At 35.6% G+C, this 124,510-nt stretch overlaps 7 protein-coding genes, 1 long non-coding RNA gene and 3 other non-coding genes across 11 annotated transcripts in view; 4 read left to right on the top strand and 7 right to left on the bottom strand.

Annotated features, from left to right (window-relative positions):
* Positions 1-33,870: 33,870 nt before the first annotated feature.
* Positions 33,871-34,634, bottom strand: LOC113340315. Its single transcript, XR_003355437.1, has 2 exons — positions 34,499-34,634; positions 33,871-34,394 (listed from the first exon to the last, which is right to left on the bottom strand). It is a non-coding gene; the product is annotated as an uncharacterized LOC113340315 (long non-coding RNA).
* On the top strand, positions 34,096-35,419 carry LOC113340314 (NDR1/HIN1-like protein 13). Its single transcript, XM_026585521.1, has 2 exons — positions 34,096-34,233; positions 34,330-35,419. The coding sequence occupies exon 2, from the start codon at positions 34,349-34,351 to the stop codon at positions 35,207-35,209; it is 861 nt and encodes a 286-aa protein (XP_026441306.1). The 5' UTR covers positions 34,096-34,233; positions 34,330-34,348; the 3' UTR covers positions 35,210-35,419.
* Positions 34,704-39,371, bottom strand: LOC113339530 (pentatricopeptide repeat-containing protein At1g71060, mitochondrial-like). Its single transcript, XM_026584783.1, has 6 exons — positions 37,439-39,371; positions 37,246-37,333; positions 36,150-36,280; positions 35,727-36,053; positions 35,507-35,616; positions 34,704-34,829 (listed from the first exon to the last, which is right to left on the bottom strand). Exon 1 carries the CDS (start codon positions 39,369-39,371, stop codon positions 37,755-37,757), a length of 1,617 nt encoding a protein of 538 aa, XP_026440568.1. The 3' UTR covers positions 34,704-34,829; positions 35,507-35,616; positions 35,727-36,053; positions 36,150-36,280; positions 37,246-37,333; positions 37,439-37,754.
* A 190-nt stretch (positions 39,372-39,561) lies between these two features.
* LOC113339986 lies at positions 39,562-42,812 on the bottom strand. Its single transcript, XM_026585203.1, has 6 exons — positions 42,673-42,812; positions 42,414-42,548; positions 42,058-42,162; positions 41,803-41,948; positions 40,227-40,281; positions 39,562-40,117 (listed from the first exon to the last, which is right to left on the bottom strand). Exons 2-6 carry the CDS (start codon positions 42,546-42,548, stop codon positions 39,905-39,907), a joined length of 654 nt encoding a protein of 217 aa, XP_026440988.1. The 5' UTR covers positions 42,673-42,812; the 3' UTR covers positions 39,562-39,904.
* A 29,355-nt stretch (positions 42,813-72,167) lies between these two features.
* Positions 72,168-74,655, bottom strand: LOC113340248. Its single transcript, XM_026585457.1, has 8 exons — positions 74,547-74,655; positions 73,661-73,909; positions 73,443-73,548; positions 73,272-73,354; positions 73,043-73,106; positions 72,815-72,932; positions 72,520-72,677; positions 72,168-72,418 (listed from the first exon to the last, which is right to left on the bottom strand). Exons 2-8 carry the CDS (start codon positions 73,795-73,797, stop codon positions 72,332-72,334), a joined length of 753 nt encoding a protein of 250 aa, XP_026441242.1. The 5' UTR covers positions 73,798-73,909; positions 74,547-74,655; the 3' UTR covers positions 72,168-72,331.
* A 155-nt stretch (positions 74,656-74,810) lies between these two features.
* TRNAT-AGU lies at positions 74,811-74,884 on the top strand. Its single transcript has one exon. It is a non-coding gene; the product is annotated as a tRNA-Thr (tRNA).
* A 1,764-nt stretch (positions 74,885-76,648) lies between these two features.
* Positions 76,649-76,731, bottom strand: TRNAL-UAA. Its single transcript has one exon. It is a non-coding gene; the product is annotated as a tRNA-Leu (tRNA).
* A 108-nt stretch (positions 76,732-76,839) lies between these two features.
* On the bottom strand, positions 76,840-76,912 carry TRNAF-GAA. The gene has a single exon. It is a non-coding gene; the product is annotated as a tRNA-Phe (tRNA).
* Positions 76,913-84,823: 7,911 nt separating this feature from the next.
* LOC113340034 (histone-lysine N-methyltransferase ATX5-like) lies at positions 84,824-92,044 on the top strand. Its single transcript, XM_026585243.1, has 22 exons — positions 84,824-86,663; positions 86,769-86,824; positions 86,932-87,151; positions 87,679-87,747; positions 87,831-87,899; positions 88,022-88,113; positions 88,234-88,326; positions 88,430-88,565; positions 88,754-88,859; positions 88,999-89,098; positions 89,200-89,324; positions 89,460-89,605; positions 89,738-89,842; positions 89,950-90,014; positions 90,119-90,332; positions 90,450-90,545; positions 90,634-90,690; positions 90,785-90,874; positions 91,003-91,089; positions 91,177-91,251; positions 91,398-91,498; positions 91,605-92,044. The coding sequence occupies exons 1-22, from the start codon at positions 85,596-85,598 to the stop codon at positions 91,693-91,695; spliced, it is 3,261 nt and encodes a 1,086-aa protein (XP_026441028.1). The 5' UTR covers positions 84,824-85,595; the 3' UTR covers positions 91,696-92,044.
* Positions 92,045-92,381: 337 nt separating this feature from the next.
* On the bottom strand, positions 92,382-98,814 carry LOC113340324 (mediator of RNA polymerase II transcription subunit 12-like). The gene is made up of 5 exons (XM_026585531.1): positions 97,775-98,814; positions 95,950-96,760; positions 94,203-95,502; positions 94,032-94,115; positions 92,382-93,820 (listed from the first exon to the last, which is right to left on the bottom strand). The coding sequence occupies exons 1-5, from the start codon at positions 98,511-98,513 to the stop codon at positions 92,699-92,701; spliced, it is 4,056 nt and encodes a 1,351-aa protein (XP_026441316.1). The 5' UTR covers positions 98,514-98,814; the 3' UTR covers positions 92,382-92,698.
* A 21,847-nt stretch (positions 98,815-120,661) lies between these two features.
* The window catches only part of LOC113339975 (ABC transporter C family member 10-like), a 6,503-nt gene continuing 2,654 nt past the window's right edge, over positions 120,662-124,510 (top strand). Inside the window, exons 1-6 of the mRNA XM_026585188.1 lie at positions 120,662-122,054; positions 122,414-122,734; positions 122,819-122,905; positions 123,270-123,854; positions 123,954-124,118; positions 124,362-124,510. The exon at positions 124,362-124,510 is cut by the window's right edge and continues 146 nt beyond it. Coding sequence (XP_026440973.1) covers positions 120,687-122,054; positions 122,414-122,734; positions 122,819-122,905; positions 123,270-123,854; positions 123,954-124,118; positions 124,362-124,510 — 2,675 coding nt within the window. The 5' untranslated portion in view covers positions 120,662-120,686. The remainder of the gene's footprint in view (positions 122,055-122,413; positions 122,735-122,818; positions 122,906-123,269; positions 123,855-123,953; positions 124,119-124,361) is intronic.

Here is a 124,510-nt window from a genome sequence, read left to right as displayed (position 1 = left end):
TATATTATTAATAAAGTAACTTATATATTAATTAATAATATGTTTATTTATCGAAACATCATATAATTCTTGTCACCGAACATAACATCAAAGATTCAATTTTGTAAAAGAGGGTTTAAAAGAGTTATTAAGAAGCATTGTGTCGTTGATTCTATCGCGCGCTTTTAGGAGGATATAAAACGACATATCCAAATCCCAAAAAGACTAATGTTTTAGAAGGAATCAAATTTTACATTTTAAAATAACATCACAAGAACCACTTAAATTTATCAATATTAGTATAAGACGCACGCGCGATGCGCCTTCCTTTCCGTTCTACAAATATACGCGTTGTATGAAAAACTCAAAAAGAAAACGCAACTTCACATCAACATTATGTTTCTTTCTTTAACTGGTTCGTTTATCTTTCATACCGGGTCCTTAAAACTTTTGTTTCTCCGACGATGCTTTGCGAGACCAGTTCACATAGATATTTCCTTTTCCCTCCTCTAATTCTCATGACCATAAACTCTTGAAGTAGTGTTGTGCTTGTTCAATAACTCTGGGCTTCTTCGGTAATTATATTGTTGGCATCCCATTGTTCGGGGTACTCATATGAGAGGATCAAAAAGAAATTTAAATCTTGTATATAAATTGTACAAAACTCAGTCTTAATTAAAGATCTTGGAGGTTCAAGTACATATATACTAGATTGACTTTAATATTACAATCATGAATAAGGATATTACTGGAACGTATTGATCATATATATATATATACAGGTTCACACACGAAAAAACCGGTGGCGTATTAAATATTTTCTCCTTTTCATAAATTCTTCGTAATCCACAACTGAATAGAGATATTTGTACCAAATACCCGATTTTTAGGAAACAAACAACAATACGAGAAAATTTATTTCAAATGAGAAAGTAAGTTATTGTAGCTGATAAATTTTATTATTTTGATTATTCTATTTGGAATTTCCAGAGTATTGAGAATACAATTGATTCGAATTAACAACCAGTCACACTCCTTGTGATTGACCCAACTCAGACTTTTGGTGTAAAATAGGGTGAAACTGGTAAACGGAAAAATATTATCTCTCCTCCCTATTCATTGTCATAGTTGGAGTCTCGAGTGATCTGCCATATGAAAATTGAAAACACGGGGGTATAACAACCACACCCAACTATTTCATTCGGAAATATGTATGGACTAAACTTTAATACAATTCTAAGAGCACCAACCTGAGCTCAATCAGGAAAAGGATTAAAGAGATTTATCTATTTCTCAGTGCAATCAGTTGATCAAGCTGGTAGAAATTTTTGAACCTGATTTTTATGAGAATAAATCGGATGGTACCAAAGACCAACTTCTGGGTATCAATATAGTTACTATCCAACAAACAAAGTCGGATTTATAAACCGTGATTGAACTGCGCACAACCTATGATTTTTCAATTATAAACGAAAATATAATACTGAATAGAAATAAAAAAGACACCGGAAAATTTGTTAACGAGGAAACTGCAAATGCAGAAAAACCCCGGGAAATATTCCAGACTTGAACACCACATTGTATTAAGTCGCTACAGAATCTAGCCTACTACAAAACTTCGGAATGGAATGTAGTTGAGCCTTAATCAAGTCTTACACCTATTAACGTACAGTCGCGTTCCTTATTCCAATTGTTCCATTTTTTGATTCAAGATCAAGGTGAACAGGAACCAACTAATAATCCGGTCTTATCCTTCCGAAGAGCAACCTCGAAATATTAGTCACCTTATAATAGCTTAACTATAGAGATAGAGGAAGTTATTCCAGAACCACAAAGTCTGAGACGAAGAACTTTGTGATTTCTTGTATCTTACCTATCGGAGATAAATCTCGATAAAACCTTAGAGAAGATTAAGCTCAATACCATAGAAAGTATAAGATCAGGATACACAACCACAGATTAAAATAGTTTGACCTGGCTTCACAAATCCAAAAATTAAGTCTTCAAGTTTTTAACCCTAGAACGGTTTATCAGAAGAACTTAAGACCTAGATAATGGAGAATCGACTCTAGTACACAGCTAGGACACATGGAAGTATCGAGATTATATTTCCCAGATGCTAAAGTTCTCCCTTATATAGTCTTTAAAATTAGGGTTGCTTACAATCAAAGCTAAGTTATATTAGTAACAAAGCAATTGATACTCACCGTTAGATGAACTTCTAATTTAAGATTCAAGCTGTCTGCTTAGAAACAAACAATTAATCTCCACAGTTAGATAGTCGTAGCTTGGTACACACAAATGAAATATACCTATATTAATTTAGATATGGGCAACCATACCTAAACGTGTATATCAAGTTGTCTCAATAAAAATTAACCGTAGTTATCCATATGAACACTTTTGGTTTAGACATCTTCATTTAACACTTCTATATCAAATATTATACTCAATAAATCATGATAGATAATCAAATGAATCTAAATGTGTTTCAAGAGAATTGTTCAAATGTCCATCATCTGATAGAAATATTTTTGAACACTTTGAAACATATTCGGTTTGGTTTGTAATCGTACACAGTACGTATACAAGAACTAATTCAGGAACAAAAATGCCACGGTTTGCGAAACAAGTTCACATACCTTAATTCATTAATCATTCCAGGGACTTTAGTTCACAAATGAACCCGAGTTCATGAGCATGAGTTTTCATACTTACCGATTTTAGAACCTACATGTTGTGTTTTCAAACTGAGTAGGAGAACTACAGTTCCGGACTTGGGGAACATCTAGCCATTCGCAAACTATGTAAGCGAACCACAGTTTCATACCTTGCCTAGTCTAGTTGTTCTCAAACCCCATTCACGAACTACAATTCCGGACCTTTCACGGGTAAACCCGTTCGCATACTAGGTACGCAAACAAGAGTTCAGGACCTGAACTAGTACTTCACAATTCATATACTAGGTACGCATACTGTAATGTAACCAAACATTAGTGGTACTTCTAAAACTCTCATTTAATTATTGAAATATCCTTGGAAGACGACAATGGTAATCTTACATATACCACTAGCTTTAAGTAATTTTCAAGTGATTAATTGATCAATACGAAACTTCTTGAGCTAACATCAAATAACTGTCTCACACAAATCATGTAAGATGTTCAAGGTAACTTTCACATGATCATCTTGACTTAATATTTAGTTTCCAACAAATAAATTATTTACAAGTAAACTCATCAAGTCGATGATGAAGTTAAGCTAAAGCTTTAAACTTGTATATAGAGAAATGTATATATGAGATATTCTCGGGTCGAAATTTCAAATGTATAACACAAAGTCTATACATAAAGCTATACGATTTAGTATCATTACAATATATAATAGAATAGACTACTAAGTGATAGATAATTTTCAGTCTCCACATAACTTTTGTTGATGAATTTCCTCCAAGCTCTTCAGTAGATCTTCTTCTTCAATTAATGAACGTCGCGAAGTCTAAAGGTCAACTATACATTCTATCCTAATCCGAGACATAGCTATAAATAGACTAGAAATCAAGTATATAGTTTTGATCAACCAAATTTGAAAAACATGCATGAGATAGCAACGTTTGCGAGTTCGACCGAGCAACGCTCTAACAAAAATATTTCATTCTTAACAATCGACCAAAAATATTATAAGGATGTTAAAATATACAGTGAAATTGCACTTAAAGATGACACAACATGGTCACTGCGTGTAGTTACAAAAAAAATTCTTCCCGAAACACCTGCCCTAAAAAAACTCATAAGTTTGTTACATTCTTTAACATTTAACACATCTTTAACATTTAATAAATTAATAATCTATTTTCAGTATTGCACTATGATCGTTAAGAAATCGAAATCTTTAAAAATACAATCACATGCTTTTGTTTAATGTTATTGTTTATGGAGAGATCATTTTAAACAAACTGAGCTAACATGGTTTTCCTTAATTAAACTCCCAAACTCACTGTTATTGCAACATGAATTGTTTTCTTGTTTATTTTTATTTTTATATGAACAAAAGAAGTGGTTGTTATAAATAAAAGGTTCACTCTATGTGATTTATTTATTGTTATTTGTTCCAACGATTTTAAAAACACAATAAATGACGATTTCTTTCGATCCTACATATCTCGATCATAGTCGACGCTACCATAAGTAGGTTCCAAATTAAACCTTTCCATATAACTCGCAATCTCATCTTACCTTTTATTGATATCTTTGACTTTACGAGACATCTTAAAAAACCAAATAATGCACATAAGTTGGTAGATGGTGGTATTGTAGAATTTTGACACAGGTTTTTACGCGCCACGTTATCACATCATATGCAATATGTTTGGGACATTTTAACCGTGGTTTCACAGATTGGTTAGTCACTTGTTTTTGTTGAGCATCATGGGTTACTTCTTGGATTATATCCAAGTTTTCCTTAAGATTTTTCATGTCCTTTTCTGGTTCCCAAACCATATTGATATGTTGATCAACAACAGAGCCCCGGTTATTCAATATCCCAATTACACTGTTTTCGAACAGTCCTTTAGTTGCCATTGCAATAATTAAGAAAATAATATTGAATAAATATGAGCAAGAAAAGATAGCTAATTAAGCAGATAAATCTTTAAATAATGATTACTAATAAATATTTTTTTATTAGAGCTGTTGGAAATGGTAGTCTATGTATTGAAAATGGAAAGTAGAAAGTGTTTACACATATATAAAACTTGTACAAATAGAGTTCCCATATAAAAAAATTCAAACTATGTTTTTATCCATGTTTTAGGCATCGTTGTAGTTATCACTACATGTATGGGAATATATGTTTTTCCAACCAAATAACATTCCATGTTTGCTATTTTATTACTATTTGTCCATTTGTAATAATTATAAATACTTTTTTATTCATTTTAATATATTTTTGATAGAAGTATTGTAGTCTTTTATTTGGAAAACGAGAGACAATTTCATATTTATGTTAGTAGTATTAATACAGAACGTAAATACTTTAATACATTATGAAAATAGTATAATATTTCGTCAGGATTATTTTTGAAATGGTTTCTTAAAGTATATATTTGATGACAAATATACTATCATCAATTAATCATATGCAGAAAAATAAACTGCATATATCATTAATGAAACCTTATATAAAAAAATGTTCATTTGAAAAAACATTGTATACAAAAAAAAATAGTATTCATATCATAAAATCCGCATATATAAACTAAGAACCTAGTATATCAATTTGCACCATAAATTTATTAGTGGGAAAACCTTAGACGTATTCGGATTTCTGCAAATTCTAAATTAAAATTAAGTTTAGGTTTTTGAATATTTTGGGTTAATGTTAAATAAAAGAATTTTAATATGGAAACAAGAATTTGGATTTTATAACATGGGTAAACACCTACTCCGCCACCAGATGAAGCTGAATTTATTTTTATTCTTATTTTTAATCACAAATAGAATTAAATCATATTTAAGTAACTTATTAGTATTAACGGTTAATTTCCACGTGAATTGTTTCTTCAAGGATGGGCTTTTTATTTGAAGAAAGAGGTTATCAACGAAAAATCATGAAGGGATCCGAAACCCAAATACAAAGTTTATGACGAACAAATTTTTTCCAATCGTGAAAAGATTTGATAATCTGGGAACTTGTTTAAATATTACTTCAGATTTGTTTTAAAAAATAACTTTAATATAAGTCTTGTGACTATTTTCTAAAAAATTTATGATTTTGTTCTTTTGAAAGCACACAAAGAAGTATATGATAACTTGATTCATGTATTTCAGAACATCTTTAATACTTCTACAAAATAATTATTTCTTATCAAGTTGAATTTTTATAATGACTCAAACATATTATTCAAAAGAGAAAAGTTAAACAAGTGAAAGGTTAAATCATCCTGTTATATTAGTTGGGGCACAAATAAATCAAAAGAAGATTAATTTAAAGAAATTCTTAAATCCCATATCATTATTTTTTAATGGAGAAAACATGCTTATTTGATGTTAACTAATTACATTACTTGTTATATTAGTTTAGTAGATTTAGGTTATATTTAAGAGTTGAAGTATAGGGATTTTGTCTTAGGTTCGAAAAATAAAAAGAAGATGGGGAAAATAAGAAATGCTAAGTTTTAGTTGGGAAAATAAGAGAAATTATGTTAATGTTAGTGTTAGTTTCAGTGTTAAATAATTTGGAGTTGTACTAGATAGATTTTATTTTATACTGGTAGCTTATAATAGTCCACATATGGAAAAAGAATCAATTTTTCGTGGTTTATGTACTTCGTGTCACTCATACTTAACAGGTATGGATGTAACTACATGCTCATTCTGGTTATCCCCAAATCTATCGAACCGTAATTGGAAGGTAAATGAAGAACTCATGTGTTTATCGTGTATGGAACAGTCAGCGCGTAAAGCGCTTAAAATACTGGTGGATGGTATTGATTGAGATTGTTCTTTTTCTTCTTCGATAGGTTTAGACTAACACTAGGCTTTGGTCTAACATTTTTTCAACGTTAGGCTTTGGTACCTGGAATGGACGTTGACTGTAGTTGACCAGTTAAATCTTGACTTCTTAAAATTAATTAAAGTGTGGTCATTAACGGTCAGCGCGGGTCAACATCCATTCCAGATACCAAAGCCTAACGTTGGACAAATTTTAGACCAAAGCCTAGTGTTGGTCTAAATCTGAGTACCAAACTCTAATTATCCCTATTTATTAACCTCGATTCAACTGTCTAGATTGTTGCAATAGTCAATTCCTAAACCAGTTTGACTAGGGTTCATGTTTTTTTGCTTAATTATGTTGGCATCTTTATGTAGAATAATCGATCAATGAGTTTATTTTTGAATCATAATGGATAATTGATATGTTTCGTTTGGAAAGAAAAACGAAAGAATGAAATCCCCAATTTATGTTGAATAATCGACCGATGATTTTGTTTTTGATTCGTAATCGAAGAAATAATCAACAATATTTGGTTTGAAAAGTAAAACGAAAGAATGAAATTCTCGATCGACGGATGAAAATGGGAACTAAGTTCTGGTCTTAGCGAAAATGAAAATAAATTTAAAGTAATGATTTTAATGGTGAGGATAACTTAAAGTGTTTTTAATGCACATAAAACACTCCATATCTTCATCTCATAGTCTCCTACATAGACTAAAAATCCTTGGTCCCTAATTAATATGAGTATTCCTCAATTTAATTAGCGAGGTAAATTACGTAAGTGGGTCTGACTATTTAAAGGCTTGTTTCATACTTGATGGATGTTTCCATGAGCTTTCTTATGTATTTTAAACTAGTTTTTCCGAGGAATGTTGTAAGATTTATTTTGTCATGGCCATGCATCTCTCGACTATGATGAACCTCACAAATTGCATTAAAAATAATAAAATAGATCAAATTGGAAACTTGATAAGAAAAAATTCAAAGACGGAGTGAGTATTTTTTTGTGTCTGGAGGGACCTTGAATACAAATAAAGCTTTTCTTAATTATAGCCCGCACTTTTATCAACTATAGCCCAAAAAATTTAAGTTAGAACCAAAAATCTAATTTATCAAACAAGTCTTAATTTTTTTACTAACAATCCTACTTTTTCCCCAAAATCAATTTATAAACCCTAATTTATTTTCTTAAACCAAAACTAAATTATGCTCCAATTTATCTCTAATTGTTCTCTAACTGTTCTTACAGTTTCCCTATTATAAACCTTCATTTATATTTTTCCCCTAAAACAACTAAACCCAAGTTTTTAACTTTCTCTAATATAACGTTCGTTTTCCTAAATCATGACTACAATTGATTGAGGTTATGTATTCTAATTATTCCTTAAAAGTTCTCCATAACAACAACAACCAAAATTTGAAATTAAATAAGGTTTTGATTCTTTTATTAAAATCAATTTTCTAAACTTCATAAGCATTATTGTTCTATAAAAAATTCTAAAGATAATGTTCTTTTTTCGATCATGATTAGATTTAGTTAGTATTTTTTAAAATCATCAATTATGCCATAGATCTTACATAAAATTAATTTTGAAAATTATATGATTAACTTTTTTTCTTGATTTAGGTATTCGGTGATGTATTCAATTATTATGGCTTATGTATAAACATTGTATGTTGGTATGGGCTATGTTGAAAAACTATAAGGACCCGTTTAGTTAGATTAGTTACTTATTTTGTATGGGTTATAGTTAATAAAAACGTGGGTTATATTTAAGAGAAACCAAAAACGATTATTTAATTGTGTCTGGTGGGATTCTAATTGGAGGAATTTAACACTTGAAAAATAGTTCATTTTGGTGATTGGAAACCACTGTACTGTGGCGTCGCTGACTCATATTTATAATTCATGCAAAGTTTTAGTTATAATTTTTTAAGTGACTTTATGAAATGTGACTAATATACCAATATTATTTTCTCATTTTATTTTTCTAGATAATACTAAAAACGGCCATGAATCGTTTTACGATTCTTGATTCATTATACGATTCGATTTTCAAGAATAAAAAATGCTTTGGGATTTATGATTCCAAAACCTTAACTGGAAATAAAGGTTTCATCATCAGCGATGGATACTTAATTTCTTTAACAATAAGTATCATATGACGGAGACTTTATCATGGACGGATAAGTGATTCATTTACAACTTAACCAGTTATGTGTGCTAATCTGTCATGCCGATAATGGGGAAAACAAGGCACTTTGGTATGCCCATAAGAACTAGCCTTACATCGCATTCTTACAAGTAGGCACATGAATACAAAACCCAAATTGAAATAAATCATTGCACTGCACTAAGAATTGTCACATATCAGATGAATCCTATTATTTTACGTATCTGGAAAAAAAAAATAGGCAAAATGCCCCAAAATAGGGGGCCACCTTGACAAATGCCCGACCGTTTTGAAATTAGTCAAAATATCATATTCCATTAAGGATTGTTAAGTAGTCAATTTCACACACATGTAACTTCCTACGTGTAGAAAAAGACAAAATTTCCCCTTATCATTCATGGTCGTAACCAAAGGGTTCAGGGTTTATGATTCATAATTTAGAGGTCAGGGTTCAAATGGTGGTGGTGGGTCTGGTGGCGGTGTCAGCGGCTGTGGTGGTTTCTCGGGTGCTGGTAGTGGCAGTGGTGTCGGCGGCGGCGGAGATAGGGATGGTGGCAGTGGCGGCCGCGGAAGTGGTGGTGTGGTGGTGATCAACTATGATTTTAATATATGTCCCTTTTTAATAACAAAACTAGTAGTAAAACATCAAGGTGACCAAATTTGGAGTACAAAAACTACGTTCAAATGTTGGGATCCATTAAAATTCCATATTAAATAAAATTGATACAAAAACCACAAATTTCTAAAAATTAATATAAAAACCCCAAACAAAATTGTTTTCATCAAATTCTATGATGTTTCATCAAATTTTATGATGAAACCGAATTTGGTTTCAACAAATTCTACGATGAAAGCAAATTTGGTTTCAACTTAATTTTGCCTATTTTTTATCATGAAACCAAAAACTTTAATGACGAAAACAATAAGTTTATGATGAATCCAAATTTTGGTGGTGCTGTTTGGTGGTGTTGGTCGGTGGTGATGCTTTTTATGGTGATGGTAGTGCTAGTTTTTGTTGGTAGATGTGAATGTGGTGAAAACTTTTTTTTGAAAAGCCGAGGTGATACCACAACCGGGGATGATTTAGAATCTTGTTCACATGCACTAAATCGAAAACTGCTAACAGGCAAGAATATGCACTAAATCCTTTGCAAAGAATTGAAACAAACAAAAGAAAAATTTGAAATACTATGAACACATAACGTTCGAGTCGTGTCTAATTGAATAAGGAAAAAGGCATCGCAGGAAATCGGTTATTAGCAAAAAAAATTATTGCATGAAGTCGTGGCTAATTGAATCAAATCAATGGAACAGTGTACCAAGATCACATACGATTTGTAATAGAAGATTGGGGCTGCGAAGATTAGAATGGAGTTATAACTTACAACCCGTTTTAATAATCTACAATAAGGATAAAAATATCATTTCATAACACCATTAACCGGTTATGATGCCAAATCTTAACTACTTAAACTAACAGATTGAAATCCATCAATAGCTTTTATACAAAAATTAGTTTTGGAAGATGAATAGTGAAGGTGTATCATTTCTTGGTCTCTTGGCCTCTAAAAGACTTTGAATCGCTTTTGAACGGTAATCTAGTGAGTGAAAATTTCAAATTTGGCTGAAGCTGTGTTGTTTTTTTGGAGAAGCCATAAGTTTTGGATGCAAAGTACCAGCCATAAGTTTCATTTAATCTTGTTTTGTGTGGCATTAGGGTGTATAAAAATTGTGTGGACATAAAAAGCTAGGCAGTAGCAGCAAAAAAACCAATGTAAAAGAATTTAACTTATTTAGGAAAGAATTGCTTCCCTCATTCCCTCATTCATTCCTTATCTTTCTGTTTTCTTTCTAAAAATAGTTCGACTGGTCTCTTTCATTCTTAACTTTTCTTGTATCTTTCTTTCACTTTTTATTGTCTTGTTGGAATCATGCGTCATTCTTACAGACGCTTCAATGCCAGGAGGAGAAACAATAACTACAACCCCTCTGTTAGCAGAGCATCTACTAGAAATTTCACATCTGCACCCTTAGTATCTTTTACCTACCATTGATACCTTTCATGGAAAACATTGGTAGGGAGAATTTTTTCAAACGAAGTTTTCGACCAAACTAGTTTATATAAAGCTTTAAAATTCTTCTGGGGAAAAGGGGTGTCTTTTAAGGTCAAAAATATTGCTGAAAACGTTTTTCAACTTGCCTTTAATAACCATGAATGACCTTTTATGGTAATGCATTCCCCTTGGATGAGTGCTATCCTGGCATGAAAATAGAGAGTGGTGCCCTAAAACACATTAAGATTTGGGTGCAGTTTTTAAAACTAAAAAAAAATCATCTTAATGAAGCCGTTATAGCCTATAATTTAGGCATGGTTTTAATGCTAAGACCTGCTACTGCAACTCTTGTTAGAGATGAACCAATGATGGCTGAAATTTATTTAAATATTGAAATTTGCTTTAAGAGTGAAGGTGGGATCTACTCTTGAATCTATGATTCTTTTGTACTATCTAACCATTCCATTTAGAATCTATACAAACTGCTACAGATTAGGTCATTTAGATGATACCTGTGCCTTTCTGAACAATAGAGAACTAGAAGGGATTTATGATGTGAATGAGAATACCGAGCCAGACGTGACTGAGTCTCAAAGCTGGGAACATGAATATAAAGTGTTGTTTGGTGACCAAATTGATGAGCAGCTGGTTTCTGATGCTGGGATGGGATCACCCGTAAATATCTCGCCTATATATGTACTAAATAGGAGTGGATGCAATTTCATCAGAAACATCTCGTCAAAACCCTTCAGAAAATGGGAGTGAAGAGTATGTGTCTGATTCGCAAGGAAATGTGGCTATTAGGAAAAGATTATACTCCGAAATTTCACCAGATCTAGACAATTTCCCTCCTGAATCGGGGCTTCTTCAAGTGGTAGTTATCACCATACAAGGAAAGACCAGATTTCAACTTTGAAACAGCTGATGCTCATTACTCTTTCTCTAGAGATTTGTCTAGGGACGAAGATGAATACTACAGACCTCATAGAGAATTGGACATTGAGAGCAGTCAGGAAGCCTTCAGAATGTCGCTCAACTCACCAGATACGATAGAATCTCTTAGTTCTTTAGGCTCTCTAATTCAGTGGAAATCAAAGAGGATGCTCAATCTAAGACTAACAAAGATCAGTTTGGCTCATTATTGGAATCTGATATCATAGAGGAAGTAGAGTCTAACTCTTATCCGATGCTTGAAGGAATGAATCAAAACAAAGAACCAGTGGTTGATGCCTCAGTGTTAGAATATGGGCATCCAACTCAAAACCAATTGGCAATGAGTAGAGAGGCCTTATAGTTTATAAATTGCAAGATACTAGATTGTCCATACAATGTGGGACTAATAACCTCAACACGCCCCCTCACGTGTAGCCTCGTTGGGTCTAACACGTGGACAATAAATCGGGTGACGCGGAGTAAAGGTGCGGTCAAATGACTCGACACAAATAGCCTGCTCTGATACCATGTTAGAATATGGGCATCCAACTCAAAACCAATTGGAAATGAGTGGGGAGGCCTTACAGATTATAAACTGCAGGATCTTAGAGTGTCCATGTGGGACTAATAACCTCAACACTCAGAAAAAATCAGAAAGAGATCTAGGTAAATCTTCATCTTTAACTTTTTACAAACTCCAACTAGTTTATAAAGAAATTTCTGCTATAACCCATAAATTTTAGGACTTACAATAATAATCCTTGTTGTGTTGTGCTCTAATTATTCATAAGCTTTTCTTCTATAGTTTTTTTTTTTTTTTGCATTTGCTGTGTGAAAGTGAAACTTATAACTATTTACATTTATTTTTGAATTGAATTTTTCTCAACACTGCTCTTAACAATGAAAATCCTAACTTGGAATGCCCAAGGTTGTGGATCACAAAAAAAAAAAAACAACACTTCAATTTTTTATTGAATTCAGAAAACCCTGACGTGGTTTTCTTATCTGAAACAAAAAACAAAAAAAAAAAGATCAGTAGTAAGAAATTTTCTGTCTCATTTTCCAAATGTTTTCATAATTGACCCAGTGGGCATAGCATGAAGATTAGCTATGGCATGGGTAGATGGAATTAATTTTGAAATAGTTCACTCGAGTTTAAATATGATCAATGTCCTAATTAAAACCAATTTCTCTGCCAAAGAATGGTTGTTAACGGGTTTTTATGGCTCATCATATAAGCCATCCAAACTTGAGTCTTGGAAAATTTTGAAAGACATCTCAGTAAGGGTAAACTTTAATAAAATGGCTTGGATGGTAATAGGAGATTGGAACCAAATCCTGAGTAAACAGGATAAATAAGGAGGGGTACCTTTTGTGGAAAGTGAAGTAGAACCTTTCAAAAGACTCCTTGTAAAATCTGCTCTTGAGGATTTTGGTTTCCAAGGAGCAAAATACACATGGAATATCCATAGAGAAGACAGTGAAAACATACAAGAAAGATTGGATAAGGCTTTTGTCAATGTCGAATGGCAAAACCAATTCTCAAAATCCACCCTAAATGTTCTTGTATCGGTGGGATCTGACCACTGCCCTCTATTGGTTAATATGGAGGGACTTGAAAAAAAATCATCTTTTTCTTTTAAATTTTTCGATACTTGGTTGAAAGATCAGTCTTGTATTGATTTAATACATGAGTTCTGGATCAGAGAATGTTTTAACCCAACTGACTCTTTGATCTTTAATCTCAACAATCATGGAAATCAACTTTCTTTTTGGAGGAAAAATGTTTTCGATCTGCCAACTAAGAAAATTAGGAAACTGCTTAGTGAATTAGAAAACTTAAACAAGGCGAAGGTCACTGCAGCTTCACAAAAACTAATTAGTTCTAAAATGCTAAGCTTAGAAAAACTATATGATACTGAAGAAGAAATAGCTAAACAACTCTCGAGGGATAACATAGTTAACTTAGGAGAAAGAAGTACAAGGTACTTTCACTTAAAAATAATGAAAAGAAGAAAAAAAAACAAAATAGATTGCCTTATTGACACAAAGAGCTAAGAAATAAACAGGAAATAGCGCTAGAACTGAAAAATTATTTTGAGAATCTTTTCAAGGCAATGCCAACTGACCAAAACGAAGATATTTTCTCTTATCTTTCTGAAGGCGTAACAGAGGAGGATAATAAAACTTTAATGGTTATTCCCTCTCATGAGGAAATCTGGGAGATAGTTAGTAACATGAAACCTAACAAGTCACCGGGACCAGATGGTTTCCCGGTATCTATTTTCAAACATAATTGGTCCTTATTAGGAGATCAGTTGGTAGGTTTAGTGCAAGATTTCTGGAAACTAAATAAAACCTTCCTTTTCTTGATTCCAAAATATAAGGAACCAAAATATGCTTCCGAGTTCAGACCAATAGGTGTTTGTAATACCCCTTATAAGGTAATTTCTAAACTGTTAGCAACCAGAATGAAATGCTTACTGGATAAGATCATTTCATCTTATCAGTCGACATTTTTATCTAACAGACAAGTATCAGATAATGAAATTATAGCTCACGAGCTAATTTACGCAATGAACCATAGGAAAACTAAAGACAAAGGCTTAAGAGTCAAAATTGACATGTCGAAAGATTTCGACAGAGTCAGTTGGGACTTCCTAATAAAAGAAATGGGAAACTGGGATTTTGCACTGAGTGGTGTACTTTTATTAATCAATGTATTTCCATTGCTTCGATTGCAGTACTTTTAAATGGTTCGGCGGGTGAATTTTGTAAACCTTCGCGAGGTCTAAGACAGGGGGATCCGTTATCCCCAAATCTTTTCCTCATTTGTATGGAGGTCTTTTCAAGATTTTTGATTTCAAAAGAAAACCCAAAAGAAATTCAGGGTTTAAAAATTAGTCTAAATAACACACCAATTTCCCATCTGTTCTTTGCAGATGATTGTCTGATTTTCAAAAAGGCAAACTTGCAAAGCTATAAGAATTTACTAAATGCTATTCATGAGTTTAGTGTAGTTTCAAGGCAGATGATTAACTTCGATAAATCAGGCATTTTCTATAATAAAAAGATCCATCATAAGCTCAAAAAATGATCTCTAAGCTGTTAAAAACAAAGAAAATAGATATCAAGGATTCTTATCTAGGAATGCCTATGTTTATTGATAAGTCTAAAATTAAAACTTTTGACTTTATTGTAAACAGAATGGAAGAAAGGATAAAAGGTTGGAAGAGCAAGATTCTCAGCCAACCTAGTAAACTGATTCTAAATAAATTAGTCCTTTCAAGTATGTCCATATACCAAATGGGTTGTCTTAAACTTCCTAAAAATATTACAACTAAGATTTGTTAGAGCATTGCTCGGTCGAACTCGCATACGTTGCTATCTCAAGCATGTTTGTCAATGTTAGTGATCAAAACTATATGTATTGATTTCTAGCCTATTTATAGATGTCTCGGACTAGGACATAGATAGTGTAGTTGAGCTTAGATCTCTTAGCGTTCATCATTTGAAGACGAAGAACTACTAAGGGGAGCTTGTCGAACTTCATCGGCAAAAGGTATGTGGAGACTTAAACTCATCTATCACTTGGAAAGTCTATTTCTACTATATCTCCTATATTGAGACATAAGTCATGTTACGATATAGTATTCTATTATACACATTTGAGATTTCGAGATGAATTTATCTCGCTTATATATTTATAGAAATATGTGTTGGCAAGCTTTCGCTTTAGCCATGTTCATCTTACATTTGTGACGAAAGTCCGAATAAGATCATATGAAAATTGCGGAGTTACATCTAACATGGTTTGCGTGATACAATCATTTGGTGTTGCCTTCGAATGTTTCATTATGATAATTTCAATAACTTGAAAATCGCTTTGATGAAAAATAGTTTGTGAACAAAAACTATATAACGTCCTCTAAGAAAGTTTCAACGATTGAAATTAAGAATTAATAGCCATCATTAGTACATGAGTGTATAAATCCATAAACCGGGAACCAAGTGTATGCATATGTGTGTATACAAAATTGGTGAAGGAGACAACATAAGTATGCGTACCTGTACGCATACTGGTAGAAATTTTTGAACCGAAAATATCTGCTGTGTTTAGGAATTACAATCTCCTAAACTAGTCACCTTAAGTATGCGTACCCATAGGCATACTAAAGGAAGTTTTCGAACCGAAAATATCTACTCAGTTTGGGAATTACATACTCTTAAACTAGTCACCTTAAGTATGTGTACCCGTACGCATACTGGCGGATGTTTTCGAACCGAGAATTTCTGCTGAATTTGGAAACTTAACAAACTAAAATCTGGTTGCTTAAGTACGCATACCAGTACGCATACTTAAGCTGGTTATTTTTTCAAATCAGTCTGTTCATGAACTTAAACATTTAAATCTTAAGGAATGCAATCTTTGCAAACCGTGGCTATAATGTTCATGATTGATTCAAGTGAATCAAACCAATTTGGTTTCAATTGTGTTCTTCTATGCAATTGAAAAACTCTTTAACTAGTTTCATTTGAGTCATTTGAACTAGTTATGGATAAGATGAATAAGGTTAATGTGAGAGTAAACATATGGATAACCTGGTTAACTAATTGTTGAGCCAACATGAGTGTGCACGTTTGGGTACGGTTACATAAACCTAAATGAGGATACATTTCATTTGTGTGTAACAAGCTAAGTTCGATCTAACAGTTGAAAGATATTAGCTTGGTTGAATCAGGTTTTTCATCTAACGGTGAATATTGAATGCTTTGTTACCAAGGTAACTTGGATTGCAAACCCTAATTTAAAAACTATATAAAGGAGAACTCTAAAAACTGGGAAATCTAATCCCCACACATCCTGTGTGATACTAGTTGTATTGATAGAGTCGATTATCCTTTTACCATAGGTTTCTTCTCGAGACCCTGTAGGTTAACGACTTGAAGACTTCATTAGGATTGTGAAGCCAGACCGATACAACATCTCTTGTAGTTGTGTGATATGATCTTGTTGTTTCTATCGTACGAGTACAATTATAAAAGTGGCTTGAGATTTATTTCTCCGATAGGCAAGATATAAAAGTAATCACAAACATCTTTCGTCTCATCGTTTGTGATTCCACAATATCTAATTTCGTCATCATATTATTTAGATTATTGTGAGGTGATTGATAATACTAGGCTGTTCTTCGGAATATAAGTTTCGTTTATCAATTGGTTCATGTTCACCTTGATTTATCAAAATACGGAACAAAAACTTTTGAGTATTTCTGTGGGAGACAGATTTATTCAATCCTATAGACTTTTCTGTGTAAGACAGATTTTTTTATCAACTCTTCGACTTTGGGTCGTAGCAACTCTTGGTTGTAGGTGAGATCAGCTAAGGGAATCGAGTGCATAGTATCTTTCTGGGATCAGAGATGTAAGGAGCGCAACTGTACCTTGACTCAGTGTGAGATTGATTTGAAGTAGGCTAGTGTCTGTAATGGCTTAATACAGTGTGGTATTCAAACTGGACTAGGTCCCGGGGTTTTTCTGCATTTGCGGTTTCCTCGTTAACAAAATTCTGGTGTGTGTGTTATTTCTTTTCCGCATTATATTTTTTTATATAATTGAAATATCACAGGTTGTGCGTTGTATTGTTGATTGAGATTGAATGATCCTTGAACATTGGTCTTTGGTACCGTTCAAGTTTACTCCTCTTATATTCAATCAGGCTCGCAGACTTCTATTTGCTGATTGCAGATTGAATTATGAGCTAGAGATACTAAACTCTTTGATATACTTTATTCTATATTGAGTCTCACTGTCTAGTTGATTCTCTAGAAAGTATATTGGAGTAAGTCCTCTCAGATTGCCAAACGAATTGTTGGGTGTGGTTGTTAGACCCCCGCATTTTCAATTGGTATCAGAGCAGGCAAACACATTAAAGACTTCATAAGTCTGTATTTGTAGCGATCTGAGGATGGACGACATTGTCTCTAATAAAAGCATTACCAGAAATAAAAATTTTGTTTCTATAAAGTCTATTAAAGAGAAATATTTGTCAATCTCTAATATAGAAGATCCTTGTGTTCCAAGGAAACAGACATACATTGACAAGTGTTACCCTGACTACCCTACTGACGAGTCTGACTCTGAAATTGAAAGGAATACATCCAAAGAAAAGGCAGTGATTCTGAAACTTGTTAGAATCCAGGCTGATAATGTTAATCGGTTGAAACACAAATTCAATGTTCTTGTTGGCATGGTAAATGAGCGTGAATCTCTTCTAAAAAACCTTTGTGAGGAAAACGCCTCCGTCTGTCCTTTACAGAACGCTCGTGAGGAAAAACTCATAGAGGATGATTTGGAAGCTGAACTTATTTTGAGTAAACATTCTATTCAAGAATGTTCCAAAGAGTCCGATATACCAACTGCTTCTGACATAACTGGAAGAATTTATGGTTCATAAGCAAAATCTAAATCCCTTCCTGTTGAGAAAGATGTTCCTGTGAGTTTATCTAATCAAGGAGTGTCCACATCACATGGAAGGAAGAAACCTCCCAACGATGGTGTTGAGTTTGTTCTCTCTAGTCACTCAGGTGATCAAAAGATGTGTCTCTTTTATAATTCAAAAGATCATGTTGAACAGAGCAAGAAATCTAGATGGAATGACAAATCAGTTATTCGTCTTCAACTCACCTTAGACTTAATTCTCAAAGGTGTAATTGACATTCGTATGCCTAAGACAATTGGTTTTAGTACTCACCCTGTGTATCCTACCAGGAAAGTCAGTTCGAGATGCTCTTCAAATGTTCAAAAACTTAACAAACTCCCTAACACCTTCCGTCAGAGAAGTGCTCAAGGATCTTCTTCGATTAAAAAGGGAGAGTATGTTGTTCTCGATGTGGAAAAGGTACCAAAAGAAGGAAGCAAAAATGGCGAACAGAAAGACGATCTAAAAATGATAATTGGAGGATATAATGAGATCATTAAGATATTGTTAAATCTCCCCTGTCAAACTGCTTCAGGTAAGAATAAAAACTATGCATCATATTTTTATGATAGCAAATTTTATGATAACTTTTCACATCGTAACGATTTTTCCTCAAGGATCAAGAGAAAGATATTTAACCGTAAACAACGGTTAGTTGATGAGCTCAAGGCTCATACTTGTGCTAATTAATCACAAGGTTGAAATCTCATTCACAAAAATCCTGGTTGAGTGAGATATAGTCAGGCATACTTGATAGAAAAATGTTTTCTGACTCTTTTGCTATTTTCTTATCGCTCTTAGCAGGATTGTCAAACACAAACATTTTTGTATCAGTATTTTTATTTGTCTTGTCAAAGTTTTTGATTTCTTAATTTCTTTTTTGAGATGTTGTGTATCAAAAATTGCTCTCTTATGCTCTAAATTTTCTCTCATATGAGTATATACAATTTATTTAGCTAAGACCTGTGAGACTTCTCACATTGGAAAACCTTCTTTGTTGAAAGGTCCTTTTAGTTGAGTCTTTCTCTCCTTGAGCTGTTTATGGAAAATGGGCCAAGTTTGTGTTTGTACAAGTATCCCTGTTACATGTTACAGACCGAATTTAGAAACCCTAATTTCCTGGTTCCTGTAAAACCTTTTAAATACCAAACCCTGTTTAAGAAGTGCGCATACTGAGGCTGCGTTTTCGTCAAGAATGGCTTCTCCGTCGGGAACTTGTAATTTTCAAAGAGGATTTCTTGATAAGGGTTTTGGTCTCGAAGAGAAGGAGAAAAATTCTCTAGTGGAAGTTGATAACACATCTTCTCAATCTCCTGATATCTTATTAGATTTTGAGGATAATGAAGAGATTTCTAATGAAGTTGTTCGAAACTTTATCGATCAGTTTGATGATGCAAAGAAGTTACTTGTTAACACTCTTAAGTATCTTGATGTGTTAAGAATTGAGTTGATATTTGTCAACTCTGAAATTGCTTTTATGAGGACACGACTTAAGGATCGACTCAATGACATTTCTGAAGATGCTGTCAACTCTGTCCGTCAAAAAATTGAAAGTCTAGGTACTAGTGAAGCCTCCGTACCTGAACTCTGTTCTTCCTGAGAAGTGTTTTTGATTTTTAGAGTTGTTCATCTTATCTAGTAAATCTTCTTATGAGAATTTTTATTCTTGTTTTTGTTTAGAAGAATAACTAGGATTTGGAATAGCCATTATTGTGATTACACATAGATAGTTCCAAACGTTTTTTCATCTTCATGTTTTTAGATTTATTAATTTAAATTCTAAGTTTTTTGGAAGATGATGTTTGCAATTTTAATCTTTATGGTTTTATATATTGCAAATTGTCATGGGATATGGTATTTGCGTCCATGAACTATGATTTACCCATACTTGTTCAAAAGTATCTCTATTATGTTGATATGAATGTATTGATAGAAGATAGAATGAACTTTTGACAAACAAAAGTTAAAGCCTTTTATGTTATTAGTTTGATAAGAGAAAGGATAAAACTTTTGTTCACAAGGATTAAGTCTATTATATGTCATTATGCAAATAGTGATGGAAGATAAAATGAATCCTTGTATATTCCGCAGTATTGGTCGATCTCCGATCCACATTTTTGTGTATGTACCGTGTTGCTTCATAAGTTTCCTTATGATTGAGCATAATCAATTGAATTGATCATTTTTATGGTTATTTAGTTGTGTTGCTCTGTAAGTTCTCTTATGTCAAGCATGACCAATTGAATTTATCACACTCATGTGGTAAATTAGTTGTGTATTCCAATTGAATTAATCATGGGTTTTTCTTGTGGTTAATTTAATTGTGTACTTTGGATACAAATTCATGTTTTCATGTGATTTGGTTACGTCCAAAGAAATCCTTATTTTCTTGTAAAAGCAAGGTCGCCTTTGTTGTTCCTTTAGGATGATATTTTATGGGGGAGAGTTCTTTTGAACCTGTGCTTAATCGCCATATCTTTGTAGGCAGTACGGTTGTGGAATTTTAGGGGTTGTCTTGTATCTTTATAAACTCCTTGATGAATGCATTTATCTTCGGCTTTATGATTGCATCTAAATTTGTTGGTATGTTGTTCTTTTTTTGTCATGAAGTATCTCCTTGGAAATTTCATTAGGATCCCACTAGTTTTCGTACCTTTGCCAAATTTATTGATAAAAAGGGGGAGAATTAATGTGTAGTTCATACTACAAATACATATGGTTTACGGATCATTATGTAAGGGGGAGTGGTTTTCATGTTGAGATAAAGTATTGACTAAGGGGGAGTGATACATATAACCTTAGTATTGTTGCCAAAGTTTTGATACAATTCAAATTTGATACTGTGTAATAATACTATGACACTGTATAACAATGATTGAGAGCATTTGTTTTCTCATTGTTATATCTATGGATCCTCAACAACGTTGATGCTAAACTTACAACCTTTGGGATCATTGGAGTACTTGGAAGTGACGAAGATTTCGAGTCGTGTTGAAAATGCCAAGGAGATCAAGAATGTGGATGAAGATTCAATTTTTATTTATTTTGTAATCCGTATGTATTGATAGTTTTGTCACTAAAATTGACAAAGTGGGAGCTTGTTAAAGGATTGCTCGGTCGAACTCGCATGCGTTGCTATCTCAAGCATGTTTGTCAATGTTAGTGATCAAAACTGTATGTCTTGATTTCTAGCATATTTATAGATCTCTCGGACTAGGACATAGATAGTGTAGTTGAGCTTAGATCTCTCAGCGTTCATCATTTGAAGACGAAGAACTACTAAGGGAAGCTTGTGGAACTTCATCAGCAAAAGGTATGCGGAGACTTGAACTCATCTATCACTTGGAAAGTCTATTTCTACTTTATGTCCTATATTGAGACATAAGTCGTGTTACGATATAGTTTTCTATTATACACATTTGAGATTTTGAGATGAGTTTATCTCGCTTATATATTTCTCGAAATATGTGTTGGCAAGCTTTCGTTTTATCCATGTTCATCTTACATTCGTGACGAAAGTCCGAATTAGATCATATGAAAATTGTCGAGTTATATCTAACATGGTTTGTGTGATACAATCATTTGGTGTTGCCTTTGAATGTTTCATTATGATAATTTCAATAACTTGAAAATGGCTTTGACGAAAAATAGTTTGTGAACAACAACTATGTAACGTTCTCTAAAAAAGTTTCAATGATTGAAATTAAGATTTGATGAGATAAGCATCATTAGATATAAGCATATATAGTGTGCTGGAAAATTAGTGTATAAATCCATAAACCAGGAACCAAGTGTATGCATATGTGTGTATACAAAATTGGTGAAGGTGATAGCATAAGTTTGCGTACATGTACGCATACTGGTAGAAGTTTTCGAACCGAAAATATCTTCTATGTTTAGGAATTACAAACTCCTAAACTAGTCACCTTAAGTATGTGTACCCGTACGCATACTAGAGCCAGTTTTCGAACCGAAAATATTTTCTGAGTTTGAGAATTACAAACTCTTAAACTAGTCACCTTAAGTATGCGTACTCGTACGCATACTGGTGGAAGTTTTCGAACCGAGAATTTCTGCTGAGTTTGGAAACTTAACAAACTCAAATCTGGTTGCTTAAGTACGCATACCCGTACGCATACTTAAGCTGGTTATTTTGTCAAATCAGTCTGTTCATGAACTTAAACATTTAAATCTTAAGGAATGCAACTGTGGCTATAATGTTCATGATTGATTCAAGTGAATCAAACCGATTTGGTTTGAATTGTGTTCTTCTATGAAACTGAACAACTCTTTAACTATTTTCATTTGAGTCATTTGAACCAGTTATGGATAAGATGAATAAGGTTAATATGAGAGTAAACATATGGCTAACCTCGGTTAACTAATTGTTGAGCCAACATGAGTGTACACGTTTGGGTACGGTTACATATACCTAAATGAGGGTACATTTCATTTGTGTGTAACAAGCTAAGTTCGATCTAACAGTTGAAAGATATTAGCTTGGTTAAATCAGGTTTTTCATCTAACGGTGAATATTGAATGCTTTGTTACCGAGGTATCTTGGATTGCAAATCCTGATTTGAAAACTATATAAAGTAGAACTCTAACAACTGGGAAACCTAATCCCCACACCTCCTGTGTGATACTAGTTGTATTGCTAGAGTCGAATCTCCTTTAACCTTAGGTTACTTCTCGAGACCCTGCAGGTTAACGACTCGAAGACTTTATTGGGATTGTGAAACTAGACTGATATTATTTCTCTTGTACTTGTGTGATCTGATCTTGCTGTTTCTATCGTACGATTACAATTGTAAAATTTTTTTGAGATTTATTTCTTTGATAGGCAAGATAGAAAACTAATCACAAATATCTTTCGTCTCATCGTTTGTGATTCCACAATATCTAGTTTCGCCATCATACGATTTAGATTATTATGAGGTGATTGATAATACTAGGTTGTTCTTCGGGAATATAAGTCCGGTTTATCAATTGGTTCCTGCTCACCTTAATTTATCAAAAGATGGAATAAAAACTCTTGGGTATTTATGTGGGATATAGATTTATTCTGAAAAAACGGGCGTCTAACAACATCACCCAATATTTCGCTTAGCAATCTGTATGGACAAACTCAAATATACTTTTAAGAGAATCAACAAGACTCAATCAATTAAAAGTACATCAACGAGTGTATATCTCTCTCTCTTAATTTGATTTCCTCCAACAGAAACAGCAAGTAATAATCAAATACAAGGAATAACTTGGATGGTACCAAAGACCAATATCCAAGGATCAATCAATGACAATCAACAACCAAAGGTTGGATTACTCTAATTCATGATCTAACGCACAACCTGTATTATTTAATTATAAAGATAAAACAATATAATGCGGAAACAGAAATAACACAGACACCAGAAATTTTGTTAACGAGGAAACTGCAAATGCAGAAAAACCCCGGGAACCTATTCCAGATTGAACACACACTGTATTAAGCCGCTACAGACACTAGCCTACTCCAAGTTGACTTCGGACTGGACTGTAGTTGAACCCCAATCAGTATCCCACTGATCCAAGGTACAGTTGTACTCCCTACGCCTCTGATCCCAGCAGGATATTGCATACTTGATTCCCTTAGCTGATCTCACCCACAACTAAGAGTTGCTACGACCCAAAATCGCAGGCTTTAACAATAAATAAATCTATCTCACACAGACAAGTCTATCACAGGATCAATCTGTCTCCCACAGAAAAAACCTAAAGTTTTTGTTCCGTCTTTTGATAATAATCAAGGTGAACATGAACCAATTGATAATCCGGTCTTATATTCCCGAAGAAAATCCTAGATAAATCAATCACCTCATAAGAATATTAATCGTATGGTAGCGAAACAAGATGTTGTGGAATCACAAACAATGAGACGAAGATGTTTGTGACTACTTTTTATATCTTGCCTATCGGCGATATTAATCTCAAGACAATCAATCTGACTATACTCGTACGATATAAGATGCAACATCAGATCACACAACTACGATAAAAGTAGTATCGATCTGGCTTCACAATTCCATTGAAGTCTTTAAGTCGTTAACCTAGTTTTAGAAGAAGAAAACCAAAGGTTAAAGGAGAAACGACTCTAGCACGCAAACTAGTATCACACTTGAGGTGTGGGGATTAGTTTTGCAGAGTTGCTAGATGTCCCCTTATATAGTCTTTCAAATCAGGGTATCGCCTTGGTCACAAAGCAAACAATATCCACCGTCAGATGAAAACCTGATTTAGATTCAAGCTAATATTTCTCAACCGTTAGATCGAAAACTTAGCTTGTTATACACAAATGAAATGTACGCTTGACAATGCACGCTTCTAGGTTTGTTAACCGTACCCAAGCGTGTACATTTTTGGTTCAACAATAGTTAACCAAAAGGTTATCCATATGAGCATTTCATACCAACCATATTCTTCTTCACCATAACTAGTTCAAGTGACTCAAATGAACTAGTTAGAGAGTTGTTGAATTGCAATGAAATCTTATGTACTACACAAGACACAATTGAAACAAAGATAATTTGATTCACTTGAATCGGTTCATGAACTTTATAGCCACATTTTGAAATTTGCATTCCTTAGTCTTTATAAGTTTAAGTTCAGAAATCATTTTCAGATATATAACCTTCTTAAGTTCGCACACTAGGTTCGCGGACTTAAGCAACCGGGAAAAGTTTACAAACTCCAGCAGAAAATCTCAGCAAAGACTTTCCACCGGTTCACGGACTGGTACTCATGTAAAAAGTTTGTCAACTCCAGCATAATTTCTCGGGATGAGAAGTTCGGCAGCTCGCGGACTTGGAAACGAGTCATTCTTCCGGTTTCTCTTGATCAACAAAGTTCACAAACTTTGGTTCAAGGAATAAGACTTATGAACATATGTGTTTCCACAACAATACTTATGTCCATCATTGGTTATGTAATCGAAACTATCATTCCAACCATTGAAACATTCTTAGAGGACGTTATATAGTTGTTACACCATTTCTCGTCAAAGCAATTTTCAAAGTGATTGAAACATATCATGACTTTCGTCACTAGGTAAAGATAAACATGGTAGAAGCGAAACGCTTACCAACATATATTTTGAGATATAAATAGGCGAGGTATACTCGGCTCGAAATACCAAATGTGTATAATCTAAGTCTATATATAGCATACGACTTTTTGTCTCAAGAAGTAGGATATAGAGTAGATAGACTTTTGAGTGACAGATAAGTTCAAGTCTTCACATACCTTTTTGTCGAGAAGTTCCACCGGTTCCTTGGGTAGTTCTTCTTATTGTATGATGAATCTCCATGAAGTCCTTGAGCTCAACTACACTTTCTATCCTAGTCCGAGACTTAGCTATAATAGACTAGAAATCAAGACTTATAGTTTTGATCACTAACATTGATAAACATGCTTGAGATAGCAACGCATGCGAGTTCGACCGAGCAATGCTCTAATATATTCAATCTTATAGACTTTTCTGTGTGAGACAGATTTGTTTATCAAGTCTTCGACTTTGGGTCGTAGCAACTCTTAGTTGTGGGTGAGATCAGCTAAGGAAATCAAGTGCGTAGTATCCTGCTGGGATCAGAGACGTGAGGAGAGCAACTGTACCTTGAATCAGTGTGAGATTGATAAGGGTTCAACTACAGTCCAGTCTGAAGTTAATTGGTAGTAGGCTAGTGTCTGTAGCGTCTTAATAAAGTGTGGTGTTCAAACTGAACTAGGTCCCGGGGTTTTTCTGCATTTGAGGTTTCCTCGTTAACAAAATTCTGGTGTGTGTGTTATTTCTTTTCCGCATTATATTTTTTTATATAATTGAAATATCACAGGTTGTGCGTTGTATCGATCAATTAGGAAATCCAACCTTTGGTTGTTGATTGAGATTGATTGATCCTTGAACATTGGTCTTTGGTACCATTCAAGTTTACTCCTCTTATGTTCAATTGGGCTCGCAGATTTCTATTTGCTGATTGCGGATTGAACTAAGAGTTAGAGATATTAAACTCTTTGATATATTTTATTCTAGATTGAGCCTGACCATCTAGTTGATTCTCTATAAAGTATATTGGAGTAATTCCTCTTAGATTTCCAAACGAATTGTTGGGTGTGGTTATTAGACCCCCGCATTTTCAAGATTAATACAATTCAATGTGATTTTTGGTGGGGTAAAGAGTTTAATTCTAAAGGGTGAGAAAGCGGGGGTCTAGCAACCTCACCCAATATTTTGATTAGCAATCTGTATGGACAAACTCTAATATACTTTTATGAGAATCAACTAGACAGTTAGACTCAATCAATAGAAAAGTATATCAAAGAGTTTTATATCTCTATCTCTTGATTTAATTTTTACTCAAGCAAATCTACGAGTCTTGATTAAATACAAGATATATAAACTTGGATGGTACCAAAGACCAATATCCAAGGATCAATCAATTTCTAATCAACAACCAAAGGTTGGATTTCACAATTGATCGATACAACGCAAAACCTGTGATATTTCAATTACATAACAAAATATAATGCGGAATAGAAATAACACAGATACCAGAAATTTTGTTAACGAGGAAACCGCAAATGCAGAAAAACCCCGGGACCTAGTCCAGATTGAACACCACACTCACACTTATTCAAGGTATAGTTGCGCTTCTTACGTCTCTGATCCCAGCAGGATACTACACACTTGATTCCCTTAGCTGATCTCACCCACAACTAAGAGTTGCTACGACCCAAAGTCAAAGACTTGATAGACAAATCTGTCTCACACAGAAAAGTCTATAGAATTGAATAAATATGTCTCCCACAGAAATACCCAAGAGTTTTTGTTATGTCTTTTGATAAATCAAGGTGAACAAGAACTAATTGATAAACCGGTCTTATATTCCCGAAGAACAGACTAGTATTATCAATCACCTCACAATAATCTAAATCGCACGGTAGCGAAACTAGATATTGTGGAATCACAAACGATGAGACGAAAATGTTTGTGATTTCTTTTTATCTTGCCCTATCAGAGATATAATCTCAAACCAATTATTCATTTGAACTCGTACAATAGAAAATGGTAAGATCAGATCACTCAACTATAAGAAAAGTAGTTTCATCTGTCTTCAAAATTCCAATGAAGTATTTCAGTCGTTAACCTACAGGGTCTCGAGAAGAAACCTAAGGTTAAAGGAGAATCAACTCTAGCAAACCAACTAGTATCACACATGAGGTGTGGGGATTCGTTTTTCCAGATGCTAGATGCCTCCTTTATATAGTTTTCAAATCAGGGTTCGCAATCTAAGTTACCTTAGTAACAAAGCATTCAATATTCACTGTTAGATGAAAAACCTGATTCAACCAAGCTAATATCTTTCAACCGTTAGATTGAAACTTAGCTTGTCACACACACAAATGAAATGTATTCATTTAGGTTTGAGTAATCGTATCTAAACGTGTAAACTTAGTTGATTCACAAATAGTTAACCAATGGTTAGCCATATGAGCACTTTCATATTAACCGTATTCATCTTTCTCATAACTAGTTCAAATGACTCATAATAACTAGTTGAAGAGTTGTTCAATTTCTTAGGTCTTTATTCATATACACAATTGAAATAAAATCGGTTTGATCCACTTGAATGAATTCATGAACAATATAGCCACGGTTTGGAAAGATTGCATTCCTTATAATTTATTATTTTAAGTTCATGAACTACCAATTTGAGATATCACCAGCTTGAGTACGCGTACGGGTATGCGTACCTTAGCTACCGAATTCGAGTTTATAAACTCAGCAGAAATTTCCGGTTCGAAAACTTCCGAGGGTACGCTTACCTAAGGTGACTGGTTTACTAGTTTGCAAACTTACAAACTCCAGCATAAATTTTCGGTATGAAAACTTCCGTCGGTACGCGTACTCAACCTGTCTCCTTTACCAATACTGCTTGCACACATATGCACGCACTTGGCTTCTGGTACATGGATTTATACACTAATGTGAGAACACATTATATATGCTTATATCTATAGATGGTAATCTCAACTCTACATTTCAATCATTGAAACATTCTTCTATAATGTATTAGGGTTCTAAACCAAAACAACTGTACAAGAACCCTAAAATAGGATTTAAAAATAAAAGAACAAATAAAGAACTCAAGTTTTGTATTAATTGGTTGGTTAAACCCTAGAACGAACTATGTTTATATATTAGAACATGATTTGAGTCCTAAGCTAATAACAAATAAGGAAAGATATATATTAGTACTTTGAACACCATGTAAGCTGAAATATTGATCAGCTTGAAGAATCCATCCGTTAGGATCAACTCCATCAAAATTTGGAAACATCATGATAAATAGCGAAAGCGAAGAAAAAAAAATTGATAAAATTTAAGTAAAAACCTAACCTGCTCTGATACCATATGTTAGGGTTCTAAACCAAAACAACTGTACAAGAACCCTAAAATAGAATTTACACATAAAAGAACAAATAAAGAACTCAAGTTTTGTATTAATTGATTGATTGACTGGTTAAACCCTAGAACGAACTATGTATATATATTAGAACATGAATTGATTCCTAAGCTAATAACAGATAAGGAAAGATATATTACTTCCTAAAATAGCTAATTTTCCTAATTGGTGTTGGTGTCCCAACATAATGTTATAACAATCGTTATTCACGACTATCGTCATCAAAGCTATTTTCAAGATTGAAACGTCATCATGACTTTCGTCATCGGTAAAGATGAAAATGGTTAAAGCGAAAGCTTACCAACACATATTTCGAGAAAAAGATAGGCGAGTAAACTCGGCTCGAAATAGCAAATATGTATGTATGAAAACTATCATACTTAAACGACTTTGTCTCAAGAGTAGGAGATATAATAGACTTTTGAGTGATAGATAAGTTCAAGTTTCCACATACCTTTTAGTAGGATGAAGTTCCACCGGTTCCTCGAGTAGTACTTCCTCTTCGTAAGATGATCTCCATGGAGTCTGGAGCTTCAACTACACTTGACTATCCTAAACCGAGACTTAGTCATAAGTAAACTAGAAATCAAGACATATAGTTTTGATCACTAATATTGACAAACATGCTTGAGATAGCAACGCATGCGAGTTCGACCGAGCAATGCTCTAAAAAGGGTACTACATAAAATCTTGGAAATATTTGTGCAAGCCTATTTCCATGGGAGGTCTAGGTTTCAGGGATGCGGAAAAGGTGAACCAGGCAATGTTGGCCAAGATTGCCTGGAGAATCATCTCAGAACCTAAATCCTGGTGGGTTAAAATGTTTTAAAAAAAAAATATTTCAAAAAAAAATCTTTTTTGGCTATTAATAAAGTCTCAAGATCCTCTTGGATGTGGTATGGCATTGTGCAGGGAGCTACTTTAATTCACAAGTATACTTGATGGGAGGTAGGAGATGTTCAGTCCATTAACATTTGGACTGACCAATGGATACCTGATTTAGAAACTAATCTAGATCAAATTTGTTCCGAAAGGAATACTCGGTTAACACTTCTATCGGACTTGATTAATCCTGATACTAACACGTGGAACCAAGAAATCGTCACAACTTGTTTTCCTCATATAATTGCTCAATCTATCATGAATATTAATCTGTTTTTAAATAGGAATGATACCTTAGACAAGGACAAACCTAGATGGAAACTTACAAAGAATGGTATATTCACAGTTAGATCTTTGTATGATAGATTGTGCGGGAAACAAGACACCGACAGTGTTAGAGCAACATTTTGGAAGAACTTTTGGAAAGCTGAACTTCCTCAAAGAGTTAAACTCTTTTTGTGGAAGTGCATTAATGATGCTCTACCTATAAATGAAGTCCTTAGCAGACATATGCATGATGTAGGAAATAAGTGTGTTTTTTGTAAGATAAATTTAGAATCTGTTCATCATTTGTTATTCGATTGTTGGTTCGCCAAATCCATCTGGATGCAACCACCGTTAGCTGCTGGAGGTAGGTACGACACTGTAAGAAACTCTTTTCTTGATCATTATAAATGGTGGCAATTGCAAGGAGAGAAAGTAATCGAAATCAATGCCACTAAATGTTGGTTTATATGGAAAGAGAGGTGTAATATAATTTTTGAAGAGAAAGAAACTTCTTTCTTACAGACTTCCATTACAATTCAGAGACATCTTAATTACTGGAACTATAATGGGAAAAACATAGTTAATCCAACTACCTGTCCCCCTAATAATATAAATCTTAAAGTCCCATGGAAAGCTCCTGAAACTAACTGTTTTAAGCTAAACTTTGATGCTTGTTGGGTCTCAGATACAGTTCATGCTGGGTCTGGAGTAATGCTAAGAGATGATGCAGGTAATGGGAGAGCAACAAAGGCATGTGTTTTCATTGCTTCAAGTGCAGAAAAGGCAGAAGCTCTAGCTCTTCTGCAAGGAGAAAACAGGAAAATCCTGAATGGTGTTGGCATCCCAACATCTCACCCATCTTCTTCGACCAAGTCTTGTCCTCAATCTGCAAAGACAGGAAAACGGTTAATCCATTTGCTAATTAGTTAGTTGCATGCCAGGTAAATTGATTTCGTTGGATCTGAATAGCAATCTAAATTTGACTAAGACTCGAGTATCGTTTTTTCATTTATGTATTATTTATATTCAGATGTCTGACTCAAAATCCATTTCGTCTTATAGTCTGACTCGTAGCTATTGGAGTCGGTTACCATTATGATACGTCAAATTACGATTTTTTGTCGGCCTCCCACCATGATAGATATCTAAATGTGATCAAGAATGTGACTCCGTCATATTTTCCTATTTCTCCTCTTTCCTCTCTCCTCTCTGCTCCTCTTTTTTCTTATCCAAAAAAGCCTTAGAAATTTTTTCTTCATATCTTTCAATGGCGGCCTACTCAGATCGTGAGTAAAAATTTAGGAAATCTTGGGAGAAGGTAGATCAAGAGTAAGGGGTTCTTGAACTGATAAACTGATGGAATACACAGATGATTCAAAGGTTTTTATTTTATTTTTTTGAGCAGCGATCTGAATCTGATTTTGTTAGGATTAGTTTCTCATATCTTGTTTTAGAGATGGGTTTTATGTTTGAAAGGTTCTTAGTTGGTTTAATGGGTTTCTTTTTCTTTTATTAGGTTTATTTGTTCTTGATTTATAGATCTAGGATTTAAAGGCTTAAATGGTTACAATGGTTCAGCTGAGACCACCATGGATGCTTATCTAATCTTTTTGATGAAATGGCCTTTTGGACTGTTTAAATCAAGGCTAAAATCTCCCGGATCTGCTTGTTTTCTTTTCTGGTTTCTATTGTGGTTTGTACATCTAGTTCGTAATATAACGCATTCTATTTCTGATCTCTATCTCTCTTTCTCTTCTCTCTATGTTCTCCCTTAGTCTTGGGTGATTCAAATCCCTGATTCTTTCCCTGTTCTCTTGGTTTATCTGATGTGTGGTGTGATTTAATATCTTGAGGTTGTTATGGGAGCTAAAATCCCTTTTTATCCATTTCTTCTATTGTTTAACCTGAAATCCTCTTCTTGATTTTTTTCTCTATGATCATTATGGATTGAGTGGTATTCTTCGGAATGAATGACTTTCCTCTTATTTATCTTATTTCCTCTGTTTTCTGCCTTGGGCAGGGTATGTACCCCTTAGATCAGTAATCTCTTGGTTTGTCCCTTGACCTGTTTGATGAAAGGCTATGTATTTTCCTCTTGTGCTGGTCAATGCTCTGTTTAATATGGATATTAAAAGCTACCATGTAAGATATTCTTAATAAATCTGTTAAGTCTGTTCAGCCTAACCCGTTTCTTTGTCTATAATATGTGTTGGATGTGTGGTTTTAACATCTACTTGATGATGTTAGTTCTTTTTGATTGAGTTGTTGTTGTTCTTCTTCCTTCTTATCTTTTCTTTCTCTCTTTGCTTCTTCTCTTTGTCTTCTGTTGACTCCCGGTTGTTTAAGTTTGTATTTTCCCTCTCATTAGATTTTTTTTTTGAATTCTCTCCAGTCTCCTTTCTGCTTTTAATCCTAATTAAAATCAGTTGTGTGTTAGTTTATCAGTAGAGTTTCTTCAGTTTTGATTATTTGGTTTCTGGGGTTTTTGTTTACCCTTTCTAGTTTAAGCTTCTCTCTTTCTATCCCAGTCTTTCTCTTTTCTTCCCAATTTCCTGTTTTTATGTCCTAATTCCCTAGTTTTTTGAAGAGTCTTTTGTTTTAGTCAGTCATTTTTCTTCCTTACCCTTTGATGGTCTATGTTAAATATGAAGAGTAATCATCAGTTCTAACCCCTGCTCCTCTGATTGAACCAACCCCCAGGTAAGTCCACTTAACTTAGTGTTTCCTACTTATATTTCATTTAAATCCCTTAGTCATTGTTTTAGGGCTAGCAAGCTTTAATCCTCTCTGCCAAGTTGGTGTTGTGGTCAGGTTTGGAGTTCCTTTAGTAGGGTGTTCTCTTTAAAGCTCAGCTCATCTCCGCAAGTTACAAGAGTCGGGCCTATTTGCAGTCGGCTTGGGATGGCTACCCAAAGGCCTATCTCTTCCTCTTTTTTCCTTTGTTTGCTTTCTTGTTTGTTACGGGTTCTTTTTCTGTAATTCCTAGATGACAACATTTCAAGCTCATTAACTTGGATTTAAAAAAATCGCTAAGATCTCATTACGTTTCTAGTGATGGGATGTCTCATTGCAAGATAGTATAGTAATAGTTACTGTTTACAATTGTGCTGAATTTAGGCCTTCGTTTTAAAACTCCTGTTTTACTCTAGCATCTTTAGTTTGGTCACCTTTTATTTACCTGTGGGTGTAGTTACTTTTATTGATTGTTTTCTATTTATTAGCTTTCTCTTTTAGTATGTATGGTGTATATTTAACGTTTATGTGTAATTTTACTTATCTTTGTGTGTCTTCTTGGAATAGGAAAATGAACGCTCCTTTGAAACAACATGATGCTGAAATCAATTCTGGCTATGTTTTAGTTGGCTCTGTTTTTTCGAAGATGCAACCTTCACCAATCAAATCTTCGATCGTGTAAAAGACTATACCGTCATCCTCAATCATTAAGAAGAAATATCTTTCCTGTATAGGCCACCGTGACACTTTTATCAGACTTGTTCGTGATAGAAGGGCTCAGGAATCCATCTTGATAGTTTTATCTCAAACAACGATGCTCAATCTTCACAACTTGTTTGTGAATCCTTACATACTGCCAGTTTTAGAAGACTACTCATTGGATGGAGAATGCATGCTTCCTAGACTTCTGAAGAATTACACATGTTTTGTTTATCTTTACAATTTTAGTTTTAGGACCTTATTTAGGACTAATCGCGTTGTGCTCTTTTCCTTGGTCAAGGTTTTCTCCCTTTGTTTTTGGGTTTTTTTTGACAAGATTTTTAACGAGGCAACATATGCGTGTCCAATACCTTTAGGTGGTTTTATCATTTATGTTCATTGTAATATTTTTAATTTGTTAGATGTCATAGATGGCTATACTACTATTGTAATGTCGACTCATTTTGAGTCTTAGTTTTTAATGAAATACCTAATTCACAAAAAAAAAGCATGTGACCCCGTCTGAGTATCGTTTATTTATCTTTGTTATCTGATATCTGACTCGAGATCTGTCTCGGCTTATAATCTGAGTCGGAGTTATTGGAGTCAGATACCGGTCATCAAATCAAATATAAATTATGGCGAATTGTGACAAAAAGGTAAAACTCCAAGGCGGCAAACAACCAAATGGAATCATGTTTTAAGAGAGAGAGAGTCTTACAAAGAACAATTCCACAATTGACCATTTCTTATTTCACACTACAAAACTTTTAATGGAAGTCACGTTGGTCACAATCAGAGTAAGTGCATTTCCTCAATGCTGACAGCTGAAACATACCCAAATTTCCTCTCAAAGAAAAAAGAAAAAACACTGTCTAACCGCGTTATCCACCAAAATATACAATTACACGGAGGAATTCTGCCTTTTAGACTTTTTCAGGCAGAAAGGCAGAATTCCTGAAATTCAAGCACAAGTTCTGTTGAGAGAGTGAAAAACAGTTTGGGAGTTTCTTGTTCATCGATCGCCAAATTTTCAGGTCTGTCAGTAACTCTTCTTGATTAACAATACCTTCTGCAAGTATATATATATATACCGTTTTTCTTACCGGTAATTGACTTTTTTGTTTCATCAGAAAGATCTGCAGAACAACCATGTCAGGAAGACATGAACACAGATACTCATACTCAAGTGAAGAATCTGGTAACAGACATGAAGAAGAAAACCAATTAGTCCCTGTGGTGAACAATAATCAAGCACTAGTTCCAATGTACCAAAAACATGTTGCTCCACCTGGTACTTACGTTGTTCAGATTCCTAAAGATCAGATTTATCGCATCCCACCACCGGAAAACGCTCGCCGCTTTGAAAATTACACGCGCAAGGGGAAGAAGAAAAGCGGTCCGAGCTGTTGTTGTTGTGGCCTTTTCTGGATTATAGGTATCCTCCTCTTTCTTGGTTTCCTTGCAGTCATCGCTTCAGGCATCTTCTACATCGTTCTCCGTCCAAAGGCTCTACAATATTCGGTTGAGAGTTTCTCTATCAAAGGCCTTGATGGTAACCTTACTTTGCCATCATCATCTTCAAGTCTGAAACTCTCACCGGAGTTTAACGTCACCGTGAAATCCAAGAATCCTAATGGACAAATCAGTTTCTATTATTATATGGAAGGAAGCGAAGTTACTGTTTCATACTCTGATGTCAAATTATCAACTGGTACATTCGAAACATTTTACCAGCCTACAAAAAATGCAAAGGTTATTGAGATGGCATTGAAAAGCAATAATGGAGTAAAGATGTCAAATGAAACTCGTATATCGCTAATGGATCACCAGGAACTAGGTAATATTCCATTTGAGTTGGATTTGAACGTGCCTGTTAAGGTCAAGGTTGGTTCTATCAAGACATGGACAATGACCCTTAAAGTTCATTGCGATGTTTCAAAGAACGGGTTAAAGGTCAATTCAGCATTGGTTTCGAGCAAGTGTGGAGTTAAGGCAAAAGCTTTAGGTTAATCCTTTGGGTCTAATGTAAACAAAAAAAGAAGATCAAATGTGGAAATTCTTACGGTTAGTTCAGAAACAATTTGTTTGACATTGTGACTAATAAAGTTCTATGGATTATTATATTACGATGTTTTTTATACTTCATATAGAGAGATGCTTCTTCATGTAAGAAAAAAAATGTAAATTGAATTTTGATTGAATATACAGTATGTAACTTTTTTTATAATGCATCTTCTTTTGTTTGTGATCAACCAATGATTTAACATGGGGTATAAACTAAATAGATCGGAAACCGGAGAGACCTACCTCATGTTTGTTTACAATATTATGCTGTTTGGCACTCTGAATAACTCCACAATTGAATCAATCTCGAGAATCCTTCTACTACACTTCACTTGGTCTGGGAAACAGGTGATCTAGAACAAAATCAGCAATTCTATCTAGTAAGACTGTGGAAAAAGCAAAACAAGACGAAATCCTCACTACTAATGAGTGTATTAAGAAAGTGGCAATTCAAGACGAGCACCTGGCTTAAAAGGGTTACTTTGAGTTTCTGCCATTTAAATCTGCAACTTCCTCCTCATCACCACCATCATCTTCATAACCTTACACTACACTAGTGATCTCTTGCTGAGAATAAAAGCAGAGCAACCCGTGAGCTAGAGACAAGTGTGTGGTAGATGTCATTGTAGAGTGTACGAATAATAATATACTGTTAATAAGAAACTGATGCCAACTTATCTGAAATTGTACTTATAAACTAATTTCTGGCTTCCAAACACCCTTAAGTACATATAAGAGTGTTACTTATTTGGATAAGGGACGGTTTATAGCCCTTTGTTTTGATGCATCTCTGTTGGTATTCACCACATACATCAGTATTATGCAAAAACATATTGAGATAGAAAAAGAATTTACGAGGTATTACTACTACTTCCAGGAACCTTACCGAGTTGTGTGGTCAAATTATGAAGCCTTCAGAAAACTGGCAGAGCTTTGGTCAGGAAGTTTTCTGGAAAGTTATAGAAACTGGCTTTGATGCATCTCTATTTGAAGAATGCAAAACTCTGGTGTCTCAGTCTATCACAAAACGAAAATATACGAAATGATTACTTAATTGAAGCTTCTGTTTTAAGGATCGATGAAATTATATGCAAAACTCTGTAAACAACCAGAAGAAGAAAACAAGAATAGATAGATAGACGGGGACCGATTTTACTACACAGAGAAAAAGTTTAAAAACACTGTCAATTTCAAGGCTCGATGAAAATAATTATGTAGACCCAGAGAAACAAAATCGGATTGATTTTTCTGAAGAACCAAATGGAAATAAATTCCATTTCTTACATGATTTACATGTGAGAGGGAGAGTTAAAGAGTTAAGGCAGTACTTTGTTGATTTTTATTTTATGGTTCAATCTCTTATGAGTGTTTATCACATGGAAGGAACCGCAGTTACTGTTTCTCACTCTAATGTTAAATTATCAACTGCTACATTCAAAACATTTTACCACCCTATAAACAATGCTACGGTTGTTGAGATGGCTTTGAAAAGTAATAACGGATTAAAGATGTCAAGTGAAACTCGTACGTCGCTAATCCATCATCAGGAACTAGGTATGTTGGATTTGAATGTGCCTGTTAAGGTCAAAGTTGGTTATCAAGACATGGACAATTACTCTTGAAATTCATTGCTACGTTTCAAAGAATGGGTCAATTCAGCATTGGTTTCGAGCAAGTGTGGTGTCAAGGCAAAATCTTTAGGTTAACCCTTTGGGATTAATGTAAAAAGAAAAAAGATCAAAATGTGGAAACTCTTACGGTTAGTTTGGAAACAATTTGTTTGACATTGTGAGTAATAAAGTTCTATGGGTTGTTATATTAGAATGTCTTTTTGAACTTCATATAGAGAGATGGGGCTTATTCATGCAAGGAAAAAATGTAAATCGAATTTTGATTGAGTATAGAACGTATTCTGTTGGCGATTTAACCAACGATTTTATATGCAGTATGAACTAAATAAAGGGGTACCCGGAGTGACTCACCTCATGTTTGTTGACAATGTTATGCTGCTTGGCATTCTGAATAACTCCACAACTGAATCAATCTCAAGAATCCTTCATGACTGCTCAGCTTGGTCATGGATACAACAAATAAGCAATTCTATTTAGTAAGACTGTGGCAACAGAGAAGCAAGAAGAAATTCTCACTACTTTGTGTTTTCAATAAGAAGAATACCTGGGAATAAAGATGCTCAAGCATAGAGCAAATGCTCGTCGTGTGGATTATTAGAAATTTTCGGTGGTGCCATACAAAAGAAAAGAGGAAAATGCACCAATATTAACCGGGATTGGCTCATCACAGAAAATGAAAAACGAGGACTCTGTGATTTACATTCTCCTCCACCAAGTTGCCAAATATTAGCTAGAGCTGCAATTCCCTTTTTAATATTCCCACACAAACATGTGAACTAAAGGAGGAAGCTCTTAGATTTCCAGGAATTTCCTCCATGGGAAACTGCTATAACCACTACTTGAGCTTCACTTCTCTATTTTCACCCTGTCCATGGGAAATTCCTTATCTTATCTAACTTTTCGCCAATACTTATAGCTTCATCCACCATTCCATTAACAAGAAGAGCTTCTTTAAGATTATCATACAATTTCCCTGGAGGCCTTATCCCAAAATCCAGCATCTCTTGAAAATATCTGCAGGCATCATCCATCATATATTCATGGCAAAGACTATTAACCAAAGCTGCAAACATATACATACACGGAAGGATTCCTTTATCCCTCATCTGATCCCATACTTTTATAGCCAAGTCGACTCTCTCAACCTCTTGACATAACATTCTCACTATCATCGCGTAAGTATTGAGATTTGGCTCACACCCAAAATCACCACTCGCCATTCTTTGAAACAAAAGGTAGGCATCTTCCGTTCGGTTTAAACGTATCAAGTGATGAATTATTATGTCATAGGTCCTCGAGTTCGGGCCAACACCTGTTCTTCTCATCTCTTCCACCGCCTGATAAGCATCATCTAATCTCATCGACCAACAGTAAGATCCCACAACTGCATTATAAGTGGGTATTCCAAGAGGAGACACCACCGCCTTTGCACGTTCAAAAATCTCCAACGCTTCATCCAGTCTCATCCCACTCCCTAATGCACTAATCAAAGTACAGTAAATATGTGCACTTGGCTTGCATTTCTCGTTCGCTTCAATCTCCCGCAACAGCTCCAACGCTTCATTATATTTCTTACACCTACAATAAGCGCCAACTAGAATCCCAAATGTCACAACATCTGGCTCGAACCCGCCTTCAGCTCTCATCTCCCTATAAATTTCCTTCAACATCACCAATTTCCCCTCCTCACCCCATCCTTCCAAAAGTACCGTATACGTCTTCAAGTCCGCTACAAACCTCTTCCTTCGCTTAACCATTTCATCAAACACTTCCTGCGCCTTCCTCACATTCTTCGACTTACACAATGTACCCAACAAACAATTCAAATCACTTAACTCCTGTCTCAACCCATACCTCTCCATCTTCTCAAACGTATCGATCGCATCACTCGATCGCCTAGCTCTAGCGTACCGCCGCTCAATCAATCCGAACGTCTCATTTGTCAAGATCCCTCTGATCTTCATACTATAAACAATGTCCCATATTAACTGAAACTGTTTGATTTTACCTAACGAATCAATCAATGCATTGTAAATTCCAGTTGTGTGCTCAAACCCTTGTTTGGGTTCAGCCCACCGGAAAAATGATAAAGCTAATGCTCCTGAACTGGTTAGTTTCTTCAGAACTTGTTCAACTAATTCAACTGTGACCAAATTGATGCCTGAATCATCTAGCAATGAATGTGTAGTGTGCCTGTTGAATGAAATGGTTTGCTGTGAGTTGTAGTGATTCCTGGAAAGGATTTTGCAGAGTTTATCAATGTCTTGTTGATGATTACTGCTGCTGCCATTATCATTTTTAGTAGGATATGGAGGAGGAATTGGGTGTGTGTTTTTGCTGGAATCACCATGGATCCCTCTGAGGAATCCAAGAACTAGAGTAGGATTAAGAAGAAATGAAGAGGCAAATGTAAGTTTCAGGGAGAGATAAAGCATTTTTGTCTGTTCGAGAGAAATGATCCAAATGAAAGCCAACATGTCTATAAATACTGCCGTTCAGGAATAGTGATACTTTTTGTCCTATTTTTGCAAAATGAAAGTATCACTTTTACTGAAACAAAAGTATCATGTTTTGTACATTCCTTGGGAGGTTGATTGAGGGTTCGAACCCTCCATAGCAGCAGAGCTACTAGATATTCCAGAAACACAAACTAGGAATTGCAAGGAATGACAGCCAACTCTACTCCTTGGGAAAGAAAAGTATTTACATTTCCAGACATTAAAGGAAAAAATTAATCAACAGCCCGGTTCTGAATCCAGTAACCATTCATGTCTCAAGCTATTTTACATATATTCCCAGAGATGCAGCTCAGATTCGGGGGTTTAAAACTACCAACTACTATAAAGTGAAGAATATCATAAGAGCTAAAGTTTGAAACAGATTCCAAATAATCACTTTTATCCATCAGATGATGCTTTTGCAGCGCAATAGTCTTCAAGAGGTCTTCATAATCAACTGAACTGTTGCAAGACAACCTATTTAAGTGTAGCTTTCTCCTGGGCGGAATGAATCAGTTGGCATAGTAATTCCTCCCACGGCCTGACCTCTGCTGCTGTTGTGGGGAACGTCTCGCAAATCCTCCACGCCGTCCAGCAGTATTATTCTGCTGAGACTGCATTCTCATCCTCTGTTCCTTCATGTTTGCAAATAAGGAGTCTAGAGTACCCTTCTGCCTTGGTTGCGCAACCATCCTTGCCTGAAACTGGAATTGTCCTTGGTGTTGCTGCACCAAACACCAATAGCACCTACCGTTAAACTTTTTGCACTTCAAATCAGGATATAGAGATACTATCACCAGTAAGTATCTATACAGAACATGATAGAATTAGTACCTTATTGACAAAGCCTACTTCAGCAGTCCTCTGAATTGATTGTGGAGCTCCAGTCCTGCACACAGAAAGCAAATTGTCGTTGGAAACTAACCTTTTTATACTGCATAACATGAACAGAACCACCTCCGACTGTAGAATACCGCAGTTCAAAGCTTGGAACAAACTCACCAATGGACGTTACATTGCTTCAAAACTAAAAACAAACTATACAGACCAATATAAACTCTGAGAGAACGCCGTCTTGTCCACGTGGAACTAAACAGGATCCTCCATCCAGGAAACATATATAACCCAGTGATTTAAAGTAAAACCAGCCAAGGACTCACAAGGGATCAAATCGACTACAACCTTTTTAAGCAAAAAAGACCCAAGAGTACACGAAAACTTTAAAGTACAGCTCCCCGACATGATTGATGGAAAGAAAACAGACCAACTGCCAACCATGTGTTTGCGTTTGTTATTAGTGAGTACAACCATCTCCCAAATCAACTTGTGTTATCTCTGACTTCAAACTCGTTTTCTGACATAGGCCCAAATACTACCCAACTGCAAGATTGCCCATTTATCCTTTGTTAAGATCGATTAATCGACTGCTTAGGTAGTTAAGTGTCCATCTATTCAAGGCTGTCTATGTTTCCATGTCGAAGATCAACCATACAGGCTGATGCTCCTGCAGCAAATATTGAACTGGGGAGTATGAAGAAACTAGAAAAAGTTTCGATGGATCATACAACCAAGAAAAAAGAGGATGGATCCTTTCAAACTAGAAAGCAGGAGAGTGGTTAGGAGTAGAAATCTTGTGGTATAAATGTAGGGGGAGTAAACTAATTCAACTGGAAACCTCCGTAAAGAGAATGGTGTGTTAATAATTTCTGGGAGCAAGAAATAGCAGTTCCAACAGCTGAGTAAGGTAGTTGACACTCCTTACACATATAAAGCTTGACAAACAATATCTCAACCACAGGGTTTAACCGAACTAATTTTCACATTAGCACCAGTATTTAACTTAACCCAGATGCATTAGTAGAATAATATGTGCAATGCTGACCCTAGTATGCATGATGTTGAAATTCCATTTAAAGGCACCCGCAAATCTTAACATCCAGTGACTTCTAATAAACCAGGCCTAGCAAAACCATGATGTGATGTATCCTCAGCCCGAAGAACCTCAATCATATACTGCTTAAAAACGGCCAACTCCATAGACAACTAAACAGCATCATGCAATCTTGACTATATAACCACTTTCCATGCCACAAACACCAGAACAATAAAACAGGAATCGAATCTCTTTGCATATACACAATATGAAGCGAAAGAATCATATCCTGAACCCATAAACTTGTCATAACAATATCCCATCATCAAGCATGCGGTCCCAAACCAAACCACAGTGGCTAAAAAGGCTTCTTAAAGCCTCGGTAATCTATATTAACCGGAAGTACACGACATAATATCATCAGTGGCAAAAGGAACCCACAATTACCTGTGTAAAACAGGAGCCAATAATTTCCATTATGTAACTACTACACAATAATACATCAAACTAGATGACTCCAGGAAGAACATGTCTTACCTTTGCTTATTCCAGTTACCCAGCCTGGTACGGTTAACAGGTCTAATATTGCGAGCAGGAGCTGCTCCAGCTTTCTTCGCAACCTCAGCAGCTAAAGGAAAATGGTTATTCCCTTGGAAACTTGACCTTCTCTGAGCAAGTGCTCCCTGTTTACGGTAACAAATTTCAGCAACCCCTTAACAACACCCAAACCCAACACACACTTTCCACAAATATAAAAACACAAGGGTGAAAAATCCCCATCTTCCACAATACCTGTCGAAGAGATGACCTAGAATCCATGAACTGCCTCACTTTCAAAGTGTTCCCTCTACCACCATGCCCTTGGAGACTACCAAGACCAAATCTCTGGATTTTATTCTGCAAACCACCATATTACTCCACATAAGTATAACAACAGAAATACAATATAACTCAGAAAGCTCACACCACCCACATCAGCATCCAACACCACCATCCCCACCACCAGCAACAACCATCTCCACCCCCATCCCCGCCCATACTACCATCCACCACCAAAATCCACCACCCACACACTAATACAACATCACCAAACCCCATATCCATTCACACATACCGTAAACCAATTCAATCGAAAAATCATTACTTACAGGAAGTCGGTGATTTTTAGGTCCTCTCTGTGTTGGTTTCTTGGTCATCTTGATAATTTGATCTAATGTCATATCCATCTTCTTCTCTGTAAGAGCAATTGCTTCACTTGTAAGTGGTTTTAAAGTCTCCGCCATCTACAACCATCAAACAAAATCAATCAAAAATCACAAAAATTCAATATCAACGAACAAACCCTAGAAAAGAACGAAAACGAAGAAATCAAGAAATCGATTTTTTTGATGGATTCGAACTACATACCGATTAGATGAGCTGAAAAACTTGGAAATTGGTTGATTGAGAGAAAGGAGGATTGACTAATCTTTGGATTGAGAAATTTTTAGGGCAAATTTCTGAGAGGAGAAGAAAATTAGGGGTTTTTCGTTTTTGGGAGATGAGATAATGAGGAGAATTATTGGGTTTATTTATTTATAGGGGTGTAGTTATGAGAAAACGCGTTGCTGTAATAAGTGTAATTATAGCGTTGGTAAAAAGTTGGTGGTTTGTGGTAAAAATTGATATCAGGTTGGATTTGGGAAGAAAGATGAGATTGAGCTGGATGAGGTGATGGTTGTACATCATATAGAGAGTTTTGCTTGGAAACCAGAAGCAGAGCAGCACAACTTTTTTTTGTGGAAAACATTAGTCGAAGGTCCCCGGAGCCTCTCATTCAGATCTACCTCGCCAATTCCAACATTTACTCCCACTGCAATTCAAATCCGGAGATAGCTATTCGCTGTCATGTTAACAGAGATTCTTAGCATACCAATCTTATCGTACTTCATCATTTGGGTATCACATACCCTCTTGTAATAGCCCCGTAATATTTTAATAAAATTTCATGCTTCAAAAAAAACAAAAAAGCAGCAGAGCATGTTTGGTAACTATGGTTCTCCAAAAATCGGAATCGAGTTTTCAAAGGGTATTCAGTAACCAGAAACAAAAATGCTTATATTTTCCCATAAAAAGAAGCCATTCCTGGATGTAGGAAGCAACAAAAGAAAAAATTAGCTAATTTTTATATTACTTGAGATGTTACTTTTCAATTTGTAAAAGCAAAAACAGTCGGAAGTTATTCGTGAACACAATTTTAGAAGCAAATTGTTCTTACTTGTAATTTCTAGAATTGATTTCTACTTCCGGAGAAATATAAAGTGTTTGAGCTTCTGGTATCCAAATATCACACAGAATATATCAGTTTTTTTTGCTTCTAAAAATCATTTTTGTGTTCCCAAACTAATTTTTGATTTATTTTATTTTAAAAAATCGATAAGTAACTTTTTAACAAAGCTGAATTGGGGGCCCTGGAAAATAATTATGGGTCCCTAGCTACAGGACAAAAAAAGGTCATGAAATAGTAATTGGTGGTTAACCTTTATCCCAATTTTTTTTAAATGGCTAAACTGCCCTCAAATGATTAATGTTAATAATTAGTTAAATTAAGTTAATTAGTGTGATTAGATTAAAATAAGATTTTAGAATTGAAATGTGGAAAAATAGGGTATATGGAAAGTCGTTAATGAATTAATACCACCATTGACGATTCAAACCTGCAACTTTTTGAGGTTATAAAAAATCGTCATGGTATATGATAAATCCTGACACTTTTTCATGTTATGAAAAATCGTCATGATAATATAATAAATCATGACGACTCTAATAAGGGTCGTCACCCAAAAAATTTATATATAAACGACCCTAAAATTTCAAATGAGGACCTCTATCATAATTGCTAACGACCCTCAAGTTAGAAATGATGACTCGTTTACTTAAAGACCAATTAAAAACACAATCGTTAAGCTTCCTGGAGTAATGAATGAGTCAGTAAGGCCACATAAATTAGTTAGTAAGGCCACAATCGTTAAGCTTCCTAGAGTAATGAATGAGTTAGTAAGGCCACAATCGTTAAGCTTCCTAGACTAATTCAAAACACAATTCTTTGGTAACGACCCTTAAGTTAGCAATTGTGGAGCCAATTTTTTTTTTTTAGGAATACTTCCTAGAGTAAGTTGACGACCCTTTTAATTTTTGTAACAAAGAGGCTATTTGTTTTCCACATAGAGTCGTTAACTTTTAAAAAAGGTCGTTTGCAAAGGATCGTCATATGTTTCTATATTACCGTAACGACTCTAATCCAGAGCAAAAAAATGAAAAATCATAATTTGGGTCGTTATCTCCCTCCTCATATATATACCCTAACGATTTTTCATAGTCTCTACATGCATATGAAAAATCGTTAGGCTTCAGGATTTTCGGGTTGACGATATTTTAACTGTAACTGATTTTTTTTCTTCGTGTCGTTAATGAAAGAGAAGATGGAAATGTTAGTTTTTAAAACATTTCCATCTTCTCTTCCATCTTTGATAATCGTACGTCTATCAAAGTTGTTTCATAAAATGTTAGTTTTTAGAACAGCTTACACCCGGAGGTGTCTTTGGACAATTTTTTATTATAGATTTGTGTTCGAAGGCATCACTTGTGTTAGCTATCAATGTTTGCCATCATTGTGTCTTTATTCTCATGATGATAGCTTATTTGAGCCATTGAAACTAAAAGAATCAATGCTTTAAAGTGACCATTCATATTATTAGAGTGGCCATTTATATATTATCACTTTATATATTAAACTCAATGTAATTCGTCTCAATTTCCTCAGACATCTGAACTCTTAGAAACTTATGTCTTCATCCTGAAATTTTCATACAATGCAGACTTTACAAAGGTCATGAGAGTTCAATAATTCATTATATACAAACATAACATAGAAAATGATGTGAAACTTCTTCATCATTATCTGCATGCACTTGTTTAGTGCCTTGGCTCATTAGGGCATATACCTAAACCGAACCAAAAAGATTTATATGTGAGAAGTTCATGAATTTATCGAGTGTACCTGTGTATGTAACAGCAAGAACATTGAAAGTGACTGCACAAGAGTCTTACAATCAGGGATTTTTTTTGTTTGTATAGTACTTAAATCAAAAACCAAATTCACCAAACTGGTTGTAATCATGGATTTTTAACATCTAGATTATAAAAATGTCATATCACATAGAGTAACAAGGCAATACATAGGAGAATTGAATGCCTAATCCTTGCACAACTAAGTAATACATACGAGAATAGTATGTCTAATCCTTGCATAACTTCCACCATCAATCCATCGCTAGACTGTTAAAATAAACTGGTAAGCTTTTTAGCATCCTTTACCATACTCTCAATGTTAATTTTAAAATGACAATCACCCAAAGTCTGCTTGGCTAATTATGTTGCTGTGTAGCACGAAATACTGGTAGAACTTCTCAGTAAATAAATTTTCTTTTAAATCATAACCAGCAGATGCGAACCATGTACGTCTAATTCCCATTCATTTGTGCAGCGACAAAGGCTAAGAAAATCAGGTTCCATCCACTTAGTTTTCTCGAACATCTTATTTATAAATCTCAACATCATCATAATAATTATTATATATTTAACATATAAGATATACGATGCACTAAGAGACATGTGGTTTATTAGTATTTTGCATTTTTTTATTAGCAACTTAGATCAACGGTAAAGATAAGATATATTCTCAATTTCAGTAAAAGTGATACTTTAGCTTTTAAGTATGTCCTATTTCTAGGCAAAAAAAAAAGTAAAAGTATCATGAAACTGAGGTAGCTTAAAGTATCAATACAAAAATTATATGTGTTTTAATTTCATGCAAAAAAGTACTCTAAGCAAGAGTGTATGACTAATGTCAAGTTCACAAAAAATAAGACAAAAAAGATTGTATTATGTGTCATTATTTCATACACATACAGAGAACTATTTTTCTTCGATTAGGTTACACATGTGACTCGTCTAAAGTATTGAGACTAATTGAATAATGAGGTAAACATGCTAATTTTAGATAATCAATCTTGGGAGATAGCCGTAAAGGGTAGGAAATTTCCTCCTTTTCATTGGCTGACTCCGCCCTTGATTTAATTTTCTTTTATAATACCCGGGGGCAAAACATATTTTTTTTCTTCTAAACTCTTACCAATGAGGATATTATGGTGTTTAATTTATGTGAGTGCACTCTTTGTGGTCGGATTAAAGTCTCATTGGTTTTTAGTTTTTTTTTTATTTTATTTTGTTGAAAAAGAGGATAATCTCATTGTATTGACAGAACAGCATCACATCTTTCGTGTGGAGAGTTATGGTTAATCATTATATCTTTATTCGAATTTTGAATGTTTAAAAAAGTTAAAATAGCCATAGGCTTTTGGTCTAAATGGTTGTGCTTAATAGCATATTTGTTACAAAACATAATTATCTTGCTGCCCAAATAATTTGAGATCGCATAACTGAATTAAAGTGCTTAGCTATGAAATTTATATCAAATTTAGTGTTGTTGCCAAAGTCTGCACTAATCTTGTATCTTTTATGTCTAACTTATTCATACTTTCCTATTAGAAACAATAGATTTGGCTGAAAATCGCTTCTGAAAGAGATGATGTGTCCATTCCATTCTAATGCCCATCCGAAAACCGCATCTGCGCCAACATTTTCTAGCTCATATATGGTAGAACAGTCTGCGTACAGTCCTCTGGCATCTCTAATTCTCCATGTACGATCAAATAAAGTTATAACAATCCCATCCTCAACTACATAATTCATCATTATTAGCGAAATATTAAGTTTCAGGTTCATGGATCCTGTAGACTCATCCAACTGAAAATTAATACACATATTAAACAATTTTCTTAAGGTCTCACTATTTAAGGTCTCATTGTTTAGATTTCTATGCTCGATGACTATTTATTCATAATACTCATATATGGTGGTTATTTTGATTTATTTATTGAAAAATAAACTAATGTACAAGACTGAATCCATCTTATTCAAATAATTTGAATCGATTTGGGTGAAACCGATTAAATTCAAGCGATGCAGACCCAGGTGTGTAAGATATATAAGATTTAAAACACACACTACATTGATTAAAACGATATTTGCTAGTATTTTATTATGAGCTCTGCTATTACAAGCTTTTGTGTTTGTGTTTGCCTTTTAATTGATTATTGTTTCTTTTCCGCATATATTGTCTTTCATAAATATTATTTCTTTTTTGAATATGTTTTCTTTCATAAATATCGATTTAATTTTTCAGGTTAGCATCTTCTTTTTGAAGGTGAGAGCGGATACATGCCCTAAGTATTAGATTATTACTAGAATGATCTCACCATTATTGAGTTCCATTTCCCCAGACACCTCAATTTTTTTTATTGTGCTTTCCTTTTTTACTCTTAAAACCATAGATGTGATGGACATATCATACAAAAGTCTAATGGAAGTTGGATCACATATTATGTACAAATGCAAGAGGTCATGAAGCTTCTTGATCATTTAGTCTCACAAAATTGTTCATTGCATTCCTTAGTGGCTCAATTAGTGCATATTAGATTTGCAACATCAAAAACCAAAACTATGGGGGATAAGTTCATTTAATAAACATTGTGACCAACATAAAAGAAAACAAAGATCGTGTTTTCACCTTACATCTCAAATTAGAGCACCCCACTTTAGTGGGGCTTGCAACCAACGACCAAGGCGCATCTTGTTTTACAGTTTTAGTATAAATATAAATGTGTTTTTTAATAAATTTAGTCATTAGTGGGCGCAAATTAGGTAAAAAAAAGTTAAAAATGACTTTCACCGCATGTGTGATAAGCCTTATCTCGGTAACTACTTCAAGAGTTTATCTGAGCCAATGAAATAGAAACAACAAGTGTTTCATAATTACCATTACAACAATGTAATGGTCGAAATTGCCATCATCTTAGTCGTGAAATGAAACATGATATTAAAAATTGTTCAAAAAAACAAAATATAAATCCATAATTATCATGTTATAACAATTGTTTTCAATGTTAGGATTTTAATTAAAAAATGCCTAATACATCTCTCTTGAACTTTTTCTGATCCGTTCGTACAGATTCATATACCAGTCCTCAACAAGCACCACATACACAAAAAAACATTTCAAACCCTAAAAACAAATGAAATCTTATAAATCTAATGCTAATGTTTTTGTTGATACACCATTATACACAAAATTGATGACATAGCACATAATGTCCAGAGTAAGAGAGAAAAGCATAATCTACAACTGCTCAAGTATCCTTGCCATTCGAACAACATAGTTTCCACGGAAATCTTAATTTAATTTGGAGATTTTTCCAACCGAAAACTTATTGGTTTATGTTCTTTTATTTTGGGTCTTTATTTGCGATGAATTGTGGTATATATAATTGTAAAAGATTCATAAAAATCTTATTTGTTCTCAAACTTCACATTTATTTTCTCACTTGTGCATAAAAAAAAGTGCATAAAACTAAATAAATGGTTAAGAAATTTGATGTAAAGCGAGTTTTGGTATGGAGTATTGCATCATGTTTTTTCTGGATCTTACTTATCTAAATATGTCTGAAATCACTTGACTTACTTGATTTTGACTCAATATGTTTGGTTTTTTTTTTTGCGTTAAATCCGACTCAACCAACTCAAAAATATGTGACTCGGTGACTTGGTCTCATGGATCACGGGTATTTTTTTATCAAACCCAAACAGATCCTAGTTAGGGCTTAAGACTGAGTCAGGTAACGAATCAGATATGGTTGAAATTAAAATACAAACAGTTTGATATCTGACTCGCAACGAGTTAGGGTTGACTCAGATCCAAATCGCGAGTCATATGCAAACAAACATGGTGTTAGTTAAGTGTTAAAACAAAGTTTTTTTAGCTTAAAAAAAGAATAGATGGTATAGCAGATTTACATGTTTGAACCTCAATTCGGTCACTAAGTGGTTGAGTGTTGAATGATATCGGTGGCATGAGGTTGAAATTTCAGATTTATAAAAAAAAACGGACAAGTAGTTTCACAACACAGTAAGAAAGTTACTTTATTTTGGCTTTACACATTAGAATTGAACAACATTATAAAAATGATTCCAGAGTCCAGATAATAGACCTTTTTAATGTAAGTTATCACTACTTAAATCTATTTAGTCTATTTACATCTTGGCGAAACTCCATTAACATTATGACTTGCTCAAGTCTTGGGGTTGTGTAGCTGTTGTTTCAGGCATCAATTTACAGTCGATCCGTAGTGCTGTCAACCAAGAATCTACCTGCATTTACATTGAAAATTACAGGCCAATTCATATATTTTCGTATAATTGTTGAATGACTGAAAGAAGATCAGTGATACTAATGTAAGCTTACCTGTATTTGATATGGACTTGAGCACTCAAAGCGTAGTCCCTGACGATTTAACATATAAAATGGGTATCTTGTCTGCTCGTCTTCTTCTCTTATGAAGCTCGGAAGTGGACCAACTTCAATAATATCAGACAGTAGAGTGGAATCTTCTGGGCTAAAATCTGCAACAGAAAAAATAATACAATGTCTTTTGAATTGAACCTATCAACATGCCTTAATGGCCATAAGAAAATGGAGTACATAGCGCCAAATTCTACATATGGTAATTTTGCAAGGGTGATAGCTTAGTCTTATGCGTGAAAACTTGACTATCCCCTTACCTGTGTATCGTAAGTAGAAGAAGATATAGCGACCGTGCAGAACAAGAAAACGAGGAAGCCAGTCATCAACCTCAGCATCATCTAGGGTTTTATGAATATGGAACATTTCAACAATGTCATGATCACCAAAACTAGATGGAGACTAGATAATAAAAAGGACTCCCTCCGGTTCCATCTCATGCATGGATATAAAATACTTACTTGGAAAGAATGTTCTCAATATGAAAACCAAACCCAAAATGATGAATCCTGTATTTGGAAAGGCATCCTAGAAGACATCACTAATATCCAAGACCATGATTGTTGGAGGACTGGAAATGAAAGAAGAATCAGTATTTGAGAAGACATTTGGGTCTCTAACCTTAACACCTTAATACCAAAACCTGCTAATTGTCTTGAAGATCTCCAACCGGTCAAACACCTTCTCATGGTTAATGGGGAAAGGAATACTCGGATCATAAATGTTTCATTCAACCAAATCATGTTAAAGTTATTTTTGATACTGTAACCCACGCATGGGAGGAGGACCAAGTATAATGAAAGTTTACTGACTCAGGCAACTTGATTGTCAAATCTCTCTACTGAGCTAAGATGGAGACTCTATATGGAACTGATGCCTAAAAAAAATCAGAATTTTTCAATGTTTGATGTTTTGAAGATCGATTTACATCTCACATCTAACACGGTTAATTAACACCCAAAATGACTAATTAACACTAATTAATCAGAGGTACAATGAGTAGAAATAAAATAATTAATTAAGGGGTTTTGGAAAATTACTTCATAATAATATCTATTTTCTTTTAATAACAGGCCCCAAATAAATGGTAATAAGAATACCAGGAAATTCCAAATCATTATTTTTTATTTTGTCAGACGCTCCTGCTACAATGTCACGTTAAATCTAAGCTCAAATTCTTTATTAGCACTAAGACATGTGTTTGTGTTGTCTGTTCTATTCAATATCGTCCTTCAACATTATCTTTCATCAATTTGATTTAACTATTTATGTTAACATCTTGTTTTTGAAGTTGAGAGTGGATCCAAGTACTAGAATGATCTGAACATCATTAAGTTCAATTTCCCCAAACACCTCAGTTCTTATACTGTATTTCTATTTTTTACTCTGAAAATCATAGATGCACAAAACCGTACAAAAGTCTTATGGGAGTTGGATCAGATATTATATACAAATGTAAGAGGTCGTGAAGCTTCTTGATCATTTCATTTGTCGTGAAGCTTCTTGATCATTGCATTTTTTAGTGGATAAAGTTCCACATACAATATTTGCACCATCGAAACCAGAACTGTATGCGGTAAGTTCATTTATTAACCATTGCGTCGAACAGAAAATAAAATAAAGATCGTACTTTCAAGTTTCACCTTACACCCCTATTTTAGTAGATTGTGCTTGCATCAGTTTACAGCTTGGAGTGTCTTTCGACAATTTTCTGGCATAATCATGACTCACGAGGTTGAACGTCCAAGCCCATGCATCAACTATGTTAGCGACCAATGTTTGCGTTTCTTCTCTTAACATTGTTTTAAAAAAAATACCAATAAAATTACCGTGTTTGGTAAATCGGAAGCAACCAGTGTTTTAAAATTACGGTTATAACAGTGTAGTTGGAAATTGTCATCGTCATTAACAATGTTTTTAATGTTGTTTAATTATTAATTACCATGTAGCTTTGTATATTAATATTTAATTAAAAGAATATCTAATACAACGCGTATTTAATCTCTCTTGAGCTTTTATGATCCCTTCAAAAAGATTCATATACACCAGCACTCAACAACCGCCACATACACACAAACATATTCGAAATATGAACAAACATGAAATCTTAAGAATTTAATGTTAATGTTTTTGTTGTTATTTCGTTATTCACAAACACAGCTCATAATGAGTACGAAATGATCTTTGGCACTGGAACATCACAATTTCCTCAAACATCTTAATTTGGATATTTTCCAACTGGAAACTTATATGTTTATTAAAAATAAAATGTGGTTCATTTGATTTGGATCTCTATTCGTGATTGATTGTGGTAAACCTAAGTATATATAATTGCAAGAGACTCATGCAAATCTTATTTGTTCTTGAACCTTACATTTTTACCATCCATGCATACAAAAGGCGCATAAACCAAGAGAGTGTTTGTTTTTTGCTGACTCGGCATCTGAATTTGATACGGCTTCTGACTCGTGTCGAGTTTTAGTTTTAGTCGAACCAGACTGGCGAACTGACTCAGACTTAATTCCTAAGTCGGACCCTTTTGAATCAGGGGATAAAATATGCCTGACTTATGAGAATAATCCACTGGCTCACATATTTTTGAGTCAGACAAGTAAGATATAACTCAAAAAATAAACATGAATAGATTCAGATGAGTCAGGTAATTTCAATCAGATTCAGATGAGTCAGATTAAGAAAAAAAAAATTATAGCTAAATTGGTGTGAAATTTGTTATAAACCGAGTTTTGGTGTGGATCACAAGAGAAGAGAACTTAGTCAAGTACTAAAGAAGAGTTTTTAAGCTTAAGATATCTGAATCTCAATTCAGTCACTAAGTGGCATTTCGTTGAAATTTGGATAACAATAAAAGAAAACAGACAAGTAGTTTCACAAAACAGTAAGAAAGTTACTCTATTTTAGCTGTAGAGTGGAATTGAACAACAATATAAGAATGATTCCAGAGTCCAGAGAATGGGCCTTTTCAATGGAAGTTATCACTACTTGAATCTATTTAGTCTACTTACATCTTGGCGAAACCGCATTAACATATATTATGACTTTCTCAAGTCTCGGGGTTGTGTAGTTGTTGTTTCAGGTATCAATTTACAGTCGATCTGTAGTGCTGTCAACCAAGCATCTACCTGCATTTACATTGAAAATTTCAGGCCAATTCATATATTTACGTGTAATTGTTGAAGGACTGAAAGAACATCAATGGCACTAATGTAAGCTTACCTGTATCTGAGATTGGCTCGAGTACTCAAAACGTAGTCCTTGACGAGTTAACATATAAAATGGATATCTTGTTTGATCATCTTCATCTCTTATGAAGCATGGAAGTGAACCGACTTCAATAATATCAGACAGTAGCGTGGAATCTTCTAAAATCTGCGAAAGAAGCCACATGAGTCTCATATATTGAACTTGCAGCAAGTCCATCAGAAAATGGAGCACAAAACGCTAGAATGGCGCTAAAAAATGAATGAAGTGCAAATTTATATATCCTAATTTTGCAGGGGATAGCTAGTTTACTTGTGCTTGGGTTTCTCTTTTTCTTCTCTATGGTATTGGTATTGATATTTACGTGTCTCCTTTATGTTGCCTGATTCAGGACTTACTGTGCTGATTGCACACAACTTTTTTACAAAAAAAGAGGAAGGACATTGTTGAGCATGCATCTCAGTTGTATGTATGTGTTTCCAACAAGATAGCTAGGTTGCGCATCCATGAAGACAAATGCAATCAAAGATGTTTAATAGTGACCTTGTTTATTTCTCAGTGCCTTATTTAGCAAAACTCCAATAATGCTGAAGTACAAATTTACAGTTAGCTATGGTTCATGGAACTCATGCATATGCAAGAGATTTTATGACTAGGATGCTTGATTTGTACATATGGGATGGTAAGTTGCCTGCTCCACTTCTCTTACTTGCAGCGATAACCACAGAGCTTAAAGACTGATTTTTCTGTGCATACTTCCATCTAAATATATATTTTTTGTGTTTGCAGGTTAATTGAATGATGCTCTGCTACAAGTTTGGAGGACAAGGCAATCATTAGGTTGGAGAGAAGCTGCAAGTTTGTAAGTTTCTATGTGTATTCTAAGTTAGAAGAATTTGCGATTATAGGAATTTTTATGAACTAAACTTAGTAAGTTCCTCTGTATTCCTTTAGTATTTGATACTTAACAAAAAATAAATAAATTGTTGCTCAGAAGAATTTATATTCTTTTTTGTATGAATCGATTTCGATGTGATAAGAACTCATTGATTGTCAAATGAATTTGATTGAAGAAAATGTTGTTGATTATGGAGGATGAAATGAAAGGAGTATGCAAGACATATGGAATTCCTGCATATTTCCGCCCGAAAATCAATTTCCGGTCAATATTGACCCTTGTCAAAATTGGTCATTATTGTCTGATTTTGACTTGGTCAATGTTGACTGGCTGTAACTTTTTTGTTGTTACAAAAATGTCCGTAACGGCTTACGACTGTTACAATTACATGTTAGAAGATATTCTCGTAACGGCTCAGTCATGTTACAAAAATGGCACGTAGTAACGGCTAGCGGCCATTACAACTATCGTTGCAAAAAGAATTAGTAACGTCTAATGGGCTGTTGCAAAAAATTTGTAACACACTATTTCGTAATAGCTCAGAACCGTTACAACCACGATTTGTAATGCTCGGAAACCGTATCGTATCGTGAAAAATGATGTAGTAATATTAAGCTCGTTGCAAATTAACACCGGATCAAAAAGGTATCTTAGGTGGAATAGCTGAATTCCAGATGAAAGAACCTTATTCATTCGCTTAACATCAATTTAAAATAAAGAAAATTCACTATGAAGATGCTCGAGTTATTAAACCATCTTCTTGTGTCACGTAAATCATCAAGAGGAGGAGGGGAGCAACCAATAACAACAAACAGTTCAGCCAATTGATCTGCTTTAGCATCTTTGAGAAGACATTTAAAATCAAATTTCCAGTTACCATTCTCAGTAATCATGTCTGCAGGTTTTGAACACTTATTTCGAACCAACTTGAAGAGACTACGTACAGAATGAGTGAGCAAGAATGACATTACTGACCCAACAATCAAACTAGAAAGAGATCTGATTACCCGAGTGAATATTTATAGTTGAATTAGATCTATGGGGGAGCTTGTTTACTAAGTGTTTTTCCAACAAGAAATGCCATAAGTATCTTCTACTTTTCTTGCGACCAATAAAATTGACCATCATCATGCTTTTTTGCAATGTCTGATGCCATAAGTGAGTTTTCTCAGACCCAAGTCTCCAACACCATTTAGTCAGTAAATATTGGTTCATATAGAGAGATTTAAAACTCCCACACTACAAGAAAATGGGTGTATTGAAACATGTCCCAAATATGGCAACAACCCATATTTAGTGTGGCTATATTTTTTTGCCCCATAAAAATATTTTGCCACACCGGTGGCAACAGCTTGGGTGGCAAGAAATAGTTGCCACCCCTTTAAGGCACAGTGGCAAAAGCCGGATTTCTTGCCACACCAAATAGTGAGGAAATAGCTTGAAGTAATAGGTATTTCTATTTTCCTTTTTTCTTTATTTTAAATTTTTTGCCACATCAATTGGTGAGGCAATAACGTGAGGCAAAAACATTTATTATTATTTAATATAAAATTATTTTGAATTACATTTTATTCAAAAATTATTTTGCCACACCATTAATATTATTTTGCCACACCATTGTCGTGACTATGAGTGCGGCAAGGAAAACCCTGATGCCATAGCTCGTATGCAGCTAAAACTCATATACTGATTTACTTGCCATTTTTATATTATGTTTTAAATTATACAGGGTAACAAAAAATAGTAAAACATTAATAAAAAGTGAATCCAAATAAAGAATTTAAGTTCCATTAAATAAAAGTAGTTGTCACAAGGCATAGAGAATCCCACTTAACCATAAGGAAACAAAAAAATTATTACACAATCAAAACTAAAGAAACCTAATAATTCAAACTTGGCCTAGTCCATGTTAAATCAACTCTCAGACGGCCTAGATATCCAATCCCAGACGTCTGTTCATGTTCCCTGCGAACCTGCTAAACAAACCAAAACAAAGACCACCAAGCAAAAAGAATATCAACAAATGTAGAGAATCATCATGTCTAATGTAACATCAACAAATACCTTTATTATCAAGGAAGAGAGACTTACAATCATTTTGAGGTCTGTTAAGATGGTCCCTGGATATGTAAAGTGGCTCCGCAGGTCCAGTGAGTAGCTCCTCAGTTCTGTCAGGATGCTCCCCAGGCCTTTGGCGCTGCTCCAATGGTATGAAAGCCGTCGCCCCGTGTCTGTTGGGATGCTCCCCAGGCCTGTAAAGCGGCTCTGCATGTCCAAAAGTTGGCTCCTCTGGTCTGCCAGGATGCTCCACGGGTCTTTGGCGCTGCTCCAAAGGTATGAAATGCGTCGGCCCGTGTCTGCTGGGCTGCTCCCCAGACCTGTAACGCGGCGAAGGTCCAAAACGTTGCTCCTCTGGTAAGCCAGGATGCTCTCCAGGTCTTCGGCGCTGCTCCAAAGGTATGAAAGGCGCCGTCCCATGTATAGATAGTTGCTCCCAAAGTCTATGATGATGCTCCCCAGTTCTGAAGAGGTGATCTGAAGGTCCTGAGAGTTGCCCCGTTCTCGTAAATAGGTCTGGCCTGCACAATTTGACATACTCCATCATTTGGTTCTGACGCATGTTATACTGCTCATTTTGCGCTTCCATTCGCCTCTCCCATTCTGCATCTCGTTTTTTCATTTGCCTCTTAAATTCTTCCTCTCGCTCTTCCTTTTCTCTCTCAAAATCGTCATTTCTCGAGTATTCCAGATGGCATTTTTGAGCTCTTATACGTTTATGTCTGTTTGTAGGTACTACATTTGCATAGACTTCATTACTGATTGATTGTTGGTTACCATCTTCATCCAACCCATTCTCATCCAACCCGGATTTTTCCCTCAGTTGGGCCTATGTATATCAGGAAAAAAAATAAAATAAGCAAAAGGTCTTCTATAAGCAGCAAATTCATGAACTTTGCTAGGAAACCATTACAATAGACTTACAATGTATCCTTGTGAAAATGAGTCCAAAGCTTTTCCACTGACTTTATTTATATGGGTTTTAATGAACACGTCACCATCAGTTGGTGGGTTCCCTTCGTTCTCTTGAGCCTAAAAAAATTCAGCCACATAATGATTAATGGTATCCAATAGAATTATATGATTAGAATTCTGAAGAAACTTAATAGAAGAAAAAACTTGTTTAGCATTATCCAATGTTCACTAGCAGTTAAGCCAGACAGATGACCAACAAGTGCTAAACATGCTAAAGGAAAGAAAGGCCATTTAAGCACTGTTGAAAATACATGCATTTATATACCATTTCAGCTTCGCATCGAGAGTAGTTTTTCCTGCCCATTGTGTGCTTCGTTTTCTGTTGGCTTCTACTAATGGCATTTTTCTTGGATAGTGTCTTACGGATACACAAGTTAAAATTAATTATACATGAATGTTTTAACAGAACTTACACGCAAACATTTTAGATGTGTGAACTTACTTGATGCGCTTCACTATCCCAAAGTTTTACAAGAGACTTCCACTGCCCTTCGGTTAACGAATTGGGTTTATCTTTCAGATTCATTGCATGTGTATTTGTGAGATTATAGTGTTTCCTTTTCCATTTACCCTTCTTGTCTTTAAATATTGCACCAGCAATAGACAGGGTACCTTGTTTATGACATTCATCAACAGCAAACAAATCCTGAAATGAATAAAACAAAAAAAATTGCCATTCAGTTCATAAGTCACACAAACAATCCTTAAGTTCACTGCAGAGTATGTTCACCTAAAGTTCGGCCCACAACCAATCCTTAGCGTTGTCATCTTGCAAATTCCAAGGGTTTTCCAGTTCCAACGGAGAGATTGTTTGAGAAACACACCAATGACACAGGAATATTTCGCTTGGTTTTTTCCACAAGGTCTATCTTTATTCATATCCCAATCAACCATTTCCCTTTCTTTCTTCTCTTTTTTCTTTCCAATGAAAGATGCAAAAGTGGTATCACCTCGCACCTTTTTCTCTCGACGGACAGTAACTTCTTAGAGAGTAACATAAGCATTTTGTATACGGTTAACCAAAAATACATCTAAACATAACAGTACCAAAAAAAAAAAAAAAAGAATCACCAGTAGTTTCGGAATTGAAATGCTCTCCTTGCTCCCCATTTTTCTGATATTCCATCCTGCATAAAACAACAAGGTTTCCTTTATAATCATACATCAGAAGAACACTCAGATTGGAATTTATGAGAGAACTGTTGGAATATGCTAATTTGTAATGTCAACATCTAATCAAGGAGCTCATACGTAATACTTAAGCAAGAATACAATAAAAGAGTGAGTTTTGAGTAGCAACACTAAAACTAAGAAAATACATCTTTGTAAACAACATCATTGAAGTACTGATGTATACTAACAGAAATGAAGCACCTGAATTCTAACACGGAAAAAGAAGTCATCCCTCGCCTATCCTGAGTATGAGTATGTACAGGTGCTCAATAGGATGTTAAGTTGATTGTACCTCAGGACATTAAGCCAAGTGACCAATCACACATGATATCATTAAAAATAAGGCTAAATGGCAACAGAATCAGGAGGGTGGGAATAAATCAAAGTATTCAGACTAGGTCATGCATAAGAACCATAGTTATTAACTTGTATGGAAGCATAGTTATTACGAAAAACAAATAATTCATCTGTAAGAAATAAGTAACATAGTTAGCTAGGAACTAATTGACATCTCCTAGCGTTGAGAAAGATGAACATAAATGCAACTACACCTGAGCTTATAGTATGGTACTGGAAGAACATCTCATAAATTTGTACTACAAAAGTCCCCTGTCAAGAAAACCAGTGGCCTACTATGGTACTTCAAACTAGTAACCGGAGATTAAGAACATCTCAAAACCAGAGCAGTAAGCAAGCACCTCGACGAATAAGTCATTGCATAAGAGACAACAGACTAAAAGTAAAGACATACAAGTCAGAAATACTAAACCACACACAACACATGATGAAAAATACTACAACCTTTCCTTCGCACAGACTTTAGTCTAGTAGACTTTCATATTAGAACTGAGTACAAGCTTTAAGTGCACCTTAACCAACAGAAGATAATGCTTTAAACATCACATCTACACACAATTGGCAATTCTCAAACAAAATCAAATCCAAACAAGAATTGAAAAATAACAGATGAAAAATCCTTATCTAATACTCAAAATGGCCCTAACAATCAAATATGAGAACCAAACGAAAAATCTTGCCAAAACCACAGAAACCTTATAAGAAAGGGAAAGATAATAGGGATTGAAAACTTACTCTTCCTCAAATTCCATCTTCAGAAATTAAATAACCCAACAAAAAATATCAGAACATCGAAAACCCAAATTAAAGAAAACCCCTTTTCGAATTGAAATTCAGAGCGGATGTGAGAAAATGACCTGAATGAGTCTCTGGAGAGTGAAAAAACCCAAATCAATCCGAAAAACTGTGTAGATATGTTAATAAAAAAGAATAACTTATTATGATAGATTGGAAGTTATTTAACTATTGAAATAAGCATAAAAATGATATACCTTGATGTTTTTGATCTCGGAACTGATAATCCCCCAGAAAAGGTGTATCTCTTAACATCCCTGGACTGATTTTAGGGTTCCATTTATAGATACTCCAAAACACCAAGCGCGAATAATCCCGCCCAGAAGGATTTTCTTTTGATTTCATCCCGCCCATAATGAAAACATTAGGGTTTAAAACGAAAAAGAATTGACCGAGATTATTCCTGCTAGATGTTCTTCTCAAAATACTCTTGTTTTCATCAGATTTTCATCCTACGGCGATGCAGAAATATTTCCAAAATTCTAGACTCATCTTCTATGAATAACCCCTAATTCCCCTTTTCCTCTAACAAACTTTCCCTAATTTGAAGCGAAAATACCTCATAAAATTTATCCTCGTTATCTCCGGTTCTCTCTGCAACTTTGTTTTGGGAAGGCAAAAGAAAAAGAAGAAAGAAAGAAAATTGAGACTCTCGTGTATTAGTTAGGTCAGGCCAGGTGTAAACAAGGAACAAAAAAAAATAAAGTGAACATTTTTAATGACGGACCCTTCTATGCCTTTGTTACGTGTGGCTTCCACTTCTATCTATAACTTTGTTAGTGGTTTATTTGTTAGTACGTGGCTCATCTGTGCATATACAAAGATAAAATATATGTTATGTTGTTTTGTTTTTGTTTTTGTTTTCTCTTATCAAATTTTAATTTTTTAATTTTCTTTTGTTTATTTTTCTAATCATATTTAAATTTTTTAATTGTTATTAAAATGTTGATACATGGAGTTGGTAAAATGAGCCTGGAAACAAGTTATGCTCCTACGTCCTTTTGGAAGGCGAGCCCTTTTTCATGTGGAAAAGAAAATTTCCTACTATGACATTAACATCGTAACTAGCTAAAAACAAAATTCTCCAGGAAAACCACAGTGCCCCAAAACTCGCTTAAAATTAAGAAAATCAATATTTTGAAACAATATTCATTCCGCGTTTGGATAAATATTTGTTGCGTTTGCGAGTTACCAGTCAAAAATCATTGATTCATAGTCATTATGGGTGATTCATAGTCACTATGTATGTATTTCCATTTATTTTAATCAAATTGTCGACAATTATCCCATAAGATTACTAGACCAAACTCGCTATGACTGATTATCATCTAAGCCAATCTAGTTGTGTACAATTTTATATAGTTTTATAAAAAAAAATCACTAGATCATAGTTGAGTGATTATTATCGCTATGACTAATTTATGTATCTATTTCCATTTAATTTAATCAAATTTATGTATCTATTTCTATTTAATTCAATCAAATATTTATAATTAATTCAATCAAAATATCCACAATTCTCTCGGAGGATTACTCTACCAAACCAGATATGACTGATTATTATCTAAGTTGATCCAGCTGTGTCTAGTTTTACATAATTTAATAAAAAATCATTGGATCATAGTCATTATGAGTGATTATACTCGATGCGACTAATTTATGTATGTATTTCCAGCTGTGTCTAGGCTACTAATTCATTTGAATTTGGAAAATCGAAAGTAACTCTACTTATGAATCCGAATAATGAAATTTAAATCTTCTTCATCGGAAACTGAAAGTTAATCGAAGAATTGAAAGCTAGCTAGTTAACTTTCATCACAAAAATAAAAATACATCCAATTAATATTGACTCAATAACCGTAGTGTATAAACCTCGTCCGAACTATTTTCGAATGATCTCTCGGAGAATTTTAGGCTACTAATTCATTTAAATTTGGAAAATTGAAAGTAACTCCACTAAAAATACATCCACTTCATATGAGTATGTCCATAACCATAGTTAACAAAACTCGTTCGAACAATTTTCGAATGATCTCTCGGAGAATTTAGGGCTACTAATTCATTTAAATTTTGAAAATTGAAACTTTTTACTCCACAACGTTGGGATTCTAATTCATTTAACTAGTTAACTTCCATCACAAAATTAAAAGTATATTCATGAAATTGAGTATGTTCCGGACCATTAATCACAAATTTTGTCTGATCAATTTTAAATGATCCTCATCGGATAAATGAAAGCAAATAAAATTTAAGTGAGAATTGAAAGTAATTCAAGCTAAAATAAAGCAGGAAAACATCAAATAAAACAGTAGCATTCAGTAGTAACTTTGACTTTATGTTAGGCGAGATCATCTCGTTCACAATCACTAAAATAATCAATGTGATCACTATCACTGTCATTATTTAGATCGCCTTTATCACCGTCAGTTGTACTTCTAATCACCTCTTCCCCTTCAATTTTATTTCGGGTCCAACTCCCAAAGTCTTGGCCAATTTCATCTGCACTGGTTACATTATCTGTGTGGGATGAATGTTCTTGGATGAGATCAACTTCCGGTGTCCCCAAACTGTAGTGATCCCTTGCCTGCATTTTAAGTACAATTCGACGATTCTTATCCTTATTGTCCTGAAGATAAAAAAAACTTGATGTGCTTGCTTTGCAAGCATAAATGGTTGATTTTTGGCTATGGTTCTGGTGAAATTCAACGACGTAAACCCAAATGCATCTCGCTGCTTCTTTCTTGACTCAGTGATATCCCACCAATGACAATTGAATAAAACAACTTGGTTCCCCTCGCGATACTGTAATGCCACGACTTCATCTAATCTACCATAATAATCAATAGATTTAATACTCTCTTTATTTGAAGTCTCTACATTAACGCAAACATCACTGTTCTGCGTCTTTCTATTCTTCTCATGATCAGTTGTGTGAAACCTAAACCCATTCACAATATACCCTTTATAACAACTAACTTAATTTTTAGGCCCATAGGATAGGATTTCAATATCCTTTTTCACTATTTCACCATCTCGCATCATTTCACAAACCTAATAATAAAAAGAAAATGGGTATGTTCAAAATATTTTGAATCAACATCTAATAATAGTTTTCATGATCATACTATGTTAAGCTCTTCTAATCTAAGGCTCAAATTGAATTCATAAGATACAAACACTTACATGGTTTTCGAACCAACTAGCAAACATTCTGGCATGCCAATGCTCCACCTCATTCTCACGAATTTTCCTCCATATTTATCATGAATTGTTTGCTTGTGTTTCCTTCATAAATGATTCACTCTACTGTAAGTATATATACATTAAATCATCTACCAACTCATTATGATTTTTATTCAACATCAAAAAGTAGATTTACTCGATGAACGGAAGAATTTCATCACAATTACTCAACACATACATTCGAGATTCCTCCCACTCATTGTCAGATAAAGTTCGGAAAATTGGTTTCCCTAAAGAACGACCTGCTTCTTCAAAGATAGGCAACTCAAGTATCTCGAGCAAAATGTCAGGCATTCATCAGCAAGATACCCTTGTGCAATCGATCCCTCGGGTTGAATTTTATTTCGCACAAACTTTTTCAAGGTGTACAAGTACCTGATAAATACAGGAAAAATTCAGACACCAATAAAAAAACATCATTATAATAATATTCTACTCATTATTTAACATTACGTACTAACCGTTCGATTGGATAATCCACCGGTAATGAACAGGTCCAGCAACTATAGCTTCTTCTGCTAGATGAATAGGCAAGTGTGTCATGATATCGAAAAAGGAAGGAGGGAATATCATCTCCATTTTGCACAAAGTGAGATACATTTTCTTTTTAAGCGCCTCCAAATCTTCGATTCTCAATGTCTTGGAGCATATTTGAGTATAAAAATCAGAAAACTCAACTAAAACTCTGGTCACGTCATCGTGTAAGATACCACGCACCACAACAGGAAAAAGTTGTTGCATGAGAACATGCCAGTCATGACTCTTTAGCCCGGGAATCTTGCATTCTTGTACCTGAACGTGACGCGAAATATTCGATGAATAACTATCGGGAACCTTTACGTCACGTAAGAATTGACAAATTTTCCTCCTCTCCGCCAAAGACATGGTATACTTTGATGGAGGAAGGTAGAATTTGTTTTTCCCCAAAGCTTCAGGGTGAAGTGGTCCACGTATACCCAATACTTTCAAATCTTCCCGAGCGTTCAAGTTATCTTTTGTCTTACCCTCCATGTTCAACAGTGTCCCTATCCAACTTTTGTTGTTGTTCTTCTCGGTATGCATAACATCAATATTGTGCCGTAAGAGAAGATCTTTCCAGTAAGGTAGTTCGAAGAAAATGCTTATCTTCTTCCAATTATAAGGCAACTCATTGTCATCTCGCCTTCTTTTCTCCCCGCACACAGCATGTTCTTCCTTTCCAAAAGTGATTTGAAGAATAATCATGGTACTGCCGAAGAACATCCTCACCGGTTAAAGGTTTTGGTGCAGTATCATGTTCTTTGCTGCCATTAAAAGAGCTCAGGTTGCTTCGTAACCGATGACCAATAGGTAAGAATCTCTTATGCCCTAAATAAACGTTTTTTCTCCCATTTCGCAATCTTACTGAACTTGTATCTTTGTGGCTACATGGGCAAGATAGATATCCTTTAGTACTCCATCCTGACAGGTTGGCATATGCTGGAAAGTCATTAATATTCCATAAGAGAGCTGCACGCATTTGGAAGTTCTGCTTAGAATAAGTATCATACGTCTCAATTCCCTTTTCCCAAAATTCCTTTAGCTCTTCGATTAGTGGTTGTAAGTATACATCAATATTATTACCAGGACCCTTAGGCCCGGGAATAAGCAGACACATGATAAAATTGGGTTGCTTCATACACTTCTCTGGCGGCAAATTATAAGAAGTAACAAAGACTGGCCATGTACTGTGACCAGTACCCATAACACCAAAAGGATTGAACCCATCACTTGCCAACCCGAGTCTAACATTGCGACGTTCTGAACCAAATACACGATGCTTTTCGTCCAATGTTTTCCAACATTTCGAGTCTGCCGGATGCCTTAAAACACCATCTTTGGAACGCTCTTTATCGTGCCATATCATATCCTCTGCGGTTTTAGGGTCCATATAATACCTTTGAAGTCGTGGTATTAACGGAAACCATCTTAAAACCATGGCATCTTTTCTCTTGATTTTCTGTTTTCCACTTGCTACTTCTTCTCCAGATTGACATGTACCTGATATCCATCTACATTCACCACATGCGTCGCACCTTTCCTTATCACGATTATCCTTCCAATATAACATACAATCATTTGGGTATGCATCTATTTTAATACATTCCATACCAAGATCTCGAATTTGTTTTTTTGCTTCATAGTAACTCTTAGGATACCTCTCTCTGGAAAAGCTTTCGTGGACCTTAATAAAGTACAATACTCGTCAAAAGCTTTCTTACTCAACCCATAAGTACACTTATGGTGTAACATCGTCACAAGACAAGATAATTTCGAAGTTGTTGTACATCCAGGGAATAACGGTGTTTCGGCATCTTTCAACAACTTATAAAATTTCTGGGCCTCTACATTCGGCTCATCTGGAACACGATCATGCTGACTTGATCCATTTGTATTGGCTTGATCTGGAACTTCACCATCCCCAGCGAAAAACCTTGATTCAGGGAACGCATCTTGTAACATCCCATGCATATCACCCCCACCTATAACATTTGTGACTTCTTACTCAATATTATTAACTAGCTCTTCAGGTTCCCCATGTTTTGTCCAACGAGTGTAACTATATGTTATTCCATTCTCTCGAATGTACTCTCGCACCACATCTCTACCCAAGCAGTTCACATTATTGCATCTCAAATAGGGGCAAAAAATACTCTCACCTAAATCAGGAGTACGATGAGACCAAGCAAAATTTATGAATTCATCGCAGCCACGTTTATAGTCAGGGTGGCATTTACCCTTCTGCATCCAACTTTTATCCATCTAAGCTCAAAAAAGCTTAACAATGACAAAACAACTAGCTAATGCAAAATTAGCAAATCCCAAAATCTGTTTACCAATTTGATAAAGACCTTAAACTCATCAAAAATTCTTAAAAATTCAACTATCTTATCAGATTATGAAATTACTTTCACATAAGATGGGAATTATTCAATCATAAGATGGGTTCCTGCTGTATTTCAGTTTACATTGAGAGAAACTCAACATTGATGTCAATAAGTTAGGAAACAAGAAAGCTTGTTGATGTTGTTTAAATCGATGAATGGTTGCGATTGAATGTGTGTTGTTTCAGAGTTATAATGAGATCAGAATGATGGGTTGCATTTTTCATGGAAGGAGACCTAAGAAGCAAGAATAAAACTCAACACAACCTAAACAAAACCTAATCCCTAAACATACACAAAGGAACCTGCAGGTAGAACTAAAATCAAAAACCTCGGGAATTAAAATTTGTAATTACCTGTAATTTGTGATGAAGATGAACTCTCAACAACTCTAAAAGGCATTCATAGAATCAATTAGGGGTTTTCTCTTGTGAAATTTTCAGAAAAATCTATCAGGAGAACTATTAAAAAAGTGATATGAACGATTATTTATCAACGAGCTTTTTGAAATGGAAACTAAAACTGAATTCCCACAAGAAAAATCTATCATGAGAACTATTAGAGAAGATGGGGAAAAAAAGATTGCACAGGGGAAGAAAAATCTATCAGATGATTTTATCTGTGGATATGGGAAAAAAATAAAATCAAGTTCTAAGGTTAAGTTGCACAGGAAAAGAAAGATTGCACAGGGGAAGAAAGATGAGATATTGGTTGTTCGACATTACCAAGAATACGTATCTAGGGATTTTTCCCAAAAACGAAAAAAAAAATCACGTGATTCCTTTTCTTTTCTAATTAACCGGATATTATTGTTATTATTTTAATAATTTAATAGATAAAATTATTTAAAAAAGAAAAAAATATTTAATAAATGTCTTTATCCTACTATTTTACATTATTTAAACCTGTTGCCACGTTTATGTGGCTAGAAATTAAGCTATTGCGTCTTCAAAGAATAACATGAGGCAAAAACATATCTTTTGCCTCATCTGTTTACATGTGTGGAAAAAACTCTTACTTAATGCCACACCTGTTATGGCGAGAGGCAAAACCCCTCCCTATTGCCACATTATTTATAGATGTGTGGCAACATAGTGAGGCAATAGACCCACTTTCTTGTAGTGCCAGGCCAATTTTATCTTTAGAAGCTTGAACCAACTTCCAGTTAACGATATGCGAGATCTCAAAGCCATTTCCATCTTCCCACAGAAAATCTCTTATCTATTTTCAAGTTGCTTAATGACAGACATATGAGCTTTGACTAAATAGACGTAGTATAGAGGCAGTGAAGATATGATGCATTTCAATAAAGCTAACTTAACTCCTTTTGAAAGTGTACCTTGTCTCAAAGTAGACAATCTGAAATCAAAATTTTCCGGAACTGGATCCCATATAGATTTTGAATTAGATTTAGGTCCAAGAGACATCCCCAAATACTTGAAAGGAAGTTTATCTGTTGCACAACCTAATTCCTCAGCCCAAGAAGTGGATCTAGAATATCCCTATATCTACAAGTCTAATTTTAGAGGTATTTACTTTTAAACCGGATATGTGTTCAAAACACTATAACACAGAGAATAAGTTATATAACTCTTCTTTGTTATCATCAAGAAAAAAATAATCTCATCTGCATAATATAAATGATTTACTACAATGCTTGTAGAAGAAATAGGAAAACCCGTGAATAAGTTTAACTGAGCTGCTCTGTCAAAATACCTGGAAAAACCCTGTATACCAATATTGAAAATTAATAGAGAAATAGGAAAACCTTGCCTAATACCTATACTACTTTTGAAGAACCCAAAAGGAGATCCATTAATGATAACGAAGAAGGATGAAGCAGAATAACTAAACCTCAGCCACTTGCACAATTTAGAACTGAAACTCATTTTTATCATAAGGATTCAAGATACTTCAAGTTTACTCTATCAAATGCTTTTTCAAGATCAATCTTGCAAATGATACCCAGTTTGTTTGCTCTAATTCTTGAATCCACAAGATCATTGGCTATTAAAATGCCATCAATAATCTGCCTGCCTTCAACGTAAGCACTTTGCACTGGTGAGATTAACTTGGACATTATTAATTTCAGTCTTGAAGCAAGGACCTTTGCAATGATTTTATAGACACTAGTTAGGAGGAAAATAGGTCTTACAATCTCTTATAGTTTTAGTATGATTATTCTTAGGCACAAGAGTGATAAAACTAGGGTTATGTATATTATCAATACAATCTGAAGTACAAAATCTCTCAGCAGTATTCGTAACATCATCCTTTAATAAATTTTAACATTTGGAGAAAAACATAATAAGATACCATCAGGCCTAGGTGCCTTGTCATTACTAGTTCTTGCACTGCATGCAAACCTCTTTTTATGAAGTTAACCTCAAGAATAGTGGATTAAACTTCATTTGTGTTATCAAAAGAAATACCCTCCAAGTCTGGCCCGATAACTTCTTCCTTAGGAAATAACTCCTTGTAGAAACCCACAACATGATCTTGCAGCCTGTCTCTGTCCTCCACCGTTCATTGCCAATATTCAATTGTTTAATTATATTGAATCTCCTTCTAGCAGTGGCCTGATTAATGAAGAAATAAGTATTTCCATTTCCTTCATGTAATCATTTAGTGTTGGACTTAAGTTTCCATGTAGTTTCTTTAATTTGAGTAACTTTTTCAAATTCAGGTCTGTGTTTGATATTTTCTATACTGGGTGACTATTTATTTATGATACTCAGAAATAAAACAATTTTCTCAAAAACTCTCGTGGATGAGTCTATGATGATTATTTTGATTTACTTATTGAGGATGAACTATAGGATTGAATTCATCTTATTCAAACAAGTCGAACTGATCTGGGTGAGACCAATCTGATTCAATCGATATGTGTTTGTGTTTGGCTCAATTCAATATTTTCCTTCAAACCTTTTTTATTTTTTCTTGCATATATTATCTTGATCTAACTTTTTATGTTAACATCTTGTTTTTGAAGACGAGAGTAGATATAGGTGCCAAAATGATCTCAACATCATTGAGCTCAATTTCCCCAAACACCTCAGTCTTTATACTGTATTTCTCTTTTTTACTCTGGAAATCATAGATGTGCAAACCATACAAAAATCTTACGGGAGTTGCATTAGATATTATATACAAATGCAAGAGGTTGTAAAGCTTCATGATCATTCCATTTCTTAGTGGCTTATTAGCGCATACAATATTTGCACCATCGAAAACCATAACTATATCGGGTAAGTTCATTTATTAAACACTGCGTCTAACAGAAAAGAAAATAAAAATCGAATTTTCACCTTACATACCAAATTTGGAACCCTCATTTGGGGCAATATCCGAAAATTTTGGAGCATGCATATCGATGACCCTAACTAGTGTGTGGTGATAAAGGGTGTCTAATGAAGGGTTAAGTTACTTAAATACCTTTGATTAATTAATTAATTTTTATTATTGCTATTATTATTAATTTTTATTATGAATTCTATCAAGAAGCTCCAAGACCCACAGAGTAAGTTGCTGCTTTTGCGCAACCGCACAGGTGTGTCTAAATTATACTTTACTCTGCGTGCAACCTCCCCTTCTGCATTGCAGTCATCCACTACACTGTTTGACACACACTTACTCCAATATCTAAGGCACATGATAGTTGGTGATGGTGCTGGATTTGGTAAAACTCAGCCACGTTCGGCAACCCTACCCATTAAAGATGGGGGTTTTGGAGTATACACCATGGAGGACACTTCCAAGTACTGTTACCTAGCTTCGTGTGAACAAACACAACAACTCCAGGGCACTATTCTACAAGGCATCACAATTTATGACTCTAGCCAAAGTTACCAACATGCACTGCAGATGTACACTCAAGCGTGTGGTCTCACTCTCTCCAACTTCAACATCAATACTGCTGCCCCCAATTCATGAAATCGTTGGCAGCCCGATATTTTGATGTAGTTAAGAGAGATTTTCCCACCAACTTTCCCCTTTCTGCACGTGAGGCCATGCTTTGGCAATGTAACAGGGGTGAACATGTTATGGACTTCCTAAAAGCTATACCTATTCAGGGATTAAACCAAGCAGTCAGGCCTCGTCAGTTTAGGGACTTAGCTACAGACTAGGCATACCAATGTTCGCAGAAGATAGTTTGTTTCCGTGTTACAGCCATCCTATAGACATATATGGTGACTACGCCATTCACCGTGCCAGTGAGATCGGCCTCAAATTTCGGCACGATATGTTTCTTGATGTCTTTGCGGATATTTGTTATAAAGCCGGTGTCGCGGTTGGCAAGGAAGTTCCTAATGGGTTTCTTGTCTACTACGGCCCACGCCATGAGGCCTACAAATTCATTAGTTTACAATCAGATCAATGGTCGTGATGTATGCTTTGACGTCACTGGTGCTTCACCTTTCACGAGTGCTCAGACCACATCCTTCGCACCAGGTCGAGCCATAGCTGCAACAATTACTCTCGAACGAAATAAATATTTGGATAAGTGTTTAGAACATGGTTACGAGTTCTGTGCGTTGGCCTTCTCAACTTTTGGAGAGTTAAGTGAAGACATTGTTGCTCTTGTGAGAAGACTGAAGAATTGCCTCGCTAGTCAAGATGCTAATTGCAAAATAGGGGGTTGTGTTTTTCATAGACTAGGTATTACCATTCAAAAGGGTGTTGGTGCCCAGATTGTTGCCAGGCTACCAACTCCTTCCTTGTAAAAACTTTCCTTGTTTGGTTTTCAATAAAAGCCCCCTGTGGCGTCTCCCATTATTAAAAATAATAATAACAATTTTTTTTTTAATTTTTTTTCCAAATTTTTTTTCCATTATTTTTATTTCTAAGAATTTCTTTTACGACATTTACAGAGCAAAGTTTGGCTAACAATGAAATCAAATTATCAGCCGATTTTGTAAGTTCGGATGTCCTATTTGTTTATCCAATCTGCTGAACCTAAGTTCTGCAATTGCAGAGTCAAGTTCGGCTGATAAACTTGTTTGTCGAATCTAGGTATATTTTCACAAAGCTGAAATTCAGCTGACATATTATCAGGCGAACCTACATATGTTTTGAAAAAACTTAGGTTCGGCATATCACTTGTCAGCCGAACTTAGTTTCGTAAAAAAAAAAAAGTTAAAAATTAAATTTTAATTTTAATTACTTTTTTTGAAAATAATTAAAAATTATAATTGATAATGACATTTTTGCCATTATGAAAAATGCTAGATAAGGGGCATCATAGAAACACTATTTCCAACCCTATTTTAGAGCAACTGCAGTGGTGCGAGTATAACCAAAGACCAAAGAGGAAAAAAAAGACCAAATTTTGGGTTTAATCTGGTGTGTGACCCTACAGTGGAAAAACTAAATTTGGTCAGACGAACATTATACCAACGCCTGGTGTGGGGCGTAGAATATACCAACGCCTGGTGTGGGGCGGGGAGTATACGTTCGCCCGGTGTAGAAAAAAAAAAAAAAAAAAAAGTGGGGCGGAGGTATTATGCCCGCCCCATGCATTTGAAGTTTGTAAAGAGTGGGGCGGAGGTATTAAACCCGCCCCACACAAAAGAAATAAAAAAAAAAAAGACGGGCGTGCATTATACGTTCGCCTGGTGTGGGGCGTGGACTATACGTCCGCCTGGGGTGGGATGTGGACTATACGTCCGCCTGGTTATGGGGCGTAGACTATATAAACGCCCGACTATATTTGGATTTGGTCTTGGTCCCCGACCAAATTTGGTCTGGATTTTAGTCTTTGATCAAATTTTGATCGATGGTCCGTCCCACTGCGCCTATCCACTGGACACTATATTTGGGTTTAGTCGTCCATTGTGGACGCTCTTAGGCCCCAAATTTTTTGGGTATGCCCCAAATGAGGGTTCTTGTAAGCAACACTATTTTAGTGGGTTGGGCTTGCAACAGTTTATAGTTTGCGGTGTTTTTCGGCAATTTTGGCCTGTCATGAGCTTGAACGTCCAAGCCCAGGCATCAACTGTACTTAGCGACCAGTGTTTGCATCGTGTGTTTCTTCTCTTAACAGTGTTTTGAAATTACCGTGTTTGGTAAAATGGAAACAACCAGCGTTTTAAAATTGCCGATATAAGTATATAACAGTGTAGTCGAAATTGCCATATAGCTTTTTTAATCCTTTCGGGCATATTTATACACAAAAAAACATTCAAAATCTAAAAAGAAATGAAATCTTATAAATCTAATGCTAATATTTTTGTTGTTATTTGGTAATTCAAAAACTCAAGAACACCCCATATCATTTCCAGGGCAAGAGAGAAATATATAATCCACGATGACTCAAGGGTCTTTGACTTTGCCACTGGAACAACACAGTTTCCTCGAACATCTTAATTAAATTTGGAGATTTTTTTAACTGAAAACTTATTGGTTTGTTAAAAATAAAATGGGTATCTTTTAATTTTGCATTTGCATTTGTAGTGGATTGTGGTGAACCTAAGTATTTATTATTGCATAAGATTCATGCAAATCCTATTTGTTCACAAACTTCACATTTAGTGTTCCATACGTGCATACAAAGCTAACTAAATGGGTATGTATGAAATTTGTTGTAAACCGAATTTTGGTGTGGATCACAAGAAACGAGTACTTACACACCATGTTTGCTGGATTTGAGTATTCTGGGTCTAACTCATACAAATCTGACTGAAACTCTAAATCTGAATTTTGAGTCAGATATGATTCAAATGACTCAAAAATATGTCATTCAGAGACTTGGTCCCATGAGTAAGAGGTATTTTGTTACCGGATCCAAACAAATCCTAGTCAGGGCCGGGTTAGGTCTGAGTCAGATAGTGAATCAGATCTGACAAAAATTAAAATACAATCGGTCTGACATCTGACTCGATTCTGATGCAAACAAACACGGAGTCCAGAAAATGGACCTTTTTAATGTAAGTTATCACTACTTGAATCTATTTAGTCTATTTACATCTTGGCGAAACTGCATTAACATTATGACTTGCTCGAGTCTTGGGGTTGTGTCGTTGTTTCAGGCATCAATTTACAATCGATCCGTAGTGCTGTCAACCAAGCATCCACCTGCAGTATCATCCCATTGAAAATTTCAGGCCTAGTCGTATATTTTGATGTTAATGTTGAATAACTGAAAGAAGAAGATCAGTGGTATAATGTAAGCATACCTGTATTTGGGATGGGCTGGAGCACTCAAAACGTAGTCCTTGACGAGTTAACATATAAAATGGATATCTTGTCCGCTCGTCTTCTTCTCTTATGAAGCTTGGAAGTGGACCGACTTCAATAATATCAGACAGTAGCGTGGAATCTTGTGGGCTAAAATCTGCAAAAGAAGCCGCATGAGTCTCATGCATTGAACTTGCAGTATGTCCATTAGAAAATGGAGCACAAAACGCCAAAATGGCGCTAAAAGATGGATGAAGTGCAAATCCATATATGGTAAAGTTAACTATCCCTTACCTGTAGACCGTAAATAGAAGAAGATACAGGGACCGTGCAGAACAAGAAAACGAGGGAGCCAGTCATCAACCTCAGCATCATCTAGCGGAGGTGGCTCTCCTGGTAATGCTGTCCATCTCTGCCAAAACAACAAAAGCAAAATCATCAGTGCAGCTCGCATTTTGCACACGGTGGTGAATTTTTGAAGTAGCAGAACAATTTAGTATGCAAAAGGGAAGTAGTCATTACGGTTCGAATATACAAATAGCCAGCCAGGCGCGCAGACCTCAAGATTTCATCAATTTGTTCCAATCTGAGAAAGATATACGAGTCCAAGTCAAAATTAAGTTATGCAGCCACGGATAAGATAGGTCAAAAGTGATAACCACTGTAAATGAACCTCATACTGGTATGTCTGGTCAAAACAAAAAGTCATAGAAACAAACAGTCAACCGAGTCTAGAAGGAGGCATTCTTACTGAGCTTTCAGGTGGGCTTCTTTTTCTTCTAAATCAACGATTTCAGTTCGAAGAGATTCTACTTGTGCAGCAGTTAGTTCCACCTAAAAACCATAGAGATCACTTGAATAAACACAACATTAACACTGAAATGTAACCGATTTCTATAGGAGATCAACAATGCTATTGTACCTTCTCCTGACCACCACTTCCCCACGGAAGACCGGGTAAACTAAACAATCTTAACATAGATGCAGCTTTCATTAACTTTCTTCTAGAACTAGGACGACTCTGGGACCTGAAAATTCACAAGTACTTTGTCAGCCAATAACAGCGAATAAAAGCATCCTAAACCAACTAACTGCATAAAAATTGAGACAGCGCAATAAGTATAAGAGAAGAAGGATGACCAATGAGAGTTATCAATCTTAGATTGCGAAATGGGAGGAGAGGATGAGTTCTTCTTCTGAATACGATCCGCAGTTGGTGTTGAAACTTCAAAGTGATCCTTAAATACCTTTACATTCCCATAAAGACTATCATCCATTAAGTTAGTTTCCAACACCGAGGACTAAACACGAGGTCCACTAGGAACATTACAGAGAGGTTTAGCTCAACTATGGTTTGCTGCAACACTTAAACAAGGTCCCTTCCTCCACCTTCAAAAAAACACACCAACAAAATCCATATTCAGAATCAGATTGGAGTAAAAAGTACAAAAAATACTCTTCCTAGTTCAATCATAGTTTGTTATAAGTAGACACTCAATCAGTGCCCTGTCCGTACTCCAATAGAAGTTCAAATTCATGGAGATCATGACAACAGCAACTTTACAAACACTTTGAATGATGAGGGTTTGTGATTTCTGAACTCATCACACAACAAAAACTAGAATCCTAATAACACATTATAGAAGTCGAAAACTCACTCAATCGATGATTCAAAACAAACTTTCATTGAAGATGACTAGTAATTGTGAACCAATCACTACCATGGATCGAAACAATCATTGATAATAAACTTGAAAATTATGCCAATTCAACAGAAACACTTGTACTTTACCAATTTGATATTTTACCAAAATATATTTCAAAACTAAAACAAACCCAGATCATGAAATTACTTGTTAACCAATAATAATCCAATAGAATCAAGTAGTCATGCTACATCAATCATAGTAAATTGGGATTAAAAAAAAAATTAAAATGTTCATAGTGAAATCTAAGAACTACGGTTTGATGTACATGTGATTAGTTAAAGGAATCTATGTAAGTAGTAGTTAATAATTGAGTTTACCTGGTTTCGATTTGATGCAGCCTTTTGGAGTTCTAGAAAGAGAGATTACAGGGAATTCGTCGTTTGTTCGCGGAAAAAAGAAAAAAAAAAAGATTTTGACCAATTACAGAATTTTTGTGTTTGAGTCTACCTGTACAAGTACCCCATCTTATACTATTGTCTCCTTGCTTGCTGGAGCATGTTGATTGGTCAGTCTATACTGCAGACCAGATCGGAATTGAATCGGTGACATTTTTCATAAAAGAGTAGTTGGAACTTGGAACTGCTTGCATAGCTCAGTTGGTTAGAGCACCCGTTTAGTAAGCGGGAGGTCTTGAGTTCAACTCTCAATGAAAGCATTTTTGGTCTTACTTTTTTTATAAAGATCATATTGTTTTGTCAAACAAACAAAATGCACTGAAAGAGTAAATCCGGTAGCGAGAGTGACAAATAATCATAAATTTTACACAACAAGAGGCCTTTAAGTGACTCTTAGATGATGTTTTCACTAATCCTTCATGAGCAAGGAGTTTTTCACTTCAATCAGGCGTCCGCGATTCTGTGTAACTCCTGGATAGTCAGTTGCGCCCGTTTAAGCCATGTTTCGGATTTCACTCGCGGGCCTCCTTCCAAAAGGAAACGCAGCCTTGGGTCGCTCATCAGACGTTGTCTGCGATGCTGCTTGCCTTTAGCACCATAAATGTTGTCTGCTTGCTCATCCAAAACCTTGCTTGTCAATGTTGTCAGTAAATCATTTCCTTTATGGGCAATTGGCGGTTTCATGCCTCCTGCATGAGCTACCCTTTATCCTCATCATATTATTCCAATCCTATTCTGTACATAAAAACCGTGCATAAATCCTTCCAAGTTGTTCTATCAGCCGTCTGATCAATCAAGACTCCAATTAAAAAATTTGCTACTGCAGACAGCTTGATTGGGATTTGACCTACAGAAAACTCAACTGAGTCGAAACTGATTTAAGTAAGTCACAACAGGACAAATAATGACTCTTCCGCTGTTTAAATGTGTCAGGCATGATATGTCTTTTATTGATCGTAGGCATGTACCACCTATAGGAGGCTTTCATCTGTAAACTATATTGTGGGATTACAATCATAATAAGAATGACCTTCGGATCCCTTCACGGAAGAAGATCCACAGGTATGGCAAAATGCGTGTCTACACCTGCATGTAATGATTGAGCATCCATTGAGTTTTTCAATATAAAGCTTGCACTTTGGACATCTCTTCCAGTTATTTTTCTTGGCAGCTTCCTCTCTCGTCGTCATTCAACCTCTGCACATATAATCCCTGCATGCCATGGAACTTTGCACTCTCAACAAATACAATGTGGACATTCTAGTTGTAATGTTTTCCCTCCTCCTCCATCTCTATCATGATCGTCGAGTAAGAGTAGTGCTGAGCAATTGTTAAACGGACAGTAGAAGAAATTCTGGGACGTCGACGCTTCACATAGAGCTTTACCCCAACGATCCAACACTTGTGGTGGCTCTAATACTCCTTGGCAGTTCATTTATTTCTGGACATCGGATTGATATTACGTTCTCATTTAAATCAGCTTATATGTGTTTTAGGATAAAACTTATTGGTATCGTATTTAGTCCCTTCTAGAGTCCAATTGTTTGCATGGAAATGTGATTCATGTTCCTGCACAACGAATGCAGACTGAGTTAAATTGTTGCCCTCTTTTGTGGTGATGCGGAAGAGTCTATTATGCATGCTTTGATTACCTGTCCTATTTTGTTTTGTTTCTAGATCTGAGTTTTTTTATGAACTTTAATCTTCATGATTGTCTATGCTACTGGTTTGCTATTGGCCCTTACAATCAAAATAATGATAGTGACAATGCTCCTTTAATAACTAACATTATGTTGTCTATATGGTATAGTAGGAACCTTGTCTTATTTACACTACTATCTTTAGTTGTCAAACAGGCCGTAAAGAATCTACATACTAATAACATGAAAGAAGAGCTCATGACAAGTAGATCGGTTGCAAAACAATTTCCGGATCGGAAGAGACTATTTCACCGGTCCACTCCCCTTCATTTTCTTTTCTTGTATGTACACAATCTATCAAAAGAAAAGGTGACTTTTCAAAAATGCTGGCTATGGGGTTCGAACCCATGCGCACTTATGTGCAGAAGATCTTAAGTCTTCCCCCTTAACCACTCGGGCAAACCAGCTCCGTGATACATTCTCCCTGCGCTTTTTATAAATTCAACCAGTTCCGCTTTTTGAGACCCTCACGGATCAGCTGCAATGAATCGTCAGGAGCTGGCTTGAAAAAATAATGCGGTGAGCGTGGATCGAACACGCGACCTTCAGATCTTCAGTCTGACGCTCTCCCAACTGAGCTATCCCCGCAAGACGTGCTTGCAACAATTCTTTTCTTGACTACCAAGGTATTTCCTCTGAGCGGCACCGTCCGATCAGTGAGAAGCACATTACCAGTCAGCAAATGGCCTGCTTGGAGACTTAGGCAACCTGAAAAAGAAAAGCACAACTGCCGTATGGAAGGATACAACCATATACGTACACAAACAACAGATTCCTAGAGAAGTATTTACTGTCTTTATTATAACCTTCAATGGATTCCTTTCTGTTAATTCACCAATGCATCAAAATAATAATTTCACCAATGTAACAAAATAACACAACAGATGAGGTTTATGGCGTAGGCAGGTAGATAGTGAAGTGGAGAATAAAGATGTGTATAACACTTTCATCACCTTGTATTTAAATACATGTTCTTCTCTAGGGCATGGCTTTGACGAGGAGTATACTAAATTTCATATGAAATTGTCAACGTCATGAGGGATCCCCTCACACTTTCATTATCACACTATCTCACGCGTTAAACATCATTTTTGAGAATTAAAACGAAACCGTAACGAATTTGAAGTTTATATTTTGGAGATATGTTTCACTTCAAAACAGATCGATCTTAAGAAGATTATTGACTACTCCCGTGTAGATCATTTGAATCCGGTGACTATTGGTATGTTTAGTCCGAACATACAAGGAGATGGAGGTAGCATTCCACCGATGTCAAGTCATGAACCCCGAACCAGAAATCACATAATAGTAGTAAGGGCCTTTTAGACTCATGGTCGGTAACTTCGGATTCCCAACACTATTACATATCTCTACTTTCCTATCGAAAATGAGCGTATTTCAAGATGTATAACCCCATCATCTACTACTTTGAAAATGAGCCGTTAAAAATTTATGGATTTCTGGCCGTAGAAATTAAGACCAATAGATTGTGAAGTTTTATATTTCAGAATGTGCTTGTATTTGATATGCATGTAGAACTTGGTAAGAGGAACATATCCTCAAAATATTAGCTCCCAATCCATTACGGTTTGGTTTTTATTCACAAAAATGACGTCCAACGTGTGAGATATTGTGATAATAAAAGTGTAACGGGATCCTTCCTCATTTAGTTGATCAACCGAAACTGTTTTGCTTTATATTTAAGCATTGCTCGAGAGGGATGATTGTAAATTCCTTCTTTACTTTTTTTTAGAGAAGTTAGGGATAAAATGAGAAGAGAAAAAAATATTTGCAATGTACAGCTAGATCAAAGGAAAGCCATAGAAAATAAAGAAAGCCAAAAGACTACACCCCTAAGATTGCTTCCAATTGAAATAACACCTGATTTGGAGATTACGTACTAGAAGTCTTCATATATGAAAGTCCAAAGATGCACAATTTATTTAACCAACATCTTAATCTCCTCCTTCGACTTTGGTCTCTTACCATGACTTCTTGCGTTTCATTCCCTCCAAGACCCCCAAATCACAACACAAAAGATCAACTTCAATAAGTCCTTCCTAAGAGTCCATACAGTACCCACTACTTTTTCCATGGTGCACTGTTTCTACAAGCTAATATTACATAATTTAGGGTATTTGTTAGAGCATTGCTCGTTCGAACTCACAAGTGTTGATATATCAAGTTTGTTTTCAAATTTAGATGATCAAAATTATATCTTGAAATCTAGTATACAATTATTCAAGTCTAGGATTAGGATAGAAGTCTAGTTGACAAATGGACAGCACGACATTCATCATTGCTTTCTACCATCTGAAAGCGAGATCAACCGAAGATTTTGGAGAACTTCTTCAGCAAAAGGTAAGTGAAAACTGAACCACTTATTTCTCAAGTTATATATATTGACCTTTCTATCTATGAGATTATGTCGCGCGACTAATTAGACTATGCACACATAATAAGAATTTTGAGTCAAGTTTATCTTGGTAATATCGTTCTCGAAATATAATGACTAAGCTCAACGAAAATTTGTTCATGCTTGATGAATTTCGGTTAAGAACAATTTATTGTTCATAATCAAAATCATGATTCAATAATTATCCTTCGAAAATAGCCTGGAAAGGTGATATGTATCATTGGTGTTATTTAGGAATGTTTCGTATTGATTTAGAGAGAAATATAAAACTGCTGTAAATTCGGATACAAGACAGTATGCATACTAGTCTTACAAACTGGGAAAACTATTATAAGCATGGAGCCGTAGCACATGTACTTAGTACACCTATCGGAGTATCTATATGTATGTCGACAACAACTTTGTGGTATGCATATCTTAAAAAGTCTGTGAACTTGTGAATCCGGATCGGTACGCATACCCGTATGCACACCTAAAAGAATTGTCGGTCTCAGAACTGGTTTTGTATCCAAACTGGCATGCCAAAAAGGTTTTGTGAACTCCAGAACTCGGTTATGTCTTAAGGGTATACATACCGGTACATGTACCATAGCATAAATGTCCACAAACAGGTTCAGTAGATGTACCTAGTACACCTACTTACCATGTCGAATGCTTTCGAAGGCAATGAAAATATTTCTGTGAGATAATTAACATTTCTCACTATAGACATATTTGATCACATGATTGTGACTCAAAATAAAAGTTTTGAGTGTTTATGAAAATGATTAAGCTTATAGTTCAATTGGCTTGTTTTGTCTAACCATTCATGAACGTTGTCTTTGTACACGGTTCGTTTACGGCTCAACCTAACCAGAGTGCATATCTTGTTTATATAAGTTAGATTTCAAAGATTCATCTAACGTTGGATATTGTTTGCTTGGTTCCAAATCTATTTTAACTTAAACCTTAAGCAACCCATTCTTTGAAAGTCTATATAAGGGAGAACTCTAGCATATGGGATATTTAAATCTCCGACACAACTCTTGTGTGTCCTACAAACCATCTCTAGGGTTTAGCGACTTAAAAGACTTCATCTATTCGTGAAGCCAGGTCCGACTATCTCTGATAGTTCGTGTATCCTGATCTTGTTTGATTGCTCACTTAGGCTCCATAAGCAAGATAAAGTAATCACAAAGTTCTCTTCGTCTCGTATTTTGTGATTCCACAAGGATTTGTACTTGTGAGGTGATCCAAGCTGATCTTGGAGTTGTAAGTTCCATATTTTTAGGTTAGCTAGGCTTTTTCTATTTCTATCATTTCCAATCTCACCTTGATTGTTGATCAAAAAAGAAATCACATGTATGTTTATCAGTGATTGGAGGATTGGTTTAAAGTCTTCAATTTAGTTGAAGCAACCCTTAGGCTGTAAAGGACATCAGCTAAGGGAATCAATTGTGTGGAGTCTTGATGGGATTCAAGAGGCGTAAGGAGCGCGAGTTTAACTGAATTGCTGTGAGGGTTTAATTCGGTCTCAATTACATTCCCGTCTTAAATATTGATAGTATTCTAGAGTTTGTAGCGGGTTAATACAGTTTGGTCCTCAATATGGACTAGGTTCCGGGACTTCTCTGCATTTGCGGTTTCCTCGTTAACAAAATTCTTGTGTTTATGTTATTTCTTTTTCCGGATTATATTGTTTATTTTTATAATTGAAATATCACGGGTTGTACGTAAATCAATCAAAGTAGATACATCCGCCTTGTTTATTGGATACGACTTGATTAGTTCTTGGATATTGATTTGTGGAATCATCCAAGTACTCTCACACATAAATCAGGTTCACGGACCTGCGTCTGAAGACTTTCTCATTGTGGGATATAGAGATACAACTCTGAATATTATTCCTCGATTGGGATTCATTAAGTTGATTTCTCGGAATTTCATTTAGGTTTAGTCCTTACAGGTTTCCTAAGAAAAAGACTTAATCAGTATATGTTTATAGCAATCCAATCTATGGACAAGAGTGCAATATTGATAAACGTACCGCCATCCTTTGATGGAACAAATTACTTATGGAGGAAAATTGATATGCGTTCTTTTTTACAAGCCCGAGACATGGAAACTTGTAGTTATCGGATACCAATAACCAACAGTTGTTAGAGGCGCAACCATTGTTGCAAAACCATTAGGAGAATATAGTTTTACCGAGATAAGTGTTGTAAATCAACATAATTCTGACCGGTTAAACGCCATTGTCGACACCATAAGTCCAGATCTTCAGCACCATGTGACTTCGTGCACTAGGTCTAAAGATTCTTGGGATATCTTAGAAACCGTATATTTGAAGGAGATACCTCAGAGGAAGAAGCTAGGCTTCAAAACCTAAATTATGACCGGGAAAATATTCATTGTCTAATGAAGAGTCGTTTGATGAATTTAATCAAAAGGTATATGGAATTTTTAATGCATGTTTTTCATTAGGGAAGACCATATCTCAAAAAGACACTGTGATGAAAATTCTTCGATCTTTTACTAGCAAGATACAAGTCTAATAAGCATTCCATCATGGAAGGAAATAACCTTGAAACTCTTTCCATAAATAATTGCGTGGGAAATTTTAAACATTTTGACCACGAGAACAATATGGCTAAGGATAACGTGTTTGCACTTGAAGGCACGACCAAATAAAACATAACTTCTTCGAAGGAAAGCTTGTCTTGGGCTGACGAGTGCTGTATTGATCTTGATGAAAAAAAAACTTTATTCTCTTACCTATCATTGTTTTGCGAGTTAATAATTAATCATTGTCGTCCTACATATTTACGAAAACCAACCGAGGAAGATATTAGGAAAATATTGAGGGAGAATGAGGCTATAGGATTCCCAGGAATGCTAAGTAGTCTTGATTGCATGCATTGGGTATGACAAGGATGCCCTGTTTATTGGGTCGGTCAATATAAGGGTCATTATCCAAAACCAACTGTTATCCTTGAAGCTGCTGCTTCTTATGATTGTTGGATATGATACACTTTTTTTGGTCTCATGGGTTCGCAAAATGATATTGATGTTTTGCACAAGTTTCCTCTATTTGAAGATCTGAAGTATGGAATATGTCCCCAAGTTCGTTTCGTGATAAACGACCATCAATACACTCATGGGTATTATCTTGTGGATGCATGGTATTTACCCAAAATGGTCAACCTTGGTTCAATGTTATCGTTAGCCCCCTGCCGGTGAATTAGGCCATTCATACCGGAATTTTAACAACCGTCAAATAGCGTTGAGAAAGGATGTGGAACGCTCTTTTGGAATTTTGAAAAGGAATTTCTCTATCGTTTGTGGGTCACATCGTGGCTTGAGTCCTCGTGAAATGCACAAAACTATGTTCACTTGCATAGTTCTCCATAACATGGTAATTCAGGAAACCAGTCGCCATAAGGAGTGGACTAACTATGAATACGAAGATCCCAGGCCTAAGATTCAACGATAAAGAGGCTTTCCAGTAATAAATTATCGGAAAATGACTAATTACATTCTGAACCAGAATCTATATGACCAATTAAGAGAATATCTAAGAGTGAATCTTTGGGTAGAGTATGGAATAACGGGTGGGCGTAATTATTAAGTTATGTATTTTAGTTTGAATTATTAAGTTATGTACTTTAGTTGGTAGTTTTTTCCATTCAATATAAAGTTAATGAGCGAAACTTATTTAATTAGACTGCAACAACATTTCAAATTAATCAACTTTTCATTTCAAATTAATATTTAGTAGAATGCAATAACAACATATCAAACCAAAATGTCAAACTAATATTAAGTAGAATGAAACAACAACGTATCAAATTAAGAAGTGTAGAGAAGGTGTGTTTGTCTTAGATTAAAGAAGATTGAGAGATTAAAATTTTTTAGAGAGATTTGGAAATTCTGATTTTAGAAATTCTGATGTGAGTTGAAATGAGTTTGAAATTAGTTATTTATAGAAGGGGAAAATTGTAGCCGTTGGATGAGAAACTGATGAGCGATGATGATCAAGTCAGTGAGCGACATAGTGACCATCGTCGGTGCTGGACTGACCATCTAGCAGTGGACACTCTATTTTGCTCGCCAGAAAGTCTATCGTGTACACCTATATTTAATATTTAACATATAGACATATATATTTGGCGCTTTAACATATCATAGTGGATGCTAAAGTGATAAAATCAGTCGCTTGACATTTGCAGAGAAGTAAACCTTGATATAAAATTAAAGGTTAAAGTAGTGATATAAAAAAAATTGGGCTAAAACCAGGACTAGCCCACTTTTGATTCCTCCCCCGGCCGTATGCCAAAATGCTCCACCGGACAAAAAGCACGCCTTGCGAGTCAAAATGGGTCTCCTCACAAAAAGCACGCCGTCAAATATTTAAGATTATTTATTCAAGACCATCCCTTTGTGGACTTTTAATTAGTGCGGCACCAGTCAAGTGTTAACGTTAAAATTCAAGGACTGTTATAACAGTTGTACATGTAAAGTATGAAATTTATCTATGAACTAGCGTAAAGACTAAAGAGAGTAAGTAAGAGTAGTTCATATGGAATAAACAAACTCCAAGTTTTTTCATTTTTCTCCTACTGTGGACTCAATAAACATGAAAATTGGATGTTCAATCCAACAAATCTGTTGGTTTTAACATTGAGTTGGACCACCCAGCACGCGCATGATGTAAGAGCGAGCGAGCTTGCCAAACACGCTGGCGTTTGAGCCAAGAGCGCCGACGCTTGTCTTTCCAACGCGCGTTCTTACTTCAAACGCTAGCGTTTGACACAAAAGCGCCAACGGCTGAATCTGGACGTCTGGAAACTCTTATGATCTGACGGATTTAATTTTTGAGTTCTATAAATACTCCTCATTTCAACTCTAAATTCACACATTCTTCGCTCTCAAACACACATTCTTCACTTTCAAATCATCTACAAAAATGCCTCCTAAAGTTTGTGGTGTTAGATTCACTCAACAAGTATTGAGTTTGCCTGATTTTGATAGCGAAGGAGGATTTTACTGTTTTTTTGTTTAATTAACATAAATACCCTTATCCTTTTTGTTTTGATTTAAAATCATTATGTCCTTCCTTTCGAAATTGTTAATTGATCCAAAATTGCAGTCAAAATCAATGGTCACTACGATGGATGGACAGGTGGATATATATTTCCTATTCTTTTTAAAAAAGAATTAGCTACATAGTGTGTTGCAGATCTAAAGATTTTAATGTGAACATCCAACAATTTTACGAGTATTATAACATGAATTTAACGTGAACATCCAACAATGTGCACAAGATAACAAAACTCTTGTAAGATTTACAGATACATCAATGCTTAACGGCCGAAAAATTTGAACAAAATATAAATCGACAAACAAAAATGATGGTCTCCTGGTAGTTTTGGGTTTGGAGACGGTATCAAATTTTATAAGAATTATTGTTTATTTATGTCGGTCTGTCCAGAATCATTCTTAACGAGGAAATTGATGCTCAATCTTATCTCATTATTTCTTCATCCATAAGATGTTAATAAAACTTATAACGTCGTCCAATTCCGTACAATCACTTTGTAGTCACAAGTGAGTCCTCTAACCCACCCTTGAAGTCCTTCTGTTGATTCTCGTCTCTTTCCTTTCCCTACTGAACCTCTCGACACATACCCATATTAACAAACACTAAAGTTGGGAAATATTTCGAGGGATGCCAATTTTTTGTGAATGTAATGGGTGATGAACAAAACGTCCAATCAGAACGGATGATTATATGCCTTTTTGGTGGCGTTTCTGACCGGTCTAGTTGAATCAATTTTGGGTTTACTAATAGATCTGACTTGATTTTGCAAATCGTGCTTCTGTTTACACCAATATATGTGTATGTATTTCCACAACATGAGTTAGACCAACATGTTAACCATAGCAAGGACGAACACGTCATCACCGGAGATTGCACCCTTTTTTTTTGTTTTCGCATCACCGGACCCGTTGAATCGTTGTCGAACAAACTAAAGGCAAAAACAAAAATATAAATGACATTAGTGTCCACCAACAACATTCTTAAAACTTATGATTTTCTTTTCATCGAAGTAGACGAAAAAGGTTCATCGACTACAATCCTAAGATGGAAAAGAAGATCGAAATCAGACTCAAATCAATCAAAAAAGAAGAAACACAACACCAAAGTCAGTTCAGTTTATGATTGTCTTCACTCCTAAACAGTGTCCGTCTGTCTGTCTGTCTGAAGATTCCAATCACAGGCCATTACTGATTCATCTCTGTTCTTCTGATTATTCGGTTATCAAAAAATAAAAATAAAAACAAATTATAAAATAAATAATTCTTAGGCAGCAATCCGAAGAGGAAAGGGAAAAAAAGAGGGGTAGTTATGAGATAAAAATAAAAGAGAGAGAGAGAGGAAACAAAAACAAAAAAACAGATCCCTTTCTTCTTCTTCTTCTTCAACCTCCTCCAAATTTCTCTGCAACTACAAACCCCAAACCCTAGCCTTTTCCTTCAAACACTTTTCCCGCCAATTCAACTTCCTATCGATCAATCCCACCTCTAAATTACATCTTTCCGAATTCTATCCATCTCTGTTCTTCTTCCTTCTCCCGTTGAACAACAGAGCCCCCCCCCCAAAAAAAAAAGTTAGCGACAGTTTTCTTATTTTTTTTCTTCCTCTTCTTCTTAATTAGGGATTAACAGTTGATAACTCAGTTCAATTTCAGTTTTAATCTGATGATTGAAGAGAATGGTTGTGTTTCAAGGGGAATAGAGAATTCAGATTTTTATTAAATTGAATTTTTTTTTAGGGGAACCCTAGAATTTTGGGGTACTCAAATTTCAAACAAGATGATAATTAAAAAGGCATTGAAAACGAAAATGCCGATTCTGAAACGGTGTAAAACTGAACAAGACGATGATGAATTCGCCACAAGACAACACCAACACCGAAGTAAGAAACGGAAGACCGGTGGTTGTGCGCTTGATCTGCTTGGTGATATTGATTTTAGTAGAGCTGCATTTAATTACAATGGATTCCGTGGGAGATTTCCGGAGGATAATGATGATGATGAATTCGAAGAAATTATTCGAATTCGGAGAAGGCAAGAAGAAGATGAGGAAGAAGAGAGTGTTGTTAATGTCAATGGCAATGGTCGTGTAAAGCATTATCAACACCAGCAGCCGCAGAAAGTGGCACTGGCAGCGGCAGCAGCAGCTCAAGTAGTTCGTCCACCGCTAGTTAAAACATCGCGAGGAAGAGTTCAGGTACTTCCTTCTCGTTTTAATGATTCAGTTCTTGATCCATGGAAGAAAGACAAAGAAACAAATGCACCACCCATTGAACAAGAACAAGACGAACACGGACAACAACTAAGAGGAGTTATTCCTACAATTAAGAAGGAGAAATCATCAATGTTTAGTAGTTATAGTAAGAGTAGAAACATTATTAACCATAGATTGATTGCTAAGAAACAGTTTACTAAGACGGAGAAACATGGCAGTAGTAATGGTTACAGTAATTATCCTACTAAGTATGTCACGTCGTATCGAGACGAGGAAGAAGAGGAAGAGGATGTAAAGCAGCATAGTTATCTGGGGTATAACAAGTTTGCTGGTATGAGGAAGTACACGAGTTCGCGAACTAAGGTGATTTATGAGCCAAGGGGAGTTAGTGAAGATGAGGATCATAGGCATGTGTTGATAAGGAGATTTGATGACAATGCGGTGGATGATGGAAAGGGGGATTCAGAATTTGTCACAGGGGATGTAGTTTGGGCGAAGTCAGGGAAGTATCCTGCTTGGCCTGCTATTGTGATTGATCCAGCATTGCAAGCTCCTATAAAGGTCCTGAGCATGTATGTTCATGGAACTACCTGTGTTATGTTCTTTGGCTACTCCGGGAACGGGAGAGATAGGGTAAGTAAATTACTTGTCTTTTTAGGTTTCAAACCGAAAATTAGCTTTCTGTTGTTTTATTAGAATGGTGTCTGAATTATGTACACGCCATTGATGAACGAGCAGGAATATGCATGGGTGAAACGCTTAATGCTTTTTCCTTTCATCGAGTACGTAGACAGGTATGTGGTTACTCTCTCTTCCCTTCTTGTTTTTTTAGTCTTTGGCTTAATTGCAACTTGGTTTCGGTATGGAGATGGGTGTTTTGAAATATTTGGTTTTCTATCAGATTTCAAGGGCAGACCCAATTACACAAGAGCAAGCCTACTGATCTTCGGAATGCGATAGAGGAGGCTTTTCTAGCAGTGCATGGTTTTGTAGAGTTGCCAACGATTCAGCTTGACACGGTGTCTTGGCAGTCAGGTTACCATCCTTCAATATCCAATGGGAAGATCGAAGGAACAACAACTGATTCTGATCGATATCGGGGATATCACTCTCATACCGAGGTAAGTGGACGATCAGTCCTCTTTTTGTTTTCTCTTTCTTCTTTTTTCCCCAAAACAACACAGTAGGTGCTAAACTCAACATACGTGGAACACTAGGTTTTCTTACGCTTAGTTTGTCTTGTTTTCTTTCGTCTTTTAGTAATAGTCGTACCTTTTGTTTCCCGATTATGGTGAAAGTAGTTATGGTTGAGCATCTGTTATCCAATGAAGATGGTAGCAAATCTAGGTTTGTAGCTTGTCTTGGGGTTCTTAGTTAGATTTCAGAATGTAAATAACAGATGAGAGTTTACATTGTGAAATAGCCCTTCTTCCTACTTTTGTGTTGAAGGAACTGAAACGAGAGACAATCTAAAGACGGATTATGTCTTCCATGAGAATGAATAGTATAGTCGATAGTCCTTGAAAAATACCAGTTGTATACTGGGTGATTTTGTGGTAGGTTTAGCATGTCATTCTTTTTGCTGTGGTACTTCCTGTGCGTTTTAGATGTGACCATTTCGGTATGGTGTTTCTCAATGTGGTTGCAGCTACCGAAGTCAAAACAATGTTGTGGCGTATGCAGGAGGTTATTGAATCATTCAGACGGTGTTAGTTGGGTGAGACCATACGGAAAAATTAATCTCTATTTTCACTGACATTAGCTATGATCAATGTTACTGATGATTTTTCACTGATTTAGGTACGTTGTAATGGATGTAAACTTCGGGTTCATGCGGAGTGTGACAAAACATCTACAATCCTTATGAAGGTAATTCTATAATTCATTGCTGTGACGTTGCGAAATTTCATAGTTGCCCTCTTTTCCACATTTCTATTCTCTGAGTACAATGGGGTTTTTGACTTAATTCTTTTTTTTCCCTTTTGTTAAAGGATTCGGAAACCTCTAATTATTACTGCCCCGATTGCAAAGCGAAGTTCAATTTCGATCTATCAGATTCTGAAAGATATCGGCCAAAAATGAGGTACCTCTCCACCGTTCTCTTTGCTATATCTGGTTTGACTTCCTTGGTAATTGCATACACTGTTTGCTAGTTGTTTTCCTTCATATTTCATACCTGATTAAGCTGTTGTGCTGGTTACAGATCTGACAAACAGAATATCCCATTAATGCCGCCGAGCAAGATAGCTGTTGTTTGCATTGGTGTGGAAGGGACATACTTTCCTAGTCTACATTTGTAAGCTTCAAAATCATCCAATTACGTCCTCTATGATTTCAAGTGGACGATGTGAGTTTTTCAGCATTATTTATTTATTTAATTGTTCACGTTTTTCTTGCAGAGTTGAATGCAAGTGTGGTTATTGTGGGTCAGAGAAGCAAACACTTATGGAATGGAAGAAGCATATAGGTTCTAAAAATAAAAATTGGAAGAAGAGTGTTAAAGTAAAGGGTTCGATGTTATCACTTGAACAATGGGTTAGTAATTGAAGTTTAGTTTACTTATGCGGGTAGAGGATACGTGCGTTACCGTGTTATTTGAGTAGAACATGTCACATATAAGTACCACTAGGGATGCAGTGATGACTTCGGATCACTGACACTTCTATCTATAATCTTTAGGTCGAGAGATTAACAGTCGCCATCCTATTTGTGAATGTTTTCAGATGCTGCAGATTTCTGAGTATCATGAACGTGGTCTGTTTTCTGCAAATCCCCCTAAAAATCCATCTATGAAGTCAAGAAGGCAAAAGTTGCTATCGTTCTTGCAAGGTTAGCTTTCTCTACCTAGAACAAATTTTTGGTTGAAGTGTTTGTTGCTCTATATCCGGCAGCAGCAGAAAATTCTGTGCAAGATGTAACTCTCACGGTTGAATAAACTCATGACAATTGTACACTTTCATAATCACAGAGAAGTATGAACCCGTTCATGCGAAATGGACAACAGAAAGGTGTGCGGTTTGTAGATGGGTGGAAGATTATGATTACAATAAAATTATCATTTGCAACAGGTATTTATATTATTAATTGTTCACCACTTGCCTGGCGAGTATCTTGTGTGGATACAATTTTATTTTTCCTAAAACTACGAACTTTATCATATGTTCTCCAGGTGCCAAATCGCAGTTCACCAAGAATGTTATGGAGCAAGAAATGTTCAGGACTTCACATCATGGGTTTGCAGAGCATGTGAAGAACCTGATGTGAAAAGGGAGTGTTGCCTTTGCCCTGTAAAAGGTGTGTGGATTTCTTGATTCTGATGAACCGCAGTGACTTTGATCTTTTTAATTATTTAAATTACTAGCTCCTGAATTCCATGTGCGAAGGACACATAATTGCTTGTACAAGTTATTGAACTTTTTTCTTCTCTAGGGGGTGCTCTAAAACCAACTGATATCAAGACATTGTGGGTTCATGTAACGTGTGCTTGGTTCCAACCCGAAGTTTCTTTCGCTAGTGATGAAATAATGGAGCCTGCACTTGGAATCTTGAGTATTCCGTCAAATAATTTTGTAAAGGTAAACATTTTGTGCATTATTGTACACCATTGACTTTTTTGACCAGTTTATTATTATTAATCTTGTTCTGTTGACCTTGCTGGGCTCATGTTAATAAATGGGTGTTTTTCCTCTTCTGCCATGGATCTGTAGGTATGTGTGATTTGTCAGCAAATGCATGGTTCGTGCACACAATGTTACAAGTGCTCCACTTATTATCACACTATGTGTGCTTCGAGGGCAGGATATCGTATGGAGGTAAATTATTCGAAGAACAGTTGTTTAGAATCACTACCATAATAAGTTAACATTGATCCTCTTTGTTATTTCGTGATCTGATTCTAGTTCTTTGGTTTGACTTACAGTTGCATTGCGAAGAGGTAAAAGGGAAACAGATCACAAAGATGGTCTCATATTGTGCTTTTCACAAGTAAGATATATTTGTCTGTTCGATCCTATTGATAGTTTTAAAAGTGAAAAATAGTTGGATTAGCGAATGAGGCCACTCAATGATTGTATTTTTCGCTCCTTCAGGGCTCCAAATCCAGATAATGCTTTGGTTATTCAGACTCCATCAGGAGTTTTCAATACAAAAAGCTTGCTTCAAACGAAGCAAACTGGCACAAGGCTAATTTCTTCTAAGGCGAAGATAGAAGAAATCCCAGAAGATCCAATAGTAGAAGAAACCGATCACCAAGATCCATTTTCTGCTGCAAGGTGTAGAGTTTTCCAAAAAACAAAAAACAAGGTACATAAATCATACATAGTAGAAATCAACAAAAAACTATGAATACGAAAACCCATCATTGTCTTACTTTTCTATCGGTCTTATTTGATCATAATTTCTTTGACTTCACCTTTATAGAGAATACCTGGAGTCCGACGAGAAGCAATAGCACATCGACTAATAGGACCTTGTCGTCATTCTTTAGAAGTGATACAGTGCCTGAGAACAGCTAAGGTAATTGTTTTTTCTTACTTGGTAGTTGTACAATAATTTTGGACTTGGTGACAAACTGAGAACATAAATGTCCCCCCGTCTTTTACAGGAGCAACAGGATAATAAGTCCTTTTCCACTTTTAAGGATCGCCTTCGCCATTTACAGGTGAATAGCTGCTCCCTGGTGTTGATGTTTTCCTTTCTTGCTTACCATATTCACTTTTCTCATCTTATTAACTAACTTCTATACGTGGATACAGAAAACTGAGCACGAGAAGGTTTGCTTCGGTAGATCTGGAATTCATGGATGGGGCCTCTTTGCGCGTCAAAATATCCAAGAAGGAGATATGGTACTCTTTTACTGCAACATTTTGCTAGGACTTTATTTTCCTTCTGGCACATCGAAGTTTCTTGACCATTAAATCATTTTTGGAGAAACTGTTGCTCATCGTGTGTGAACTTCCGTGCGTGGGATTAGGTCATTGAGTATCGTGGGGAGATGATGAGGCGAAGTGTTGCTGATTTGAGAGAGAAACAGTACGCAAGAGAAGGCAAAGACTGTTATGTGAGTCCTGTTTCTATTAGTTTCATCTTATATGCTATCTCGTTTGTTTTCTATGATCGCTCAAACCAACTGAATTTGGTTTTGCAGCTGTTTAAAATCAGCGAAGAAGTTGTGGTCGATGCAACTGATAAAGGGAATATCGCACGCTTGATTAACCACTCAGTAAGTTCAGTTTTCTGCTGCGCTTCTGACCTTTTCAAGATTGGTCGGCCAGGCTTTTAATTATATGCACAAATGCAACCTAAATTTTGGCATGTGTCTTCCCAATTCTATTCAAGTTCTGAACAGCTCTACTTTTCTTTCTGCAGTGCATGCCAAACTGTTATGCGAGGATCATGAGTGTTGGGGATGATGAGAGTAGGATTGTACTTATTGCCAAGACGAATGTTTCGGCTGGTGACGAGCTAACGTATAACTCCTTCACTCCAACTTTCATTTGTCACCACATCGTCTTTTCTTTTATATCTTCTTAACAATGGCAATTTTCCCAAATAACTTGATTTTTTGCTCGACAGATACGACTACTTGTTTGATCCTGGCGAGTCTGACGACTGCAAAGTTCCCTGCCTCTGTAAATCAGCCAACTGCCGGAAATACATGAATTAACAACAACATGCACAGTCAAAAAGAAGAACAGAAAGTAAAATTGTTTCTCCACATGGAGCCCCCCCACTGACAGACATCATTTATCACTCACTCACCACACAGGACAAGATCGATCTCAACAGTTTTTAAAGAGATTATTGGTGCTCTGGTAAATCAATCAATAAACCCCAAGTTTGGCGCGCACGGTGTTTATGTAAATCACATCATCGTACAGAGAGAATCTCACATCTTCTTCTTCTTTGTAATTTGTCCCAATTCCGATCCCCATTTAAGTAAATTAGTTTGAAAATTCAAATGTAAATTACAATCTTGGAATATTATAAAATGAGATATCTAATGTAGAATTCCATTTTTGTTATAGTCAAGAATTTACCTTCAGTAGTTTATTACGGACAGCCCGGCCTTGCCTTCGGTGTAAAATTTCCATTTTTGTTAAATATTTAATATGAAGCATTTTTTTCATTATTCTTTCTATTCCGTGCTTTCTATGATGATGATGAAATTCAGATCAAGATGAATGATAATGGAGGAGAAATTGGCTGTTTTGATTCTAGAAACAAAGTAGGTTACATTGAAAAAGTGATAATACGTCTTTTCTTTTCCAGAAATATAGGGAATGATTTATCATTTTCTTTTATCAAATTTTCATTATGAAGTTAAAAAAAGGAAAAAGCAATAACGCAAGGTAATCGAAGAAAGGAGATGATTTTCATTCATATTTATGTAGAAATAGCTGATATACAAAGAGAAAAGAGCCCAATTTTCATCACCAGCTACTTGTTAAGAGCTCTATACTGGCAAGGAAAAACATGACGACTATCCTGGAAGATCGAAGCTCTATTTCCTACATACCTATTCTTTCTTCTCTTTATTGAAAGGTAAATAACAACTTAGAAAAAACGACCCTAAGACAATGAGCAACAGAAGAAACAGAACATGCAGATTTTCAATGGGAAACAGAACTTAAAAAAAAAATAAAAAAAATACGGGAACTGAAATTGTCTTAATGTGTACTTTTAGAAGAATGTATCCGACTTAAATTTACCGACCTACACTCGATTGATTCTGGCGTTAAAGCCTCCTCACATACCTCGTTATGGGCATAACCTAACTGATCATACCTTGAACCATTGATAGACTTAATATGTTCAGCATCAGTACCAGTTGCGCCACCATCACCTTCTGAATCGCTTAAAATGACAATGGCGTCTTCCTCATCCACCAGGTCCACCACTTCGTGATGATTTGCGATTGGTTCTTGTTCCTTTTGATAAAAATTTGGAACAAGGTTGTGTGCTTTCTCCTGATTAGAGTCCAGAACTGGTTCTTTCCCTTCATCAGGAATCAGGTCTGGTACTTCTGTTATTTTATGTTCATAGTTTAGGTCTGGTTTCCCGAGTTCTTCATTATCAGCAGCTGGAACTGAATCATCAACCATCTGTGGAGAAGGGCCTGATTCTTCGACCAACATTTGAGCAGAGACTGGTTCTTCAACCATCAAATGAGCAGATACTAGTTCCTCGACCATCATTTGAGCGGGGACTGGTTCTTCCACCATCATATGAGCAGGGACTGGTTCTGCAACCATCTCTTGAGCAGGGACTGGGTCATCAACCATCATTTGAGCAGGGACTGAGTCATCGACCATCATTTGGGAGGGGACTGGTTCTTCATCCAGCAATTTAGCAGGCACTGGCTCTTCTACCATCATCTGAGTAAGCACTGGTTGTTCAACGGCCATTTCAAATGAACTTGGTTGTTCAGCCATTTCTTCAGCTAAGATTGGTTCTCTAACCATCATTTCAGCTGGGACTGATTCTCTAACCATCATTTCAGCTGGGACTGACCCTTCAATCCTCAATTGAGCAGAGCTAATTTCTTCGGCCACTGTTTCAGCAAGGGTAGGTTCTTCTTCCATCTCTTGAGCTGAGGGTGGATTTTTCTGAACGGTCTCATCAGAGATAGTTGGAGGTATCTCTAGTTTCGGCCCACTCAAAGCTGGATATATCTCTGCTTTGTCATCGTTACAGCACGGAGTAGACTCTGGTTCTGACCCAGGTAGGGAAGAGAGAGGAAGTTTGGTTTGTGTTTCTTCGTCTCGTTGCCTGTAAAGGAGCATGGCTCTCTGCAGATAGGAAATTATCGATAGGTTATATGATAAATTAGAAAACAAAGAAGCCCTAAAAGATAGTTTAAGTTCCTAGTTTTGGAAAATTTGAACTAGCTTTAGCTCAAGAAGCTCCATACTCGTGCACTTCTTGCATATCTGCTCTGTCTGGATTTTATACTACATTTACATAGATTTACGAGTAATTATGGTTTTGACATAAATATACCTGTAATAGAGTGTCCTTCAGTACGGGGAAAAGTGAAGCACTCAAGGTTGTGTTGGACATCTTCAGTCTTGATTCCTCGAATTCCTGTAAGAATATAGATGTGATCAGTCCTAGGCCAATAGTTAAAGAAACGAAGTCGATGAAGCCAGAGTCTCAAGGTATATAATCTACCTTTAAATGTGCATGCTTAGAGCCATAATCACTCATTGAATTTCCTTCTATTTCAAATAAACTCGCGCACTGCTTATACAGCTGAGGATGAGTAAGATCCACTGAGATGTCAAGCTTGGAAAGATAAACATGGCAAAAATGAGTATCACTACGACGTAATGTTTTAGCAGGTTCTGGTGTCTTTTCCAGTACAGGCTTCACTGGAGGAGCTTCTATTGGGGCCTTGGGTGGTGGAGGTGGTGTTTCATCGGATCTCTTTACCTCAATACTCTCCGCCCTAAAATTAGGCCTGTTCCGCTCATTCCGGGATCGCTGACTAGGGTGTCCAGCCCAACCATCATTTCCTGTGGAAGATAGGCCATGATCATCTTTTTCAGCTGCTGCAGGATTATTTTGCGCTTTCCACGTCTCTGAATTCCCATCCCAGCCATGCCCATTCAGCATGTGTCTGTTCTGATCCCAATCTGGTCTCCCATACATATGAGATTCATCCCCAAAGACGACATTACTACTTCCATCCCATCCATGCATCTGAACATTAAATCTATCAGCATCAGGCATGTGATAAGGAATCCCAGGGTGGTTACCAAACAAAGGTGGAGCGGGAAATTGCTGCATCATTGGATGAAATCCTCCTTGAGGTGGACCATGCTGAAAAGGCATAAAGTTGTTTGGTAATTGTGCAGGCCAGTTTGGAATGCCCTTCCATGCATTACCCTGCCCTCTTCCCACATTAAAATCACCAGTCCTCCTATAACGATTGGACTTGCCTCTGCCATCTTCTTCTGACGACCCATAAACTGAAGGGTTGGAAGCCCCGCCCCTGAAAGAAGGTGTTGTAGGAATAGAAGAGGAATTGCTCGGAAAGTGACTGTTTCGATTAAATGATGATGACACAGACACTGTATCACCATCTGCCTCTACATTCTTCTTCTCCGAAGGCAGTTCCCTGCTTCCTCTGTCATCTCTTCGTCCAGTTTCTTCCATATCAAGGCTTCGGTTAACATTTGCTCTGTTTGAATATCTTCTCTCATAACTTGTTGAGGATTGAGGCTTATCTATCAACGCTGCAGGTGAGGCCTGTCTAACTGGAGACCTTTCCGCTGAAAAACCAGCCAAATGATTTCCTTCCTCGTTGGAGGGCTTTGTTACGGATCTGTGCTTCTCTGTTGACCAAGATTCAGAAGCTCTCTCAGAATTCCCATGAACACTACTACGCTCTCTTAAAGGAGTGACATTAGATCGGACTCTTTCATCTGGAACAGGTTCCCTGTACTGAGATTCCGCTTTTGAACTAGTCCTGTAAAAAAGACAAACATACAGTTGGAGGATTATTCGAAATCTGGATTTACGTGCTTTGAGCCTAGACCAGACATACAAATTTGGACCCAAGATCTTATGTGCACAGAATATATTTATTCCTCCTCTAATAGACTAATACTAGAGTCAAGAACAGATTTCATTTTTGCCGCTAGACCATTATGTGAAAGCTATGGATAGCTTAATAGTTTGTACTGATGGCATTTCAACAAGCATTACATGGAATCTTCTCTAGCCTGGCACAGACATTCATGTGGACCTACGAATCCAACTTTTCTGGATACCTATTCAACTGTGAAATTTTGAGCAATTTGCATAATATATGCGGAACCACCGTCCAGTGGTCATTATCTTGCATTCATTATCCATCATTCCGGAAAGTCATGGTAGGAAAGTTGCAATCATAAGTGAGAAAAATATGGATTACCTGGACTGATCCTTGATAGGATGAGCATTAGGGCTGGGACTTCTGCGTCTACTTCGGCTCACAGTATCATAATCCATATGCCGCGATTGTGATCTTCCCCTATCAGCAGGTGATTCTTTTCTGCTACTGCTTGGTGTTTTCTTCTCTGCCACTGAATGGTGGTGCTCCTTGGCATTACGAGATTTAAAATCACCGTATTCATCATTATCATCAGCATACCTCTTCTTTCCTCTACTGTCTTTGTAATTGGTGACACGGTCATCATTACGTGGACTACCATCACCTTCACATTCCTGAGGTTTAGATTTCTCCTGTGGGATTCGTTTTTCATCTCTGGGATACTTATTGTCAGACTTTCGACCTGAGTGATCTTTTAAGTATTCATCTCTGCGCTTGTCATCTCGGTTTGTGTGGTCTTTGCGTGAATCTTCATGTCGACTTTCTCTATACCTATCATCTTTCTGTTTGTCCTTGCGCATATCGTCATGATGACTTTCTCTATACCTATCATCTTTCTGCTTCTCCTTGCGCAGATCTTCATAATGACTTTCTCTATACCTGTCATCTTTCTGCTTGTCCTTGCGCAGATCTTCATGATGACTTTCTCTATACCTGTCATCTTGCTGCTTTTCATCCTTGTACCTTGAACTTCTGGACCGATCATCCCTTGACGATACACGACTCTCTTTAGCATCTCTGCTATCATCATGATATTTATCCTTGTCATCAGAATCATCTCTCCTCCTCCTGATTCGTTTCTCAAGTTCCTTCTCCAACTCAGGATTTCGCAACTCATCATGCTTCTGCCTCTCTATAAACGACGCAATAGAAATTTAGTAAGTTATAGATTTCCAGTAAGCATAGATGTTCCCACTAAAAACAAAACGGCAACAAAAAGACGTAAAGCAATTTACGTTATATACAAGTTCCCCGAGAATCACAAGATAGAGAGACATTTTGTACCAAGAATTTATGCACAACAACCACAACTCATAATTATCAACCTCCTAAAGTAACCCGCTCTAGCAATTTATCCGGACTTCATATTAAGGCTTAGAACTAAAAAACAATAATGGCTTCAAATCAGATCAGTTTCTTTTCATTCGTTCATGGATCAAGAGAAAATGCATTGTTAAGATTCAGATAAACAAATGAGAATCTCGTTGTCAGATAATATATATGTCCAAAACCTAAGTTCGAAAATAACTAAAAGCAGCACAAGTTTAGAAAATATTCACAGTTAGTAAAACTAATTCCTTCATTTCTTTCTTGATAAGCACATAAATTCTACCCACCTATCAAAGGTTCCTAAATTCAATGGACATAAAAAAATGTGATTAACAAGTGTCCTGTAGCGTCGCTTCCAATAATTAAAACATTCGAACTTTAAACATGGATTGATACAAATACAACCATGATGGTGAGGTAACCAAGTTCAAGTGCTCCTTTGACACATTGAATGCATACAGTGATGGACATGAGTGATACTGGTCAACAATAATCCTCCTAATGTCAGCAACTTGGTACAAAACAACCCTAAATATCTCCGATCAATGCCCAAGTTGAATCTTACGAAAGAAAAAAAACCGAATAAAATTCTCTTCTCCCTAAAAAAGCAATGTACTATGTCTCCCTTTTCCTCTACAAGTTGGCAATACAATGAACCTAGAACCACTAATAACAAGCTATTATCCATGTTCGATAATGGTTCAATTTTTTCATACTGATGTTACTAAGTCTTGCCTAATCTGCACAACACTCACATACCAACACGAACGAAAACATTCTAACCCACATAAATAAACAAATCAATAAGTTACCTTACCAGCATTTACTACATCTTTCTTCACACTCACCGCCACTGAATCAATCTTCGATTCAATCTTTGTTTCACGCCGCACATCTTGATTCTTCTTCTCTCTCTCTGAAGACCTATGTTCCTTCTCCTTAGTAGACTCCTTATAATGAACCTCTTTAGTAGACTCCTTATAATGAACTTCTTTAGTAGAATCCTTATAATGAACCTCTTTCTTACTCGAATCCTTATCAGACCTCGAGGTCTTCACCTCAACCTTACTTCCATTACTAACAACACTTTTCTTCGCCACCACCACCTCCTCATTCTCCACAACAACAACACTCTCGGATTTCCTCTCCTCATGTCTTCTGCTGCTACTACTAGACTTAATCTTCAAATCAATCTTTGATTTCAATCCATCCTCATCAACTAATTTCTCCTTACTAACAACAACAGCTTCGCCGCCATTCCACCGATCCGATACCGGTCCATCCACACCCTTGTCTTTCCGCCTCTTCGAACTACCAGTCCCACCACTACCGCCATTATACTCTCCTCCAATCAAATCACCGCCACCACCATTCCCAACAAGTTTCCGCTTCTCTGATTCCCTACTACTCATGGATTTCTCTTTACCACCATTCTTTTCCTTGAAGCTCAATACCTCTTCTGCTTCTTCTTCAGAATCCATCACATCTTTTGAGCTATGTTTATGTTGATGAGAAGACTTGTGATGAGAAGACTTATGTCTTGAACTTCTTGGCATAATGAACTTAAAAATCAATACTTTCTTCAAACCCTTTATCCAAAATTATGAAATCAATAAAAACCCAATGGAATCAAACCCTAATTTGTGATTTTTGGACTGATTTTTTCGATTTTTTTTCTTTTTCTTTATGATGATTACAATAAATTAAACCTAATTTTCTTGATCGAAGGAGATGGTGATGATGAAGATGAAGTGAACCCTGGTTTCAGATTTTACTGGATTGAAATTTTGAGTAAACCCTAATTTCTGTGAGCAGAGACGGAAAAGGAGTTGAAGTGAGAAAGAGGAGAGAGGGAGAAAAGCGAGACTGATTTTTATTTTTCAGGGTGAGGGGATAAATTGATAAATAGTTTGTTTGGACGGAAATACCCATAAATTAAAATATAGAATTTGTGATAAGTATGGGTATTTTGGTCTAATGATGATAATTTTTGAAGTCAACGTGGATAAATTAGGTATGGCTACCATATAGTTGGAATGTAGAGATTTGATTCTAAAGATGCTTTGGCGTAATCATCCCTCACTATTACTCATTTACTTTTTACTAATTTTTGGATGTTTGGTCTTTGCTGACTCGAGATCTGATTTGTTGATGCCTCGAAAAATTGACGAGTAATCTCAAGTATTCCCTTAGATTGCTATACAGATATAATTATTGTTGCATCACGGATGAACATAGTTATACGTTATTCCGATAGGAGCACAAATCGATTCAAAAAACAAGGGAAAAATAACAATTTCTTTTATGAGAAGTTAATTTCTTCTTTTATGAATTCTAAAATCGTGTCCGCAAACTATTTTCTGACGTTTCAACTTAAATAAATTGAAAAGTAACTTTTGAAAGTGTACTTAAACATCTTAAAGTCGCTTTCATATGAAAATAAAATGTACCAAAATATGTTTAAGATACACCATCAAACAAAGCTGTAGAGTAAGTTAATTGCAGACATAGATTTGGATTTATAGTTTGTGAGACTAATTCAGAAAGAATACAACCTATTACGAACAATGTTAGTGATATTGGACCAACTCGTAGATGTGTTATAATTCCAAGAACTGCATGTCGGAACTTGAATTATTGGCCACTGTCAACATAGACAAGACAACCAAGGCTTGTGTTCAAACTTCACCTGGTCTCAAGCTAATTTGTTTTCAAGTTCCAGTTATTATCTCATTCCTATGTCCGCTCTCGGTTAAGAGCATCTTCAATACAAGGGCTCAAGGTAAACCTAAGTGGAGGTCTTATTAACATCTTTTTTGTTGTGGGTCATTGCTAAATGACAAAGGAAAATAAAGATAAGACTTCTTACATAAAGTTCATCTCCAATCCCCAAGGTTTTTATTTAACACCTTCTATTTAAATTTGGAGACAAAAATATGATGTGGACTAAAGACCCATGGTTATGAAGAAAGTCTAGATTAGACTTTCTCCTTTACTCCTATTTAGTCGTGTCATCTTTCTTTATGACCTTCACCCTTACATTGGAGATAAAACTTTGGTGAAAAGGTCTTAAATCCTAAGTGTCATGTTATTTTAAAAATTTTACCCCCTGCATTTGAGATGCTCTAATGGTTTTTCATCTTTTAAGGCGAGGTACAGGCTGACAATGAGATACTCAGATGAAAATAGGTTTTAGAGCTATGGATTTCCAAAAGTCTCTTCGATGTCTTGTTCATAGCCATAGTCTTTATGATCTTTATTTCTACGACTTCAATTCTATGATTGTCGGAGCTTCCAGATAGGTAAAAAAAGAACTTCACCTTTATGTTTATGTTTGGTAATTTGCAAAAAAAATGGTCTCTCCTTAAATTATCTGATGTGAAGTGCAAAGGGTATTTTCAGTTTCTATATCCTATAGCGATGTTGAAGTTTTAATCGGCTGGGGACTTATGGTGGTAGTGTAGTTTATTTCACCTGCTCCCCTAAAGATAAAATTTACTTAGTATTATATTATTACTTTTCTAACTCATTAACATTTATAACATTAGTATAGGTATTATTATTATGGAGTTTACTTCACATGTTTTTTTATTTCATCTCAAGTTATGGAATATACAAGGCTTAAATTGAGGTGGTTAATAGTGAGCTTTATAGTAGTTGTCGTTCTAATTATCAACAACCTTCATCTTGACAGAGGATCATCCTGGCAGGTACAAGGTCAATTGATAATTGTTAATAATAAAATATTTGAGAAATTTGGTCAAAATTTGGAAAAGGAAATGGGCATTCCTAACATAAACGTTGAAGTTACATTATTTATTGGAAACATTTCATCTGATTCCAGTCTCGAGTGTCATAAAAAAACCTTTAATTTATCAATTTTGCAGCACTCAACTAAACCGGTGTTTAAAGTTAAAGATTCTATAAAGTGGACCTCCTAGTTCTGTGAAGGACATCGTGACACTTTTAGTAACTTGTTTAAAGTTTATATAAGGGCTCAAAATACCGATTTTATCATATCATCACAAACGAAGATGCTTATTTACCATAACTTATTTGTGGATGCAAATATTTCCTCCATGACGATATATCTTCCTTGAACGTGGTAAGAAGACAAATGAGTATTAATCATATGAAGAAGATTAATATATTTTTATGGCGTTCTTTTTGGATTCATCGCGTCGTACTCTATTTTCCTTGTTAATCTTTTTTCTTCTGGGTTTTCCTTGTCAAGGTTTTAACGAGGCAACATATGCATGTGCAATATTGTTTTGAGACTTTTCTTGAAAAGACTTCAGCGGTTTTAGTATTTTCTTTATTTTTCTTGAATTTTATTTTCTGGTTATAAATATGCGCGTTTTTATTCTTGGTCATTTGAAAGTGGCAATCATTATAGACATAGCTCTACACAGAGAAAGCTTTAGAGATTCTGTCACATTCACTTAGCCGTCATTTATCAAAAAAGAAAAAGTGTAAATATAGTATCTTTAATGTTACGCAAGATTTTAGAACCACATTTAACATGAATTCATTCATAGTTGTTAGGTCCTATAACCTAAAAGTGCAGAGATGAACATCAAAAGGTATTATTGAAAGTCTTCACTAGACATTCGGTTGGACCTCCATGCCATATGTTTACGTATTAATTATTATGTACTCCAAAACAGGAAGAAACCTAAAGGAATATCAAATGTTTTTCTTGATCCATATATGAAATTCTATAGTTAAAACTGTACACTATTGGAGATGGTTTATGTGGAAATTGTTTTAATTTTGACACGTATGCACACCCTCGCAAAAGTGGGCGTAGATAAGACTACCAAATAGGAACTTTAGGGACGTTATTGGTGTTGCTCTTACGTTGTTGTAAGGATACAGGTATTAGTGATCTATTAGTGAACCTAGTTAGGGTGTTTTGATATAAAAGAACTAAAGTTAATATCAGAAGTGAGAATAAAAAAATTTGCTTTATCAAAAGTTCGCCTTTTTGCGTTTAAAAGTTATTCTAAATTTGAATTCTCAAACTAAGTTCTGGCCTTTCAACTTAATTAAGTTGAAAAGTAACTTCTTAAAGTTATCTAAACACCTTATCAAAACAGTCTTTGATAAGAAATCAACTGTTAATCCCAACCTAAGCATACCGAAAGATATTTGAATTACACCAGCAATGAAGGTTGTAGTTAAAACTAATTAAAGATACAAATTAGGTTTTTGAGTTGGTGAGACTACTTTCAAGGAACCTATAACTAGTGATGATATTGATACTTGACCAACTCCTAAATGTCTTAAATACTCAAAATGACATACACTAATGGTGTTAGAAAAATATATGTTGTATTGCAAATAAACAAGGCTGGGTCGAGCAGGAATGTAAATTATCACCTTTACTTCAACGGAAATGCTGAACTGTTATTACTAGTCCCTCGCAATATCTGGGAAAATAGTCAAGGGCATCATGTTGGTTGCCTTGCATTTGACACTACATAGATAAGATTAAAACTCTAGGAAATATCCAACATTATTTGCATTTTCATTCATCAAGAAAACAAAAAATTTATTGGGTTTGTCGTTTTCAATTGTCCAAGGTAGCTCTAATAATTTAGGTATTATATTATAGTTAATCAATTTTTTTTATATATATTGGAATATTGTCTTTATTTCTATAATTAATTACATGATCAGTTTAACCAATCTTGTCGATACTTCACCTTCTTTACTATAGATTGAATTAATTTTTTATGTCTTCATTTTCAAAAAGGATATATATATTCTTGTAACCCAGTTAAATATATTAAAGTTCAAAGATTGAATTTGAGTGATGTTGGAGATGATAATCATATTATAAAACCATATAATCATACAAAAAATAGAAAAAAGGTATTCCAGATAATCTAAGTTATATTATATAAACGAAGTATAAATAAAAAGATTAATTTCTTTACTCTCAAATGAAAAACACCATATATGCTAAAAACTCATCTGTTAGAATAAGAATAATAACAAACAAACAAAAAATCCTCTAGTTTTTCTAGATATCAAAGTTAAAGAAAAGGATGAAAACAATTACCATGATTAACACTTAAATTATCTATTAGAAAGTTGAATCTTCACGATTTTACTTTGATTATGAGTTAAATTTTAATAATTTTTAATTCAATTCCAAAAATTATAGGAGAACAATTGCAATCCAAATCATGGTAACTATTAACGAAAACCAAATCAAAGAGTTTCGCAAAGAAACAACTACGATTGTGAGGAGCTTGATACTCAATATTTGAATCACAAAACCTTTCTATGTAGCATTACGTTCTATCACACCTAAAATTTATGAGCAGACGAAAAAAAGAAAAAGAAAAAAAAAACACAATGGAATGAGGTAAAAGATTAACTACGAGAAAAACAGGTTGTATATCCTTGGGTTTTAGCATACTCATATTCTGAAACCAAACCAACCTCAAATTCTGATCATACATTTCAAAGAAGATTTAAAGAATCTTCTAATAATGAAGAAATCCAAAGAGAGTCTTCAACAATGGCTATTTAACCAAAACAAGCACGTTAAAGTAAAAAATGATGGAGCTTAGAGAAGGTACAGGTGAAATAGAACACAAAGATGATCCGTTTTGTGATCATATACCCTCGAAGTACCAAAACTCCTTCATTCTTAATCCTTTAGTATGGTTAGAAGTGGTGTTTCTTCTAACCACTACTACTGCCTTGTTTTTAACTTTTATTGTACATGATTCAAGGAATTTTAGATCATCCGGCATTTTGTTGTCGAAGATCTGGATATTTGTGATGGTTATTGTATGCGGGAGATTAGTATCCGGTGGGGTCATAAAGCTGATCGTCTTCCTCCTCGAGAAGAAGAAGAAAAACTTTATGTACTTCTTCCATGGCTTAAGAACAATTTCTCAACTGTTATTATGGTCGATTATGGTTCTGCAATATGGTTAGTCATGATCAACAAGGAACTTCAAGAAGAAGACAACCATCAAGCTGTTACAGTTTGGTTAATATCTCTTGAATTAAATAATCATTGAGAGAGTATAAAACAATCCTACAAGTATGATGATTATATATCTAACATAACTTGTGCGATATGTTTTCTACAAATTAATTTAAAAATTGATAATAAAAAGTATTATGTATATTTAAATAAGGTATATTTTGATTTTGGGTCACAAAAAAGTGGCTTGAGTTATATTTGGGTCATAAGAAAATTTTAATTAGAGTTTGGGGCACGGATCGTCATTGACCGTTTTGACCGTAGGGGACTCAGTTATATCCTAAAATGGCTGAAATGACTTGGTAGTATGCTAGTGATAAATATGGTTATCATTAATTTCCATTGAGGTGATTTTTGTAGTTATGAGAACTTGTGATAATTGTATTTTCATTAGAAGTAACAAGTCGAATTAGAAACTTACTAAATTGTTAATATGATTGTTAAGCCATCAATCATGAAAGAAAAAAAATTTACCATTCCAAAAGTTTATTTGACTTCATATGATTCCAAAAGTTTATTTGGAAACAGAAAAGTCAGAATTTAGTTTAGGTACACAATTTTAGAATGACTTCTACAAGCAAAAAAGTTAATTTTTATAAAATAAATATTTTACTTATGATTTCTGCTTTTGATATCAAAACATGCTATAAGTTCTTAAGTTGGTTTTGGAATACACTTTGAACTCGTCTCCCAACCAAACTGCAGTTTAGTTGTATGGCTCATCCTCAAATTGAAGTAGTGAACCGTACCTTTGGGAATTTTATTCGCTGCTTATTAAGAAACAAGCCACAACAACTAGATTTATATATGTCTCAAGCTAAGAGTGCCTATAATTCGGTCCATTGGTTATGCATCTTTTCAAGTTGTTTATTCCAAGGGTTGCTAACTAAACAACCGATCTCGTATCTTTACTATTTATTGAGTTCAGTTACGTCGCAATTTTTTCTCCTAACCAAAGTCGGATACGTCGTAATTTTTCTTCTTATCCTATAGTTAGTCAATATATTCGGTTACATTGAAATTTTTTCTCCTAACCGAACTTTCTTCAAAATACTTCCATTCAAATCGGTTAGGAAAAAAATAAAATAATTCTAACCTAACTAAACATAATAAAATAAATTTTAAGGAAATCTAAAAGGAATTTGGAGCTCAGCTTGTTGCTCGGCTTCCTTCCAATTTCTTGTAATTCCATAATTCCTTTCCTTTTGTTTTGATTCTGTTATAAAACAAAACTAAAAGAAATTTTATAAAAAAAAATTTAAGGAAAAACAATTGAATAAAATTAAAATAATATAGTAGTATTTTGGCATTAACTAAATATATGCGGATAACTTCATAAGAACCTATCAAAAATGGAAGAATGGTTCTCAAAATTTTCATGGAACCCAAGAAGGCATTCTAATCACAGTACCCAAAAAGTCGAAAGATATTGGGCCTGTGATTGTGGACCCAACATCCTGCACTAAAAGACCTTGTGATTCGGTGGATATGAGGTCGGGATTCTACAAGCTAAAAGACAGTGGGGAGTGGAACTTCAAGAAGTGATGGCCTTTATGTTCTTCTCTCAGAGTGTATAAATATAAAAACAAAGAACACCTGGCAAGGATCTGGAGCAATTACATGGTGAATGGTAGACAAAATCGAAGCTCCAAGTTGTCCCATGAAGATTTTTTGAGTGGATGGAACCGAGGGAGAGTTCTATAGGACTCGCTCAAAAAATCCTAGCTAATTACATGACTTGACTACTACTCTCTCCGGTCTTCAATCCCATCTAAGTTACATGACTCCACTACACTTTCTTCTCAAGCTATATAAACAAACTGATTAACTTCTCTTTGATATGATCATATCACCCTTGCTCAATTTCTATCCGGTTGGAATAGCAATGTCTCCTACATTTTCATTTCTTATCTTTATCTTTATTTTCATCTATAGATGTTTCTCGGCAATCTAGTACTATAGATCATCATGATAGTACTAATACATCTACTACAGAAACTCAGAAAGACAAATATCATTCAAATTTGTTTTAAGACACAAAATTTTCCACGGAAAATCAAAGTGAGTCAAGGACCCAAATTTATCAATGACATGTTCTACTATCCAAACCCTAATATGAGCAAAAACATAAGAACCTTTTACAAAATATATCTTAGCACATATGTTTTGGTTTTGATTTAGTACACTATTTGAGGCACTAGTTATTCAACACTGTCGATGCATAATATTAATGTCTGAATTGTATTTTCCATTGTAAAACACAAATTTTTATGAGTATTTAATATTTTTCTCATTTTTCTATGTGCTTCATTATTTTCTTGCATTTCATAATTTTCTTGCATCAAACGTTGAACCATTTTTGCTGAACATAAAAAGCTTTAAACATCTGTTGTTATGGGATTTTTCTGTTAGATAAATTCCTTCTAACACTTGAAGATTATCATGCTTCACGTGTCATGATAAGTGTGTAAACATGCTATTTTTTATACCTCCATGAGTTTAAGATTAGCATGCTGCACGTGTCATGATTTTGGTTTTTTTAATAAACAACTATGATTATTTATATTTGGCCAGTTGGCAAATTCAATATGCAGCTTTTCCCTCTCTCCTCTTCTCGACGATATGTTCAAGATGGTCAACTCTAAGTCAACCATAGTCAACCCTTAATTTTGATCCACTTTCTTGATTTGATCAGATCTTTTTTTTGCAACCCATGGTTTTAATCTTCTGGATTTATCCTTTGTTGATTGATTTCTGGTCCAACTCTGATGTTTTTATCTGTCTCTTTTTTTTTATTTTATTTTACCCTAATTTTCAATTTTCAATTTTCCTCTTTATATTTGTCAATCTCTGGTTCTAATTGGTTTGTCTTCCTTTTAATGGCAGCTTAATCTCCTACCTGCTTGTTGCCACGCATTGATGTTGCAGTTATGTCCCATCACAGCTTGAGGTATAATCATAATTGGCGTTTCCAAGTTGGCATATTCAAAGTTGGCTTCTTATTGCAGTGGTGCTTCTGATTTTCAGCCTTATCGATTTCACTCAATCTTATCTAACCTGAGTTATTATAATGGTTCTCCTGCTTCAATATTAAGGAAAAAGTGTTCTAGCTGTTATCTTTTCTTGGTCAGGAGCTTGGTGTCTACAAAAATGTATTTTTGACACATCCTACAAATTTTCATCCATTCTTATCTACCATGCTTATCTGTCTAAGAAGTTAACACATCCTACAAATTTTCCTTATAAATACTACCTCAAACAATTTCAGTTTCTTTTTATCCTTCTCTGTTATTACATCATCTTTCTTTTCTTCACCCTTATGGCTAGAGAATCGATGAATAACATTTCAGAATAGCTGCAGGGAGTTTCAATCAGTGAAGAACCTATTAGAAGAAGGGTTGTTATGCACTCGAATACTGCAATCCTAAATGGAATTCGAGATTGGAGGTATTGTCTTGCTGGTAAACTTTATGCCCCTGGTGTCATGATATGGCAAGATGTTGAACGAGCTGCCATATTCATTTGGCCTCATCTGAGGAGGCACAATCAATGGTTGTTTCGGGTGCGTAGTTTGGAACCTAATGTTTTTGTTATAAATTCCAAGTTAGTGATGATAAAGAAGCTATTTTATTTGGTGGGGCTTGGAATTTTGATGGTTATTTGATAGTCTTAAAAGATTGGAATTTAACAATGGACTATCATCTCTTAGATTTCTCGGTTTCTCCTTACTGGCTTGAATATAAATACCTCTTGCCTGAATTCACTTATGCTGATATTTTGCGAATGCTTGGTAATATCGTTGGAGAAGTTAGACTGGTTGAGCCTGATGGTGTTAGTCCTCCTACTTCCTCAAAATATAGAGCTTTAATTCTCATTAATGTCAACACTCCTCTCATAATTGGTATTAATGCCGCTAATGCTGCTGGTGTCACTAGGTGGATTGGTTTCTTTTATGAAAAACAACCTTACAGACTTTGCCCTGAGTGTAAGGTACCTAATCATGAAGAAAATGACTGTGCTGATATGACTAATCGAAGACGTGAAATGGAAGAGACTGTAAGAGGATTTGGTTTTGCTGAGCCGGTTTTACTTCCTCAACGAAATCCTCAGCAAGAAGCTCAACTCTTCTTACAACATGGTACTCAACGGAGAAACACACTGTGTCAACCAATTGCTCTAGAACAGTCGAGGCCTTTTGATGGAATGCGTTTATCCATCTTCTCGGCTACTAACTCTGATGCTGCAACTTCATCATCCTATCATGATCAGTCTCATCTTTCTGCTTCTGTAAGGCCTTATTCTACTCTGACAAGTGATGGTGCTAGTACGAGTGGTATGAAGAAGCGATATCGTCAACCCCCAACCTTGGTTATAACTCCTGAGAATCAACTTGAGGATGCTGAGTTTGATAGAGATATTATTATTGTTGGAGAAACATCTCCTGTTCAAGAAGATACTGCTAACATTGAAGAGATAATGTTTGGGACATTGCTGCAGCACATGCACTTAATGCACAGAACAAATCTGATGCATGGCAACATGTGTTTTTCTCAACTCGTTTTTCTCTATTCATTTTTCACTCTTTCCTTAATCTGTGTTGTTTTTTCCCTATCTTTTTATCCATATTTTTCATTATTTACAACATGAAAATTCTGTCTTGGAACTGTCAAGGAATAGGAAACCCTCATACTAGAGACTATATTAGTCTCTGTTTGACCAATAATGATCCAGATATTTTTTTCTTGTGCGAAACCAAAGCTCAGCCCAATAATATGCGTCTATATCTTTCTAAAACTAAATACCCTAATTATTGGTTTGATCCTTCTTTGGGCCTTTCTGGTGGTATTGCTCTTGACTGGAAACAAGGAATTGATGTTGAAATAATGCACACTACCTCTGACACAATACATGCTATTGTACACACTCATGACAATAACTTGGATTTTTTGGTCACCTTTATGTATGGAGTGCGTGATGCTGTAGGCAATAACAATCAGTGGCAATATTTGCTTGAGATGTATTCTTCTGTTGATCTCCCGTGGGTTTTGTTAGGTGACTTGAACTTCACTATGAATGACTCTGAAACCCATAGTATTAATGCATCTCATCCTCATCATGCTAGACATGTTAGGAATTTTATTCAGCAAATGGGTCTCATTGATTTGGGTTATTCAGGAGCTGACACTACTTGGTCGAATCTTAGAGATGGAGATGCTCATGTCTCTGTTAGATTATATAAAGCCTTAGTGAACTATTGTTGGATTAATAATTATACTAATGCTCATCTGTAACATTTAGTTCCCATTGCTTCAGATCATAGCCCTATTTTGTTACACACTGTTCCTAGTGCTAGAAAACACACTCCTTTTAAGCTATACAAGTGCTGGTTCCAAGTGGCCTCTTGTAAAGACACTATCAATCAAAGTTGGCGACAACAATTTAATGGCTCTCCTTCTTTTCAGTTATCAAGTAAGTTAAAATTCACTAGATTTCAGTTGCAAATGTGGAAAAAATTCTCTTTTGGGAATATTGATAGCAATCTTCATAATATTCAGAATCAACTGCAACGTTGTTTTGATGATAATTTTCCAGCTTCTCATCCTTTGATTCGACAGTTAAGTTGTTCTCTTCAACAGTGACTAATAATCCAGAAAGAATTCTTCATGCAAAAGGCAGGTGACAAGTTTCTTGAAACAGATAGAAATTCTTCATATTTTCACTCAATGGCTAATTTCAATAAAAAGAGATCCAACATTCAGGCTATTCAAGGGCCATTGGGTATTTGGTATGATGATCGGAGTAACATTGAGTCTATTTTTCTTAATCTTTTGTGAATATTTCATCTACTTCTAAGCCGCAGATTAATCAAGATATTTTGCAGCTGTTTACTCCTTGTATCACAGAAGACCAACACTTTCAGGTTATCCGAATTCCTGATGCTCAAGAAATTAAGGATGTTGTCTTTCAGATTAGACCTTGGGCTTCTCCAGGTAATGACGGATTCCAAGCTGCTTTCTATCAGCAATTCTGGGAGACGGTTGGTTCTGAGGTAATCTCCATGGTTCAATACTTTTTTACCTTCAAGCATATGCTTAAGGTTATAAATCATACTTATCAAGTTCTGATACCCAAAACTCATAACCCTCAAACACCAGCTGACTACAGACCAATTAGTCTGTGCAATGTTAGTTACAAAATCATCTCAAAAATTTTGGCGAACCGTCTTAAACCTTTTTTGCCTGTCATTATTTCTCCTACTCAAACTGCCTTTGTTACAGGCAGACATATCCATGATAATGTTATTATAGCACAGGAGATTCTGCATAGTATGAAAGTTAAGAAGATAAATAAGGCTTTGGTAGGTTTAAAGTTGGATACGTCGAAAGCATTCGACAGGGTTGAATGGTCTTTTTTATTATCAATTTTTCGCCAAATGGGTTTTCATGAAGATTGGATTTGTTTGATTGATCAGTGCATATCCACAACAAATATTTCTATACTTATCAATGGTACTCCTAGTTCTTCTTTTTGTCCAACCCTCGGCCTTCTCCAAGGAGACCATTTGTCTCCTTATTTATTTTTGTTCATCATGGAATCGTTTTCTAGACTTTTACAGCATAATGTTGCTTCTGGTCTTCTCAATGGTATTAAAATTACCATCATTGTCCTCCTATCAATCATCTGTTTTTTGCAGATGATTGTTTTTTATTCTTTCAAGCTAATTCTGCTCAAATGAATCATCTTAAACATCTGATTCTTTCCTTTGGACAAGCCTCAGGACAGGTTATTAACATGCAGAAGTCAACTTTGTTTTTTGGTAAGCACACTTCAATTTCCCAAAAATCTAGTATTTCTAGCATTCTTAATATGAAAGTTATGGGGTTGGGTGAAAAATATTTGGGCAGTCCTCTTTTGATGCATCGATCAAGACAAAAAAATTGTAAAGGTATTCTTGATAGCATGACTAACCGGTTACAGGGCTGGCATAGTAAAATGATTAACCAAGCAGGGAGAAAAACTCAAGTGAATGCAGTGCTGAGTACAATGGGTATGTTTCAAACGCAGATCCTTAAACTGCCAGAAACAACAATTCATCACATGGACAGCATCCAAAGGCGTTACTGGTGGAATAATTTTACCAACGATCATCCACGACATCTTATTGTATGGAAAAAGGTATGTGTACCTAAAAGATTTGGATGTCTATGTCTTAAAAATTTAACCAATTACAATTCAGCTCTTCTTGCGAAATTGGCCTGGTAATTATTACATAATCAAGATGATATTTGGGCAAAATTGTTGAAAGGTAAATACTTTCCTCATAATGATCTTCAATTCTTCCATACACCGGAAACTAACAATTCAAGTTGGGTATGGCAGAGTATATGTGTTGGGCTTGAAATTGTTCTTAGAAATGCAAAATGGATAGTAGGTAATGGTACTCACATCAATATCTGGACTGCCAATTGGATTCCTTCCATGCAGACTGCAATTCAAGATTGGAGTGATCTGAATACAAGTAATATTCAATGGGTTTCGGAACTATTTGATCCTCTCACTCAGCAATGGAATATTCTGCTTCTTCGCCATTTATTTTCTGCAGACCAGGTGAATTCTATTCTCACTATTCCTTTACAATTAGATCAGGAAGATAAATTGGTCTGGCCTTTTACTAGTACTGGCATGTTTACAACTGCTTCAGCGTACAAGATGCTTTGTGAAAAGGAACTGCATATGGATATTTCAATGGGTTTATCTCAGCAATTTTGGTTGGCATTCTGAAAATTGAAAGTACCGTATAAATTTCAAATTTTTATGTGGAAAGGAATACATGATGCTATACCCGTGAAAGCTCGCATTTTTAGGCATCTGAATGCTGATGATCAAATATGTCTTCTGTGTATTATGAATCAAACTGAAGATCTGGACCATTTTCTACTTCATTGCTCCTTCTCTCAGGCTATATGAAATAATTTTTTCCTAATCAGTTCGTTTCCATTGTACAGCATCCCTCGGTTCTCTCCTGGATTCAGACTTGGCAGCTTAAGGGTTCGAATATAAATATTAAACACACACCTCTAGTTGTGCACTTAGCTCTCTGAATAATGCACTTAATTTGGAAACATAGATGTAGTGCTGTTTTCAGCAATATAACACCCAATCATTCAACTGTCATACATCAGATAAACTCTTACAGGGTACAACATCAGTTAGACACCGCATTTGTTGCTCATAATCATTACCATTTACAGAACTACATCTTACATTTTCCTTGGGTTCCTCCTCCTCTGCAGTTCTTAAAGATAAATATTGATGCTTCATATAATTCTGAATCTTTGTTAGCTGGTATTGGTATTATAACTAGAAATTCTGCAGGGGCCTTTGTCATGGGAAGAGGAACATTGAAAAGAGCTATAAATGTTGAGCAAGCTGAAGCCTGGGCTATGGTAGAAGCTATGCAAATAGCAGATTCAAATGGCTAGTCTAATGTTATTTTTGAGACAGACAATCGTAGTATCAGTAACTTTTTACAACATCAAACTAATCTTTGTCAGTGGCAGTGTTTACCTCTTCTTAGAAATTGTGTTAATATGTGTAATAGCTACCCTATGTGGTCTTGTGAGTTTGTTTATAGGTCTTGTAATAAATCTGCAGATGCTTTAGCAAAGGCAGCTCGAAAACATAATTTATGTGGGAATTGGTGGAGTTATCCACCTGACTTAGCAGTTCCTTACATAAATCATGATGTAACTACTATGTTTATGTAATATAAAGTTTTCCTTTGTTAAATAAAAAAAAAATTATTTGATTTCAAACTATTTTGTAAAAATGTTGCCGGACAATGGATAGGTTGTTCATGACTCCATGTATTTGAGAGGAGAGGCTAGTATGGCAGAAAGAAGAGAGAAGAAGAACAAAGAAAAAAGAGAAATAATTCGGAAAATTGTGTCTTTTTTTTTCCAAAATAAAATAAATAAATTTACCTAACTACATAACCCCGTTAATTTCATCCAATAAAGAGAGGGGGAATGTGCACCCATGGGTACAAAAAGTTGCGCTTTTTTTATTGTATTTTTCACTAATAAATGTTTCTCCACAACCCACAACAGGATTCTGTCAGGATTTTCTTAGAGAATTACTGACAACTGCGGAATAACGGATCTTGAGATATTATGATGAATAATAAGTAAACCAAGCACAAGTAACTATGAAAATACGAGAAAGATAAATCAACTCACAAGACACAAGATTTATAGTGGTTCGACCAATACATACAACATGTATATATTGTCTACGTCCACTTTGAGCCGCACCAACTCAAATCCACTATGAAGAAAAACGATTACAACGTCGTGTGAATTCCAGCAAACCCTTGGTTACACCGCAACAATTACCCGAGACGATAGCCTTGTCTCTTGTTCCTCACCAATATGCTCTCACCACGAAACCCTAGGTTTAGCCCTAAAAGCTATACAAGAAATCTCTCACCGATCTCTTAATCGTTTTCTACACAATACAATTCTACAAGGCCTAATTACCTATTTATATAGGTTACAAACTTGGCCACCAAGAATCCTAGCCGGTTTAGGAAACGTCTTCCCTAAATAACCACGACTAACTTTAGGAAATAATAATTAGTCTTCAATAACTAACAATCTCTCACTTTGAAGACTCATTGATTGTCTTCAATTATTATTTCTTCAACTTTGGATTTGACGGCGCTAAAACATATTCATGTCAGTGCGGATCCCCTCCCAGATCCTCATTCTGAGAGACCAACTAAAGCCTTGCAGAGCTTTAGCTTGTCTGATGTAACTCCCTTGGTAAACATATCTGCCGGATTCTTCGAACCAAGAATCTTCTCGAGCTTCAACTCTCCTTCTTCTAAGAGATCCCGAATGAAATGATAACGAATATTTATATGCTTCGTCCTAGCATGATAAGCTGAGTTTTTGGCTAAATGTATAACGCTGTGAATGTCGCTAAACAGAACACTATCTCGTTGTTGCTTTCCCAACTCATCTAACAAACCTCGTAACCAAATCATCTCCTTGCTCGCTTCTGTTACTGCTACATAATCCGCTTCCGTAGTAGACAATGTTACCAACTTCTGTAACCGTGAGTTCCAACTCACTACAGCTGACCCCATATTATAAACATAACCGGTCGTACTTCACCTTTTATCTACATCACCTACGAAGTCTGCATCCACATAAACCCTCAAGATAGAACCACCTTCTCCATAACACAATGGTACGTTTGTGTTACCTCTCAAATACCTGAGAATCCACTTCACAGCTTCCCAGTATCGTTTTCCTGGGTTGCTTGCATATCTACTCACTACTCCCACTGCATGTGCAATATCCGGTCTCGTGCACACCATAACATACATTAGACTCCCAATCGTCAAAAAATATGGTAGGTTAGCCATGTACTCCTTTTATTAATTTGTCTTCGCACACTGCATACTTGAAAGACGAATTTGACTTCCAACTGGAGAACTAATTGGTTTAGCATTCTCCATATTGAACCTTTTCAACTTGTTCAATATATTCAGCCTGACTAAGCATAATTACACCCTTAGCTGTGTCTCTTATGATCCTCATACCAAGAATATGGTTTGCTTCACCAAGATCTTTCATAGAAAACTCACTTGCTAATTGTTTCTTCAAATTCTCAACTTCTTGTAGAGATGTTCCGGCAACCAACATATCATCCACATATAGTAATAATATGATGTAGTCAGAACCACACCTTTTGAAGTAACAACAATGATCTGCATTACACTGTGAGTAACCACCTCTATGCATGAAGTTATCAAACTTCTTGTACCACTGTCTCGGGGCTTGTTTTAAACCGTACAAACTCTTATTTAGCTTGCACATCATCTCTTCCTTGCCTTTTAATATGAATCCTTCTGGATGCTTCATGTAAATTTCTTCATCTAGGTCACCATGAAGAAAAGCTGTCTTTACATCCAACTGTTCAAGGTAGAGATCTTCAGAAGCCACTAGACTTAACACTACTCGAATAGTAGTCATCTTCACAACTGGAGAAAATATCTCGTTGTAATCAACACCAGGTTTTTGCTGGAAACCTTTGACAACCAACCTCTCCTTGTAGCGAATATCTCCAATTGCTTCAGACTTCGTCCGATAAACCCACTTGTTATGCAACGACTTCTTACCTTTTGGTAATTTTAATAACACCCAAGTGCCATTCTCCTTAAGTGAATTTATCTCATCTTCCATAGCAAGTTTCCACTTGCCTGAATCATCAGCCGCTAGCACTTCTTTAATATCTTCAGGTTCACCTCCATCCGTAAGTAATAGATAATTCAGAGCATACCTTGGGTTTGGTTTTGGAGTTCTTGATGATCTTCATACTTTTTGTGGAACTATAGGAGTAACTCCCACTACAGCAGAAGTCTCTTCACCTTGTACTTATCTTCCATCAGCAACACTGTGCCTTTCTTGTACCACACTTTTTCCGGAAACATCATCAATATCGATATACAACTCCTTATCGATGTTGCTTGATCCGACATCTTAAACTTGTGTTTTATTCCTGTCCTTGTACAACTCATTCTCATTAAAAGTGATGTCTTTACTTCTAATAACTTTGTGACCCTCGTAGTTCCAAAGTTTATACCCAAAAGCGTCATTTCCGTAACGAAGAAATATACACTTCTTTGCTTGAGCACCTATCTTAGACCTCTCATTGGGACTAAGATGAACATAACCAACACAACCAAAAACTTTCAAATATGAAAGATTTACCTTTTTTCCGGTCCAAACCGTCTCTGGTATCTTCATATCTAATGAACTATTAGGTGTCCTATTGATTAGATAAGCAGTCGTCTCTGTTGCATGTGCCCAGAAGGTCTCGGGCAAACCAGACTGCAACCTCATGCACCTAACACGTGCATTCAACGTCCAATTCATACGCTCTGCTACTCCATTATCCTGTGGCGTCCTTGGAACTGTCCTCTCCAAACGAATTCCATTTGTAGCACATAACTGTAAGAATTCGGTTTTGTCATACTCACCACCGTTTTCTAGACGTTAGACACTTCAACTTCAGACCAGTTTTTGTTTCAACCCAAGCTTTCCGCTTCTTAAACACTTCATACACCTCGAACTTAGTCTTCATGAAGTAAAGACACACCTTGCTTGAGTGATCATCAATAAAGGTGACATAATATTGGAACCCGCTGTGAGATGCAACATCAACTGGTCCCCATATATCTGTGTGAACCAAATCAAGTTTCACACTTCTCAAGGCTCCGCCGCCTCTGCTGAAACTAACCCGTTTTTGCTTTCCAAGAACACAGTCTTCACAAAAACTCATATCAACAGACTTCACCTTAGGTAGATATCCTTCCGAACATAGAATATTCATGTTCTTCTCACTCATGTTCCCTAATCTTCTATGCCATAAGTTAGTGTCTTCACCACTACTAGCCACTGCTAAAGTAGTCCATCTGAAGTCCGGTATAGAGTACCGACTCTAACTCCACGAGCTAATACCATAACTCCTTTCTTCACTTTCCAACTTCGTAAGCACAACTTCACAGTCATCATCACCAACTTGACCCACAGATACCAATTTCTTCTTCAAATTTCGAACGTGTCGTACATCCTTCAATTTCCATGTCGAACCGTTGACTTTCAAGATCACATCACCCAAACCAATGATGTCGCATGCTTCACCGTCACCCAAGAATACTTGGCCATAATATCCTTCTTTATAAGAGATCATAATACTATTATCACCCATTGCATGAAAATAAGATCCCGAGTCTATAATCCAAGACTCATCTTGCTTGTCCTCAGAGAGTCGTAGAAAACCTTCCGTAATCACCTTCTTGTTATCAACAAGGACCTTCACCGGTTCCGCAGCTGCAACTACGTTGACCTATGCTTGATTACCTTTGTTTCCACCATTATTAGCACCTTTGTTTTCCGGACAATCGCGCTTGTAGTGTCCTACTTTCTTACACGTCCAACACTTAACAACACCTATAGGCCGGGATTGAGATCTCCCCATAGACTTTCCTCTAGACTTCCATCTGGATTTGTTGTTGTTGTTGTTCCTATTTGAACTTCTGCCTCTCTCTTCTTCCTGCAAACTTAAGGCCGAGTTTGAAGTAATAGATCTGTAACCTTGTTCTATTCTTCTTTCCTCTTCACTGATCAACCTTTGCTGCACATCATCAAGCTTCAACTTCTCGCTCGCTGCGAAATTGCTAATGGTTGTCATTGCATTCTCCCAACTCTTTGGTACTGACGACAACAACCGTAAAGCTTGAACTTCATCATCAAAAGTAATACTAACTTTTGAAAGATGAGAAATAATCGATTTAAACTTCCCAAGATGTGATGAAATCGCTTCGCCTTCTTGCATCTTCAGATTAAATAATTGTTCACACAACATGATCTTCCTCGAGGCTGATGACTTTTGATACAACTTTTCAAGTTTATCCGTAAGATCCTTCGTACTAGTTTCCTCTTGTACGTTATTGTAGACTTCCTCCATTAGACATCTACGGATCACGACTACACACTTGCGATCAAGAGTTGTCCATCCATCGTCTTTGTGTGCTCCCTTTTTCCGCAACTCCACCCAATAGATCAGCAAGGACTTTCTCATATAGGTAGTCTTCCATCTGAGACTTCCAAAACGCGAAGTTCTTCCCATTAAAAACTTTAATCATAGCTACCGTACTTTCGTTATTATCACCCATAACTCCCACTCCAATCGTACTATGAACCCTAAAGCTCTAACCCGAGCTCTGATACCAGTTGTCAGGATTTTCTTAGGGAATCACTGACAACCGCGGAATAACGAATCTTGAGATATTATGATGATTAATAAGTAAACCAAGCACAAGTAACTATGAAAATACGAGAAAGATAAATCAACTCACAAGACACAAAATTTATAGTGGTTCGACCAATACATACAACGTGTATATATTGTCTACGTCCACTTTGAGCCGCACCAACTCAAATCCACTATGAAGAAAAACGATTACAACGTCGTGTGAATTCTAGCAAACCCTTGGTTACACCGCAACAATTACCCGAGATGATAACCTTGTCTCTTGTTCCTCACCAATATGCTTTCACCACGAAATCCTATCTTTCGCCCTAAAAGCTATACAAGAAATCTCTCACCGATCTCTTAATCGTTTTCTGCACAATACAATTCTATAAGGCCTAATTACCTATTTATATAAGTTATAAACTTGGCCACCAAGAATCCTAGCCGGTTTAGGAAACCCCTTCCCTAAATAACCACGGCTAATTTTAGGAAATAATAATTAGTCTTCAATAACTAACAGATTCATGATACATCTACGTAATATAGAAAAACAAATATCAGTTAAACTTGTTATAAGACGAAGAAATTCCTCACAAGTCACAAACACTATCACCACCGTCGAAAGACTTTTTTTATCCATCAAGTCGTCTTTCACCCTGCAGTTTACTGGCCCTAACTCCTCCCCAGCCAGTTGATGAAGCTGAAGTTCGAGACCGGAATCTTATTGTCATGGATGAGGGTGGTATTTACTATCATTTATGCATAGCTTATTTTTGTTACACCAAGGTGCCATGTAAAACATGTATATACCCTGCGAATTGTAACGAAGATAGCAGTATGAAGTTGATCTGAAATCCACATTGTATTAAATTGCTAGCTGCATTATTTATATACAAGTTCAGTAAGCCCGCGCAATTGCGCGGGGCAAGTTTATTAATATGATTCACAATCAATCAGTCATTGCCTTCCCTTCACCTCGATCTCTAGCTTACACTTTGTAGCTTCTTGTCAATAATATTACCCTCAAACAACTGGGACTCACAATTTCACTACTTTTGGTATTCATGAGGTTTGGAAATTGATTACATTTATACTTAAAGTAAAAGAAACATTAATTTGATTATTTTCCAAAGCAGATTTCATAAAACATCATTTGTAAGTTATAAGTGATAGTTTAATGAAAGAACTATCACTAAACTGCACCAGCTGAGAACCAACACCCTTTTGAATGACAATTATAAAAAATGAAGAAAATATATTATAAAAAATGAAGAATATATTTGATAGTTTAGTGAAAGAATATGTCTATAAATAGAGGGGACGGATTAAAAAAAAGATATTTAATATTTGGTACCCAACAAATGACCGATAGATTGGTTTGGTACTCAACATTTAAAAAATTAAAAGGTTAATACCTGGATCCGTCATTGAACGTGAAATCAAACCGTTGACCAAATTCAGAGCAATATAGACCAACCTGGACAAGGTGGAGGAGGAGTGTCAGAGGCTTCCTATAACCAATCACTTGATGATGTGTCCAATGTGGATTGGATTTTTGCACCTGAACATTAGATCCGAGGCTTCCCATAACCAATCATTGTTATAATTTTAAGGAGAATATGATAATAAGATATGTTTTGTCAAGGAAATTGTAATTTAGTGAAGTAAACGTATTGACTTAACAGTCAATGACGGATCCAGGTATTAACCCTTAATTATTTAAATGTTGGGTACCAGACCAATGTATTGGCTATTTGTTTGGTACCAAACATTAAATATCCCAAAAAAGAAAAAAGAAAAAAAAAAGAATTGAGGACTTAAAAAAAAGAGAAAAAAGACAAAGCCCAAGTGCTCCGCCTCAGCAAGTCTACCTTCGATATTCCCCGCCTCAGCGAGTCTACCCAGTGATTCACTATCGCCTGTCAAAACATTAGAGAAGAAAACAATGCTCAGTTCAACTTTTTCCGACAAATGTCCCAACCAAAATACACTTTTTGTTAATTTTTCCTGTAATGGGTTTGGTGGGAATAAGATTATTCATAAGGATGTTCAACTCAGTTATACTCAGTTTCATAGATTCATATGAACTTATCAAAAACATTAGAAAAACAAAACATTGTAGCTCAAGTGTTCGTCAAAATTTTCCAACCAAACAAAAGATATTGTTTTTCATGAATAAATTCAATTGTGATTCTGAAGTTAACTAAGTTTCCATCACAAACAATCTTGGCTCAGTTTTAAACGCTTATCACTATGGGGTATCACCAGAGTTCATTAAGCAGTGGAGAGACAGAATCTTACTCTGGGTATCATTTCATTTTTCATCCTGACACTAGTTTTTGGTTCTTCATGGATATGATATCCTTGTGGATTGAATTCTGTGGTTGGTGATTGGTGGATAATTCTGTGGTTGGTGATTGGTGTTTCCGAGTTGGAGAAATCAGAAATCAGATGACCAACATTCATCTGTATCTGAGGTATGTTCTGTTGATTACTACCAACTACCTACAAGTAGAAAGTAAATCAATAATTCAGTCTTTGTTTTAGTCTTTGTTTATCGTCTGTGTCTATTATTATCCAAATAAGTCCAAGGAAGGAAGAATATCATATGCAACTTGTCCAGTTCTTTAAATGTTTTTTTTCCTTAGTTGTACTATTCAATTTGTCTTATGCAATTATGCACCCATTAAGTTTTAGATTTGAGTCACATGCAACAAAATATTTAAATTAAGAACATGTTAGTGATTGTTATCAAATACTGACTTGACAGAGTTGTTTTCACCTTGCTATGCATTATATTATAATTACTAAATCTCTAAACACTCAATTAGATTTTCTTTAAAATACGTTAAATTGTAAAAGAGCCATATACCTAAACTAGTTAGACAGAATCATGGAAACCAGAATTAGGAGTGATACCCCTTTTGCTAAAGCTGGATTTCTTAGTAAACTGTCGTTTTGGTGGTTAAATCCTCTGATGAAGAAGGGTAAGAAAGAAACTCTTGAAGATGATGATATACCCATGTTAAGAAAGGCAGATAGAGCAGAAACGTGTTACTTATTGTTTATGGAACAGCTAAAGAATCAAAAGAAACCTAAACCATCAATTTTATGGACAATCGTCTTATGTTATTGGAAAGAGATTTTTATATCTGGGTTCTTTGCATTTGTCAAAGTAGTCACTTTTTCAGCTGGTCCTTTGTTTCTTGGGGCTTTCATTGACGTTGCAGAAGGTAAAGAAGCTTTTAAACACGAGGGTTACATTCTAGTTATACTGTTGTTCTTGACAAAATTCATCGAGTCCTTATCACAGAGGCAGTGGTATTTCAGATGTAGATTATTGGGACTTAAAGTCAGGTCTTTGCTCTCAGCAGCTATTTACAAGAAGCAACTTGGGTTTTCTGGTGAGGCTAAGACGAAGCTTTCTGCTAGCGAAATAATCAACTATGTCACTGTAGATTGTTATCAAGTAGGGGAATTTCCTATTTGGTTGCATCAAATATGGACAGCATGCCTTCAAATGTGTCTTGGATTAGCTATTCTTTTCCGTGCAGTTGGGCTTGCATCTCTTGCTGCTTTAGTTGTAATAGTACTCTCCGTGGTATGTAATACTCCCTTGGCCAAATTACAGCTCAAGTTTCAGCTTAAGCTCGTAGTGGCACAAGATAAAAGACTGAAGGCTATATCAGAGGCTATTGTGAATATGAAGGTTTTGAAGCTTTACGCATGGGAGATGTATTTTAAATCTGTTATAGAAAGGCTAAGGAAAGAGGAGGTCAAGATTTTGAAAGCTTCTCAGCTGCTGAAAGCTTATAATGTGTGTCTGTTTTGGATTTCTCCCATATTGGTATCTTCAGCAACTTTTATTTGTTGCTACCTCATTGGAGTTCCTCTCAATGCTAAAAATGTCTTTATATTCGTAGCAAGTTTACGCATTGTTCAGGAACCTATTAGGCAGACTCCAGATATTATAGGAATGTGCATTCGTGCAAAAGTTGCATTTGGACGGATTGTTGAGTTTCTTGCAGTACCTGAGTGTGGGAAAGTTAGGAAAAAGGAATATTCAGAGCAACATAAGCACGCCATTTATATCCGTTCGAGTAATCTCTCATGGGAAGAAAATACATCAGTGCCCACCTTAAGGAGCATAGACCTTGAGGTTAAAGTTGGTGAGAAAGTGGCTATCTGTGGAGAGGTTGGTGCAGGTAAATCAACCCTTTTAGCAGCAATTCTCGGAGAAATTCCTGAGGTGGAAGGGACAGTAAGTTCTTCTCATCCACAAGATTTTGCTGTGATTTTAAGATATCAAGGCATATTCTTATCTTGAGAGGCTTAGGCACCTATTGTTTTGCTCGGAGATCAACCCTCTGTGAATTTTTAATTTTCGCACTTCGCAAAATAAAAATCTTACTTTTTGACTTACAATTGATATCTTCTTTGATGAATCAATTTGCCAATTTTCCGTTCTTGTGTTGTAGTCCTTTGTATATATAGGTGCATGTATAGCTCTGATATGCGGGATTGAAACCACATGATATAATATTTCAGTTCTCATTGAAAAATATGATATTTGGTAAAATTAATTTGACTCATTTTCGTTCCATTCTTCTTGTTGTACAGGTTCAAGTTTATGGAAAGATTGCCTATGTTTCTCAGACGGCATGGATCCAGTCAGGAAGCATAAAAGATAATGTTTTGTTTGGATGCACCATGGATAAGAAAAGATATCAAGAAACATTAGAAAAGTGTTCATTGGTGAAGGACCTTGAAATGCTACCTTATGGTGATCTCACCGAAATAGGAGAAAGAGGAATCAATTTAAGTGGTGGTCAGAAGCAGCGTATTCAACTAGCTCGTGCACTCTATCAGGATGCTGATATATATCTTCTAGATGATCCATTTAGTGCCGTTGACGCCCTTACTGCTATAAGCATATTTAATGTGTGTGATTTCACAATTCTCTTCAACTTGCACTTAGTATGTTTTTATTTGTCTCGTACTGAAATCTAACTGGGTTTTTTTTAGGAGTATATAATGGGAGCTTTATCAGAAAAGGCGGTCTTACTTGTTACTCACCAAGTTGATTTTCTCCGTGCATTTGATTCAATTTTGGTTAGTATACACTTTAAATCCTCCATGCTGCACTTGATTGTTAAATTTTATGTTTTACCTATCATCAATGTTTATCAATATAGTCGAGTTAAAAAGTGAAGAAAGACTGATCCCTGCTATGTATCTGTAGTTTTTTATATGTTGAAAACATCGTGTATTTAGTCACTTAACTTCAGTAAGAGCTTTACCAGTCACATATCCACTGTTAATGGAAAGACCCAATTTCTTTTGGTTCTTAGAAACTCCATGAACTGCTGAAGAATTTATTATTGTTTTTTCATGTTTTTACAAGGAGGGTTTTGATATCCATCACTTATGATTTAAAACATCAGTATAAGTTGAACAGTTACCATTTCTTTTCCAGTTAATGTCAGATGGGAAGATCCAACAGGGGGATCCATATCATGTATTGTTGTCGTCTAATGAAGCATTTCGCAACCTTGTTAACACACACAAAGATACAGCTGGTGCAGAAAGACACGTTAATGTAATTTCTACAGATAAATGTAGAACCTCTTCTGAAGAGATTGAAATTTTCTGGGTTAAGCAGCTAAAAGAATCATTTGACCATCAGCTGACTGAGCAAGAAGAAAGAGAAACAGGATACACTGGGTTGAAGGCATATGTACAGTATTTGAGTCTAAACAAAGGCTTCTTCTACTTCTCCGTAGCTATTGTATGCCAAATCGTCTTTTTTGCTTTTCAAATAGTAGAAAACTATTGGATGGCTGCTAATGTTCAGAACCCTCAAGTTAGTAAATTGCGACTGATCTTGGTGTACTCTCTGATAGGATGTAGCTCGATGTTCTTTGTACTGTTTAGGTGTCTTCTTACAGTTGCTTTGGGTATTGAGTCTTCCAAGTCACTATTTGATCAGCTACTTAACTCTCTTTTCCATGCACCAACCACTTTTTACGAGTCTACACCATTCGGAAGAATACTTAGCCGCGTAAGAATCCTCAAATTTAAAATTGAAATGTCAGTCTCTCTTTGTTGTTCTTGTTTTTGAGAATTATGCGAGGCTGATGTTTCTATGTTTCTTATGCAGGTCTCTTCTGATTTGGGTATTGTAGACCTTGATCTCCCAGTCAACTTTGTTGCGGCTGTTATATTTATTATTAATATTTGCTTCCATGTTGGGGTACTGGCTGTTATTACTTGGCAAGTTCTGTTAGGCTCCATACTGATGATGCTCATGGTGATTCTCTTACAGGTAAACTCCAATATTTTCATGTCAAAATCACATATGAAGCATCATTTACCTACTTCTCGTAGGATTAAACCCCGAATGGTTACTCCAATTTTCATTCAGCATGAATCTTCATGCGACTTATTGATGGAAGTGGAAAGGAAGCTTCTTTGATTTCTAGATCCAATAACATAGTAGTTTGTTTTATTTTGATTCAGTTCTTATAAGACAAGTAACTTATGTCGAATGTGTCCTTAAACCCTATAGAGATACTATTCTGCATCTGCAAAAGAGTTCATGCGGATTAATGGAACCAGTAAGTCGATGATAGCAAGCCATCTTGGTGAATCTATAGCAGGAGCAATGACAATTAGGGCTTTTGAGAAAGAGGACCGGTTCTTCTCTGAGAATCTTGA

Source organism: Papaver somniferum, unplaced genomic scaffold (genome assembly GCF_003573695.1).
Source record: "Papaver somniferum cultivar HN1 unplaced genomic scaffold, ASM357369v1 unplaced-scaffold_21, whole genome shotgun sequence".
NCBI classification, from domain to species: domain Eukaryota; kingdom Viridiplantae; phylum Streptophyta; class Magnoliopsida; order Ranunculales; family Papaveraceae; genus Papaver; species Papaver somniferum.
This window is presented reverse-complemented; position numbering and strand designations above follow the sequence as displayed.

Excerpts from the sequence above, each read along its gene's own strand:
- LOC113340314 (XM_026585521.1), top strand. The coding sequence starts at position 34,349 with ATGTCAGGAAGACATGAACACAGATACTCATACTCAAGTGAAGAATCT.
- LOC113339530 (XM_026584783.1), bottom strand. The coding sequence starts at position 39,371 with ATGTTGGCTTTCATTTGGATCATTTCTCTCGAACAGACAAAAATGCTT.
- LOC113339986 (XM_026585203.1), bottom strand. The coding sequence starts at position 42,548 with ATGGCGGAGACTTTAAAACCACTTACAAGTGAAGCAATTGCTCTTACA. Across the intron at positions 42,163-42,413 it reads CTAAAAATCACCGACTTCCT|AATAAAATCCAGAGATTTGG; the intron begins GTAAGTAATGAT and ends GGTGGTTTGCAG. Across the intron at positions 41,949-42,057 it reads CTAGGTCATCTCTTCGACAG|GGAGCACTTGCTCAGAGAAG; the intron begins GTATTGTGGAAG and ends TACCGTAAACAG.
- LOC113340248 (XM_026585457.1), bottom strand. The coding sequence starts at position 73,797 with ATGGATGATAGTCTTTATGGGAATGTAAAGGTATTTAAGGATCACTTT. Across the intron at positions 72,678-72,814 it reads CTTCTATTTACGGTCTACAG|ATTTTAGCCCACAAGATTCC; the intron begins GTAAGGGATAGT and ends CTTCTTTTGCAG. Across the intron at positions 72,419-72,519 it reads CCAGCCCATCCCAAATACAG|GTGGATGCTTGGTTGACAGC; the intron begins GTATGCTTACAT and ends ATGATACTGCAG.
- LOC113340034 (XM_026585243.1), top strand. The coding sequence starts at position 85,596 with ATGATAATTAAAAAGGCATTGAAAACGAAAATGCCGATTCTGAAACGG. Across the intron at positions 87,152-87,678 it reads GATATCACTCTCATACCGAG|CTACCGAAGTCAAAACAATG; the intron begins GTAAGTGGACGA and ends ATGTGGTTGCAG. Across the intron at positions 88,327-88,429 it reads TACTTTCCTAGTCTACATTT|AGTTGAATGCAAGTGTGGTT; the intron begins GTAAGCTTCAAA and ends TTTTTCTTGCAG.
- LOC113340324 (XM_026585531.1), bottom strand. The coding sequence starts at position 98,513 with ATGCCAAGAAGTTCAAGACATAAGTCTTCTCATCACAAGTCTTCTCAT. Across the intron at positions 96,761-97,774 it reads GAAAGATGTAGTAAATGCTG|AGAGGCAGAAGCATGATGAG; the intron begins GTAAGGTAACTT and ends CGTCGTTTATAG. Across the intron at positions 93,821-94,031 it reads TGAAGGACACTCTATTACAG|AGAGCCATGCTCCTTTACAG; the intron begins GTATATTTATGT and ends TCCTATCTGCAG.